The following is a 129,000-nucleotide window of genomic DNA, read 5'->3' on the forward strand; positions in this document are numbered from 1 at the left end:
ACATTTATAAATGTAAGATAATAAATATGTGAAAAACACAAGAAATAGTATAAATAAAAACAACCTTCATGGATCATATAAAATCTAAAGCAACAAATAAACTCATAACTCCACCACAAAACATACCCACCAAATTAACACAAAATATTTAAACATTGCCACAATGGATGATTATATATATATATATATAACTCAATCAGTGAATATTTTTTTTTCAAATTTTATTATTAAAAGGATAACATGAAAATATTCAAAGAATAAGATAACATGAAAATATTCAAAGAAAAATACAACTTAACATATATCTTGCAAAACACAATTTAAATAGAACAATATTCATTAAGTATAGTATAAATTTATTCATGAATACACGAAAATGACAAAGATTAGAACGGACCTTTGCTCAATATTTTCCAAATGTAAAACTCCAAATCGAGTTGGACACAACAAGCTATTGACTGAACTTTGAACCGACAACCTCGACGGATTGAATTTCGTTACTCGACTGTAACTAAAACTCAAAGGAAAATGGGTTCATGCCACGAATTCTTATGGTTATTTTGGGGCTAATTTTGAGGTATTTAAAGAGCTAATTTTTGGTTTCTTTTTTATCTTAAACAAGATAATGAACTGATTTCTTTTTTGAAAGAAATAGGAAGAAAGAATGAAAATAGTAGAAATTCTATTTTTGCATAGAAGAAGAAGATATGTTTTCACTCAATTCTCTCTCCTCCTCTCTCCTTTCTTCTTCAAATATTTTTCTTCTATTTATAAGAGAATTTTCGAAAATTTTCAGATTTGTTTTTTAATTATTTTTTATTTTTTTATTTAAAAGAAATCACACTTACATTTTGCTTTTCTTTTTTTTATAAAAAGAATTCCCACTTTATTTACTTTTATTTTATAAATTCCAACTTTAATTACTTTTATCTTATTTAAAATACCACTTTCTTACTTTTCTTTTTTTTTATTTTTCCACTTGTTTTACTTTTCTTTAAAATAAATCCACTTTCTTTTACTTTTCTTTTAAAAAATTCTACTTTCTTTTACTTTTTTTTTTTAATTTTTTTTTCAGCCATCTTTACTTTTATTTTTTAATTCCCACTCTCTTTTACTTTTTATTTTTTAAATTTTCACAAAACTTTACTTTTATTTTTTTAATTTTTTATTTTTTTTACTTTTTAAAAGAGAATTCCATCTACTTTTACTTTTATTTTTTTTATTTCCCTACTTCCCTTTTTTCTTATTTATTTAATCTCTCCCAAAATAAAAAAATTATATTTTCGGATTTTTTTTAATTATTGTAAAATAATATTAATAGTAATAATTCACCTTTTAAAATTTATATTTTTACCCTATATTAAAAATTGTAACAAAGCTAAAAATTGTAGGTTAAAACCCCTAAAATATTTACATAGAAAAAGTGACAAAAATTAGATATTGTCAAAAATTAGGTGCTCACACAGTTGTAGTAGATGCTCATGACTAGTGACATCCCGATGTCGGGCTTGTATATTTATTCCGCACTGTTTATTTAGATTTACATCATGAGATTATTGATTAATAAATGGTATAAAAATAACTTTTATTGAATAATGGTTGATTCGGGAATAGTTGGCTGGCCTAGTTTCACGATAGGCGCCATCACGACCGGGTCGGTTTTTTGGTTGTGAGTGTTCACCTTCTGTGCCTTTAGACAATTACAGAGCAAGGGCGCTGTTCTCTTTTCCTTCTGCGTTTTTCCTCATCTTTTTTTTGTAGGTGAAACGAGAAGGATTTGTTTTTGTTTGAGAATATGATTCATGCCTATGAGGGGATGGTTTGAGAATATGATTCATGCCTATGAGGGGATGGTACTCATCCCCGCTCAAATATCAGAGAGATTACTCTCAATGTGGCTCGACTATCGGAGAGATTACTCTCAGTGTAGCTCAATTATCAGAGAGATTACTCTCAAAATGACCCGACTATCGGTGAGATTTGGTCAAGCAGTTACCGCCGGTTGGGCAGTTATGTATCATTATTTACCACCGGTCGGGCAATTATGCATTTACCACCTAGCTACGGCCGGTCGGGCAGTCATGCATTTACTACTGCACTACGGTCGGTTGAGCAGTTACACATTTACCATCGAGTTATGATCGATCGGGCAATTATGCATTTACCACCGTGCAAAGGTCGGTCGGGCATTTACCACTGATTAGTTGGGTAGTCATTAATCATACGATATGGATAATAGAAATAGTCTAAAAAAGGAGCAATTATATATAAGTACGATAAGTATGCATATACAGTGGCACTTCAGAGATTCAGGCTGATTTTTATATGTCTTTAATTAATGTTGACTTATTGTTATGTTTCAGTTCCGCCTTACATACTCGGTATATTGTTCGTACTGACGTCTTTTTGTTGGGAACACTGCATTCATGCCTACAGGTATAGACAATTAGTCTAACGAGCCCTCACAGTAGACGAGGTTAGCATTCAATGAAGGATCGGTAAGACTCCACCTCATTCGGAGTGCAGCCGAGTCTATAAATCATCCTATTTGAGGCTTTGTAGACATAGGTTTATTTTGTACAGTATATCAGAGGCCTTGACGACCCATATGTATTCATGTTTTAAGAACGATGGTTCATTGATACAGTGTTTGCCCACTTATAGTTATACATTACGATTTGTGGTCAATTTGGCCCATGATAGTTACAAAAAAAAGTTATAGAGTGGTTTGCTCAGGCCAGTGCGGTACCGGGTGCCAGCCACGCCTCCCCAGGTTTGGGGCGTGACAAAAACACTTGTAGAAACTCACTATATCATAAGAACCAAAAGAGCCAATCGCATCTGATACCATGTTGATCCAACCTATTACCAAACTGTCCTAAATCTCTGAGTTCCTTCTGAATTTCCTCCAATTTGATACTTCTCCTCGCCATAATACCACAATCCTCAACCAAGACTTGCCATGCGATACCCAAGCATAAAACCACACTGCCATAAGGCTCATAAGCGGTTGAATGCTCTCTTAAGCACCCCACAAGTACCTCAACCGAGATACTCACTCTCAAGAGACCTTCTATGAGTTTAAAGCTGTTCGTTTTACTTTTCTGATACTGAAATGTAGAATCCACAATGATATAAAAATACTGTGAGTCTCGACACCATCCAATGTAACCCTCTGATTCTAGCTATGTACAAAATCCGCAAAATTCTCAATTGCCACATTTAGATCTTACATCCATTTGAACCGTTCTTGAGAGTCTTCCACTCTACTCAGATCTCAATTAGACTGATCAAACGAATCAAACAACCTGTGCCCCATTAGCACAACAACACCCAAGGAAGTAATCCACTTTTCTAAGCAACCGAGTGAATCCCTACTCCATGCACGCTACATCCTTTACAAATAACAACTCAATCATCCAATGTTTCTCATATATCTATAAAGCATAACACAACCCTTATCCAAAATTTCCTTTACTCGAATCATCCTCGATCTCAACCTTTGTAAGCCATCACTAGTACACCTCAAACTGGAACCAATACAACACATAACCGCACAATCAACCCATCGATAGCACATTCCCCCACTTGGCTCAAAGTCAAGGAATAAAACATTTGATAACTTACCATAGCCACCCCATACTGGCATAATACCGCAATAGGATTCAACTAAATCCTTCATAAGCTTATGTAACACAAACCATATAATACCTCAAATCATCTGCAAATCTCGCATTCATCCTCGTAACAGTCAACCAACTTCCACAAGCGATCCAACTAAATTGCACTATATATAATTCACTAGTAAAAGAGAACTCTCAACAACACAACATAGGGATCATACAATCTCAGGACATCCTGCAGGAGATAACCCACTTGCTTAGCCTCAAACTGACATCTTTCTGTACCCTTCCATAGTCATAACCATTACGCAACCACTTAATCTTCCTAAGTCTGAACTCATATCACGACATGAAAATCTACTCCACTCCTCAACTAAACTACATGAAAAGGATCTTTCAACACACCTATAACTCGAGACTATATGTCAAATCAAGATGAAATCAAGCACCAAATAGTTCTTTCTACACCTCAAGCAAACCCTTCTCGTCACATTCAAATCATATGAACACATCTCGTAGTCACATCATACTCATCACGTAGCCATCCAACCACAAATTCCACTAATAGGGACTCTACCTATCACGATCCTAAAACGGACCCGGTCATGATGGCATCTATCGTGAAACTAGGCCAGCCGACACAAACCCCAAAACCAACCAAACAATTATAATAAGTCATTTAAAAGTCATTAATAAGCTAAAATCCCAAAATATAAGGTAGAATAGAACAGTGCAGAAATAAAACACAGCCCGACATCGGGGTATCACCAGTTATGAGCAACTATAACTCATCTAGGAATATGAAAAGACAACATAGTATGAATCAAAGCTAATACAAAATGAAATAAAAATATGATCGAGAAGCACTGGGCTACGAAAGCCAAGCAGCTACCTAGTCAACTGCGAAAGCATGCTGGAAGACAAATCAGCACTCGCTAGCGTGACCTGAGACTCCTACATTTTCACATAGGGTGTAGGGAGTATATGAGTACGCCAACTCAATAAGTAATAAAAGTAAAGGCAACTGAGCAGTAAGAAAACACATAAACCACAGCATAACACTACAAACAAAACATTATAAATCCAGAACAATGCAGTAAAGCAGTAAAACACGTGAAAACACCTCAGTTCAGAAAACCTTTTTAAAACATCTTACAATAGATTCAAACGAGTGATGAAAAATAGTGAGAAAAAGGATAGAAATATAAAACAGCCCATCGGGCAAAATATCAACAGAATCAGTCGTTGGGGCTACCTTACAATCACTCGTATCAGCCCCTCGAGCAATTACATGAAACAACATAAGCCCCTCGGGCAATATCACATCTCATACTGGGTACCCGTGCTCGCTGGGGGTGTGTAGACACCGGAGGGGCTCCTACAGCCCAAGCTCTATAACAAGCCATCTCGTGGCATAATCAAACTAACCCTCGGCCTCATAATCATGAATCAGTACAACACTGCTGCGGTATGCAGCCCGATCCCATAATATCCTCATAACATAGGCGCTAGGCCTCACTCAGTCAAAAATCTCCCAAGCCACTCGGGCAACAGTAAAACACGATGCTCATCCCAAGATATCATTTAAAATATCAAAATGGAGTAAATATGGCTGAGTTATGAAAATAGTAGAATACAACATGATTGAGTACAAATATGAAGTCAAGACAATGAGGAATAGTAGTAAAAATCTCCTAAGGGTCCAAAAAAATTGGCACGAGGCCCAAATATGGCATTCGGCCCAAAACATGATAATACTTTCTAAAACACAATGATATCAAATAGTTTTCAATCAAATACGCGACTTAACCATCATACGGGATGGACTAAGTCACAATCCCCAATGGTGAACAACCCTACGCTCGTCATCTAGTGTGTGCGTCAGCTCAAAGTAGCACAACGATCTGAAATCCGAGGTTTCATAGCCTTAGGATAACATTTACAATCATTACTTACCTCAATCCGGTGTAAACTCTAGCCCACGATGCCTTTGCCTCTCGACTCGGCCTCCGGATGCTCCAAATCTAACCAAAAACAGATTTATACCATCAAAATATGCTAAGGGAACAAAGCCCACTCAAAAATACCCAATTTACATAAAAAATCCCGAAATTGGTCAAACCCGACCCCCGGGCCCACATCTCAGATTCTAATAAAAATCACAAAAATAGAATCCTTACACTCTCATGAGTTCATACATATCAAATACATCAAAATCCAACCACAGACGACCCATCAAATCCTCAAATTAAAGTCTCAAATACCAAGCCCTAACTCCCCAATTTTAGGCTTTAGAATTCACAAATTTCATATTTAATTAGGCAGAAATCACAATAGGATCGAATATTAAGTCCATAAATCTTACCTCCAAGTGTTTCCCTTTGATTCCCTCTTCAATTCTTCTCAAAAAGCTCCAAAATCGCTCAAAATGGTGAAAGTTAGACCCAAAATCGCGAACAATGTCTATTTAAACATTCTACCCAGGTGACCCTTTCCTTCTTCGTGAACGCGGTCAAAGCCTCGTGTTCGTGAAGCACAAAAATCCGCTAACAAAAATTCCTTTTACGCGAATGCGACCTCCTTACACAAACGCAAAGCACGAAATGACTAGAACCCCACATGCTCCCATTTACTCTATGCGAACGCGAGAACATCATCGCGTTCACTAAGCACACTGAACCTCACCCTTCGCGAACGCAGGACCAACATCGCGAACGTGAAGGCCAAACTTCCAGCCTCACTACTCATCCATTCGAAAACACGAGAGCCCTCTCGCGAACGCGAAGGCCAAAAGTCTGCAACAGAAACAACATAAAATCTGCAACTTTCAAAACAAGGATTTGATCCGTTTAACCACCCGAACCTCACCCGAGGCCCTCGGGACCTCAACCCAACATGCCAACATGTTACATAACATCATTCAAACTTATTCCAACCCTCGTAATGCTCAAAACAATATCAAAACACCAAATCATCATAGGATTCAAGCCTAAGAATTCAAAAAAAATTCCAAATTCCGCTTTTGATCAAAAGGTCTATCAAACCTCGTCCGAATGACCTGAAATTTTGCACACACGTCAAAAATGATGCAACGGACCTACTCCAACTTCTGGAATTCCATTCCGACCCCTATATCAAAATCTCCTCTATCAACCAGAAAACGCCAAAATTCTAATTTTGCCAATTCAAGCCTAAATCTACTTCGGACCTCCAAAACACATTTTGATCATGCTCCTAAGTCCCAAATCACCTCCTGAAGCTATCCGAATCATAAAAACCAAATTTCAAGATTATTTACCCATAAGTCAACTTCCGCTTGACTTTTCCAAATAAAAGTCAAACTTCAAGAGACTAAGTGTCTCATTTCTCTACAAAACCCTCTCCAAACCCAAATTAACAGACATGATGCCACATAATACAGTTGAACAAGACATAAAGAAGCAGAAATGGGGAAAACGGAGCGGTAACTCATGAAACAACTGGCATGGTCATTATATCCTCCCCTTCTTAAACAAACTTTCATCCTCGAACGAGTCAAGAAACATACCCGAAGCCTCAAATAGGTGAGGATATCTACTCCGCATCTCCCGTTCAGTCTACTAGGTAGTCTCATCCATAGTCTGACCTCTTCATTGCACTTCTACTAAAGCTATATCCTTAGACCTCAACTTTTGAACCTGACGCTCCAAAATAGTTATTGGTTCCACATCATAAGTCAAATCATCATCTAACTAAACTGTACTAAAATCCAAAATATGAGATGGATCGCCACTTTCAGAGCTTAGAAACATGAAATACCGGATGCACACTCGATAAGCTGGGTGGCAAAGCAAGCTCATAACCCACCTCCTAATTCTCCGAAGCACCTCAAAAGGTCCAATGAACCGAGGACTCAATTTACCCTTCATTCTGAATCTCACAACACCCTTCATGGGTGAAACCTTCAATAGAACCTTCTCACAAACCATGTAGGACACATCACAAACCTTCATGTCAGCATAACTCTTTTGTCTCGACTGCGTTGTAAGAAGCCGCTCCTGGATCACCTTCACCTTGTTTAAAGCATCTTGCACCAAGTACGTACCCAAAAGTCTAGCCTCACCCAGCTCAAACCAACCGACCGGAGATCTACACCGTCTCCGATACAAAGCCTCATATGGAGCCATCTGAATACTTGACTGATAACTATTGTTATAAGCAAACTCTGTGAGCGGTAAAAACTGATACCATGACCCTCCAAAATCAATGACACAAGCGCGCAACATGTCCTCCAATATCTGAATAGTGCGCTCGGACTGCCCGTCCGTCTGAGGGTGATGTGCTCAACTCTACTTGAGTACCAACTCCCTCTACATGGCTCTCCAAAACTGCAAGGTAAACTGAGTACCTCTATCAAAAATGATGGAAACTGGGACACCATGCAAACGAACAATCTCCCGGATATATATCTCTGCCAACCGCTCTGAGGAATAGGTAGTACACACAAGAATGAAGTACGCAAACTTGGTCAGCCGATCCACAATCACCCAAATAGCATCGAACTTCTTCAGAGTCCGTGGGAGCCCAACTACGAAGTCTATGGTGATCCGCTCCCACTTCCACTCTGGAATATCCATCTGCTGAAGCAATCCACCTAGTCTCTGATGCTCATATTTTACCTGCTGACAATTGAAACACCGAGCTACAAATCCAACAATGTCCTTCTTCATTCTCCTCCACCAATAATGCTGTCTCAGATCCTGATACATCTTCGCGGCACCCGGATAGATGGAATATTGTGAGCTATGGGCCTCCTCCAAAATTAACTCCCAAAGCCCAACCACATTGGGCACGCATATCCAGCCCTGCATCCTCAAAACCCCATCATCACCAATAGTCACATATCTGGCATCGTCATGCTGAACTCTGTCCTTAAGGACAAACAAATATGGATCATCATACTGGCACTCTCTGATGCGACCAAATAAGGAAGACCGAGAAACCACACAAGCCAATACCCGACTGGACTCCGAAATATCCAACCTCATAAACCGATTGGCCAAGTCTTGAACATCAACTGTAAGAGGTCTCTCCCCAACAAGAATATACGCCAAACTCCCCATAGTCACCGCCTTCCTACTCAAATCATCAGCCACTACATTGGCCTTCCCCGGATGGTACAAGATAGTAATATCATAGTCCTTTAGCAGCTCCAACCATTTCCGCTGCCTCAAATTGAGATCCTTCTTCTTGAACAAGTGCTGGAGGCTAAGATGATCAGTAAACACCTCACAAGACACACCATACAAATAATGCTTCCAAATCTTTAACGTGTGAACAATGACAGCCAACTCCAAATCATGAACGGGGTAGTTCTTCTCATGGGGCTTCAACTAACGAGAATCATAAGTAATAACTCTACCATCCTGCATCAACACATATCCAATACCAACTCTTGAAGCATCAGAATACATTGTATATGAACCCGAAGCTGATGGAAAAACTAACACTGGAGCTGTGGTAAAGGCAATATTGAGCTTCTGAAAGCTCTCCTCACACTCATTCGACCACCTGAATAGAGCACCCTTTTGAGTTAACTTGGTCAAGAGTGATATGATAGATGAAAATCCCTAAACAAATTGACGGTAATAACCCGCCAAACCAAGAAAGCTACGAATCTCTGTGGCTGAGGATGGTCTGGGCCAACTCTGAACCGCCTCTATCTTTTTTGGATCAATCTGAATACCCTAACTAGATACCACGTGCCCCAAGAAAGCCACTGAACTGAGCCAAAACTCACATTTGGAGAACTTTGCATAAAGCTTCTCCTCCCTCAATCTCTGCAACACAACTCTCAAATTCTCTGCGTGCTCCTCTTGACTACGCTAATACACCAAAATATCATCAATGAAAACTATGACAAACGAGTCGGGATAAGGCCAAAATACACTGTTCATCAAATGCATGAATGTTGCTAGGGATTGGTCAGCCCAAAAGACATCACAAGGAACTCATAATGACCATATCGAGTCCTGAAAGTCGTCTTAAAAATATCTGAGTCCCTGATCTTCAACTGTTGATAACCTGAACGGAGATCAATCTTGGAGAACACTCTCGCTCCCTAAAGCTAGTCAAATAAATCATCGATACGAGGCAAAGGGTACTTGTTCTTGATTGTTACTTTATTCAACTGACTGTAATCAATGCACATCCTCATCATGCCATCCTTCTTCTTCACAAATAGAACAGGTGCACCCCAAGGCGACACACTCGGCCGAATAAACCCCTTATCAAGGTGTTCTTGAAGCTGATCCTTCAACTCCACTGGTGCCATACGATACGGTGGAATAGAAATGTGTTGAGTGACCGGAACCAGATCAATACCAAAATCAATATCCCTGTCCGGTGGCATGCCCGACAGGTCTACAGGAAACACATCGGAAAAATCCCTCACTACAAGAATAGAATCAATACTAGGAGTCTCTGCACTGACATCCCTCACAAAGGCTAAGTATGAAAGACAACCTTTCCCAACCATCCGTTGGGCCTTCAAGAACGAAATCACCCTACTAGGGACAAAATCAGTCGAACCTCGCCACTCAATCCGTGGCACACTCAGCATAGCCAACATCACTATCTTAGCATGACAATCCAAAATAGCACGACATAGAGATAGCCAATCCATGCCCAATATCATCCACCATACAAAGCAATAATAGGTCCACTCGGGTCTCCAGACCCCCAATAATCACCATACACGATTGGTACACACGGTCCACAACAATAGTATTGCCCACCGGCATAGATACACGAATAGATAAAACAAGAGACTCACGGGGCATATCCAAATAACGAACAAAATATGATGACACATATGAAAAAGTGGAACTGAGATCAAATAAAACATAGGCATCTCTGTGGCAGACTGAGACAATACCTATAATCACAGCATTTGAAGCAATATCATCGAGTCTAGCTAGGAGTGAATAGAAATGGGCCTGACCATCACCTGATCGACCTCCCCCTCTGGGGCGACCTCTAGCGGACTATCCTCCACCCCTAGATAGTTGGGTGGGTGGTGAAGTAACTGGTGCCAAAGTCAATGGCTGACTCCTATGCTGGGATGAACCTCCAAGATGACGAGGACACTGCCTCATGTGTAACCCAACTCTCCACACTCATAAAAACTCCCTGGTGCTGGAGACGGGGACTGAAGGGAACTCCTAGCACCGGGATAACTAACAGATGCACTTGGCATAGAAGAGCCCTGAACTGATGGAGCACGGGACGAACTCTGGGCTGGAAGGGTACTGAGTGATGAATGGCCTTGATGAGAACTATGAGAACCATGACCCAATGATGCCCCACGATAACCTAGGCGAGCTGACTAAGCATGTATGAATGGACGACCTCTGTCGTGCTGAAACTGACCCCTCGAAGGGGCACCACCAAAACTACCAGATCCCGAGGCCTCTTGGCCTCTCTCTCATCTTGCTCCTGGCGACGGATTGACTCAATCTTGCGAGCAATGTCAACAACCTCCTCAAAAGTAGCACCAGACACCCTCTCCCTTGTCATGAGAATCTGAAGCTGATATGTGAGGCCATCAACGAACCTCCTGATCCTCTCTCTATCCATAGGAACCAACCAAACAACATGACGAGCTAACTCCGAGAACCTCATCTCATACTGCGTCGCAGTCATATATCCCTAACGCAACTTCTCAAACTACTTGCGCAACTCCTCTCAACGAGACTGTGGCACATACTTCTCCAAAAAGAGAACGGAGAACTGCTGTCAGGTAAGGGGCGCTGCACCAACAGGCCTACACCTCTCATAAGCCTCCCACCAAGTGAAGACAGCCCTATAAAATTGAAAAGTAGTAAATGCTACCCTGTTGGTCTCCAGAATACTCGTTGTACAAAGAATCCTCTAACACTTGTCCAAGAAACCCTAGGCATTCTCGCCATCTGTACCATTGAAAGTTGGAGGCTGGAGTCTACCAAACCTCTCCAATTTGCGCTGCTTGTCCTCTGGCATAACAGGAGCTGCATAGTTCTGAGCAGTTGCAACCAGCTGGGCTGGAGGTGCCTCCGGTGTCTGAAGTCCTTGCACGACCTGCTCAGGTGTGCGAGCGGCGGGAGTCTGAGTGCCTCCCACTGCCTGAGAAGTAGTTGCGACCAAAGTAACTAAGACCGCTTGAGCTAGGCCAGTGCACACTGATAGAATCTGAGCCAGGGCCTCCTGAAGGCCTGGAATCACAATAGGCACAGTCGGTGCTTGAGCTGACGCTGATGGAGCGTCCACAACTGGGACCTAATCATGAACTGGAGCGGTTGGGGGATCTGCAGATGTTGTTCTAGCTGTTGTACGGGCTACGCCCCTGCCCCTACCATGTCCTCGACTGTGTCCTCAGCGTCTGATGGCCCCAGCTGGTGGTACTGGTGGTCGTCCATCCTGACTGGTAGCACGTGTCCTCACCGTCTGTGAGAGAATAGAATAACAGAAGTTTAGTACTCGGATCAACTGATTCGCACGACAAGAATTAAAGAATATGAAGTTTTCCTAAAGGTTATGCAGCCTCCCGAGGATAAATACACACGTCTTTGTACCGATCCACTAGACTCTACTAAACCTGCTCATGACTCGTGAGACCTATGTAACATAGGCTCTGATAACAACCTTTCAAGACCCTAAAACAGACCCGATCATGATGGCGCCTATCGTGAAACTAGGCCAGCCGACACAAACTCCAAAACCAACCAAACAATTATAATAAGTCATTTAAAAGTCATTAATAAGCTAAAATCCCAAAATGTAAGGTAGAATAGAATAGTGCAGAAACAAAACACAACCCGACATCAGGATGTCACCAGTCATGAGCAACTACAACTCGTCTAGGAATATGAAAAGACAACATAGTCTAAATCAAAGCTAATACAAAACAAAAAATAGATAGGATGGAGAAGCACTGGGCTACGACCCCACGCTCATCATCTAGCATGTGTGTTACCTCAAAGTAGGACAACGATGTGAAATTCGGGGTTTCATACCCTCAGGACAGCATTTACAATTATTACTTACCTCAATTCGGTCCAAACTCTAGCCCGTGATGCCTTTTCCTTTCTACTGGCCTTTGGATGCTCCAAATCTAACCAAAAATAGATTTATACCATCAAAATATGATAAGCATTAAAACAAAGCCCACTCAAAAATACCCAATTTACATCAAAAATCCTGACATTTGTCAAACCCGACCCCTGGCCTACGTCTCTGATTCCAATAAAAATCACAAAACTAGAATCCTTGCACTCTCACAAGTTCATACATATCAAATACATCAAAATCCGACCACAAACGACCCTTCAAATTCTCAAATCAAAGTTTCAAATTCCAAGCCCTAACTCCCCAATTTTAGGTTTTAGATTCCAAAAATTTCATGTTTAATTAAGTAGAAATCACAATAAGACCGAGTATTAAGTCCATAAATCTTACCTCCAAGTGTTTCCCTTTGATTCTCTCTTCAATTTTTCTCAAAAAGCTCCAAAATCGCTCAAAAATGGTAAATGTTAGACCCAAAATCGCGAACAATGGCTAATTAAACATTTTGCCCAGGTGAACCTTAACTTCTTCGCGAACACGGTCAAAGCCTCGTGTTCGCGAAGCACAAAAATACGCTGACCAAAATTCCTCTTACGCGAACGCGAAGCACAAAATGACCAAAACCCCAACTGCTCCCATTTACTCTACGCGAACACAGGAACCTCATCGCGCTCGCGAAACACACTGAACCTCACCTTTCGCAAACACGGGACCAACATCGTGAATGCGAACGCCAAACTTCCAGCCTCACTACTCATCCCTTCACGAATGTGAGAACCCTCTCGCGAACGCGACGGACAAAAGTCTACAACAGAAACCTCAGAAAATCTGCAACTTTCAAAACAAGAATTTGATCTGTTTAACAACTCGAAACTCACCCGAGGACCTCAGAACCTCAATCAAACATGCCAACATATTCCACAACATCATTCAAACTTGTTCCAACCCTCACAATGCTCAAAACAATATCAAAACACCAAATCATCATCGGATTCAAGCCTAAGAATTCCAAAAACTTCCAAATTTCGCTTTTGATCAAAAAGTCTATCAAACCTCGTTCGAATACCTGAAATTTTGCACACACGTCATAAATGACACAACATACCTACTCCAACTTTCGAAATTCCATTCTGACCCCTATATAAAATCTCCCCTATCAACCGAAAAATGCCAAAATTCCAATTTTGCCAATTCAAGCATAAATCTACTCTGGACCTGCAAAACACATTCCGATCACGCTTCTAAGTCCCAATTCACCTCCCGAAGCTATCTGAATCATAAAAATCAGATTCTGAGATCGTTTACCCACAAGTCAACTTTTGCTTGACTTTTCCAACTAAAAGGCCAACTTTAGAGACTACGCGTCTCATTTCTCTACAAAAACCTCTCCGAACCTAAACTAACCAATAAGATGCCACATAATACAGCTGAATAAGACATAAAGGAGCAGAAATGGGGACAACAGAGTGGTAACTCATGAAACGACCAACTGGGTCGTTACACTATTGGATATATAAATCCAAAAGCACGTGATCACATAATCAACACCTCAGTGCTCAAGCTACAATCAAAACCCGGCCTCAAGTCCTCCAGACTGTCCCATCATCACCACACAGAAATCAAATCTCGTACCTCATCACTAGAATCATAAGCCTTCAATACACAACTGATACCAAATGCTCACGTGCACATATGAATGCATGGAAGGAATTCAAAGGAATACTCTTCAAGCTGAATTAATGCCGCAAGATAAGGAAAGAAAAAAGGGAAGTATATCCCAAATGCCTTGTAGCCTCTCGAAGATAGGTATGGACGTCATCATATCGATCTGTAAGACTCTACTAGACACTTGCTCATGACTTGTAGAATCTATGAACCTAGAGCTCTGACACCAATTTGTCACGACCCAAAATCCATTAGTCGTGATGGCACCTAACCCAACCCGCTAGGTAAGCCAATTAATAACTATCCAATTTCAATAATATTAAAAAGATGATTAAACAATGAAATTATCTGAATCTTATACATTTCTCAAGGACTGGTAGTATAAATCATAAGCTTCTAAGAATAGAATTTACAAAGTTGATATGAAGGAAATACATCTTCTGTTTGAAAAGTACATAAACAGAGCTTTATAAAACCACGGCTACTATGAACAAGAGGCAGTTACAACTGGAACGCAGGTACATCTTCAAATCTAGCAACCATCAAACACAGAAATAATAACAGCCAACATCTGCACGCAATGTGCAGAAGTGTAGTATCAGTACAACCGACCCCATGTACTGGTAAGTAACGAACCTAACCTTAGATTGAAAGTAGTGACGAGTTGGAACATGGTCGGGTTCAACACCAATAGCCAATCAACAATTTATAACAATGTAGAGCATATGAATAAGGAAGCAATTCAGAAGTAAAATGCTCAACGTTTTCACAATTTTCTGAAAATAGTTTCGTTTTTCAAGAATAAAATGTGAAAACCCAAATCCTTTACCGAAATCGTCGAAAAATATGAGATAGTTTGAAAATTATAATTTTTCCAAAATCTTTTTCACAATAGGTAAGATGTTTCATTTTCTTTCCAGATAGCAAGTGTGAAATACCCTTCTACGCCCACATATAAATGTGTGTAAAAAGTCATGAATGATGTGATACCGTACAACATGAGGAAAAAATGCATCTCTATACTTGTATGTTATGTGTGCATGTGCTCAGAGTACTCAATCTCACTGCCTCACACTTTTCACTCATTATGCTCAACCACTCGGTACCGTATATGGCTCATACGGCCTAAAAAGTCCATCACGGAACATATATAATATTGACTATAAGTCACCCAGTACCGAGGAAAAAGGGCAATCCAACCATGTGGAGAAATCAATCTTCATGTATTAGGTACTTCGGACAAATCCATGTCCAGGTAAATGCATCTCTCAATAGTATCAAACCGCACTCACTAGGTGTGTGTGTGTAGACTCCAGAGGGGCTCATTCAGCCCAAACGCTATCATAAATCAATATAACTGTTATGGCGTGCAGCTCGATCCCATAACTGTCACTTATTATCAGGCTCTCAGCCTCACTCGGTCATCAATCTCTGCAGTCTCACTCACGGGCTCACAATGTCATGAAACTAGACCGACAACAATGATATGATGTATCAATACATAACAACTAACACTGAGATATGATATGATGCATGAATATGACTAAGTACGAAATGTCAGTAAAAATCAATGAGATGACAACAAGAAATGATCACTATGGGTCCCAACAGTATCGACATAAATCCTAAACATAATATCTAGCATGATTAATAGCTCAATTACTTTATCACATGGTAAAAACACAGATATCAACAAGATAGGGCCATTATACATTGTCATAGAAACAACGGAGTCACAATTCACAAGGTGCATGCCTACACGCCCGTCACCTAGTATGTGCGTCACCTTAACACTAATCACATAACACGTAACTCGGGTTTCATACCCTAAGCACTAAGTTTAGAAGATTACTTACCTCAAACAAGCCAATTCCAGTACCGAGCAAGCAAAGTGATGCTCCAAAAATGTTATCTCGCGCGTTCGATCTCCGAAAGGCTCAAAACTAACCAAAAATAACTCAAATACATCAAACAATGCTAAAGAAACCAATCCCAATCGAAAAAGGTCAAATCTTTAATCAAAAACCCAAAATCGGCCAAAAAGCCCAATCCGGGCCCGCACCTCGAAACTCGACAAAACTTACAAAATTTGACAACTCATTCAATTATGAGCACAACCATACTAGTTTCATTTAAATCCAACTTCAAATCGATGTTCAAAACTCAAAAATTCATATTATAAAACTTTAGGCAACCCCCCCCCCCTATATTTTCTCTTTAAATTCACAAACCAATTACCAAAAACGAAGATAGATTTACGAAATATAACTAAAACCAAGTAGAGAATACTTACCCTAATTTATATGGTGCAAATCGCCTCAAAATTTGCCCAATTCCGAGCTCCCCAACTCAAAATATGACCAAATGAACAAGCCCTTATTTTATATATTTTTCTGCTAGTTATTCTGCCTCGCTTCTCGAGCCAAGCGATCCTAAAACTCGCTTTTGATGCCTCCAATGAATATTTTGTGAAATTTTAGTCAAGTTAAACTCTTGAATCACTCAATTTGATCTTATATTGAAGGAGATATGTTGGTTTCAATATTTGAAAATAGTGCTGAGTTTTAAATACGAACTCAATGGCAATTTTGTAATTAATCTAAAAAAAATTGGGAACCCAATTCTTAGTAAAATGATCATAAAATCCTCATATGATGTCCAAATTCGATGCTTCTTTTTTGTTATGGCTCCATAATTATGATATGGATCTAATGCTTCTATAAAAACAGAAATCAGAGCTCATATTTTTAATGTAGTACCATTTATGCTTGAAGAAACAACGTCGAAACATAAAAAGCGAGCGCAACACAACCAAAACCTATCCGAAACTCATTCGAGTCCCTCGGGACCCTGTTCGAACATAGAAACAAGTACCATATCATAATACAGACCTACTCTAGGCCTTAAAACACATATAACAACATCAAAACGACGAATTACACCTCAATTCGAAATCAAAGAACTTGAAACTTCAAACTTCCACAACCGATGCCAAAACCTATCAAATCACTTTCGATTTACCTCAAATTTTGCACACAAGTTACATTTGATATTACAGGCTTGCTCGAACTTCCGAAATCGAAATCTGACCCCGATATCAAAAGTCCACTCCCGGTCAAACTTTTTAAAATTTCAACTTTCGCCATTTTAAGTCAAATTCTACTACGGGACCTCCAAATCACGATCCGAGCATATTGTTAAGTCCAAAATCACCCAACGGAGCTAACGAACCCATCCAAAATCCAATCCGAGGTCAAATACCGAAAAGTCAAACTTGGTCAAACCTTTCAAATTTAAAGCTTCTAGCTGAGAATCATTCCTCCAAATCAATTCAGAATAACCTTAAAACCAAAACTGACGATATACATAAGTCATAAATACATCATATGAAGCTACTCATGCCGTCAAAAACTGAGCAAAGTGTAAATGTACAAAACGACCAATCGGATCGTTACACTTTCTAATCTAAGAATGAAGGTAAGAAATATTAATTTATTCTTTCTTTCGTTGGATGATTTGTTGTATACCCAAATGTCTTTCAAGTTTAAGGTATTAATGGGCTTCTTTGTTGACAGATGATGAAGTTGGCTTGTCACAACATTAGGCACGTTGGCAGCCACTACGTGATATGGCAATTCCATGCCATAAAACATTTTTCTTCCATTTTTCGCATGTGTACTCAACCCTCGAACTGGAACTTTGGCTTTAACTTTCGAACTTCTATTCAGATTTCAAAATTCTTTTTTCAATTATTTTAGTTCCAAAATTCATCTTAGCTCGAACCAAGACGTACAATTAAAAATCACGTAATGAGTATAAATTATTCATATTTTAAATCAAATACAATTAAAGTGCAACAAATAATAGGTGCAAAGTAGCTAAGAATCTATGTTTCTAGCCTACCATTGAAAGTTTGAAATTATCAGTGCTTCTTTCACCGAGAACAGTTTGAAAGAAAGATAGTGGATGGTTTTTTTGGGGAGGGGTTGGGGAGGTGAGAGAATAGAGTGAGAATGTTGAATAAATAGGTACTCCCATTTGTTATTAGTTTAAAACTTCCGACTACAACAGTCGGTCATCTGATCATATATGAATTAAAAACGGATCTGGGATCTCGTGTTGATGTCGAATTTTAAAGTAATTCTTTTTCTAATTTCCGATTGCGATACTCGAAATACTGGTCAAAAATATATTTTCAATTTTCACTAATCTAACAAAATCAGTCAAAATATTGGAACACGGAATTTGGGCAAAACACTCGGAAAAGTAGTCGGACAAGTATAATAAATTAAGTAATTTTTTTACTATTTCAGACCGAACTATAAACGGTACGACGAAGCTGTTGACATAAAAACTTTACCTATAATAATTGTTCTGCTAGTTGTAAAATGTAATAAATTTATGCATTTTTTATTTTTTTTGACTAATCAGAATTGTAGTCGGAAGAAAGCTTTTAAATTGGTTAATCGATTATTTGTTATCAGTTTATTGATATCGGTTTATCGATTTCGATTTCGAAATTTTCCTTATTGAGTTATCGATTTCGATTTCGATTTTGTCCTTCCGCCGGAAAGAAATCCACTTTGGAATCTCCGAGAGAGCCTACTTCACCGGGTTTCGATTTACGGGAATGAAGTTCAAATTAATGGAAAACAGAATTAGCCGTGATGATGTATTTTGTTTTTTTATACTGTTGGAGTGTTGGTGGCATATATTTGATCCCTTACTTTAGTTTCGTTGCATGTGCTTGTTGACACAATTTTTATGTTATAAACGGTGTTCATCTTATTTTAGTTTCTTTTTGTCCATATTAGTTAGGCGTGTTTATAGTGAAATACTTTCCGTGTATTGGTGTAATCGATAACCGAATCGATAAGCCCCAAAAATCGATAAATCGAAATCGAAAAAATCGAAACCTTATTGAAACGATAACGATAAGCATATGTACAAATCGATAATCGATAAGTAATTATCGATAAGGGTCAAAATCGAATCGATAAATCGAATGCATATCCCTAGTCAGAACTACGACGAAGCAGTTGAATTTCCTTGAAAAGAAAAAAGAAACTTTACCTATAATAGTTGTTGGGCTCAACCAGTCGGAAGATACTATTATCATAATATTATATTGTCCGATATGGGCCAAGCCCTTACGATTTTCCTTAAAAGGCTTCGCACAAATGTTTGTTAAATAATAGTACTAGTTATCCTTAATGATATAAATGTTATAGAAACTAATTTATCATTCGATTAAACAACACAAATCTGTTTCTGGGAATTAGTTAGGACAAAAACATCTATAAAAAACTGTGAATTCTAAATATATTATCCTAGCAAGTAAATTTAAGTATAAAGATTGAATATAGAGGAACAATAACTTGTAAAGCAAACTTTAGGATAAATCATTAAGTAGTAATTATGCAACATCTTATAATTAAGATGAAAGCTTGTTTATCCTGCTTTACTAAAGTCTCTGTTTTAGGGCGCAACGCTAAAGAGATGCATTTATAAATTTTTGAGCAATTGTATCAAAGTCACTGTTGTTACAACAAAATGTTGAAAATCATCACTCTTTGGTTTTAATGGAGACTTGCGAATAGGCGGTTCGGTGAATGACTCTTCACAAGAGCTGGAATCATCAACGGCATCTGTTGCAAAACCCTCAGCAAAAAAAAACTCATTTGTATCTAAATATTCAATGGAAGATGTAATGTGATCCACTGCTCCATCATAATTGTCCTTACAAATTTCAAGGCATTGCTTGAGAACGGCTTCTTTTGTTTGCTGCAACAGAATTAAGACTTCATTATACATGTTCTTAGCCTTAACTAAAGACAATTAAAGCATAATACGTGTCAATCCTTTTTGATCAACAGAAGAGCTCTTAGGGTCCGCTCTAAGAGATTTGACATATAATTTGTAGTCAAAGGACTTTCGACAAACATCTTCAATCAAATCGCCCAAACAAGGATTTACAAAAGAGAGAGAGATAAAGAAGATCACTAATAATGTTTTCATAGAATTCATTTTTCATATATATTTTTTGAATCATGATTGACTCATTGAACTATTTTTATAATATACAATATTCACATTTATGGTTCTGCATTAATGGAGAAAATTATGCTGATATGAGTGTACAAAGATTGTAGGAATCTGATTCTATTTTTATGAAAAGAAGTAATTGCTTACTCATAAAGTTTGTATTGTTAACTTTTAATTTTGGTGAATAATCTATAATTCATTCTAAGTATGATTTTCAATAAAACTTTTTCCTTTAAATGACTAGTAAATCTGGATGAATTAATTGTGCAGAAGGAAGATCCGAGTATGTAATTCATGACCAAAGATTTTAGTGTTATTATTTAATACATGTTAAACTACCTCTTATATTCGTTGATACGCCACATTCAACTTTCCTTGTTTTTTTCTTCCTTCCTTTTAAACCTCAAGAACTTCAGAAATCTAATATTTAAGAAAATATAAAAAGAAATGATATTCAATTCCAGATTTCGTATTTAAGATTTGATAATCTATTTGGGTCGTTGAACCATTTTTCAGGTTTCAAAATGTTACTTTTCAAAGTAAAAATATTGTGAAAACGGGACAAATAAAAGAAAGAACTTTGTCTTGGCGGAATCGCCTAACATACACCTTTACTTGTTCCGTTTTGACATCCGGCCCCTGTACCCCTCAAAGTTTCATTAAGGTACCTCAACTTGTTCAAAACAACTCTTGTAAACTAAAAGAAATTAAGAGTCCACCAAACTGATAAAAATAAGAATTCTTGCCTTAAAAGTTAATTTTAGTTGATTTCGATATACGTTTTGAGTAAATGGATCCGACCCATATTTTGACAGTCACAGTGGGTCCGTATTGAAATGTAGGACCTGGACGTATGACCAGAATCGAATTCGGAGGTCCTTAGCTCGAGTTACGAATTTTTGTTGAAAATTAAAAGTCTGAAAGTTTAATGGTTTTAAGAATTTATTGATGTTTGGCCTTGTTGATACCGGGTCCGTATTTTGGTTCTAGAGCCGGTACAGGTCCAATATAATATTTATGGCTTGTCTGTGCAATTTGGTGAGAAACGAAGTTGGTTTGACGTGATTTGGACGTCTGGTTGAGAAATTAGAAGTTTCAAAGCTTTCTTGAAAATCTCATTTGATTTGGTGTTCAATTCGTAGTTTTGGGTGTTATTTTGCTGTTTTGATCGAGCGAGCAAGTTTGTATGATATTTTTAGACTTGTGTACATAGTTGTTTGGAGCCCCGAGGGCTCGGGTGAGTTTCGGATACGCTACGGAGTGAATAATACTTAGAAATCATAGTTGGTGTGCATCGGACCTGCAAATATCGCAATTGCGAGATCTGGCTCGCAAATGCGAGCCGCGCATTTGCGAAGAAACCATCACATTTGCGAGCTGTGGCCTGGGGGTGGACCTTTGCATTTGCGAAGTTTTGGTTGTATTTGTGATCCTCTCCTGTTCGCATTTGCGATGACTGTAGGTCTAGGACTCCTTTCGCATTTGTGAAGAAAATGTCGTATTTGCGGGTTCGCGTTAATGTGATACCTGCAGCTGAACAAAAGATGACTTATACAGGATTTTTCTCCTATTCTTCATATTTTCAAACCTAGAAACATAAGAGGCGATTTTTCAAAGACTCTTTCTTCCCCAAATCATTGTTGAGTGATTCTAACCTATCTTCTTTCAATTTTTCACGACATTTCGCAAGATTTCAACCTAAAATCTAAGATTTTCATGGTAGAATTGAGGATTTTTGGATAGAAACTAGGAATTTCGAAAATTGGGGATTTAGACCTCAAATTGAGGTCAGATTCCAAAATCAATTATATATCCGGGCTCGGGGGTGAATGAGTAATCGAGTTTTGGTATGAATTTCAGGTTTGGACCAAGCGGGCCCGGGTGTTGACTTTTGTTGACTTTTTCAATAATGGCCTAAATTGAATTCTTTACGATCGTGGATAGCTCCTAAGGCTTAATTTGAATCGTTTGGTTGGTAATATGCTAGATTCTATCGGTTCGGAGGCTCGTTTGAGAGGAAAAGTCGTGGTTGAGCTTTGAGTTTGGCCACTAGAGCGAGGTAAGTGTCATAGTTAACCTTGGCTTGAGGGATTATGTCTTATTTGCCTATTTGCTACGTGTTTGAATGTTGGGTACAACGTATAGGTGATGTGACGAGTACCTATGCGTTGTTGTCGAGTCATAACATGCGAATGAATCTTATTCTTGTATTTGTTGCTTTCCTTGATCATATTATTCATACTTAGATTAGTTTATCATTGTGTTGATCATTCTTATCATGTTTACGAATTTTGGTAATGGTTGAGTATTGACTCATGGTTGAGGTTGGTAATGTGAAACCAAATGTTGAAGTAAGATTTGTTCTTGTTAGTTCTATCTCCCTGTTATTATTGTTCATTGTTTTGGTGAGGGAGAGTGTTAATTCACGAAGGGTGATGTCGTGCCATATTTTGTGAGTGTTAGTGCACGAAGGGTGATGCTGTGTCATATTGTGAGTGTTAATGCATGAAGGGCAATGCCGTACCATGTTATGAGAGAGTAAATGCACGAAGGGTGATGTTGTGCCGTTTCTATTGATTCATATGGTGAGGTTGAGATTAAAGGCACGAAGGGTGATGTCGTACACTTTCTTTTACCGTGGTTACTTGTTCCTAATTGCTCAAAATATATCGGTTGATCAAAGTGCTAATTACTGTAGTGACCCTTTATCTTTTGATCTCCTCAGCATGCCCCCTCCCAATATTGCTTGTCTTGTTTCTTTTATTGTTGTTATTGGTACATATATTGTTATACTGCATAGGTTTATTTGTAGGTGTCTTGTGTTAGTTTCATCACTATTTCGCCGAGGTTAGACTCAACACTTACCAGTATATGGGGTCGGTTGTACTAATACTGTACTCTGCACTTTTTGTGCTGATTTTGGTACTGGCCCAAGCTGATCATGAGGTTAGCTGCTAGATCCATCCTATAGGAGACCCAAGGTAGATCTGCCAGCTTCTGCAGACCCTGGAGTCCCCTTCTAGACATTTCATTTTACTGTTTCATTCATTTCGAAATTAGTTGTATTTCTTTCAGACATTTACTTGTAGTGAAATCTTAGAAGTTCGTAAATTGTGATTCCAGGTCCATGTAGTAGAATATATATATAAGTTCATGAATTTTTGCTTTCATTTTAACTCGTTATAGCTTAATTACTGTTAATTATTGAAATGTATGAGAATTGGATTAATGAATCTCTAATGTTGACTTGCCTAGCAAGTGAAATGTTAGGCGCTATCACAATCTTGAAGGTAAGAATTCTGGGTAGTGACAGTCTGAAACTTGCAGTCAACTGATAACAATTGGTTCTCGTCAATTGTAATTGTTTTAATAATTTGAAGCAGAATATGTTCATACTCTTCTCCATCCTTCCACCCGTGGATTCCTGCTTTTACGAGTTTGCGATTTTCGTTTATTAATTTCTAAACTGGAAAATCTTTATTGGCATTACGAAATCTTCCTCTTTGATTTTCAAGATGGGGTAGAATTCTCCTGCTCCGTCACCAAAATAAATCATTCTTTTCTTCCCTTTCATAGCCAGAGAAGCTTGTATTCTTTCTATAATGAGGCCCTATTATGTTTGTTAACAAAGGAACTCATCCATTAGAATATATTAATTGTTTATAAATCTAAATATTATACATATAAAAGATTAAAAGAAAAATATAAAGAGGAATTTTGTTGGCCATAGTCTTGATATGAAAGTACTGTACTACATTATCAAAAGAGAGATTCTGTATTTCAGCATATTCGAATAACATTAGGAAAACTACTACTCTAGTACCATCTAACAAGCAAGTCGGAACCTAGCTTGGAGCCATAAAAAGAAAGTTATGAGATTAGTATCGGATGTTTACGCCAAAATCATATTAACTTAACACTAGCATAATTACGTAATAACAGGATATGTAAAAGCATGTGTTTTGACATCGTTGAATTTGTGGAGACATCGAGTAAGATTAAGTTTTTTGTTGTTGTAACGATCCGGCCGGTCGTTTCATGAATTACCGTTTCGTTTTTTCTATTTCTGTTTCTTATTGTTTTGTTCAATTGTATTATATGTTTTTGGGTTGATTGGTTCGGGTTCTGAGGTCTTGGTAAGGTTTGAGACACTTAGTCTCTTTTGAGTAAGCTTAAGTTGGAAAAGTCAACAAAATATTGACTTATGTGTTAAAGGGCTCAAATATGAGTTTCGATGGTTCGGATAGCTTCGAGAGGCAATTTGGGACTTAGGAGCATGATCGGAATGTGTTTTGGAGGTCCGGAGTAGATTTAGGCTTGAATTGGCGAAATTGGAATTTTGGCGTTTTCCGGTTGATAAGTGAGATTTTGATATAGCGGTCGGAATGGAATTCTGGGAGTTGCAAAAGGTCTGTTGTGTCATTTGGGATGTGTATGCAAAATTCCAGGTCATTCGGACATGGTTTGATAGACGTTTTGATCGAAAGTGGAATTTGAAAGTTTTTGGAATTCTTAGGCTTGAATCCGATGTGATTTTGGTGTTTTGATGTTGTTTTGGGCGTTCTGAAGGTTGGAACAAGTTTGAATGAGGTTATGGGATATGTTGGCAGGTTTGGTTGAGGTCCCGAGGGCGTCGGGTAAGTTTCGGGTGGTTAAACAGACCATTTCAAGTTAAAAGGAAATTGCAGAAATCTGTTGTAGTGTTGCAGACAAATTGTGCTTCGCGTTCGTGAAGGGTTAGGATGGGAGCCTGGGGATTTGGCCTTCGCGTTCGCGAGGTAGGACCCGCGTTCGCGAAGGGTCGGAATAGGAAGTATCGTGTTCGTGATGGTTTGAGATGCTGAGGCATCGCGTTCGCGATGGGGTGGTCGCATAAGAGAATTTTGGTCAATGATATTTTTGTGCTTCGCGAATGCGAGGCTTTGACCGCGTTCGCGAAGAAGGACTTCTGATCGCTGAGCAGAATGTTTAAAAGGCCATTTTCGCGAGTTTTGGCCTAAGTTCACCATTTTTGACTCGGTTTTGGAGCTTTTTGAGAGAGATTGAAGAGAGAATCAAAGAGAAATTATTGGAGCTAAGAATTTTGGACTTAAAACTCGATCCTATTGTGCTTTTTACCTAATTAAACATGAAATTTGGGGAATTTGAAGCCTAAATTGAGGAGTTAGGACTTGGAAACTTGAGACTTTAATCTAGGGATTTGAGGGGCCATTTGTGGTCGGATTTTAGTGTTCTTGGTATGTATGAACTCATGAGAGGATAAGGATTCTGTTGATGTAATTTTTATCAAAATTCGAGACTTGGGCCCGAGGGTCGGGTTCGGCCAATTTCGAGATTTTTGGTATAATTTGATTATTTTCGCTTTGGCTTCGTTCCCTTAGCATATTCTAATGTTATGATTCTGATTTTGGGTAGATTCGGCTCGAGTTGAGGCCGAGGCGAGAGGCAAAAGCGTTACAGAGTAGTATTTCATCTGGTTTGAGGTAAGTAACCATTGTAAATTTGGAACTGAGGGTACAAAACCCCGGTATTGCGAATTGTTTTGATAAATGAGGTGACACATATGCTAGGTGACGAGTGTGCACTGGTAGGGATTGTGACTTGGTCCGTCTCATAGTAACTATTAAGCTGCGTACTTGATTTGAAATATTATGATATCTCATATTTTAGACATTTATATTGTATTATGGGTTGTATGCCATGTTTAGGGCCTTGTGCCGACCTGTTAAGACCCTTAGGGACATTTTTACAATTTCTTTCCTCACTCTATTTGTTTGAAAGCATATCCTCAGTTATATTTTACCCGTTTAATGTTTAAAACTGGTTTTATCACCCTACTCCTTAAATGTGAGAACCATTTGGACTGAGTTCCCTGAATTCTCTGTTATGCCTGAGTGGCTGTGAGGTTAATGACTGAGAGAGGTTGACAACCTAATGGTGAGGATTATAAATATTACGGATTAGGCTGCATACCACAGCAATATTATATGTATATATTATGGATCGGGCTGCACGCCGCAATGATGCTAATATGGATCGGGTTGCACACTGCAACGATATATATTGGATCGGGTTGTGCGCCGCAGCGATATAATGCTTGGGCTGTAGGAGACCCTCCGGAGTCTGTACACCCCTAGTGAGTGTAGTCGACTATAAACTATGGATCGGGTTGCACGCCGCAGCAGTTATTATGATTATTACTATTATGAGGTGTTATTGAGCCTGAGTGCCGAGTGTGAGTACTAAGTGACGAGAGCTGAGTCACGAGTGACTGAGAGGCTTGCCCGAGACGCTATATTTATGAGTGATACCTTGCCCGAGGGGCCCATTTATGATATTTTTGCTGATTTCACCCTTTTTTTTATAATGAGCCTCTGTTGAAAACTGCTAAGTAAATGATTTCAAAGTAATTCAAGTGAAACTGAAGCTTTATGAAGAAACTGGTTTTGAAACGGTAGAGTTGACTTGATATTATGTTGTTTACTCTTTTATATAATTTTTAACTGCTCGTCACTGCTTTCAGACCTTATTTACTTTAGTTACTTACTGAGTTGGCGTACTCAGGTTACTCCCTGCACCTTGTGTGCAGATCCAGGTGCCCGAGCGGTAGAGTGAGGGTCCCCAGCATTGCCGGAGTTTACCGGAGATTGCAAGGTAGCTGCATGGCGTTCGCAGCCCTACTTTCCTCCTTTCTATCTTGTTTTCTTTCTGCATTTTAGACTGGTTATGTATTAGACAATCGGATTTGTGTATTTAGAGGCTCTAGACTCGTGACACCAGATAGTTGGGCTGTGTTGGTCTATTTTCTGTAATGTTTCCGCACATTTCAGTTGTTTTATACATTTCATATGAAAGATTTGAGATTTAATCAGTGCTAGAAAATAGTTTTATAAAAGAAATTTATTGTGGTTAATGGTTTGGGTTGGCTTGCCTAGTAATGTGATATGTGCCATCACGACCGAGCATTTGGGGTCGGGATAAGTTGGTATCAGAGCCTAGGTTACATAGGTCTCACAAGCTATGAGCAGGTTTAGTAGAGTCGCGGATCGGTATGGAGACGTCTATATTTATCCTCGGGAGGCTGCAGAACCTTTAGGAAAAACTTCATATTCTTGAAATTCTTGTCGTGCGAATCTGTTGATCTGAGTACTAAAATTCTATTACTCCATTCTCTCACAGACGGTGAGGACACGTGCTACTAGTCAGGATGGACGACCACCAGTACCACCAGTTGGAACCACTAGAGGCCGAGGACGCGGTCGAGGCCGTGGCAGGGGCAGGGGTGTATCCCGCACATCAACTAAGGCAGAACCTGCAGATCCACTAGCCGCCCCAATTCAGGATCAGGTCCTTGTTGCGGACGCTCCAGCAGCACCAGTTCAGGCACCAGCTGTGCCTATTGTGATTCCAGGCCTTCAGAAGGCTTTAGCTCAGATTCTATCAGTGTGTACCGGTTTGGCTCAGGCGGTGTCAGTTACTACGGCCGTAGCTACTTCTCAGGTCGGGGGAGGCGGTACTCAGACTCCCGTTTCTCGCATGCCTGAGCAGGTTGTGTAAGGACTTCAAACATCGGGGGCACCTCCAGCTGAGCCGGTTGCATCAGCTTAGGAACATGTGGTACCAGTTATGCCTGATGACGAGCAACATCGATTGGAGAGGTTTGGTATACTTCAGCCTATGACTTTCAGCGGTACTGAGGCGAGGATGCCCAGGGTTCTTGGACAAGTGTTAGAGGATTCTACGTACAACGGGTATTCTAGAGACCAGTGGTGTAGCATTTACTACTTTTCAGTTTTCTGGAGCTGCCTTTACTTGGTGGGAGGATTATGAGAGGCGCAGGCCTGTTGGCGCAGTGCCCTTACCTGATAGCAGTTCTCTATTCTCTTTCTGGAGAAGTATGTGCCACAGTCTTGCCGAGAGGAGCTGCGCAGGCAGTTCGAGCAGTTGCATCAGGGAGATATGACTGTGACACAGTATGAGATGCGGTTCTCCGAGTTTGCTCGTCATGCGGTCTGGTTGGTTCCTATAGATCGAGAGAGGATCAGGAGGTTCGTTGATGGCCTCACATATCAGCTTCGTATTCTCATGACTTGGGAGAGGGTGTCAGGTGCTACTTTTCAGGAGGTTGTTGACATCACCCGTGGGATTGAGTCGGTTCATCGCCAAGAGCGAGAGGAGATGAGGCCAATAAGCCTCGGGGATCTGGTAGCTTTAGTAGTACTCCTGCGAGAGGTCAGTTTCAGCACGGTAGAGGTCGTCCATTCAGGCAGGCTCAGTCATCTCGCCTAGGTTATCGTGGGGCATCATCTGGTCATGATTCTCACAGTTCTCATCAGGGACATTCATCACTCAATGCCCTTTCAGCCTAGAGTTCGTCCCGTGCTCCGTCAGTTCAGAGTTCTTCCATGCCAGGTCCTTGTACTGGTCATTCTGGTTCCAGGGGTTCCCTTCAGTCCCCGTCTCCAGCACTGGGGAGTTGTTATTAGTGTGGATAGTTTGGGCATATGAGGAGGCAGTATCCTCGTCTTCTTGAGGGTCCGTCTCAGCAGAGGGGTCAGCCCTCGACTTCAGCTCCAGTCACTTCACCACCCGCTCAAGCAGCTAGGGGTGGAGGTGATCGAGGCCAACCCTGTACTACTATAAAGTAGCAAGAGAGGTCGAAATAGTTTTTACCCGAGAAGGTCGGGATCGATTTTCATAGGGAGCTAGATATTGGAGTTGAGTTTCTATCTAAATGGGAGTTGTGTAATTGTTCCTAATTGCACTTCTAAGCATTGTTTATTTTAGTTTTACTTCTAATTTTATATTACTAAGACGCTAAATTAGGCTAAGTAAAGCTAAGATTAAACTATTGAGAGTTGATCAAATAGATAAAATGCACTAGGGTAGTGACTTTCTCCTAGGTGGGTAATTGACAGATTCTTGAGTCCAAGGCTAGATTGCCACATTTGGGGAGTATGATATAACCATTGCACGATTATACTCACTCTATACCTTTCGGTAGTTCGAGTGATTTTGCCCGAATTGACTTTCTCAAGACCAATTGGGTATGCAAACTTGTGCAAGCAAATGAGGTTCAAGTCGGGTATTACTATCTCTAGGTTTAACCCTTTAATTGGGGCCATCAATCTCTTGAATATGCCCTAATTCCTTGTTGGACCATTTTCATGGACTTAGGCTCTCTTTCTCAAGAAGAGCCAAAATCTACTAGGCATAAACTAGTGTTTACAACCACTAATTCAACATTAAAACCCTAAATTATTCCAAAAATCAAACACCCATAGACAATCAAGAATCAAAACACAAGACTCATCAATTACCCACACTAGGGTTGAGCCACAACCCTAGCTAATGGGTCTAGCTACTCATAATTATAGAAGAAAACAAAGAAATAGATGAAGAAAAGCCCATAATAATTAATTACTAGATAAAACTTCAAGATTCAATGTTGAAACTAATCTAAAATTACTCAAAATGGTAAAAGGGAGGAGTTCACGAGTGCAGCTCTATCCCAAAATCTATCTGATGACCTAAAAATGAAAAAAAAACTATTTATACTTAGCTGAAAATTTTGGATAAAAATACCCCATGCGGGGCTAGTGCGGACCGCACAAAATCGAATGTGGCCGCACTAAGACTCTTGGCTTAACTAATCTGCAATTTGAAGTTGGCCACCGCGGATCGCACAAAATGCACTGCGGCCGCGGTTGCTTCTACTATGGTCCGCATAGAATGGACCGCGGACCGCATTAGCCAGGTTCCTCCAAAGTGTCACCTCTCTAAACTTGAGCTTTGCGGACCGCATAAAATCAAGTGCGGCCGCAATGAAGTCAATGCGGTCCGCGCAAAATCACCGCAATGCATGGCTGCCATAAAAGCATACTCTTTGATCTTTATCTTTGCAGACTGCACAAAATGGTGTGCGGCCACACTGGCCCTGTTTGACTGAGCTTGGCCTAAGTCTTGGTACTTGTGCATGTTTCACTCCTTTTTTAGCTGGTTTTTGACACTTTGTCACCTTGCTGATCAAACCCTGCAATCAAGTACAACTTGTGAGCCTTTGGGACTATTTTGTACACATTTCTAATCAAAACTTAAGCAAGAAGGAGTGCAAAATGCATCATAATCCCTATTTATCAACTCCCCCAAACTTAAGCTTTTGCTTGTCCTCAAGCAAACAAAATACGACCCACCCTTTAAGAGTCAATCCAAGAAAATTCAGCTGACCTAAAGTGATCTCATCTAGCATCAATTGGGACTAACAATTGCCCTCAATTCAAATGAATCATTAACAACATTCACTCTTTTAAACACCATGGATTTAGTGCGACACAAGAGCATCAAGAGTTGACTCGTCACATCAAAAAGACTCTTTCTATTACTTTAGTCGTTGTGGAACCCAAACTCACACATCCTCAACTCTCTCTAAGCAAACCTCACATTTAGGATAGTGGCACTCAGAACGAGGTTAATGAAAATATACTCATCTCTCTCAAGGAAAAGTCACAAGTCCGGCTCTAAGTACCATATGCTTGCCCCTTATGTAAGTCACTACTAATGAAAGTTTCATTAAACTCAAGATCATGTAGGGCTTTTGTGGAGACATAGTGAAGGCTTTTGGTTCAGGGTAGGAAATGTTTGGTCTAAGTAGGTTCCATCTTCCCTTTAGCACTTCTTTTGCTTCATTTTGGCATGCATTCACTTGACTTTTTAAGTCATTTCACTTCATTCTAAGAGGTTAAAGAGACACACTGTCACTCTTTTATATGTTCATTTCAAATCTTTTCTCCTTTCTCAACTTTCCACACCTTTTATTCTTTGCTTTTATTGAATCCCTTTTATTCATTTCTACATTGAACATTTTTTTTTGTCTTTTTGCTTTTCTTTCTTTTTCATTCCCTTTCCTTTTCTTCATTTTGTACATTTTTACCACTTTGTTGCAATCCTCATTTCTACCCCCAAACTTATACTTTTGCCCTGTGCTAAGGAAAGATCGGGTGCCAAGAGAGGGTATCTTTAGATCGGGTAAAGGTTTGTATCATGGTTCTTGAAGGAAAAAGGTCTAAGGCTCAAAAGGGTTGACTAGAGATTTTATCATTGGTAGGCTATGGAAGTGTTCAAGATATCATTTGGATCAAGGAGAGCCTATAATCATGTCTCAAGTCAAATTACACTTAGGATTTCACCTCGACAAACATTCGGGGCAAGTTCTAGATCAATGGCTCGGGACTTGGACTTGCAATGCAATTTCTCACCACACAAGCTATGGGGCGCTAAAGATACAGAGTCGGGGGACCACAATAACCTTAGATAAGTTTTGAGCACACAATGGTCCCGAAAAATCACTTGATGATTATCGGCCAACACAAGAGTCTCAAGGTCACAACTTTCATCATCCTATACACAACGATTTGTTTTTGACTATAAGATCAAAGGCAAATGTGTTAGGCCCAAGTGAAGCTTTTGTTTGATACACCCTTACCAACTAACTACTAAAAGCAAAAAAAAAAACAGACTCAAACCCTTAAGAAGGTTGTCATGTCATCCATCATCGGGAAGAGCCACCTGGTTCACACAAATTCCACATTTGAAAAGAACCGTGCCATTAAGAAAACCAAAGGCTTATTGCAAAAACTCAAAACAAGAAGCTACGAATATAAAATAAGAAGCTAAGAGAAGAAAAAAATGCGGAAAGTAGAATGAATATGTACAAGAGGGGATTTAATCGAATATACAATAGGGGAGATGAATATATACAATGAAACGTAACTTTTATATGCAGACCCAAGGTAAAACGTATGAAAAATGTAATGAAATGCTGAAATTATATACATACCAAAGATAAAGAGGAAAGAAAGAAATCATAAAATCTGTCATATATATAAAGTCATCCAAATAGGGCCTACCCCCTCAAATGAAAGCTGACATTGTCCTCAATGCCAAATAACCAAAATAAGCACAAAAGTAGAGGAAAGAGGAAAAAGAAACTCCCTATGGGCCGTCCGTCTGCATGGAATCCTTCCAAATGGAGTTTCAAACGGACAAAAATTGCTCGTAGTTGCTCATTTTATCTTTGCCCAAAAACCCTTCGTGTTTTCGAGCAATTCGTGTTTTCGAGCAAAGAGGGATAGTTGTGAGAACGTAATTTTTGCCCTATATGAAATACTCCTATAAAATCAAAGATAATAGATTTTCTCCGATTATTTGCCATTTTATAGGAATTTTGTAGGATTTTATTAATTGTTTACATTTTTGTGCACCTTTAATTTTTGTTAAAAATCATAAAAATGTCAAAAATACCATGCATTGCATTTAGATTTTTGTTTTTTTATTTAGGATTGATTAGTTAATTAATTTCTTTAATAAAAATAAAAATCACAAAAATGGTTCATTTTTACATTTTTACGTTTAATTTTTAGATTAATGATTTTTCCGTTTTAATTTAGGATCAAGTAATTGTTATAAATTTTATAAGTAGATAATTAGCTTAATTTTACAATTTAGATTAATTTAAGGAACTTAATTTAGGATTTTTAATTAAAGAAAAAGAAAAGAGAAAAACAAAGAAAAAGGAAATAAAAGGGGAATTGAACAAGAGGGGTTTTTTTATTTTAAAATTGGGCCAATTCAGTACAAAACCAATCCAAAAAAATCCGGTCCAAATAATTAGCCTACCCGAACCGGCCCAAGCCCCACTCTTTCGCTAAAACCCCTAAAATCTAGACCTAGAGGAGGAGATCGAATAGAGACCTAAGAGAAAAAACTCCTTCCTTAAAAAACGAAGCAGCTACGCATCTCTGGTTTTGGACATCAGAGAACGAGATCAGATCTCTACACCTTGATAGAAGCGGTTTTCAATTCTCCCATCTTCATCATCTTCCTTCATCTAATTAAAGAAGATACACACACATTCACAATAAAAAGAAAAACTTCAGCTGCACCCACCCTCCTCCACACCTAAGTAAGCCACACACAAACACGAAGAGGACGAAAGAGAGAACAAATGACTTCCTTCGATCTCACTATCCAGCTGAAAAATCACCTAAAAACAGTCTCTTCTCGCAAAAAAGAGTAGCTCCAAGGTTGAATTCGAGTCCGCCGGCTAACTTAAGTTCGAGTGAGCTTTGGATTTATACGTGTTTTCTGAATTTTTCTTCACGATTGGTTCAAGATGACTTCGCTGCTGCTTTCTTGCATTTTGCTGAGCTCCAAACTTTCACTTCTTGGCTTTTATCTGGTCATTGTGCGCTGTTTTTCCTCCTATTATAGGATGTTCTTGTAAAGATGATTTGGCTGCTGCACATAAGCATTGTGCTGAGGCTCGATTCAAAATTAAAGGAAATAAATCTTGTTGAGCTAACTGAATTTCCGCTACTATTGCTTCATTACACATTCAGAGCTTATTTTCTATTTTATTGTTCTTGCTGTCCAGGTATGACTCTTTGACTAAAACATTAAAAACTATTGTTGTTTGCTTGTTGGGTGCGTGGTCTCGACTCTTTATAATTCCTTTATTTGAGCTTGAACTTGTACTGAAATTCAGATCTATAGCGAAGGGATGACTTAATCATGGTGAGGCATTTATAACCATTATTAGTCTTTTTAGATATTTCTAGAAAAGGAGTAAATAAATTTTGATGTGTTGTATATGGTCTTGCAATATGTCAATTATAACATCAGTATTTCCACTAACATATTGAGCAATTCGAGGACTTATTAACACAGACACAATACTTCAAGAATGATTAATGGTTTTCATTTATACATATATAGAATACTCAAATTTACATGTAAATTCTGTCGGGCTATTGTTGAGAGTTACATTTCTCTATATTTTGCACTTTATTTTGTACTAGCTTTGGAGATTGTACTTGAATAAATTGTGGCCATATTAGTTATCTTACATACGCCGGTGCATTTCCTTTGATTTGAAATTTTGGCATCTTTGGACTTTGAAGGTTCTGAATACTGTGCTTAATTTTGTTTTTGGAATACCTTAAATATTTATGATTTGAAATGTAAAGATAATAGTGCTAGCATGAAAGGGTACATGTTTGAAAATTATTTTGTAATAGAGAAGTTTCCTTTAAAATTGCACCTTGTTAATAATGGGACATGAATATATTGTATATACATACGTATATATGGACAGTGGGGTGTATGACCTAGGCCATATTGAAGTTGAATAAAGAAACATCAAATTTTGCAGCAAATGAATTGGTAAAGACGCAAGCAATCCTTTGAAAGCAATAAGCTCTTTTATTTCAATAAACACATGTGTATAAACTCTTGGCCTCGCAATAATTTCAAACTTAGAAAGAATAAACTATGAACATCGTAGCATGCTTTAGACGCATTAATTAAATAAATCATTATGGCTATGGGTACGGTTCACGTGGCATGGCCGTGATATCTAATCCCCAATTCGGATGTGCATTTCATGTGATTCGATCATAATAACGTCGAATATTAATAAAAATAAACATGTCGCGAATCGGGGGTGCATTTCATGTAGCGAGGTTTGCGGTGTGTTCCAAAACAAACAAGTATACGGCAATCGTAACTTGTTCAAGAAATAAGTCCATAAATCCTAAAAGTGGTTAAATTAAATAAAAGCGGTTATAAAGTTAAAAATGCGCACTAGGTTTAAAACATGTAATTAATCAGATAATTAGGCCAATTTTAATAGTTTAAGCGACCATGCTCGAACCACGGAACCCGAAAATGCCTAACACCTTCTCCCGGGTTAACAGAATTCCTTACTTAGAATTTCTGGTTTCGCAGACTTTTAAATAAAGTCAATTCTGATCGATTTGGGATTTTTAAATAAACCGGCGACTTGGGACACCAAATAAATTATTCCAAGTGGCGACTCTGAAAAATAAATAAAATAATCCCATTTCGATTTATGTCACTTAAATTGGAAAAACTCCCATATATTGTCCTCAGGTGGTAAAAAGGTGGTGTGACATAGCTGGCGACTCTGCTGGGGATCATAACCCAGCACTTTTGGTTCAGGGTTCAAGAATTCGAGCTTAGAATAACTGTTATACTTGGCTTTACTTATTATCCGACTTTTACATGTTTGAGCCTAATGTGCTAAGTGCCGCTTTTTACCGCTTTGATATTGCTTAAATTGTATATGAATTGTTACGAAACCCTCTTCTCTCTGAGTCTTCTAAATCATCTAGGAAGTGTGCACTCGTATATCTTCTTTTCTGTTGGAGCCATATCCAAATTTTAGAACGAGGTTCGGACAAGTTGCAAAGCCGGCGAAGCTTTTGTATTCCCGATACGCTGCCCTCCCTCGGTTCAAGCTGTCCGCTCGGGTAAGCCATGTATAGAACAATACACCCAGGGTTTTAAACCTAGTATAACAAAACCTCATACCAGATCCCTAATAGGAACGCTTGTTTGCATCACGTGCATTTGACTTTGGGGACTCAACACAGGGGTTGGGTTCGTCTAGGACAGGTGTACCGAAATCAACAAATTATCCTGATGCCTTTTACTTGCCACTTATACATTTATTTGCTTCAGAATGCATGTTGACCGGCTTCTAGAATAGGGAAAGAAAATAAAAAAAAAGTGAGATGTAAGTATTTAGAAAATTCTGAAACTCTGCCGAAATTCTGAAAAAAAAAAGTCATTTCAAAATGAGCCAAAATTTCAAGTGCTATGTTTCCCATGTTCCGTCAAAACTGACCGGACTACGCAGGTCTGATTCTCACCGGATGTGAGATACATAGGCAAACCTCATCGGTTCCGATCTAATTTTCAAAAATCCAAAAATATTTTCCTTTAGAAATCTTTCCTTAGAAAATTCAAAACAAAAAAGGGAAGTTTTTAAAACTCAAAAAAAAAAAGTAGTTTCCTTCTTTCTGGAGTATTTCATACGGGTTTTCTTTGTTTTGAAGTATTTTTCCAAAAAATCAAAAAATAGGATCCAAAAAAGGAAAATATTCTTTTCCTTCTTTAAAAGTATTTCTTTCGTAAACGTAAAAAAAAATTGAAAATTGAAGTCCAAAAATATTTTGCTTTTTTTAGAAGTACTTTTGTAAATAAATAAAAAACTCAGAAATCCAAAATATTTTCTTAAAAGTCCTTCTTTCGAATATTAAGAGGCAATATGCAAGATCCAAAAATATTTGTTTTCTTCCTTAGAAAAAGATAAAACAAATGAAAATTCAAACAAAAATATTTTCTTCTTACTTTGAAATTTACAAAGTTCAAATAAAAAGAAAAGGAATTTTTAGAAGTCTTTCTTTAAAAAATAATCAAATTCAAAATCAAAAATTCAAAAAAAAAATATTCCCTTTCTTCTTTTAAAGTATTTTATTAGAGAATTCCAACAGAAAAAAAATCAAAAAATCAAATATGTTTTTCTTTTGCTTAAAGCTTTCATGGTCTGAGTTTTATAAAAGTAAATAAAAAAAAAGTTAGCTTATTTACTCCATTTTTGATCTTCCCAACTACACAAGATTTGATTCATACGGCGTCATGATACGTAGGCAATCCCCATCGGATTCAATTATAGCCATAAAATTAGTTGAGTGATAAAATAAACTGAAAAAAAAGAGAAAAAATAATTTGAGTGAAAAAGAAAAAAAAGGAAAAAAAAAGAGTGACAAAAAATAAAAGAGTGACAAAAACAAAAAAGAAAAGAGAGTGCCAAAAATAAAAAAGCGGCAAATATGAAAAAAAATAAATCAGGAGTGATTAAAAAGAAGCAAAAATAAAAGAAAAGAGATATTGAGTGAAAAAGAGAGTTGGTTAAGGCCGGGATGAAACATGCAACCGTTCAAACACATGGTAGAAACGTTTAACTGTTTAGGTGCATTGCATCCAAACGTGCGATTTCCTATTTGTTAAACGTCTCAAAACTAACAAGGTTGTTGGGTGTACAAATTAGCCAGGTTGTGGTGGTTGGTTTTGTTGGTAGTCTAGCCTCCCTCTTTCACAAGATCTAAAGGCACAGATGGCCTCTACAAGCAATCTACCAATCGTCAATCTTGAGGATAGCCCGGCATCGGCTATTCTGTAGCTAGAATCAGCAGCTGCTGAAGAGAACAGGGTGTTACGTCTCCGCATATTGGAAATGTGGGACGCCTGGTCTAACGGTAGGGAACCGCCAAGTGCATTCCCGGGGTTCCCTGAGTTGATCCCCAGGTCAGGTGAGGTTACCAACGCCCCTGTGCCCAACACGTTTTTCCCATGCGGCCACCATCCAATGTTGCCCAGCACGCCTTCTGTGGTTCGCCCCCAAGCGCCAGTTTCCAGGGGTCCACTGCTTCAATTAGAAATAACATATGTGACCCTATACGTTTTCACTCAACCTCCGTAATATGATCTCTCGGGGGAGCAAGAAAAGGTTGTTAAAAATCTCGAGCAAGAGGAAATGGCTCGAAAGATGAAGAGCCTGGAACAAAGCCTGAAAAACATGCAAGGTCTGAATGGCCAAAAGAGTGTCTCATACTCTGACCTCTGTATGTTTTCCCATGTCCGCTTGTCAGCTTGCTTCAAGATGCCAAAATTTGAAAAGTACGACGGGCATGGAGACCCGGTCACTCACCTAAAATGATACGGTAACCAGTTGAGAGGCACTGGTGGAAAAGAGGAGCTGCTAATGGCCTATTTTGGGCAAAGCCTCACCGTAATCGCTTCTGGATGGTATACGGATTAAGAAATTACTCATTGGCATGTGTGGGACGATATAGCCCGAGAGTCCGCCAACTCCAGTATAATGTGGACATCGCTCCCGACAGAAATTCTTTGTCCAATTTGAAAAGGAAAAGCACGGAAAGCTTCCGCGAATATGCTGTCAAATGGCGTGAGCAAGATGCTAGGGTAAAACCTCCAATAGATGAAATTGAAATGGTCACGGTCTTTTTACAGGCCCAAGTGGCGGACTACTTCCAGAACATGATGTCTGCTATGGGAAAGCCATTTGTTAAGGCTACAAAATTGGGGAAATGGTTGAAAACGGTTTAGAAACAGGGTGAATCTTGAGTCATGTTGCCTTTAAGGCCACATCACAGGCTGCTCAGAATGGTTCGGAGGGTTTGATGAACAGAAATGGGTTTGAAGAGGGAGCCATAATGGTGTCAAGACACTATTGTCCCCTTCAAGATGCTGCTTATGTCGTGGCACCACCACCTTATGCGGCGATGAACGCGCAACCTTACCCCCGGCTACAACATTATCTACAACTGAGCTCCACCTCCCAAAAATGCATATCCTTACCAAGCTCCATATAATCTTCAACCAAATGATCCCTAGTACAATCCTCGCCCAAGAGAGCCTTTCAGAAAGAATCAGTTCACCCATATTGGTGAATCGTATTCAAGCTTGTTCCAAAAACTAATCAGGCTAGATCTATTGCGGCCAGTGGCCCCGAACCAGCCAAACCCCGAGTCCTCCTAGCATCGAGCTGATGCTAGACGTGAATACCACTCTGGAGCAGTGGGACACAGTACGGAGGACTGTTGGACCCTCAAAAGGGCGGTCGAAGATTTGAATGAAGCTGAAAGAATTGTTTTTCAAGATAAAGAAGCTCTTGATGTGATGAACAATCAGTTACCTGCCCGCAACAACGGGCCAATAGTCAGAATGATTTGTGAAGCTGAGAAATTTGATCTGGTACTGAAGGTTATTGCAACCATTGCCGAAATAGAAGAAAAGCTGAAAGACGGTCGCCAAGCCTGAAAGTTCCTCATCAGATGGGAGTCTCGATAGCCAATCTTTCTATCCTTTCTGCATCCGGATTATCTTAGAGTGTGATCCGGATGTTTTGCTTTATTGTCTTACTTTCCGATGTTAACCCTTATATCTTTTGAATCAAAAAAAAAATCAAAAATCAAATGAAATAAATATTTCGTTGTCCAGGAATGTCTATCTTCTTAATCTTGTCATTTTTTTCTTATTCTCTTTTTAGTTATGTTAAATGCAGATTTCAATAACATGACATGCTTGCGGACTTCATGCCCAGATCATGAAAGCTTTCATACCCCGAAATAACGAATCAAGAATTAGATCGCAATGCAGATAAGTTTAAGGAAATAAAACAAAGAATGGGAACATCTGAAGGAAAATTAGTTCCAGATTGGAAAGGTCCATAAATTGCAACAAGAGTACTGCCAAAAGAGTGCGTTGTACTTGGGGGACATCGAAGGAAATACCCCTAAAACAACTGTCAATACAAATGTAGTCAAAAGGTACTATGTTGGATCCTCTAAATAGCATTAATGTTCTCCAATTGAGATGAAGAAGGCTTTCTTTTTCACTATCCAAATATTTAACCCTTTGCAAACCCTTTGAGCCGGTCACTCTTCGTTGATTACCCTCTTTGGAACCTGAAGTGTTATTGAAAATTGAAATGAAAAATGAAAAAAAAAAAAGAGCAAAAAATACAAAAAAAAGGGGGAAGAAAAGACAAAGAAAATGAAATGAAAAAAATGAAAAAAAGGAGAGGAAAACGGAAAGGAAAAAGAAAGAGAAAAAAAACAAAAAAAGAGAAAAAGAAAAAAAAAAAAGTTCCCTGAACTACGTTCGACTTGATTCCGAAAGGATACGTAGGCAGCCTCTCTCTGGGGTTCAGTCACACCAAAATAAAAATCCAAACTCCCCAAAAGTGAAACTGGGGCAGATGTTATAATGTTTCGGCGATGATCCCGCGTGAATGGTTCCAAAGTTGTAATTTAGTCCAAATCATTTTTACCCAAATCCTTTTAAGTCCTTCCGATCAATCGGTGAGAATATCCAAGGATCGGAGAATACAACTACTTGGATCTGATGCAATCAAAATGAGAGAGTCTTATTGGTGAAAATCCACACGGGCATCGTAAGGCGATGGTAAGCAGAGAAATGGAAAATGAGAGAGTCTTGTTAGTAAAAACTCACAAAGAGAACAAGGCGATGGTAAGAAGAGAAATGAGAGAGGTCAGCTCGTGAAAACCCGCAAAGGGCATCCCTAATCGAAAAGAGGATCCTCACAGCCATCGACGTTGACAGAGTCCTGGCAAGGTTTCTTGATTTTGAGGCAAAAGTTGTGATGAATTTCTGAGAGTCAGACGGTTTACACAGATAAGGCATCCAGTCCAAAAGGCATGTCATGTTCATTGAAGTCTGCATGTACTCCAGACAAGTCCTTCCTTCCTTTTCCCGAAAAGGACACTTCTTGTTTCAAACTCATTCTCCATTCCATTGTTTATTTTGTTTGAATCCCTTTCGGTCCGACTCTGTTCCAAAAACTAAGACAAAGAAATGATGGTAAGACTGATTTATAGGGTTCTCATTTGATACAAGCTAATATGCAAAAAGGCATCCAGCCTCGTCGGGGTGTCAAGTCAACCTCGACCAGTCATGGCGGCTGATGTTTTGAAATTGAAAAACTTCTGAAAAGAAAGGAAATCAAAGTCAAATATCCACAAAGGCAAAATGAAGTTGAAAAAGGTTAACTCCCACGTGACTAACCGTTTCAGCAAAGATTTGAAAAAGCCAAGGTACCCCAAATGTTCCGAAATTGAAGTTGGAAGAAAGAAGCCAGAAATGAAAAGTCAGTAAAGGCGAAATAAAGTTGGAAAAGGTTAAGTCCCACGCGACTAGCCGTTGCGACGAAGTTTGAGGAGCCAAAAGTTCTCCAATGCTCCGAAGTTTTTTTTAAAAAGAAAAAAAAAAGAAGAAAAAAAAAGAGAAAAAAAGAGGAAGTCAAAAGGGAAAGGCCTATGAAGGAAAAATAAAGTCGAAAAGGTTGAGTTCCACTGACCAACCATCGTTGCAAAATCTGGAAAAACCAGAAGTTCTCAGGGCCTGAAATGAAATTAGTCCCTAGGAAACGAGCAGTTGCAATTGAGATCTTCATCAAAGAAGCCGGGCCGAGATCAAGTGACTGAAACAATCAAGGCCACAAAACCAACTACCATTTCAAACTAACAATTGTTCTTTGTTTGAAAACATGAAACATGTGCAATCCAAAGCAACCTTGCAAGAAGCAGGTGCAACCAAAGACAAACTGCGCAAGAGTTAGAAACAGCTTTGCAACAATAATCAATCCAAAAGGGAAGTCTCCTCCAAATTCTTTCCTGCATTTTTACTCATTTTCTTAAAACAAAACAAAAAACAAAAAATAAGAAGAAGAAAAATTCAAAATCATGTTAGCCTAGGGTTTCCACTCCCTAGTTGATTTTATTTTAGGCATAGGGTCTCCACTCCCTAGTTTGCTTTTTTAATATAGGGTCTCCACTCCTTAGTTGATTTTATTTTAGGCATAGGGTCTTCACTCCCTAGTTGATTTTATTTTAGACATAGGGTCTCCACTCCCTAGTCGCTTTTCCAACATAGGGTCTCCACTCCCTAGTTGAAGTTATTTTAGACATAGGGTCTCCACTCCCTAGTCGCTTATCCAATATAGGGTCTCCACTCCCTAGTTGATTTTACTTTTGACATAGGGTCTCCACTCCCTAGTCGCTTTTCCAACATAGGGTCTCCACTCCCTAGTTGAAGTTATTTTAGACATAAGGTCTCCACTCCCTAGTCGCTTTTCCAACATAGGGTCTCCACCCCCTAGTTGATTTTATTTTAGATATAGGGTCTCTATTCCCTAGTCGCTTTTCCAACATAGGGTCTCCACTCCCTAGTTGATTTTATTTTAGACATAGGGTCTCCACTCCCTAGTTGATTTTATTTTAGACATAAGGTCTCCACTCCCTAGTAGATTTTATTTAGACATAGGATCTCCACTCCTTAGTTAATTTTATTTTAGACATAGGGTCTCCACTCCCTAGTCATTTTTCCAACATAGGGTCTCCACTCCCTAATTGAAGTTATTTTAGATATAGGGTCTCCACTCCTTAGTCGCTTTTCCAACATAGGGTCTCCACTCCCTAGTTGATTTTATTTTAGATATAGGTTCTCCACTCCCTAGTCACTTTTCCAACATAGGGTCTCCACTCCCTAGTTGATTTTATTTTAGACATAGGGTCTCCACTCCCTAGTCACTTTTCCAACATAGGGTCTCCACTCCCTAGTTGATTTTAGTTTAGATATAGGATCTCCACTCCCTAGTCTCTTTTCCAACATAAGGTCTCCACTCCATAGTTGATTTCATTAGATATAGGGTCTCCACTCCCTGATCTTTTTCTCAGGGATACACAATCCCGATTTTAATTGCTTTTAATAAAGAAATAGTTTAGATTTTGTTACAATAACTTACAAAATTTTCCTAGTGAAAACTAGGGCAGAAAATTTCGTTCGTTTGTTTGCTTTGGTGCATGAACATGTTTTTTCCTATGAAGCACAAGATTGAGATGACTAAAAGAAGGAGTCTTAACCCAAATAAAAGAAAATGAGAAACAAGAAAAGAAGTTGAACTCCAAGTGTAGAAGAGGAGCAAAGATGCGGACTACTCAAGATATAATTGAAGTCACAAGTTTTGCATGTCCCGCCTTGATCCGAAAAGCTGAAGAATGAAGCAGCGGTTGCAATTAATGAGCATCAAGGTTCAGATCAGAGTCTGCAAGAAGAACCAGCCAAGACTCAAGATCAAGTTTTAGAAGGTTTATATATAGGAATCTTGTAACTCGTAGTTGATAGGCTTAGCTAGTTTAGCTTTTTATTTTTCAATTTGGTGTAATAAGGAGCTTAGCAAGCGGCAACAGCAGTGAAATCACAGTTTTTCGGTAGTCCCAGCTACCAAAACTTCTAGAACTACACCGACCTGATTCTTTTATAGCCAAGGATATGTAGGCAACCTCCGAAGCAAAGTTCGGTCAAACATTTTCAAAAAATGCTTCCAAATGGAGTTTCAAACGGGCAAAAATTGCTCGTAGTTGCTCATTTTATCTTTGCCCGAAAACCCTTCATGTTTTCGAGCAAAGAGGGGCAACTGTGAGCATGTGATTTTTGCACTATATGAAATACTCCTATAAAATCAAAGAAAATAGATTTTCTCCGATTATTTGCCATTTTATAGGATTTTTGTAGGATTTTATTAATTGTTTGCATTTTTGTGCACGTTTAATTTTTGTTAAAAATGTCAAAAATACCATGCATTGCATTTAGATTTTCATTTTTATATTTTAGGATTAATTAATTAATTAATTGCTTTAATAAAAATAAACATTACAAAAAATGGTTCATTTTTACATTTTTACCGTTTAATTTTTAGATTAATGAATTTTCCCTTTTAATTTAGGATCAAGTAATTGTTATAAATTTAATAATTAGATAATTAGCTTAATTTTACAATTTAGATTAATTTAAGGAACTTAATTTAGGATTTTTAATTAAAGAAAAAGAAAAGATAAAAACAAAGAAAAAGGAAATAAAAGGGGAATTGAACAAGGAGGTTTTTTTATTTTGAAATTGGGCCACTTTAATATAAAACCAATCCAAAATGTTCCGGCCCAAATAATTAGCCTACCCGTACCGGCCCAAGCCCCCTCTCTCGTTAAAACCCCTAAAATTTAGACCTAGAGGAGGAGATCGGATAGAGACCTAAGAGAAAAAACCCCTTCCTTCAAAAACAGAGCAGCGACGCATCTCTGGTTTTGGACATCATAGAACGAGATCAGATCCCTACACCTTGATTGCAGCGGTTTTCCCTTCTCCCATCTTTATCATCTTCCTTCATCAAATTAAAGAAGACATGCACACATTCACAACAAAAGGAAAAGCTTCAGCTGCACCCACCCTCCTCCACACCTAAGTAAGCCACACACAAACACGAAGAGGACGGAAGAGAGAACGAATGACTTCATTCGATCTCACTACGCAGCTGGAAAATCACCTAAAAACAGTCCATTCTCGCGAAAAAGAGCAGCTCCAAGGTTGAATTCCAGTCCGTCGGCTAACTTAAGTTCGAGTGAGCTTCGAATTTATACGTGTTTTCTGGATTTTCCTTCACGATTGGTTCAAGATGAATTCGTTGTTGCTTCTTTGCATTTTGCTGAGCTCCAAACTTCCACTTCTTGGCTTTTATCTGGCCATTGTGCGATGTTTTTCCTCCTGTTATAGGATGTTCTTGTAAAGATGATTTGGTTGCTGCACATAAACATTGTGCTGAGTGTCACACCTCTTTATCCTACCCACCCGTAAGGAATATAAGGGAGTTTTTCCAATTAAAGAACAATCAAAATGAGATTGTTTATTAAGAGATTCAAAGTCGCCACTTGGGATAATTTATGGCGTCCCAAGTCACCGGTTTAAATCCCGAATCGAGGAAAGATTGACTTTGTTTAACACTCTGTGAACCAGAAATCCGGGTAAGGAATTCTGTTAACCCGGGAGAAGGTGTTAGGCATTCCCGAGTTCCGTGGTTCTAGCACGGTCGCTCAACTGTTATATTCGGCTTAATTATCTGGTTTTAAAATATTTTTGAACCTATGTGCAAATTTTAACTTTTAAAATCTTTTATTCATTTTAAAGAAGATTTAACGTCGTTTAAAACATGTCTTTGGATCGCGCCACATGAAATGTACCCGCAATCTGAAATACATTTTATTTAACGTTGCGAGATTTAGAGTTGGGTCACATGAAATGCACACCCGAGTTTGGAAGGTAATATTATTGAATATACGCGCCTAGAGCAACTACGCATTTTTAACTTTGCAAGGGCCATGAAAATTTGCTAAATGGCACGCCTCGAATTCTAAGTATTTTAAAAGAAATAATTAAGCGAGGGCCACGCATTTGAGATTTATGTTTGGCATGGAGCACCTCAATTTATTCTAATTAGAGAGTTGCTAAACTAATACATGAGGGCCATAAGCTGTTATTGGTTTTGAATGGCACACTTTATTTTACAAGGAGTTAACTAAATTAAACCACATGGAACAATGCTTAGAACTCGTATGTTTACAATTTGTGACAGCAGATTGAATTCATAAAACCAAACCCAAGTGGGTTATGTACTCATAACCTACCTAAATGTCAATAAGCAAGAAAATCAAAATAGGCTTAAACGTAAAGCCCCGAAACTGCAATGTACCTAGTAGAGGAAGTTCGACAAAACTGGGCCAATGCTGTAGCCCAGTCCGAAACTGTGAGCATTAGTTGCTACAAGAGATCTATGTTGAAAACTGCAAACTTAACAACCCAACTATTACCAATTTACAGCCCATTTCATCATTTTAAACCAAAATAAGTTTTCGATATGTTTCCTCCAACTGCTGGATTCTGATTTCATGCTAACAGACCAAAATTCAGATTCACATTCCATTCACGATTTTATTAAACTTCCAAGATTGCTTATGCGTTAAAAAATAGCAGGCTTACGTGAGAAAACCAAAACATTGGACTATACTTCAAATCATTTGCAAGCAAATCTAAAGGAATGATTAAGAGGGAGATAACATTAAACCAAATTGCTGAGCCTATAACACAAGCAAACCAAACTAGTAGCGTCCCATTATACATGTTAAGCTAGAATGAAATTTTGAATAAGTCATAGTCAAAGAAGACCTCAGCTCCAGCCTTAGAACAACAGATGATACCCAACGACTACACCTAAGAAGCTAAACTATAATGGACACTAAACTAAAGCATTGTAACGTCACATAGCTAAGAAATAACAAGAAATTAGCACTTTGACAATTTCTTCAACTTGAATTAAATAACTCGAACCACAACTTAGCTAAAACTTCATTTCCATTCATGGTGTGAAAAAAGTACCTGGATACAGCAATCAAAACAGAAGGAAAGGAAATGGTTAAGGCTCAGAACTGTAGTCTACAGAAACAATGCAACAATGAAACCTAATTATAAACCAAGGTGATGCACAATATCCTAAAACCAGCTTCAATTGAACAGAGACCCAGCAAAGCTCAAAACCAAACTTTTACAAACCCAGAATCAATCCATTTTTAAACCCCCAAGTGAATCAGAAGTTGCATCAGAAATTGAAAATCTTAAGAATCACCAAAAAAAATCAATGGAACAATGATTTCATCTAGTTTTAGCCGTCTGTTTTTTCAGAATTCTCTATCTCTAATCTCTCAAAAATCAAACAATTTCAGCCCCCAAATAAATCAATATGCATTTCAGAAGTTGAAAATATAAGAAATCACAAAGAAGCACTCAATGAAATAGTGAAATTTTTGTGGAATTCTTAACTGTTTCAGAAATTTCTATTCTCCCCTCCCCTCTCCATAATTTTCAGCCTTTAAATAGGCATTCAATTAGTGACATTCCCATTATCAAATCACATTTTCCATTCTTAATTATCCACTTAACTTAACGCTTTTTATTTTAATCAGTAGTGCATTTTCAAACCCTACCATTTATTAGAAGCTTCCTAAATTAGGTGAGATTCACTTCGAACTACCCCTACATTACCCCTTAAACTTCTGTCAATTACTTTCAAGAAACCAGACGGATATGGGTCAATCTTGACCCAAAACCTATCAGGCCTTTGATGTGGGATCAAGAATTCCCTGAAGGCCCAAACAATCAAACTGATCTAGGCCAAATTCAGTGCTTTTACAAAAAAGTAGAAGAAAACAATCATTTGAAGGGTTCGAAAATTAAAACTATCTATAAGACTGATTAACAACATACAAATATGAACTAAAATCAAACGGACAATTAACAATTTCAAATAAAACCTAATTCACATCTTAGCTAAGTTGTTCAAAGACAAAGAAGAGAAAAAGAAGAGGCAGAGGTGGAATAGGCATTAAAATAAAAAGAAATGATACCGGAAAACTCACCGACTAAGCTGAAAATCAACTTGGTACCCTGACTTTCCGATTTCATCGCCAAATAATGTTAGTCACCTGTTCTTTGTCAAAACAAGTGAGTAACATTATTTTGTGACAAAACCAGCTCTAAAACTGGAACCATCATCATCAACCTCGAGTTTTAGGTTTGGCTCTTGGAACCCGGATTTGGGATTTAAGATTCATGGGGTTTAGAACTGATTTGAGGGAAAATACTTGGAGATTAGGGAGGAGGGAGGCATGGGGATTCCCTGGTGTTAATTTGGGATTGATTGGAAGTGGCGCCGCCACCGGAGAATATTAGGGCGTCGCTAGGGTTCATCCCTTCGAATCGATATTCGAAGAGCTCCAGGGATGTTTGAAAGAAATGAAGTAGGGGTTTGGAAAGGGGAGGGTAAGAGGAGTCTATGGTGTATTTTTGGGGGTGATTGGCCACCGTCCATCGCCGTGGACGATTTCCAGTGGGCTGAAAGCGGCGGAGTGAGGTGGTGATTTGTTGGTCTCTGAAGAGAGACGAGAGAGAGGATGGGGGGTCTGAGGATAGGGTCTAATGGGTTAGGGTATGCTAAATGGGTAACTAAATTAGGGCCATTGGATGATGAGAATCCAATGGCCATGATTGATCTTTTAACGAAACGGGGTCGTTTGGTGTAGCAACTAGGGCGGACCGGGCATTGGGTGGACGGGTCGGGTTGGGTATTGGCGGACCGGGCATTGGGTGGACGGACCGGGTTGGGAAAAAGTCTTGGCCGGTTTTTGGGGTGGGTTATAGGTGTATTTGTTCTATTTTGTTTTGGGCTGGGGATTTTTGGCCCAATTCTATTTTACCCTCTTCTATTTAATTCTTTTCCTCTTCTATTTATTTCCCAAACTATTTTTTCAAAATAAAAAATAAAATCCTAAATTAAATTATAAACCCAAATTAGCTTTAAACATATTAATTAACGCTAAATAATAATTATCATAAATAATTAAATACTAAATTAAAATAAAAATAAAAAAATACAATAAAAATATGTTATTTTTTGTGAAATTTTTCATTTTTGTAAAACACCTAATTATTAATTAATTCCAAAATGTCAAACTAAATCCTAAATGCAATTACAATATATATTTTTTGTATTTTTCATTACTAAATAAAACAAACAGGCATAGACAATATTCACACAATAACAGAAAATGCCACTAAAATCTACAAAAATCACAAATAATGAAAAAATTATTTTGTTTTGAATTTTCTGGGAGTAATTCGTATATGGCAAAAATCACGTGCTCACAACTGCCCCTCTTTGCTCGGAAACATGAAGAGTTTTTGTGCAAAGATAAAGTGAGCGGATACGAGCGATTTTTGCCTGTTTGAATACTCCGTGGGAAGCATTTTTGAAAGATTTGACCGACCCTCTGCTTCAAAGGTTTCCTACATATCCTTGGCTATAAAGGAATCAGGTCAATGTAGTTCGGGAAGTTTTGGTAGCTGGGACTACCATGAAGCTGTGGTTTCACTATTTTTGTTGCTGCTGTTACTGCCTATTGATCTCCTTATTACACCATGACAAAATAAAGAAGCTAGACTAAGCTTATAATCTATGCTTTACAAAGATTTATTTTCAAACTTGGTCTTTGTGACTATTGTTGCCTTTGTTGACTTGTATTTCCCTGTAGAAGTTCCTTTGTTGCTGACTTGAAGTGTATTTGTGAGATGCTTTCCCTTTCCTCCAGGCGGGCACCTTGTTGCTGATCCTTTAAACGTCTTCCTTTGACCATTGTTGCCTATCAACTGTTCTCCAGGCGGGCTCTTGATTACTTGAACTTGAATTGCTTCTTCCCTTCGTTCTCCAGGCGGGTTCTTGATTACTTGAAATTTGAATTGTATTCCTTTGCTCTCCAGGCGGGCGCCTGATTGTCGAAACTTGAGGTGTATTCCCTTGCTCTCCAGGTGGGCGCCTGATTGCTGAAGCTTGAATTGCATTCCCTTGTTCTTCAGGTGGGCTCCTAACTACCGGGTCTTTAACTGTTTTTCCTTGTTCTCCAGATGGACGCCTAATTGCTGATACTTTAACTGTTTTTCCTTGTTCTCCAGGTGGACGCCTGATTGCTGATATTTCAACCGTTATTCCTTGTTCTTCAGGTGGACGCCTGATTGCTGATATTTCAACTGTCTTTCCTTGTTTTCCAGGTGGATGCCTGATTGCTGAATCTTTAATTGTTTTTCCTTGTTCTCCGGTGGGTGCCTGATATCTGAAATTTGAATCATCTTCTTCTTGCAACTGCCTTTCTTTGACTTGTTCTCCCTCGTTCATCCAGGTGGGCGCCTGATTACAAATACTTGTGCCAATCTTCCTTGAAACTTGATTGGTTTTTCCTTGTTCTCCTGGGCCCCTGATTACTTGGTCTTGCTCTGCTTTTTATTTTTAATATCCGTGTTGTTCTTCCCTGTTCTTCAGACGGGCATCTGACTTCAGAAACATAGACAACAGAAGAACATTTCTGCCCCAGTTTGGTAATCGGGCGGATCTGTGAGTGTTAATTGAATCCTTTTACCAAATATCTCTAACAATCTGCAAGCTATATCCCATTATCTAGGAGGGTCCTGAAAATCTCTAGTAAGTTTCCAAAGCTACATTATATTTTTTAGAGGTATGACTTCCGTCGAATCTTGTTATCTAAGACAGTCTTAAAGCTACATCCCATTATCCAGGAGGGTCCTGAAATTTCGAATTAAAGCTTATCTTACGAATGACAATTTCAACGCAAAACTGTACTTTCTTATAATAACACTTACTTATCTGATGGAATGCTTAAAGTTACGTCCCATTATTCAGGTGGGTCCTGAAAACTCTTGTGCGAACTTTGAAGCCAACTTATATTCCTTTTGGTTCACATTTGTCCTTTATTTACTAATTATGATTGTTTTGGAGTTTAACCTAGGTCCTATTTTTCAGGAGGGTCCTGAAATTTCGAATTTAGTCTTGTCTTAAGAATAAAAACTTCATACCAATTTATATTTTCACAAAGTAGAGCTTATGCTAGATCTTGTACTTATGAATGTTTGAATTAAAGCTGCGTCCCATTATCCAGGAGGGTCCTGAGAATTTCCAATTAAATCGGGGGAAAAGGTGGAAAAAGATGATGTTTCTTCTTAGGGAAAAAGGTTGAGGAAGCAGAAAATCATAACCACCAGTCTGGGAAAGAAGAGAAGTCAAAATCTTTGTTCTCATAGGGTAAAAAGGTGGAAAAAGATGGTGTTTCTTTTTTCTTGAGGAAGTAAAGCGGAAATGGGTTCTTTTTGGTCCCTTTGTTGGCCAACCCGAGAGATAGAGGCCATGAGAGTTTCCCCAAATTACTTTGAAATCCGAGGCCTCTGGGGTAATGTCCAAAGTGTATCTCAAACATGCAAATTTCGAAGCTCCACTTATAATCCTTTGGGGTGCATTTATGCCAAATTCTGCTCCTCATGATTATTTTAGATCTTAAACTAAGTCCCATTTTTCAGGAGGGTCCTTAGAATTCTGCGATCAAAACTGCATGGTACTTGATTTCCTTACAGGGTGCTTCCTGAAACAAATGTCATCTTTTCCTCTGTTTCAAATCAAAGAAAATCTTGTCAGTTTAAAACGTGGCCGTTAGTTGTGGCATTCTTGCTGGTTTTCTCTTTGCCATGCTTTGCTTCGTCCGACTACCTCGAACTGGTCGAAAGATTGTTTTGACCTTCTGACTGATCCTTAACTACAGGATCCCCCAACTTTTGATCTCCCCTTCTGACCTTTCTACCTGAACCTGTACATCTCCCACGACATTACTGAACCATTCCACCGATATAACCTTTGCTTACACCCTATGTCCCAATTTTCATCATATTATATCCGGCATGTTCTAGCCGCATTTTGCTTTGTACAATTTCGAAACTAGTAGTAAACTCTGAAATTCTTTCTTACAAGGCTAACTTTGGAAGAGCTTTAGAGGAGTAAAATTAACATCAATGAAATGCGACGATTTTGGGAATTAAGAATAAAGAAGAAAATTACAAATTTGGATGATTGTTGGGGATAGGAAAAAGAAACTTATCTGAGTGGAGTCACTGGCACCGATGACCATGGTATGCATTTTGGATTAATCAGCCCAGTCTATTTAACCAATCTCCTTTCCAATTGTTTTACTTTGTGCTCCAAGACCCCAATTTACTTTTCGCCAACTTACGGACCTTGTTCGACTTGCTGTGCCCTGAAGGGTTTTCACCGACAAACCTCTCTCATTTGTTTATTCCTCAATTCCTTGTCGCCTCATAGTGCCTGCGAAGGTTTTCACCGATAAGACTCTCTCATTTTTACTTTCTCTCAACTTTCGTCGCCTCATGGTGCCCATGAGGGTTTTCACCAATAAGACTCTCTCATTTTTTTATTTCTCTTGCTTAAACCGGAGTGTTTCCCCTGATATGAATTCTCTTTACTTGCTTGATTTGGCATCTCTCGAAGATTGATCGGGAGGTCTTTCTTTGGACAGCAATGTGGGTTCTTAGATATGTTTGGAAAGAAAAGGGTATAAAACGGGCTCAAAACAATTCAAATGGGTTAGAATTACAACTTTTGGAATCACATTTCTTATTACAATCACAACTTCTGCCCCAGTTTCTAGCTTGGGGAACTTTTGATATTTTATTTTACTATGACCGAGTCGTGAAGCTGCCTACGTATCCTTAACAGGAATTAGGTCAAACGTAGTTCACACCTGAATTTCCTTGTTATATACTTTCTCTTTTCACTTCTTTTCTTTTCTTTCTTTTCTCTCTTTTTCGTTATTGATTCCAAAAAAGGGGTATGAAAGAAATAAATAAGGCTCAAAAGGGGAACAAAGGGTAAAATGTTTAGATAGCAGAACAAATTGCCTTCGTCGTTTCAATCTTCGAAATAATGCCAAATACAAACAATCAACAATTATACCAAAGAAATCATACATAATATCTCTTGACTGCATTAGAATTTATAGTCATGTCTATGCATTTTCCTTTGATATCTGTTAAACATAAAGCACCATTGGACAATACTTTGGTTACAAAGAATGGCCCTTGCCAATTCGGGGCGAACTTGCCTTTTGCTTCAGCCTGATGTGGAAGGATACGTTTCAGCACTTGCTGGCCCACTTCAAACTTTCAGGGACGCACTTTTTTGTTATATGCTCTTGCCATTCTCTTTTGATATAACTGGTCATGACACACTGCTGTCAATCTTTTTTCATCAATCAATTTCAACTGCTTCAAACGGGTTTTGACCCACTCATCATCATCAATTTCAGCCTCAACGACAATCCGAATGGATGGGATTTCAACTTCTACAGGTATTACTGCTTCAGTGCCATATACCAACAAATAAGGAGTTGCACCTACTAAAGTACGAATAGTGGTGCGATAACCCAACAACGCAAATGGTAATTTTTTGTGCCATTGTCTCGAACCTCCTACCATTTTCCGAAGTATCTTCTTTATGCTTTTGTTGGCTGCCTCGACTGCTCCATTCGCCTTGGGACGATATGGGGTAGAATTGCGATGTATAATCTTAAACTGTTGACATACCTCTTTCATCAAATTACTGTTAAGATTAGCACCATTATTCGTGATGATCACCTTTGGGATTCCGAATCGACAGATGATATTTGAGAGAACAAAATCGACCTCTGCTTTCTTGGTCACCGATTTGAAAATTTTGGCCTCAACCCACTTGGTGAAATAATCAATGGCTACCAGAATGAATCTGTGCCCATTCGATGCTGGTGGCTCAATTGGTCCAATGACATCCATATCCCAAGCAACGAAGGGCCATGATGCAGACATTATGTACAACTCGGATGGCGGAGAATGAATTAAATCTCCATTTACTTGGCACTGATGACATTTGCGCACAAAACTGATACTATCTCACTCAATGGTGAGCCAATAATAACCTGCTCGGAGAATTTTCTTTGCCAGCACATATCCGCTCATATGTGGTCCGCAGACTCCCGAATGTACTTCGGACATGACAGTTGTAGCTTGTCTAGCATCTATGCATCTTAACAATCCAAGGTCTGGAGTTCTTTTATACAAAACTCCTCCACTTAAGAAAAACTCACTTGCCAACCATCGAATTGTTCTCTTTTGATCCCCCGTGGCTTGCACTGGATATATCCCCATTCTGATGTACTCCTTGATATCGTGGAACCATGGTTCACCATCAAGTTCTTCTTCTATCATGTTACATTAAGCATGTTGGTCTCAGACTTGAATATGCAAAGGATCGACATAAGCTTTGTCCGGATGGTGTAACATTGATGCCAGGGTAACCAAAGCATCGGCAACCTCATTATGGACCCTTGGAATATGCCTGAACTCCACTGATCTAAACCGTTGACAAAGATCATGCAAACATTGTCGGTGCGGTATGAGCTTCAAATCTCGTGTTTCCCATTCTCCTTGAATTTGATGTACCAGAAGATCCGAGTCTCCCAAGACCAAGACTTCCTGTACATCCATGTCTGCAGCTAGCCTTAAACCCAAAATGCATGCCTCGTACTCAGCCATATTGTTGGTGCAATAAAACCGAAGCTGAGCCATAACAGGATAGTGATGCCCTATTTCAGAAATAAGCACAGCCCCTATTCCAACTCCTTTCATGTTGGCAGCCCCATCAAAGAAAAGTTTCCAACCCGGTTTTTCAATCTGCTCCAGTTCATCGATATATACCACCTTTTCATCGGGAAAATAAGTTCTCAATGGCTCGTAATCTTCATCGATCGGGTTCTAGGCCAAATGATAGGCCAACGCTTGGGCTTTCATTGCGGTCCGAGTCACATAGACGATGTCAAATGTTGTGAGCAAAATCTGCCACTTCGCAACTCTTCCTGTCAGCATAGGCTTTTGAAAGATATACTTTAATGGATCCAAGCGCGAAATGAGGTAAGCAGTGTAGGATGACAAATAATGTTTCAATTTCTGAGCCACCCAAGTTAGGGTGCAACATGTCCTTTCCATATGAGTGTACTTAACCTCATAAGCCGTGAACTTTTTGCTAAGATAGTAGATGGCATGTTCCTTTCTGCCGGTGATGTCATGCTTCCCCAGTACACAGCCAAATGAATTTTCCAAGACTGTTAAGTAAAGAATCAAATGTCTCCCTGGTTCTGGCGGAACCAACACAGGTGGGTTTGACAAGTATCCTTTTATCTTATCAAATGCTTCTTAACACTCATCAGCCCACTTGATCGCAACATCCTTCTTCAGCAACTTGAAAATAGGCTCACAAGTTGTCGTGAGCTGAGCAATAAACCTGCTGATATAGTTTAATCTCCCTAACAGACTCATCACCTCAGTCTTGTTCCTCAGAGGCAACAATTCTTGGATAGCTTTGATCTTTGACGGGTCCAACTCAATGTCTTGACGGCTGATTGTGAATCCCAACAATTTTCTAGATATAACACCAAATGCGCACTTGGCAAGGTTAAGTTTGAGGTTGTACCTGCGAAGCCTCTAGAAGAATTTCCTCAAATCCCCAACGTGTTCAGCTTGATGCTTTGATTTTATGATCACATCATCTACGTGTACCTCAATCTCCTTGTGTATCATATCATGAAACACAGTAGTCATTGCCCTCATATAAGTTGCCCCAGCATTCTTCAAACCAAATGGCATTACCCGGTAGAAATAAGTTCCCCATGGCGTGATGAATGTCATCTTTTCTGCATCTTCTTCATCCATTAGAATCTGATGATAGCCGGCATAGCAATCCACAAAAGATCCAATCTCACGCTTGGCACAATTATCGATCAAAATGTGGATATTGGGTAGTGGGAAGTTATCCTTCAGACTTGCTTTGTTAAGATTGTGGTAATCGACACATACTCTGATCTTGCCGTCCTTCTTTGGCACAAGCACGACATTAGCCAACCAAATAGGATATCGAGTGACCCGAATAACCTTTGCATCCAATTGCTTGGTAATTTCTTCTTTAATCTTCACACTCATATCAGTTTTGAATTTCCTCAACTTTTGCTTGACGGGAGGAAACGCTGGATCAGTAGGCAATTTGTGGACTACTAAATCAGTGCTTAAACCCGGCATGTCGTCATATGACTACACAAAAACATCTTTGTATTCAATGAGTGATTTTATTAACTTTTATCGGATCTTTGGCTCGAGTTGGACACTTATTTTAGTCTCTCGAATATTATCTGCGTTCCCTAAATTGACTGTTTCTATTTCATTCAGGTTGGGTTTGGGTTTTTCTTCGAAGTGAATTAACTCCTTACTAATCTTTTCGAAGGCTTCATCCTCATTATATTCTGATTCGTAGTCACAATCTACTTCTTGAACTATTATTTCGGAATCAGATTGATTTTTAAGACTGGGCTGAGGATTCCTTATGCATGCCATGTCATTAGAACCAACGTAAAAAGAACTGTACATAAAAGAAAAGAAAAACAAAAGAAAAACTATCAGGAATGATAAAGAAAGGGAAACTGCATTTCATTGAATGATGAAAGATAACAAGGTTTGCACACTTCAAACAGACTGAAATATAAAAATCTAGATTACAACCCTGGAATAACCCAGACAAACTGAAAGAAAATCAAAATAAACTACCAAGACTCCTTTCGAATGGGGAGAGAAGTGGCTTTTCAATTATTAAGCTTTGTTTCTGGCCCAACGAATTGAATTTCTGCGTTGCTAGGACCTTCACCACTTTCCACCATGTTCACACCATCAAACAACTTCTCAAATATTTCAATTAACTCCTTATCCAGCTCAATCATAGGACTGGGAATTGTTGTTACTGGGTGACTTCTGGTACCGGACTTGACAAATGATTTGGAAAGACGTGGGACTGGATTTGGAAGGGACCCATGCCTTCTGTTTAGCTTTCTGGCCCTTTTTATGTCTGCGGCAGTGGGCTTGAATCCCATACCAAATGTTCCCAAGTTTTCAGGAAGGGACATCGGCTGTATGATGCCTTGCAAAGATGAGCCCAAACCTTTACCGAGTACAAAACCATTCTTCAACATCTCATAGGCCACCATGACCGATGCGGCGGTTATCTTCGAATTTGGAATGTATTTCCCCTCCGAAACTTTCTCTACCAACATCGTGTCAGAAACCTGGTAGACCCATGGTCCCTGGTCATCTTCCACTTCAATGACCGGTAGAATGGCATTGCTGCGAGCGCATAAACTGTCTTCCCTATACACAACTATTTCTTGTCTATACCATTCAAATTTGACTACCTGGTGTAGTGTTGATGGGACTGCTTTAGCAACATGGATCCATGGTCGACCTAACAACAAATTATAGGAAACAGCTATATCCAACACCTGAAACTCCATTGTGAACTCAACTGGCCCTATCGTCAGCTCCAGCACTATGTCCCCAACTAAATCTTTACCTTCGGCGTCAAATCCCCACATGCAAATACTGTTCTTATGGATCCTCTCATCTTCTATTTTCAACTTGCTTAGAGTGGAGAGAGGACAGATGTTTGCGCTTGACCCATTGTCAATCAATACCCGGGTTACCACAGAGTTCTCACACTTCAATGTAAGGTAAAGGGCTCTATTATGCTCAGTACCCTCTATAGGCAATTCATCATCGGAAAAAGAAACTCTGTTTACTTCGAAGATTTTGTTGGCTATTTTTTCCAAGCGATTCACGGAGATCTTATCGGGAACGTGCGCCTCATTCAAGATTTTCATTAAAGCTTGATGGTGCTCATCCGAATGGATCAATAATGACAATAGGGAAATTTGAGTAGGTGTCTTTCTTAATTGTTCCACGATAGAGTAGTCTTATAGCTTCATCTTCCTCAAGAATTCTTCTGCTTCTTCTTCAGTTACAACTTTCTTTACCAGCGCTGGATTATCTTTAGCTCTTCTTAACTCCTCGGGAGTAAAACATCTTCTCGAGCGAGTCAAACCTTGTGCTTTACAGACTTCTTCTTTGACTTCCTTCCCTTTGTACATCACTGTTACATATTCGTAATTCCATGGAATAGCCTTGCTGCTAATTATTGGTAACTGGGTTACTGGCTTGATAATAACCCGATCTGCACGGGCACATTCCACGATTATGACGGGTTTGCTGGTCGCTCCTGGTACGATTACCTTCATCCGTTCCTGTTTCATTGCAACCTTGCTTGAAGATCCCTTCTCAACTGCCACAGATAGCTCAACACTCTTTTTGCTCGACTTGAGCACCGACTTCTCACCCGCTGATTGTTCAACTATTTTGATTCCACTGGACCGAATCATCATGACGGTCTGTGATGGCTTCTTGGGCTCTCCCTCCTCATGCACTATTTCAATCATATTTGCCTCCTGGTGGGATGGCATAGGATTCCTGTTGATATTGGGTGCCTCGGGAGCTTGAACTTCAATTCTATTGGTATCAATGAGCTCATGTATCGCACTTTTCAAGTGCCAGACTTCTCTGTATCATGACCCGGAGTACCAGAACAATACTCACAGTGCATAGTATAGTCAAGATTCTTTGGAGGAGGATTTGGCAGTTTGGACTGTATCGGCCTTAGCATATCCAGTTGTCTTAGCCTGTGGAACAGACTAGTGTATGACTCTCCCAACAGAGTAAAGGATTTCTTTTTTTTGCAACCTTTCACCTTTAAAAGCTTTACTAGGCCGGAAATTTGGTCCTTGTGGACGTGGATAAGTATTTTGTGGAGCTGGAGCACGCCATTACGTGTGGGCAGGAGGTTAGTTGTATGCTTGTGCATGGTGGATGGAAAAATGAGGTTCTGGTGGGGGATAATAGTGTTGGGATGGATTGTGATGGTAAGTTTGTTGGTGGGGTCGAGGTTGATTGTAGTAGTAAGGTGATCCTTTGGATCCGGACCAAGTTCCTGACTCAACCATTGCCGCTTCCTCTCTCTTCTTTTTCCCAATCCCTCCTATGTCGCCCTGAATAGCCTGAGTAGTTGCTTTGATAGCCGAATAGCTCATAATTTTATTCGACTTGAGGTCTTCTTTTATCATGCCCCCATCTTCACCACTTCGTTGAATGACTTTCCCACAGCTAAGACCAGATCGCCATAGTAGGTAGGTTCCAAAGCCTGTAGGAAGTAATCTACCATCTCACTTTCCTTCATTGGGGGATCTACTCTTGTTGCTTGCTCCCTCCATCGGAAACCATATTCTCTGAAATGTTCATTGTGCTTCTTCTCCAGTTTAGTCAAGGATAGCCGATCTGGAATGATCTCAAGATTGTATTGGAAGTGACAAGCAAATGCTTGCACCAAATCATTCCATATGTACCATCTTCCATGGTCTTGGCAGGTATACCATTCCAATGTTGATCCACTCAAACTCTGACTGAAGTAAGCCCTTAACAATTCATCTTTTCCTCTCGCTCCCCTTATCTTGCTACAAAAACCCCTCAAGTGGTCTACTGGATCACCGTGCTCGTTGTATAGATCAAACTTGGGCATCTTGAAGCCTGCCGGCAATTGCACATTTGGAAACAGACATAGGTCATTGTAGGCCACACTTACTTGTCCTCCCAATCCCCGCATGTCCCTGAATGATTTTTCTAAGCTTTTGACTTTCCTGAACATCTCTTCCTGTTCAGGATTTTTGGATGGTTTATCAGCTTCTATCGGGAAGTCAAAGCGAGGAGTATAGGAATGGGCTTCTGGAGCTTTGAAAGTGGGATCCGAGGGGTAGTATTGATTGTCTGGGGCTTGGAACATTGGCTCGCTAGGAGATTTGTGGAGTGTAGCTGGTGGAGGTGCTACGAAGACAAGAGTTACTGGTGGAGGAGGGTATGGACTTGGTTTAAGGGGTGGAGACTGTGGCATATGAGAAGTGGTGCCCCAGTAGTGTTGGTAAATGGGAAAGCTCGGGGACAGATCAGTGACAGGATGATCCGGAGACTGAGCCGGGGGTGGGGTGAAGGTAGGGTTAGCCGGGTAAGCTGATGGTGGTTGTCCTTGAGCCCAGGCCTGATACATTTCTGACAGCGCGATTTGTTTCAATTTGTACATCTCTTCTTTCATGGCATTGACATCCAACTCTTCTTCTTCTCTTGAAGGATCGATGACACTGGTGTCTATATCTGGGATAGACATGATTATTTCACCTTTGGATCTGGTTTGGTATGGGTGGGTTGCCAGTATGCTTAGGTGAACTAACTGCTTGAATTCTGAGAACAACAAAAAAACTTGTTAGTGATTAGAGTTTTAACAAATAGACAACCGTACATAGGAATGCAATGCACCTAGGCAATTAGTCATTTCTATCATGTATTTGCTCGGTTGCTTGTGTCATCCCGGCTTTTCTTTTTTATGACCTTTCCCTTTTATTGTTACTCACGCCTATCTTTTATTCTCCTTTTTTTTCTTTTTCCATTTTATTATTTTCTTTTGGTTGTGGTCGAATCCTATGGAGATTGCCTACGTATCGTGACCCCGCATGAATCAGATCGAGCGTAGTTCTGGCGCAATAAAGTGTAAAAATGAATAGCAAAATATTTTGGGATTTTCAATTCTTCTCATAAAAAGGAAATTCTTTGAACGATTCAAAAGTAAAAGACTCAAAAGGAAAACAACAGACTCCAACAACATAATGACAATACAGGCTCACTAACTGACTTACGGACTCCGACTAAAAGGTACAGACTCAAGTAAAATCAAGAATACATTAATGCTCCTGGTGCCCGCGGGACATCATTCGGTCTCGTCGCAGGCCTAAATGCGAGATCCCCTTGCAGTCGCTACAAATCACTCATAACTTGGCAGACGAAAGTCATCACTGCAGCGAAAAAGGTGGTACGAGTCATGTCCTCGCACGCTTGGCACTTCATGATAATGTAGTCAGCGATGTTTCTGATCCTTTCTCTAATTCAGCCGTTTTCTTGAAGCAACCGCCCTATGTGATGATTCCAGGCTCCTAACATTTGAGAGTCATGAAGGTGTTAATTTTGCAATTGTTGCATTCCTTCCTCTATTTGAGCCATCAGATCATAACAGTGCTCCCTATCAGCTTTGAAATCTTTAGCCTGCTTGACTGCCTCATTCTCGAGAGTGGCTATCTTTCTTCTTAGGATAGTGATGGTCCCTTCATAGTTCCTCTTCATTTGTTGCACAAACTGTGCCCACTCTTCTGCCTTATTTGTCCATTTTACCCGGATTTTCGCTAGACTAGCTTCAGATTTTTCCAGGTCTTCTTGACACTCGAGGGTTTTCTTTTTCACACCGCTTATGAGTCTTTTATCAGCCCGGCTTCTTTCCGGATTTATGGCAGCTATTTTCATCTTCTGGATCTAAGCTTTGAGGGCCTCATTTTTCTGAGCTAGTTTTTTCTTTTCTCCCTTATCTGCAGTGGCTTGAACACCATTTTCAAACTGAAGCTCCATGAATCGCCTTTCCAACTGGCCTATTTTGGCCCTATACTCGTTTTCTTTGGTCAAGCAATCCCATTACACTTGTGCCCCATCGGTGATTTGTTGGACATGGGGTCTCTTTGCGGGCCTCTCGGGGATCTGGAATCTTTTGCCAAACTAGACAATGTACTTAGGGTCCACTTCACCTCTAGCTAAATCTCGCACTATGGTCTTAGGTTCAAGAACCCTACATTCATTCCATATCTGGCGAATTTTCCCTTCTGGAAATGCGGCTTTTGGGCCCAGTTCAATGGCATATTTACTCAAATCTTCATCAATGGGGATAGTTTGAAATCTTCCTAATTGGCGCAAAACCCTGAAGGGAGCATAAGGCTGGATGCTCCGGATGCCCATCAAGAGGATATAACATACTTCAGCTGACGTGTACACTGCTTCGGTGACAGGGAGTCATCTGAATGCCCCCTCAATTTTATCAGCAGTCAAGGATCTCAAATGTGTAAGGCAAGCTTTAGTACCTTCGGGGAATTCAATACCTGCCACTCGGCTTCCGAATTCTTCAGTGCAGCTTAAACTGGTCAAACCGTAATTCATATACCCAACTCGGTGGCAGAGATGTTCTTGCATCCATAATTATAGCAACAGTTTGCAGCCTTGGAAGAACTTTCCCCTTCCCGACAGATAGTCAAGGCTCAGTAGATTTCAGATAAGATCAGAGGAACCACAGTGTTGTTGCCTTTCTTGATTGCAACATCGATCATTCCCACAATACCTATCTCTATATTGCCATCTTTTCACGGACAAATCACAACATCCAAGACGGCTACCATAAAAGCTAATCCCTGCCTTGCCTCCCATTAGTCTTTATTTCCGGCATGGGTTAGACCAATGTTCGGCTCTTCAAAACCTCGGGGGTTACCATATCGATGATACAAAAACTGGAGCATGCAATACCCTTCAGATAACTTTCCGTCCTGAATATCCTGACTAATACTCAGCAAATCTAGAAATCTATGGGGGGATACCGGTCTTGGTTCCAATGGATATCGACTTCTAAGGTTTTCGTTAGGGCCCGCATTACCCTCAACTTCCTCCAATGTAGGTGTGAGCTCAAAGTCAGAGAAACGGAACACATTGCGAGTTGGGTCCCAAAAAGGTATTAAAGCTTCAATTATGTCCAACCTTGGCTTGATATTCAATAGCCCGACGAGGCCTCCCAAAACCTTTACCATTGTTTCTCTACTGCCTTTTCCTAGATCATTCCACCACATGTGGAGCTTTAAGAGGATCTCATTAAGGACTGCGAATGATTCAATTTTGTTTGTGCTCATCCTGCACATTTATTAAGGTGATTTAATAACTCATTTTGAAAAAAACAATAACACCATTTTTTCAAAATTTTCATTTCAAAAACAAAGCCTGGTTTTGCAGATACGGCCTTTCAGCACTTCGGGGAAGAAGATTTTAAGGTTGTGCCTGCTAACCATTAAAAATGATCCCAGGTGGCTGTTCTTGCAAAAACAGACTTCCGGCTCCCTTTTGGAGACATTCGGCTTATTTTAAACAAGAATGTCCGCACCCGACTTATTTGTGACACAAATCAAAATTTTGTTGTTTTTGGGCTATTCTTGCAAAATAGGAAAGTTGGACCCGATGAGGGTTGCCTACGTATCCCACATCCGGTGAGAATCAAACTGGCATAGTTCGGGCAATAAAACAAAAACAACTATTTTTGAAAACAAAAACCCTCTCTTTTTTCTTTCATTTCATTTTTCTCAAAAATTTCGGCGGAGTTTCAGTACTATTTGGACATTGGTTTTTTCAAAACAGGTGATTAACTCACTCAACCCTTATACCGATATTTTCTTTTCCAACTTTTCTCTCATCATTCAAAAGCCGGTCAGCATGCGAACCCAAAACAAATAAATGCACAAGTAGCACGCAAAATATGCATCAGTATAGTCTTTTTAATTTGGGTACACCTGTCCTAGACGGACCCAACCCATGTGTTGAGTCCCCAAAGTCAAATGCGTGTGATGCAAACAAGCGTTCCTACAAGGGATCCGGCATGAAGCTTTGTTATACTAGGTTTAAAACCCTGGGTGTATTGTTCTAGACCTGGCTTACCTGAGCGAACAACTCGAGCCGGGGGGGGGCAGTGTACCGGGAATACAGAAGCTTCACCGGCTTTGTAACTTGTCCGAACCTCATTCTAAAATGGGTTAAGACTCTAGACAAAAGAAAGAGGGAGGGTTTCGTAGCAGTTTATATATATAGTTCAACCATATCAAAGCGGTAAAAGCAACATTTAGCATATTAAGTCCACAAAATACAGTAATACCAACAATAAAGCCAAATAAAAATTGCATTAACAAGCTCGAATTCTTGAACCCTGAATCGGAAGTTCTTGGTTCTCATCCCCAGCAGAGTCGCCAGAGCTGTCACACCTCCTTTTCCTACCCACCCGTAAGGGATATAAGGGAGTTTTACCAATTAAAGGACAATCGAAACGGGATTGTTTATTAAGAGATTCAGAGTCGTCACTTGGGATAATTTATAGCATCCCAAGTCACCGGTTTAAATCCCGAATCGAGGAAAGATTGACTTTGTTTAACAGTCCACGAACCAGAAATCCGGGTAAGGAATTCTGTTAATCCGGGATAAGGTGTTAGGCATTTCCGAGTTTCGTGGTGCTAGCACGGTCGCTCAACTGTTATATTCGGCTTAATTATCTAATTTAAAATATTTTTAAACCTATGCGCAAATTTTAACTTTTAACCGCTTTTATTCATTTTGAAGAAGATTTAACGTCGTTTAAAACATGTCGTTGGATCGCGCAACATGAAATGTACCCGCAATCCGAAACACATTTTATTCAACGTTACGATATTTAGAGTTGGGTCACATGAAATGCACACCCGAGTTTAGGAAGGTAATATTATTGAATATACGCGCCTAGAGCAACTACGCGATTTTAACTTTGCAAGGGCCATGGAAATTTGCTAAATGGCACGCCTCGAATTCTAAGTATTTTAAAAGAAACAATTAAGCGAGGGCCACACATTTGAGATTTATGTTTGGCATGGAGCACCTCAATTTATTCTAATTAGAGCGTTGCTAAACTAATACATGAGGGCCATAAGCTGTTATTGGTTTTGAATGGCACACTTTATTTTACAAGGAGTTAACTAAATTAAATCACATGGAACAATTATAATTACGAGTGCGAAAATTTCAAACTCAATACCTAGAACTCGTATGTTGACAATTTGTGATAGCAAATTGAATTCATAAAACCAAACCCAAGTGGGTTATAGACTCATAACCTACCTAAATGTCAATAAGCAAGAAAACCAAAATAGGCTTAAACGTAAAGCCCCGAAACTGCAATGTACCCAGTAGAGGAAGTTCGACAAAACTGGGCCAATGCTGTAGCCCAGTCCGAAACTGTGAGCATTAATTGCTACAAGAGATCCATGTTGAAAATGCAAACTTAACAACCCAACTATTACCAATTTACAACCCATTTCATCATTTTAAACCAAAATAAGTTTCCGATATGTTCCCTCCAACTGCTGGATTCTGATTTTATGCTAACATACCAAAATTCAGTTTCACATTCCATTCACGATTTTATTAAACTTCCAAGATTGCTTATGCGTAAAAAAAAGCAGGCTTATGTGGGAAAACCAAAACATTGGACTATACTTCAAATCATTTGCAAGCAAATCTAAAGGAATGATTAAGAGGGAGATAACATTAAACCAAATTGTTGAGCCTATAACACAAGCAAACCAAACTAGTAGCGTCCCATTATATATGTTAGGCTATAATGAAATTTTGAATAAGTCATAGTCAAAGGAGACCTCAACTCCAGCCTTAGAACAACAGATGATACCCAACGACTACACCTAAGAAGCTAAACTATAATGGATACCAAACTAAAGCACTGTAAGGTCACATAGATAACAAATAACAAAGAATTAGCACTTTGACAATTTCTTCAACTTGAATTAAATAACTCGAACCACAGCTTAGCTAAAACTTTATTTCCATTCATGGTGTGAAAAAAGTACCTGGATACAGCAATCAAAACAGAAGGAAAGGAAATGGTTAAAGCTCAGAACTGCAGTCTACAGCAACAATGCAACAATGAAACCCAATTGCAAACCAAGGTGATGCACAATATCCTAAAATCAGCTTCAATTGAACAAAGACCCAGTAAAGCTCAAAACCAAACTTTTACAAACCCAGAATCAATCTATTTTTAAACCCCCAAGTGAATCAGAAGTTGCATCAGAAATTGAAAATCTTAAGAATCACCAGAAAAAATCAATGGAACAATGACTTCATCTAGTTTTAGCTGTCTGTTATTTTTTCAGAATTCTCTATCTCTAATCTCTCAAAAATCAAACAATTTCAACCCTAAAAAAAATCAATATGCATTTCAGAAGTTGAAAATCTAAGAAATCACAAAGAAGCACTCAATGAAACAGTGAATTTTTTGTGGAATTCTTAGCTATTTCAGAAATTTCTATTCCCCCCCCCCCTTTCCATAATTTTCAGCCTTTAAATAGGCATTCAATTAGTGTCATTCCCATTATCAAATCACCTTTTCCATTCTTAATTATCCACTTGACTTAATGCTTTTTACTTTAATCAGTAGTGCATTTTCAAACCCTACTACTTATTAGAAGCTTCCTAAATTAGGTGAGATTCACTTAAAACTACCCCTACATTACCCCTTAAACTTCTGTCAATTACTTTCAAGAAACCAGACAGATATGGGTCAATCTTGACCTAAAACCAATCAGGCCTTTGATGTGGGATCAAGAATGGCCTGAAGTCCCAAACAATCAAACTGATCCAGGCCAAATTCAGTGCTTTTACCAAAAGCAGAAGAAAACAATAATTTGAAGGGTTCTAAAACTAAAACTAGCTATAAGACTGATTAACAACATACAAACATGAACTAAAATCAAACGGACAATTAACAATTTCAAATAAAACCTAATTCACATCTTAACTAAGTTGTTCAAAGACAAAGAAGAGAAGAAGAAGAGGCAGAGGTGGAATAGGCATTAAAATAAAAAAAAATGATATCGGGAAACTCACCGACTAAGCTGGAAATCAACTTGGTTCCCTGACTTTTCGATTTCATCGCCAAATAATGTTAGTCACTTGTTCTTTGTCAAAACAAGTGAGTAACATTATTTTGTGATAAAACCAGCTCTAAAACTGGAACCATCATCATTAACCTCGAGTTTAGGTTTGGCTCTTGGAACCCGGATTTGGGATTTAAGATTCGAGGGGTTTAGAACGGATTTGAGGGAAAATACTTGGAGATTAGGGAGGAGGGAGGCATGGGGATTCCCTGGTGTTAATTTGGGATTGATTGGAAGTGGCGCCACCACCGGAGAATATTAAGGCGGCGCTAGGGTTCATCCCTTCGAATCGATATTCGAAGAGCTCCAGGGATGTTCGAACGAAATGAAGTAGGGGTTTGGAAAGGGGAGGGTGAGAGGAGTCTATGGTGTATTTTTTAGGGTGATTGGCCACCGTCCGCCGCCATGAACGATTTCTGGCGGGCAGAAAGCAGCAGAGTGAGGCGGTGATTTGTTGGTCTCTGAAGAGAGACGAGAGAGGGGGGGGTTCTGAGGGTAGGGTCTAATGGGTTAGGGTATACTAAAGGGGTAATTAAATTAGGGTCGTTGGATGATGAGAATCCAACGGCCATGATTGATCTTTTACCGAAATGGGGTCGTTTGGTGTAGCAACTGGGGCGGACCGGGCATTGGGTGGACGAGTCGGGTTGGGTATTAGGTGAAGGCTTTTGGACCGTTCGATCAAATTAATTCAAAGGCCCAGATTGAGACACCTGAAACGGCATCATTTGGTTTGAAGCTAGAGACAGACCGGGTTGGGGAAAAGTCTGGGCCGTTTTTTGGGGTGAGTTTTAGGTGTATTTGTTCTATTTTGTTTTGGACTGGGGATTTTTGGCCCAATTCTATTTTACCCTCTTCTATTTAATTCTTTTCCTCTTCTATTATTTCCCAAACTATTTTTTCAAAATAAAAAGTAAAATCCTAAATTAAATTATAAACCCAAATTAGCTTTAAACATATTAATTAACTCTAAATAATAATTATCATAAATAATTAAATACTAAATTAAAAGAAAAATCAAAAAATACAAAAAAAATATTATTTTTTGTGAATTTTTTTATTTTTATAAAACACCTAATTATTAATTAATTCTAAAATGTCAAACTAAATCCTAAATGCAATTACAATAATTTTTATTTTTATTTTTCATTACTAAATAAAATAAACAGGCACAGACAATATTCACACAATAACAAAAAATGCCACTAAAATTCACAAAAATCACAAATAATGAAAAAATTTATTTGTTTTGAATTTTTTGGGAGTAATTTGTATAGGGAAAAAATCACGTGCTCACACTGAGGCTCAGTTCAAAATTAAAGGAAATATATCTTGTTGAGCTAATTGAATTTCCGCTACTATTGCTTCATTCCACATTCAGATTATTTTCTATTTTATTGTTCTTGCTGTCCAGATATGACTCTTTGACTAAAACATTAAAAACTATTGTTGTTTGCTTGTTAGGTGTGTGGTCTCGACTCTTTATAATTCCTTTATTTGACCTTGAACTTGTACCAAAATTCAGATCTATAGCGAAGGGATGACTTAATCATGGTGAGGCATTTATAACCATTATTAGTCTTTTTAGATATTTCTAGAAAAGGAGTAAATAAATTTTGATGTGTTGTATATGGTCTTGCAATATGTCAATTATAACATCAGTATTTCCACTAACATATTGAGCAATTCGAGGACTTATTAACACAGACACAATACTTCAAGAATGATTAATGGTTTTCATTTATACATATATAGAATAATCAAATTTACATGTAAATTCTGCCGGGCTATTGTTGAGAGTTACATTTCTCTATATTTTGCACTTTATTTTGTACTAGCTTTGGAGATTGTGCTTGAATAAATTGTGGCCATATTAGTTATCTTACATACGCTGGTGCATTTCCTTTGATTTGAAATTTTGGCATCTTTGGACTTTGAAGGTTCTGAATACTGCTTAATTTTGTTTTTGGAATACTTTAAATATTTATGATTTGAAATGTAAAGATAATAGTGCTGGCATGAAAGGGTACATGTTTGAAAATTATTTTGTAATAGAGAAGTTTCCTTTAAAATTGCACCTTGTTAATAATGGGACATGAATATATTGTATATACATACGTATATATGGACAGTAGGGTGTATGACCTAGGCCATATTGAAGTTGAATAAAGAAACATCAAATTTTGCAGCAAATGATTTGGTAAAGACGCAAGCAATCTTTTGAAAGCAATAAGCTCTTTTATTTCAATAAATACGTGTGTATAAACTTGGCCTCACAATAATCTCAAACTTAGAAAGAATAAATTATGAACATCGTAGCTTGCTTTAGGCGCATTCTAAGACGATAAATCGTGAATATTGCAGAATAAATAAAAGCAGTTATAAATTTAAAAATGCACACTAGGTGTTATACCCCATTTTAACACAGGTCAAACTAGAGTATAACATATTGGTAATTAAAGAGAATCGCCACCTAATTATTTTAACGGTGAATTAGGACACCAATTTTAATTAAGTAGTGCTTAAAGTTAACTCTGTTTTTACAGTCTGCTTAACCTTAGAAATTCTAGGTAAGGGTTCTAATTAATCCTATAGGAAAGATTATGAAGGCATCCTTTATGATCCGTTAACTACAGTTAACCAGCCAAACTTAGGTTAATTAGTTTAAAACTTATTAAAAGTAGCATTTGAGGTGTTTTAACAAAATATAATTTAGTGAATAAGGTTTATAGCTAATATATATATATATAGGCATAGCTTTGAAAGAAAATGACATTTTTATGAAAACTCGTAACTAATTTGCACCTTGGGGAAACAAATATTCTTTTGTTTGTCTTCAAAATTACCAAAATCAAGATCATTGAAACTGTCTGTTTAAAGAAAAAGCATGACTCTTAAAAGAAAAGTATTAATCCAAGTTTTAAACTTATTAAACGTGATGAGGAGAAAACAGTTCTCTTAGGTCTCAAACGAAAAATACTATCCCAAAATGCTAAGTGTATTGTATCCTTTTAAGTCTTTATTCAACAAAATACTTTGGGAAGATTATAGTAGTAATTCTATATAATAAAATTAATCATCAATTATAGGTCCAAATAAAACAAATCACTTAGTTTAACAAACAGGCCGAGAAAGTAAAAACAAAAGCCGACATAGGTGACCCCAAGCGATTCGCTTGTTTTCTTGCTATCCGGTGCCTTCTAAGAATAAGGGATTTGCTGACTCCATGCTCGGTATGGTGGTGAGTCTTGCATTAAAACTCCAAATTTGCTCAAGTGCATATGCAAAGAGAGAGAGAAATAAAGAATTAGATGTGAAGATTTAACTCTAAAATATAAAATGAAACACATAAGATAAGAAATCTCATTGCTTCTCGGTTCTGCAACGTCCAGATACTAGCAATAGTTTGTTACCTATAACAACTTTAATATAAAGCAATATTTAACCATATAAACCAGTCAAGCAAACTAGACAAGTTTTCTAATTCTTTAAGGTTATCTCAGATTAGTAAATGTAAAATACTTTTACCTACTAGCAACCTCACTTAAACAGAATATGTGACACATACTAGAATTTCATATAAGAGCTCATGTTGGCTTCAGTAAAGTATTTTAAGTCCGACATGCATGATGATGGGGGCAAGAAACTTAACAGTATGTGGCTTCAAATGAGTTCTACAGTCACGATTTATAGATCTAAAACTTATATTTTCTACTACCCCATATCGTAACCAAATTTCAGTAAAGTAATTCCTTTATACAGCACAAAGTGAGCAAGAACAGTAGCTAATGAGAATCTAAAGTTATAATCATATACTCAAAGGTTGCAGCCCTTAAAATAGAAGAATGCTTCCTTTTTTTCACTTACATGGGTTAATGACAATCTAAATTTATAATCATATACTCTGAACCGATTTTGGCTTCAACAGAATGTCTATCTCAGATATTTCAAGCAGATATTGAATATGATATAGAATTCATTCCTTTAAATATCTAATTAAAGATAGCGATTCATATAGGCATGCTAGCTAACAAGAACTCTCAAGTCATGATTCTGTTAAGAGAACAATTCCTTTTCTTTAAAATATAGACTAAGTAACAGAACCTTTCAAGTAAAATATGTAGATACAACAACAACAACAACAACAACAACAACCCAGTATAATCCCACTAGTGGGGTCTGGGGAGGGTAATAGGTACGCAGACCTTACCTCTACCCCGAGGGGCAGAGAGGCTGTTTCCAGGAGACCCTCGGCTCAAGAAAGCGACAAGAGACGATATATTAGTACTATCCATAGATTCATAATAAAATAACATAAAATAAAATAAAATAACATACCATAACATAAAATAAAAATAACAACAGTATAAGAAATATAGGAAGTACGAAAAAGATGCAAGATATAATAATATCCAGCAGATAAAGCCCTACATCAGTAATTGACCAGTAGCATCCTAAGACTAACTCCTAACTGGCTAGTCTCACTTTAGTGCGCTGTAGAAATACTCACACCTTCCCCCTAGCCTACAACCTCAATGCTCGACCTCCACAATTCCCTGTCAAGGGCCTTGTCCTCAGTAATCCTAAGTCGCGTCATATCCTGCCTGATCACCTCTCCCCAATATTTCTTAGGCTCCCCTCTACCTCTCCTCGTGCCAAATACAACCAGTCGTTCACACCTCCTCACCGGTGCCTCAGTGCTCCTCCTCTGAATGTGCCCGAACCATCTAAGTCTTGCTTCCCGCATCTTGTCCTCCATGGGGGCCACGCCCACCTTCTCTCGAATATCTTCATTCCTAATCTTATCCATCCTTGTATGCCCGCACATCCACCTTAACATCCTCATCTCTGCTACTTTCATCTTCTGGATGTGTGAGTTCTTAACCGGCCAACACTCGGTCCCATACAATATGGCAGGCCTAACTACTGCTTTATAAAACTTACCTTTTAGTAACGTTGACACTTTCTTGTCGCACAGGACTCCCGATGCTAACCTCCACTTCATCCACCCCACCCTTATACGGTGTGTGACATCCTCGTCGATCTCCCCGATCCCCTGAATAACTGACCCAAGGTACTTGAAACTACTCCTCTTAGGGATGACTCGAGGGTCAAGCCTCACTTCCACTCCCGCTTCCGTCGGTTCAGCCCCAAATTTGCACTCGATGTATTCCGTCTTCGTCCTGCTCAACCTGAAGCCTTTAGACTCAAGGGCCTGTCTCCAAACCTCTAGCCTCTCGTTGACGCCGCCTCGTGTCTCATCAATTAGAACTATGTCATCAGCAAATAGCATGCACCATGTCACATCTCCTTGAATATGATGAGTGAGTGCATCCATCACCAGGGCAAATAGGAAAGGGCTGAACGCAGACCCTTGGTGTAACCCCGTAACAACCGGAAAATGCTCGGAGTAGTTAACCTCAAATCTATTCATGTGAATACTTAACAGCTTATGGGTTATTTTGTTTTAAAATCTATTCTATTTGGCCAAAGACATAATTCCACAAACAAACGAGCTATAGCTTATAATTCCATACAACATAAGCTCATAACAGGCTGTTTATACTTGAGCCATAATTAACAAGCCAACTGTAGCACATAATTCAAATAGAGATAAAATTTACTTCTAATCAGAAAAGAGACATAAAGGGAGAGTTTTAACATTTACTGACCTTTTTGCGGGCAGCAAACTAGGGTATCAGATTCAACCTCGAACTTGTTGTACTCGGGTAGTCGTCAAATACCGGAACAAACAAAAAACAAAAGCCTATGTTATGGCTAAATGCTAACAGAGGCAAAGAGATTAAAAGGAAGAGAGCTTGAGCTTTTAAGAGTGTTTCTTTTAGGGATAAAATCGAGTAACAACAGTCGGCTTTAAGGAATTAGCTACGACGGCTAAAAATCTGAGCTTGAGGGTATAGGGAGCGGCTCAACCTTTAACTTAGAGGGGATAGAGGGGCGGCTCAGAGCCTCAGTTTTTTGGGGGTAAAAGGCGTGGTTGAAGCTTTTTGGTTAAAGGAGGGGGCTGAAGCTTAAGAATTCTTAGGGGGGGTAAAGGTGCGGCTCCAAAACATGTCCAAAATAAACACCAATAGGATGTATTTATAGAGACGATTTTAGGGCTGGGGAACTATTGAGCGGGAATCGGACTAACTGTTTGAATTTTGAAAAAAAAAAACCATTTGAACGTTGGATCGAATCTTTGATGCAGAGACCAAATCTCATTCTCTAAAAAGTAATCTTGGCTTTTTGTTATGAGCCTAGTTTGACCAAGTTTGGTGTATGAAGATTCATTAAAATGGAATGATATTTTCTAGTCTAGGGATGAAGATGTCTAGAGTTTTATCAAAAATAGAAAAAGGAACAGAGTGTCTGCCATGAGAGAGGGACAAGAGAGGAGTCTGCAGAGGGGAAACATCACAAATAAACCTAATTGTCTTAGGGTTGAAATTAAACAGGCCATTTCGGGTTGGGCTCTTTAGTTGGGCTAAATGAGTTGGCAATTTGGACTTCTCTGGTGAATGGGCTGACAGAAATGGGCTAGTCCCTTAAGGTTTTGTGCATTTTCCCTTCTTCCTTTTAATTACTTGGACTTCTAACTTAGACCCAAATAATAATAATAATAATAATAATAATAATAATAATAATAATAATAATAATAATGATGATGATGATGATGATGATGATGATGATGATGATGATGATGATGATGATGATGATGATGATGATGATGATGATGATGATGATGATGATGATGATGATGATGATGATGATGATGATGATGATGATGATGATGATGATGATGATGATGATAAATAGACAATTAAATTGTTTGTCATGCCTAGCAATGAATTTTTATATTAGATAGTTTTATAGTGCTCAAATAGAATTATTATGATTTAAAATGGCGAAATCTATTTTAATATGTAACCAATATAAAATGCGCATGCAAATAATATATGAATAACTTAAATAAATATTTTATGAATGAGAATATGATTATTTCAATAAGATAGAGACATTTGTAAAGAAAATATCATTGATTGATTAATTTTGAATAAAACAACTTGAGCAATAAAATATCATATTAAACATTCTTACATCACTAACGCTATTAGAAGCTCAAGTAAACAATTTGGAAGAAAGGAAGGTCAAACTTGGATGTCAATACTAGGTTGAAAACATGTAATTAATCAGATAATTAGGCCAATTTTAATAGTTTAAGCGACCGTGCTCGAACCATGGAACCCGGGAATGCCTAACACCTTCTCCCGGGTTAACAGAATTTCTGGTTTCGCAGACTTTTAAATAAACTCGATTCTCTTCGATTTGGGATTTTTAAATAAACCGGTGACTTGAGACACCAAATAAATTACTCCAAGTGGTGACTCTAAAAAATAAATAAAACAATATCATTTCGATTTATGTCACTTAAATTGAAAAAACTCCCTTATATTGCCCTCGGGGTGGTAAAAAGGAGGTGTGACATAGCCTGCTGCACACAAATGTCTCCCACCCCTTTGCCTCAAAGTTCAACGTCCTCCTCAATATCTTCACCCCCGTAGTCAACCACTCGGGGTGGTACCTGGGATTGCCAAGTACTCCGCCAACTACGGACGAGCTTCTTCACCCAACTTCATCTTGTCTAAGTACATGGACTCGTCCTCCTCCGTGAAGCCTAAATAGTCATTGATGGTCTTGCCATCAAACTTCACTTTCAAAATTCGCACTTTGGTGATTGTGGTACCCTTTTTGATGTGGGCCACGTTGGTGTAAAATTCTTTCATCAAGTGCTCATTGGCATCATCCACCTGCCCTATGAAGTAGTCTCATCCAGCTTTATCTCTGAATTGCCTCAACACATTGGGGTTGTGAGGCAAAAGATCCCGGGTGATAATTTTCTCTCAAGTATTAACCTCTTTTCTGGCCACCACTCTCTGAATTTGTGGTAGGCAATCTCACTGACGAACCAGTCCTCCCAAGCCTCCGGGTTCCTAGTCCGTTCTACCCCACCAACTTGGGGCTCACCCCCTTCTGCTTCTTCTCCTTCTTCTGCTGATGCACCCTCTTTGGATAATGAAGTTGTAGGAGAGGTGGAGTACTCATCCTCACTGCCTTCAGTTGAACCCTAAGACGACCCAGAAGATAGATGAACTGACTCTTGGGCAGTTGGGGGGTGTTGGAGGTGTATCTCTCAATCGGTTTCTCTCTGGCCAGTTAGGAAAAAACTCTGGCACGGAGTCTGAAGATGCCTCCCAGGAGGGCTCATACCCACTCCCCGACTGGTCAATAGCCATGTCTGCAGCTTTTATGATCCTCCTTGTATTCTTTATGTTTTGTCGGGCTTGTGGGGTTAATTTTATCATTCCTTGCTTCCCACTCAGGGAGGACTCTCCTCTTCCTGTTTACCACTTTTGCCTCTTGATCTTACCATTATCTGCAAACAACATTCATTCATACTTTTTTAGTTTCCATAAAAATAATGAAATTCAAGTTGCAGACAGTTTTAATGTTGCAGAGTGCGGACCGCATAAAATGCAGTGCGGCCGCAAAGAGGCCATTGTGGACGGCACAAAATCCATTGCGGTCCGCACAGAGGTGGGGTTCAGATTACTCACTCTCCGAATATATGCAATGTGGACCACACAAAATGCTAACGTGGTCCGCATTAAGACACCGTAGACCGCACAAAATCAAATGCGGTCGCGGCCCTCAAATGTTCAGCTTTCAAGACTTTGTCATTGCGGTCCGTACAAAATACCATTGCGGACTGCACAAGGGCATCGCAGACCACACAAAATGCACTGCGGTCCGCACTGAGTGCCCAGTAGCAATACCAACCTAGGGTTCATGTTTTGATCAATTTTAGTCCAATTGTTTTCACCTATTGATGAGTCTCTAAGTGTTGGTTCAGTGTTTTAACTACCTAATCCTGCTTTAAACAAAAATTAATTAATCTAAGCTACAAAATTGAAAGAAACACGAATAGGGAAAGAAGAAGAACTAAGGAAAATAAAAAATTCAAAGAAAATAAATAGATTAAACAACTAAGAAGAAGTTAATGTTACCAGATATTAGATGAAATGTTGAGTAATGAACTTGAGCAGTTAATTTCATGCAGATGAGAAAGATGAACAGTAATTTTTACTTCTGAGATGAGAAGGATCGAAAAGTTCAAAAGGAGGGCCTCAAGTCCTATTTATAGAAAAAGGTCTTGGGGCCCAGCTTACCTACCCACCGCGGACCGCACAGAATGGCACTGCGGTCCGTATTGCTCGAAATCATAGGGCACTGACAAATTGACCAATGCGGAGCGCACAAAATGTAATGCGACCGTGGTGATAAACTTCAGAAAACCCCCACTTTTGTCAAATCATCAGTGTGGTCCACATTGATTTCTTGCCCCCGCACAAAGGTCTTTGTGGCCGCATAAAATGAGTGTTGTCTGTATTGACAACTTTAGAGAGTGGTCATTTTCCAACTTTTATTTTCCTGCACTGCATCAACACAATCCTACAACATCTCACAACCAGTCAGTCCAAAAATAAATCCTACACTACAATAAAATTCAAAGAAAAACAAGAAGAAAAACACATGGGTTGTCTCCCAAGAAACGCCTGATTTAACGTCGCGACACGACGCAGGTTACCATCAAATCATTTGAGATGAAGAAGTGCCACCACGTGGCTGTCATCAATTTTTCCCAAGTAATGCTTGACCCTGTGCCCATTCACTCTGAAAACTTCCCAATTTTTGTTCTTCAAGTCAAGTGCACCAAACGGAGTCACAAATACCACTTCAAAAGGTCCACTCCATTTTGACTTAGGCTTTCCAAGAAATAGATGTAACTGAGAGTTGAACAAGAGAACCAAATCATCCACTTTGAACTCCTTACTACGAGCACATTTATCATGAAGGTACTTCATCTTGTCCTTGTACAAGGACGAACTGGAATAGGCATGGAATCGGAATTCATCAAGTTTATTAAGCTGCTCCACATGAAGATTTGTTGCCACATCCCATTCAAGATTTAACTTCCTCAAAGCCCACATGGCCTTGTGCTCTAACTCAACCGGTAGATGGAAAGCTTTCCCAAACACTAACCGATACGGAGACATACCAATCGGAGTCTTGTAAGCAGTCCTATAAGTCCATAGAGCATCATCCAGCTTCTTTGACCAATCGGTCCTATTTGCATTGACCGTCTTTGACAATATACTCTTGATTTCCCTGTTTGAGACTTCAACTTGGCCACTCGCTTGAGGATGATAAGGAGTAGAAACTTTGTGATTGACACCATACTTTGCAAGCAAAGTGTCAAAAGCTCTATTACAAAAATGAGACCCCCCATCACTTATGATTGCACGAGGAGTGCCAAACCTTGTAAAAATGCTCTTCTTGAGAAATGCAACAACACTTCAGGCCCATTGTTGGGCAGAGCTACAGCCTCAACCCACTTTGAAACATAGTCAACCGCCACAAAAACGTATGTGTTCCTACACGAGCTAACAAACGGGCCCATAAAATCAATGCCCCATACATCAAAAATATCGACCTCAAGAATGGTATTGAGAGGCATCTCATCTTTCTTCAAAATTCCACCCGCTCTTTGACATTGATCACACCTCTTCACAAGTTCACTTTCATCTTTGTACAAAGTTGGCCAATAAAACCCATAACTAAAAACTTTGGAAGCCGTCCTCGCCTTGCCATGATGACCACCATAGGGAGAGGAATGACAAGCCTCCAAGATACTCAATTGCTCTTCCTTCCGGACACACCTTCGGATCACATCATCCGTGTAAATCTTGAACAATTACGGCTCATCCCAATAGAAATCCAAACTATCCCGTTTGAGCTTCTTCCTTTGGTTATAAGAGAGCTCACATGGGATTATACCAGTCACAAGTAAATTAGCAACGTCCACAAACCATGGCATACCATTCACCGACACGGAAATGAGTTGTTCGTCGGGAAATGAATCATTGATCTCTAGGCCATCATAGACCCTCCCCTCCTCCTCCAAGCGGGGCAAGTGATCGGCCATTTGGTTTTCACTACCCTTCCGGTACACAATCTCCAAATCAAACTCTTGAAGTAACAAGACCCATCGCATTAGTCTAGCTTTGGAATCCTTCTTCGTCGTCAAGTACCGGAGTGCGGCATGATCGGTATGGACTATGACCTTGGCACCCATAAGTTACGGCTGAAATTTCTCCATTGCGAACACAATAGCTAAAAGTTCTTTCTCGGTAACCGTGTAGTTCACTTGAGCATCATTCATTGTCTTGATCGCATAGTACATCGGATGAAACATTTTGTTCACTCTTTGGCCCAAAACCGCCCCAACCGCAACATCGCTTGCTTCACACATGAGCTCAAAGGGCAAGCTCCAATTAGGTGCGGTAATGATAAGAGTGGTGGTTAACTTATGCTTGAGAAGTTCAAAGGCTTGCATACATCTCTCATCAAACACAAACTTGGCATCCTTTTCCAATAGCTTGCATAAGGGGTTCACTACCTTTGAAAAGTCTTTGATAAATCTCCGGTAGAACCCCGCATGCCCAAGAAAACTTCTAACTTCCTTGACAGAGGTAGGGGAGGGAGCCTTGAAATCACATCAATTTTTGTTTTGTCTACCTCAATACCATGCATTAAAATTTTATGCCCAAGAACTATGCCCTCTTCCACCATGAAGTGGCATTTCTCCCAATTAAGAACAAGATTGGTTTCTTCACAACGGGCCAAAACACTATCAAAATTTTTCAAACACTCATCAAATGAATCACCACAACACTAAAGTTGTCCATGAACACCATATCGGTGAAAATGGCCATCATACACCGCTGAAATATAGTCAGTGCATTACACAACCCAAAAGGCATCCGAGAAAAGGCAAAGGTGCTATATGGATAAGTGAATGTGGTCTTCTCCTGGTCTTCCGGTGCAATCAAGATTTGGTTGTACCCAGAATACCTATCCAAGAAACAGTAGAAGGCACGCCCAGCAAGTCGGTCTAACATCTAATAAAAGGCAATGGAAAGTGATCCTTGCGAGTTACTTTATTCAACTTGCGGTAGTCCATGCATACCCTCCAACTGGTGACGGTCTGGTAGAAATTAACTCATTTTGTGAATTTGCAACCACGGTTATGCCACCCTTCTTCGGTACACATTGCACCAGCGAAGTCCAAGAGCTATCAGAGATGGGGTACATAACCCCGGCATCCAACCACTTGATCACCGCCTTTTTCACAACTTCTTGTATTGCCTCGTTCAACCTCCTTTGATGTTCCAAGAAGGGCTTTGCATCATCTTCCAGAATAATCTTGTGCATACAAAATGCTGGGCTTATCCCTTGAATATCAGCTAAAGTCCATCCTATTGCCTTTTTCCGCTTTTGAAGCACCGCCAATGTGGCATCAACCTGCATGTTAGTAAGACAAGAGGAAAGAATAACTAGAAAAGTAGAACTAGGGCCTAAAAACTCATACCTGAGGTGTGGAGGCAACGGCTTCAACTCCAACACCGGAGGATCCTCAATTGAAGGTTTTGTTGGTGGAGTCTTCCTATTCTCAAGGTCCAAAGATAGTTTTTTGGATAAGAGTAAAAGCCCATCCCATGTAAAGCATTCACACACTCCACTCGGCCTTCATCATCATTGACATCAAGATTCAATAATATGGCTTCTAGTGGGTCCTCCACATTGATCATTGCATTGGTGTCATCAACTATCACTACCGTGACAAGGTCCACAAAAGATCACACCTCGGAACTGTTGGGCTTCTTCATTGACTTGCACACATGAAAGACCACTTTTTCATCACCCACCCAGAAGGTGAGTTCCCTTGCTTCCACATCAACTAAGGCCTTCCCAGTAGCAAGGAAAGGTCTCCCCAATATGATTGGAACTTCATAATCCACCTCACAATCCAAGATCACAAAATCAACTCGCCAGATAAATTTGTCCACCCGGAAAAGCACATCATCAATAATACCCAATGGTCTCTTCATCGTTCTATCTGCCATTCGCAATCTCATGAAAGTCGGCCTCGGTTGCCCAATACCCAAAGTCTTAAAAACTGAGTAGGACATCAAGTTGATACTTTCCCCCAAGTCACATAGACCCTTAGCAAAGTCCGCACTCCCAATGGTGCAAGGAATGGTGAAAGCACTGGGATCTTCAAGCTTTGGGGCCATTGAGTGCACTATTGCACCAACTTGGTAGGTTATCTTTATAGTTTCACAATCCATAGATCGTTTCTTTGTCACCAAGTCTTTCATAAATTTAGCACAACCCGGCATTTGTTCAAGAGCCTCCACCAAAGGCACATTAATGGATAAGCTCTTCATCATATCAATGAACTTTTTAAACTGATTCTCATTTTACTGCTTCGCATGCCTTTGAGGATAAGGCAGAGGTGGACTTGGCAAAGGAGCCTTGGCTTTAGGCACAACCGGCTCTGGCATGTCTATTACGTGTTCCCCAGACGGGTTCACGTTATTTTGAGTTCCACCTCGGCATCTTGAATATCAATCATACTTATTCATTCACATTCTCGTCAATCACATTTTCAATCACCAAAGGAACTTCATCTTCTTGAAACTCAACATCATCACCCAAAATTTGCTTTTGTTTGGAGGCATGCACATCACCGCCTCATCCACTGCTTGTAGTTACCGTTATAACATGATTGTTCCCACCCTTTGGATTTACTACCATATCACTTGGTAAATCCCCTTAGGGTGAGTATTCAAGGACTGTGAGATTTGGCCTAACTGAACCTCCAAATTCCTAATTGAAGTATTGTGGGAAGACAACTGAGCATCAGAATACGCATTCTTCTTCATCATCTATTCGAACATCATTTCAATTCTCCCCATATCAGGTTTATAAGAACTAGGACCTAGGGATGGAAATGGGGGCGGATTGTTTGGTTGTTGGTACATTGGGGGCCTTTGAAATCCTTGCCCCCGGTTTCCTTAATTGCTATTATTCCACCCACTTTGATTGTTGTTACCACCCCAGTTGTTGTTGTTACCATTCCTATTACCCTGATTGTTCTGATTATTGTTCTAATTGCCCCAATTGGAATTTTGGTTGTTGTTTCCCCAATTACCATTGCCTTGTTGTTGTCGAGTGCCCCAATTGCCTTAGGGTCTCCATTGTTGTTGGTTGGAATAATTGCCCCTTTGGCCTTGATAATTGTTTACGTATTGCACCTCTTTATTCTGCCCATCATAACTATTATCTTGGAATCCACCACAATCATTGTCAAATTGCTCCAAATTCCCTTGGTTCTGTTGACCCCTTTGTCTTCTTTTGTTGACTAGCATGTTGACACCCTCCATAGCATTCACTTGGAAAGGATTTTAAACTTGTTGCAATTGTGTCTTTGCTAGTTGGTTCATTGTAGTTGTCAACTCAGCTATAGCATGCCCATGATCATGAAACTCCTTGTGCAAATGAGTGACCGTGGGTCACCTTGGGGCACATTGGCTCTACTTTGCCAAGCAGAAGAAGTGTCAGCCATCTCGTCAAGAATGTCACAAGGCTCATCATAAGACAGCTTCATGAAGTTTCCCCCAGCAAGTTGGTTCACTATGCACTGGTTTGTTGTATTAATGCCCCAGTAGAAAGTCTGTTGGATCATAGCCTCACTCATATCATTGTTGGGGTATTTCTTTACCATTTTTCTATAGCGCTCTCAAATCTCATGCAAAGGTTCAGTGGGCTCCTGCTTGAAAGCCAAGATCTCATCTCTCAATGCTGCCATATGCCCAGGTGAGAAAACTTTTGCAATGAACTTGTCTGCCAACGTATCCCAAGTAGTGATGCAATGGTTGGGAAGTCACTCAAGCCAATCCAATGCCTTCCCTCTTAGTGAAAATGGGAAGAGTCTCAACCGAAGTGCATCCTCGGACACATTAGTTTGCTTGCTCCCCCAACAGGTATCCACGAACCCCTTGAGATATTTGTAAGCATTTTGATTGGCAGTGCCCATAAAATACCCACGCTGCTCCAGCAATGTCAGCATCATATTGGTAATTTGGAAATTGCCCGTCCGGATCCAGGGTGGGACAATTGCACTTGCATAGATTTAGTTTGGAAGCACTCGAGGAGCCACTCTTGGAGGTGGCGGGGGAGAGTCTGGAATATTTTCATTGGCCTGTCGGCCTCTCTTTTGAGCTTGAGGTACCACAGGGACCTCATCATCAATATTGTCATCTACCTCCTCCCCCAGCGGAATATCTCCAAGAGGTGCGTTGTTTGCTGCCATTTAGTACCTAAAGCTGTGACACACACAAATTAGTAACACAGAAGGAAAGAAGAACAATACACAAAACTAATTAGATAGATAGCCAAAACCGTTAGCTCCCCGGCAATGGTACCAAAAATTGATCGAGGCCAACCCTGTACTACTATGAAGTAGCAAGATAGGTCAAAACAGCTTTTACCTGAGAAGGTCGGGATCGATTTCCATAGGGAGCTAGACATTGTTTATTTTGGTTTTACTTCTAATTTTATATTACTAAGACGATAAATTAGGCTAAGTAAAGCTAATATTAAACTATTGAGAGTTGATCAAATAGATAAAAGGCACTATAGTAGTGACTTTCTCCTAGGTGGGTGATTGACGGATTCTTGAGTCCAAGGCTAGATTGTCACATTTGGGGAGTATGATATAACCATTGCACGATTCTACTCACTCTATACCTCTCGGTAGTTTGAGTGATTTTTTCCGAGTTGACTTTCTCAAGACCAATTGGGTATGCAAATTTGTGCAAGCAAGTGACGTTCCATTCGAGTATTATTATCTCTAGGTGTAATCCTTTAATTAGGGCCATCTATCTCTTGAATACGCCCAAATTACTTGTTGGACCAATTTCATGGACTTAGGCTCTCTTTCTCAAGAAGAGCCAAAATCTACTAGACATAAACTAGTGTTTACAACCACTAATTCAACATTAAAACCCTAAATTAGCCAAAAATCAAACACGCATAGACAATCAAGTATCAAAATACAAGACCCATCAATTACCCACACTAGGGTTGAGCCACAACCCCAGCTAATGGGTCTAGCTACTCATAATTATAGAAGAAAATAAAGAAATAGATGAAGAAAACCCCATAATAATTAATTACTAGATAAAACTTAAAGATTCAATGTTGAAACTAAGCTAAAATTACTCAAAATGGTAAAAGGGAGGAGTTCACGAGCGCAGCTCTGTCCCAAAATCTATCTGATGACCTAAAAATGGGAAAAGAAACTATTTATACTTGACTGAAAATTCTAGACAAAAATACCCCGTTGGGGCTAGTGTGGACCGCACAAAATCGAGTGCGGCCGCACTAAGTCCCTTGGCTTGACTAATCTGCTATCTGAAGTTGGCCACCGCAGACCGCACAAAATGCATCGCGGCCGCGGTGGCTTCTACTGTGATCCGCACAGAATGGACCGCGGACCCATTGTCCAGGTTCCTCCAAAGTGTCACCTCTCTGAACTTGAGCTTTACGAACCGCACAAAATCAAGTGCGTCCGCAATGAAGTCAATGCGGTCCACACAAAATCCTTTGCGACCGTATTGCCTGGCTGCCGGAAAAGCATACTCTCTGATCTTTATCTTTGCGGACCGCACAAAATGGTATGCGGCCGCACTGGCCCTGTTTGACTGAGCTTGGCCTTAGTCTTGGTACTTGTGCATGTTTCACTCCTTTTTGAGCTGGTTTTAGACACTTCGTCACCTTGTTGATCAAACCCTGCAATCAAGTACAACTTGTGAGCCTTTGGGACTATCTTGTACACATTTCTAAAAAAAACTTTAGCAAGAAGGAGTGCAAAACGCATCATAATCCCTAGTTATCTGGGGGTCAGTCAGTTAGGGGTCGCCCTAGAGGGGGAGGTCGATCAGGTGGCGGTCAGGCCCATTTCTATGCACTTCCAGCTAGACCCGATGCTATTGCTTATGATGCTGTCATTACAGGTATTGTCTCGGTCGGCCACAGAGATGCCTCTGTGTTATTTGATCCATGTTCCACTTTTTCTTATGTGTCATCGTACTTTACTCGTTATTTGGACATGCCTCGTGAGTCTCTTATTTTACATGTTCGTGTATCTACTCCGGTGGGCGATATTGTTATTGTAGACCATATGTACCAGTCCTGTGTGGTGACTATTGGGGGTCTGGAGACCCGAGTGGATTTATTATTGTTGTGTAAGGTAGACTTCGATGTTATATTAGGCATGGATTGGCTATCTTCGTGTCGTGCTATTTTGGACTGTCATGCTAAGATAGTGACATTGGCTATACTGGGTGTGCTACAGATTGAGTGGCGAGGTTCTACTGATTTTGTCCCCAGCAGGGTGATTTCATTTTTGAAGGACCAGCAGATGGTTGGAAAGGGTTATCTTTCATACTTAGCCTTTATGAGGGATGTCGGTGTAGAGACTCCCAATATTGATTCTGTTTTAGTTGTGAGGTTTTTTCCCGATGTATTTCCTGCAAACTTGTCAGGCATGCCACTGGACAGGGATATCGAATTCCGTATTGATCTGGTGTCGGGCACTCAGCCCATTTCTATTCTGCCATATCGTGTGGCACCAGCGGAGTTGAAGAAGTTAAAGGAGCAACTTCAGGAACTCCTTAATAAAAGGTTCATTTTGCCTAGTGTGTTACCTTGGGTTGCGCCTGTTTTGTTTGTGAAGAAGAAGGATGGCACTATAAGGATGTGCATTGATTATAGGCAGTTGAACAAAGTAACAATTAAGAACAAGTATCCTCTGCCTCGCATTGATGATTTATTTGACCAACTTTATTGAGCGAGAGTGTTCTCCATGATTGATCTCCGTTCAGGTTATCACCAGGTGAATATCAGGGACTCGGATATTCTTAAGACGACTTTTAGGACCTGATATGGTCATTATAAGTTCTTGGTGATGTCTTTTGGGCTGACCATGCCCCAGTAGTGTTCATGCATTTGATGAACAGCATGTTTCGGCCCTATCTTGACTCATTTGTCATAGTTTTCATTGATGATATTCTGGTGTATTCGCGTAGTCAGGAGGAGCACGCGAAGCATTTGAGAGTTGTGTTGCAGAGATTGAAGGAGGAGAAGCTTTATGCAAAGTTCCCTAAGTGTGAGTTTTGGCTCAGTTCAGTGGCTTTCTTAGGGCATGTGGTGTCTAGCGAGGGTATTTAGGTTGATCTGAAGAAGATAGAGGCGGTTTAGAGTTGGACCAAACCGTCCTCAGCCACAAAGATTCGCAACTTTCTTGGTTTGGCGGGCTATTATCACCGGTTTGTTCAGGGTTTTTCATCTATCGCATCGCCCTTGACCAAGTTAACTTATAAGGGTGCTTTATTCAGGCGGTCGGATGAGTGCGAGGAGAGCTTTCAGAAGCTCAAGACTGCTTTGACCATAGCTCCAGTGTTAGTGTTGCCATCAGCTTCAGGCTCATATACCGTGTATTGCGATGCTTCGAGAGTTGGTATTGGGTGTGTATTGATGCACGAGGGTAGAGTTATTGCTTATGATTCTCGTCAGTTGAAGCCCCATGAGAAGAACTACCCTGTTCATGATTTAGAGTTGGCTTCCATAACTCACGGGTTGAAGATTTGGAGGCATTATCTGTATAGTATGTCGTGTGAGGTGTTTACTGATCATCGTAGCCTCCAGCACTTGTTCAAACAGAAGGATCTCAATTTGAGGCGGCGGAGATGGTTGGAGTTGCTAAAGGATTATGATATTACTATTTTGTACCGTCCGGGGAAGGCCAGTGTGGTGGTCGATGCTTTGAGCCAAAAGGAAGTGAGTATGGGGAGTTTGGCATATATTCCAGTTAGGGAGAGACCTCTTACAGTGTATGTCTAGGCCTTGGCCAATCGGTTCGTGAGGTTAGATATTTCGGAGCCCAGTCGGGTATTGGCTTGTGTGATCTCTCGGTCTTCCTTATATGGATCGCATTAGAGAGCGCCAATATGATGATCCTCATTTGCTTGTCCTTAAGGACAGAGTTCAACACTACGATGCCAGAGATATGACAATTAGTGGTGATGGAGTATTAAGGATGCATGGCCGGATATGTGTGCCCAATGTAGATGGGCTTCGGAAGTTGATTCTGGAGGAGGCCCATAGCTCGCGGTATTCCATTCATCCGAGTGCCACGAAGATGTATCAGGATCTGAGACAGCATTATTGGTGGAAGAGAATGAAGAAAGACATAGTGAGATTTGTGGCTCGGTGTCTCAATTGTCAGCAGGTAAAATATGAGCATCAGAGACCGGGTGGCTTGCTTTAGCAGATGGATATTCTAGAGTGGAAGTGGGAGCGGATCACCATGGACTTTGTAGTTAGGCACCCACGGACTTTGAAGAAGTTCGATGCAGTTCGGGTGATTGTGGATCGGCTGACCAAGTCTGTGAACTTTATTCTTGTGTGTACTACCTATTCTTCAGATCGGTTGGTATAGATCCATATCCGGGAATTGTTCGTTTGCATGGTGTCCAAGTTTCCATCATTTCAGATAGGGGCACTCAGTTTACTTTACAGTTTTGGAGGTCTGTGCAGCGAGAGTTGGGTACTCAAGTTGAGTTGAGCACAACTTTTCACCCTCAGACGAACGGGTAGTCCGAGCGTACTATTTAGATATTGGAGGACATGTTGCGTGCTTGTGTCATTGATTTCGGAAGGTTCAGGATGTATTCTACATGGTTGGTAAGAAGGTTCTGTTGAAGGTTTCACCCATGAAGGGTGTTATGAGATTTGGGAAGAAGGGTAAATTGAGTCCTCGGTTCATTGAGCTGTTTGAGGTACTTCAGAGGATTGGGGAGGTGGCTTATGAGCTTTCTTTACCGCCTAGTTTATCGAGTGTACATCCGGTATTTCATGTTTCTATGCTCCGAAAGTGTATTGGCGATCTGTCTCATGTTTTGGATTTCATCATGGTTTAGTTGGATGATGATTTGACCTATGATGTGAAGCCAGTAGCCATTTTGGAGTGTCAGGTTCGAAAGTTGAGGTCAAAGGATATAGCTTCAGTGAAAATGCAGTGGAGAGGTCGGCTCGTGGAGGAGGCTACCTGGGAGACCGAGTGGGAGATGCGGAGCAGATATCCTCACATATTTGAGGCTTCAGGTACATTTGTTGACTCGTTTGAGAACAAACGTTTATTTAAGAGGGGGAGGATGTAACGACCCGGTCGGTCGTTTCATGAATTACCACTCCGTTTACCCATTTTTGCTTCTTATTATTTTGTTCAGTTGTATTATATGTTATTGGGTTGATTGGTTCGGGTTCGGAGAGGTCTTGGTAAGGTTTGAGACACTTAGTCTCTTTTGAGTAAGCTTAAGTTGGAAAAGTCAACTGGATGTTGACTTATGTGTTGAAGGACTCGGATATGAGTTTCGTCGGTTCGGATAGTTTCGGGAGGTGATTTGGGACTTAGTAGCGTGATCGAAATGTATTTTGGAGGTCCAGAGTAGATTTAGGCTTAAATTAGCGAAATTGGAATTTTGGCGTTTTCTGGTTGATAGGTTAGATTTTGATATAGGGGTCGGAATGGAATTCTGAGAGTTACAATAGGTCTGTTGTGTCATTTGGGATGTGTTTTCAAAATTCCAGGTCATTCGGACGTGGTTTGATAGACTTTTTGATCGAAAGTGGAATTTAGAAGTTTTTGGAATTCTTAGGCTTGAATCCGATGTGATTTTGGTGTTTTGATGTTGTTTTGGGCATTCTGAAGGTTGGAACAAGTTTGAATGAGGTTATGGGATATGTTGGCAGGTTTGGTTGAGGTCCCGAGGGCCTCGAGTGAGTTTTGGGTGGTTAAACGGACCATTTCAAGTTAAAGGAAATTGCAGAAATTTGTTGTAGTGTTGTAAACAAATTGTTCTTCACGTTCGCGAAGGGTTAGGATGGGAGGCTCGAGATTTGGCCTTCGTGTTCGCGAGGGAAGTCCTGCATTCGCGAAAGGTTGGAATAAGAAGCATCGCGTTTGCGAGATGTCTGACGCATTCGCGATGGTTTGAGATGCTGAGGCATCGCGTTCGCGATGGGGTGGTCGCGTTCGCGTAAGAGAATTTTGTTTAATGGTATTTTTGTGCTTTGCAAACGCGAGGCTTTGACCGCGTTCGCGAAGAAAGACTTCTGATCGCTGGGCAGAATGTTTAAAAGGTCATTTTCGCGAGTTTTGGCCTAAGTTCACCATTTTTTATTCGGTTTTGGAGCTTTTTGAGAGAGATTGAAGAGGGAATCAAAGAGAACTTGTTGGAGATAAGCATTTTGGACTTAATACTCGATCCTATTGTGATTTCTACCTAATTAAACATGAAATTTGGGGAATTTGAAGCCAAAATTGGGGAGTTAGGGCTTGGAAACTTGAGACTTTAATCTAGGGATTTGAGGGGCCATTTCTGGTCAGATTTTGGTGTTTTGGTATGTATGAACTCGTGGGAGGATAAGGATTCCATTGATGTAATATTTATCGAAATTCGAGATGTGGGCCCGGGGGTCGGGTTGGACCAATTTCGTACTTTTGATATAATTTGATTATTTTCGTTTGGACTTCATTCCCATAGCATATTCTAATGTTATGATTCTGATTTTGGGTAGATTCGGCGCGATTTGAGGCCGAGGCGAGAGGCAAAGGCATTGCGGAGTAGTATTTCATCCGGTTTGAGGTAAGTAACCATTGTAAATCTGGAACTGAGGGTACAAAACCTCGGTATTGCGAATTGTTTTGATAAATGAGGTGACGCACATGCTACGTGACGAGCGTGTGGCATGCACCGGTAGGGATTGTTACTTGGTCCATCCCGTAGCGACTATTAAGCCGCATATTTGATTTGAAATCTTATGATATCTCATATTTTAGACATTTATACTGTATTATGGGTTGTACGCCATGTTTGGGGCCTTGTGCCGACCTGTTAAGACCCTTAGGGGCATTTTTACTTTTTTTTTCCTCACTCTATTTGTTTGAAAGCATATCCCCAGTCATGTTTTACCCGTTTAATCTTTAAAACTGGTTTTATCACACTACTCCTTAAATGTGAGAACTGTTTGGATTGAGTTCCCTGAATTCTCTGTTATGCCTGAGTGGCTGTGAGGTTAATGACTAAGAGAGGTTGAGGACCTAATGGTGAGGATTGTAAATATTACGGATCAGGCTGCACGCCGCAGCAATATTACATGTATCTATTATGGATCGGGCTGCACGCCGCAGCGATGCTTATATGGATCGGGCTGCGCGCCGCAGCGATATGACGTTTGGGCTGTAGGATCCCTTCCGGAGTCTGTACACCTCAATGAGCGTAGTTAATTATAAACTATGGATCACGCTACATGCCGCAGCGGTTATTATGATTATTACTATTATGAGGTGTTATTGAGCCTGAGTGTTAAGTGTAAGTACTGAGTGACAAGAGTTGAGCCACGAGTGACTGAGAGGCTTGCCTAATAGGCTATATTTATGAGTGATACCTCGCCCATTTATGATATTTTTGCTATTTCACCCTTTTTTTATAATGAACCTCTGTTGAAAACTGCTAAGTAAATGATTTCAAAGTAATTCAATTGAAACTGAAGCTTTATGAAGAAACTGTTTTGAAACTATAGAGTTGACTTGATATTCTGTTGTTTACTCTTTTATATGATTTTTAATTGCTCGTTACTGATTTCAGACCTTATTTACTTTAGTTACTTACTGAGTTGGTGTACTCACATTACTCCCTGCACCTTGTGTGCAGATCCAGGTGCCCGAGCGGCAGAGTGAGGGTCCTCAGCATTGTCGGAGTTTGCCAGAGATTGCAAGGTAGTTGCATGGCGTTCGCAGCCCTGCTTTCCTCCTTTATATCTTATTTTCTTTCTGTATTTTAGACTAGTTATGTATTAGACAGTCGGATTTGTGTATTTAGAGGCTCTAGACTCGTGACACCAGATAGTTAGGCTGTGTTAGTCTATTTTCTGTAATGCTTCTGCACATTTCAGTTGTTTTATACATTTCATATGAAAATTTTGAGATTTAATCAGTGCTAAAAAATGGTTTTATAAAAGAAATTTATTGTGGTTAATGGTTTGGGTTGACTTGCTTAATAATGTGATAGGTGCCATCACGATCGGGCATTTGGGGTCGTGATAGTTGTGTCTTACCTTACACATGTTGGGAGGGCAAAGACTGCAGCCATAAGGGCAAGTGTGAAAATCATGGTAAGGTTGAATTCTAAGTTTTCCTTCCGCATCAACATATCCTGGGTTAGAATAAATCTCCGAGAAGCAATCCATTATTCCCAAATGCTTCAATATTGTCTCAATGTAGAAGATATTTCCGTTACTCATTTCCCCTCAAATCACACCGAAAAATAACAATCATTGAATTTAATGTCCAGAAAATTAGGAGAAATTACCTCATGCTTATATCAAACTGATAAATGCACTATATCTGGTCAATTGATTGCCCTTAGCAAAAGGTGGCTCTGCCCCACCGCGGCCATACAAATTATTCTTGATAGACATATAATTAGAATGACATGAGTATGTGATAACAACTAGGTCGGGAATCCAAATTAGAGTAAGAATTTGAGAAGTAAATGCGGAAGCAATAACAACAAGGAATTGAACAACTAGAATTAAAGAGATGAAAATAAAGGATATGGGAAGAATTCAAGGAAAGAATTCCAAGAACTTCCAAGAACGCAAGTTCTATAGCCTTGACAAGATCAAAGTAACAACGTCTTGATTTATGGAAGAAATCAAACGCCTTTACTTAAAAAGCAAATCAAAACAATAGATTCGGATCTTGACCACTTTACGAGTAACTTGAGACAACAATTAATAACTAGTATTAATCGCCTTCTAAGAATACCACAAAGGAATCAAAGATATCATAAAAGAGAAGTAATCTTACTACCTTGAACTAAGAACTAGTAAAGGTTGAAAGATAAATCTCAAAGCACAAGTAACAAAGGTTCAAAAGAACTCTCAAAGTATGATATACTTAATCAATAAATGTTGTGTCTTATGAATGAGAAGAACTCCTTATTTATAGGAGTTAAAAGCACTTAAAATAATGTAGGGGGTTGCTAAAAAGTCATCTAAATTAGGTAGGGGGCTGCTAGGGGTCACAATAGCCATCAAACTTAGGTAGGTGGCTCCTAAGGGGTAACAAAAGCCATCAAAATTAAGTGAAACAAAGATAAGTCAGCAACATTAAATGTGGCACTTACTTGGAACTCACCAGGAAGGTCCAACTTGTAAGCATTGTCTCCAATCCTTTCAAGGACTTGAAATGGGCCATCTCCTCTAGGATGCAACTTTGACTTCCTTTTGGAAGGAAATCTCTCCTTTCTAAAGTGAACCCAAACTAAATCTCCAGGTTTAAAAATAACTTGCTTTCTTCCCTTATTCTTTCTCAAGGCAGTTTGCTCATTTTTCTTCTCAATTGCAAGCCTTGTTTGTTCATGAATTTTTTTCATCATCTCAGCCTTTGTCCTACCATCAAGATTAGCAATATCATTAGTTTGTAATGGTAATAAATCAAGGGGAGTGAAGGGATTAAAACCATAAACAACCTCAAAAGGAGACATACCTGTAGAAGAATGGATTGTTCTATTGTAAGCAAATTCAATCATAGGTAAGTGATCTTCCCATGAAGTTAATTTACCTTTCAAAACAGCCCTCAACATGTTTCCTAAGGTTCTATTAACTACTTCAGTTTGTCCATCAGTTTGTGGGTGACAAGAAGTAGAAAACAACAATTTAGTACCTAACTTCCCCCAAAACACACGCCAAAAGTGGCTCAAAAACTTAGCATCCCTATCACTAACAATAGTTCTAGGTATACCATGAAATTTGACAACCTCTTTTACAAAAAGATCAGCAACATGTGAGGCATCATTAGTCTTTAAACAAGGAATAAAATGAGCCATTTTGGAGAACCTATCTACCACAACAAATATACTATCCTTACCATATCTTGTTCTAGGCAAACCTAACACAAAATCCATGGAAATATCAATCCAAGGCGAAGTAGGAACAGGTAATGGCGTGTAAAGACCATGTGGTAACACTTTAGATTTAGCTTGTTTACATTCCAAACACTGTGCGCACATTCTTTCAACATCTTTTCTCATTCCAGGCCAAAAGAAATTTTCGGCCAGTATGTCTAGTGTCTTTGGGACTCCAAAGTGTCCCATAAGCCCTCCACAATGTGCTTCCCTTACAAATACTTCACGTAAAGAGCAATTAGGAATACACAACTTATTTTCCTTAAAGAGAAAGCCATCTTGGAGGTTAAACCTCTCAAAAGGACTCAACTTACAATCTGCAAAAATTTTGCCAAAATCAACATCATTAGCATAAAGTCCCTTGATTTGATCAAAACCCATTAATTTAGAAGTCAGGGTAGAAACTAAGACATACCTCCTTGAAAGTGCATCAGCAACAACATTTTCTTTCCCTTGTTTGTAAGAAATTACATAAGGAAACGTTTCAATGAATTCAACCCACTTAGCATGCCTTCTACTAAGCTTACCTTGACTCTTCAAGTATTTCAAGGATTCATGATCAGTTTTAATGACAAACTCTCTTGGCCACAAGTAATGTTGTCATGTGGCTAAAGCCCTTACCAAAGCATATAGCTCTTTGTCATAAGTGGAATAGTTCAATGTGGCTCCACTCAACTTTTCACTAAAGTAGGAAATAGGTTTAGAATCTTGCATCAAAACAACACATATTCCTTTGCCTGAAGCATCACATTCAATTTCAAAAGATTTAGAAAAATCAGGCAATTGTAAAAATGGAGCAGAACACAACTTTTCTTTCAACAAGTTAAAAGCATCATCTTGTTCTTTTCCCCATTTAAAAATCTTATCCTTTTTAATAACTTCAGTTAAAGGAGAAGCAATGGTACTAAAGTCTCTCACAAACCTCCTATAAAAACTAGCAAGTCCATGAAAACTCCTAACTTCAGTTACACTCTTAGGTTTAGGCCATTCTTTTATTGCTTTGATTTTCTCTTCATCAACCTCAACTCCTTTAGAACTAACTACAAAACCCAAGAAAATCACACGATCCACATAAAAAGTACACTTTTTAAGATTAGCAAATAAAAATTGCTTTCTAAGAACTTCAAAAACTTGTTTTAGGTGTTCTACATGCTCTTCTAAAGTGTTAGAAAAGACCAAGATATCATCGAAGTACACCACAACAAATTTTCCATGAAAATCCTTAAAAACATGATTCATTAATCTCATGAAAGTGCTAGGTGCATTAGTCAAGCCGAAAGGCATAACTAACCACTCATAAAGCCCATATTTGGTCTTAAAAGCAGTTTTCCATTCATCTCCAGGATTCATTCGAATCTGATGGTAACCACTTTTTAGATCAATTTTAGAAAAGATTTTGGATCCATGTAATTGATCCAACATGTCATCAAGACGAGGAATAGGGTGGCGATACTTTACCGTAATCTTGTTGATTGCTCTACAATCCACGCACATCCTCCAAGTTCCATCCTTTTTTGGTACCAATAGGACGGGAACCGAGCAAGGGCTCATGCTCTCTCTCACAAAACCTTTCTCAAGCAACTCCTCAACTTGCCTTTGAAGTTCTTTTGTCTCTTCTGGATTACTCCTATAGGCTGGCCTATTTGGGATTTGTGATCCAGGTACAAAATCAATTTGATGCTCAATGCCACGTAAAGGTGGCAATCCATTAGGAATATCTTCTGGAAAGACATCTTCAAAATCCTGCAAAAGAGAAGAAATACTACTTGGCAAAGAAGAAGTTAGCAACTCAGAATTAATCAAAGTCTCTTTGTAAGTAAGTAGTATTATGGGCAGCCCCTCTTTTCTTGCATTTAAACACTCTTTGGTTTTTATATAAAAACTCTCTTTTTTTCTTTCCTTAACCTCTTTCCTCTCACCAAGACTGTCTATTTTTTCATTCAAACCCTTTTTTATCTCTTCTCTCAAATTGCTGCCCTCTCTCTCTTTCTCTCGGCCATCTCTCTTTTTTTCTAATTCTTGGCCTTCTTTCTTTTCTTTTTCCTCAAGCTCACTTTTTATCTCTCCCCTTGGTTTTCCCATTGTTTCTCTTAATCTCTTTTGATCTTCAAACACTTGAGAAGGAGATAAAGGTGCAAGAGTAAATTTCCTGCCATTTAGTTCAAGAGAATATCTATTCTTTCTTCCATCATGAAAAACATTCCTGTCATACTGCCAAGGACGACCCAGTAAGATATGACAAGCTTGCATAGGTATTATGTCACAAAGAATATCATCCTCATATCTACCAACATTAAATGAAATCATGCACTGTTTGTTTACCTTTAGTTCACCACTATCATTTAACCATTGGAGTCTATATGGAGTAGGGTGTTTCATGCATGCAAGTCCCAATTTTTCCACAAAGTATGAACTCACCACATTAGCACAACTACCACTATCAATGATCATAGAGCAAGTTTTTCCCTTTATCCCACACCTAGTATGGAATATATTCTCCCTTTGTTCTTCACTATTGCTTGCCAAATTGATAGTCATAATCCTTCTAACTACCCCAATCATGCCCTCATTAGGTAGTTCTACATCATCTTCATCACTCACATCTCCCTCTTCTTCTCCCTCACCTTTTTCACTCTCATATCCTCCATCTTCTCTAAGAATGATGTTTCTTCTACTTGGACATTCATGCATCATATGTCCCCTTCCTTTACATTTATGACATTGAATAGAACTAGAAGGTGTAAAAGGTTTAGGGTTAAAGGTTTTACCTCCCTCTTTGTTCTCAAATTTACCTTTACCCTTGTCTTCTTGAGGTCTAGAAGAACTCTTCATCTCATGATATGGCCATGGCTTCTTGGAGATGGTGCTTGTCCGACCTTTCCACGAGCTAGTCTGCTTTCTTTTATTTTGATTTTCTATCTTTACACACAAATCAACTAACTCATCTATTGTTACATATTGTTGTAATTCTACTACATCAGCTATTTCCTTATTTAAACCATTTAAAAACCTAGCCATTGTAGCCTCTTCTTCCTCTGTACAATTAGCTTGGATCATAGCCATATCCATAGCCTTAAAGTACTCATCCACAGACATGGACCCTTGCTTCAATGTTTGAAGACGTTGTTGTAGCTCTCTTTGAAAGTGTGATGGCACGAAATCTCTTCCTCATCACCCTCTTCATCTCAGCCCAAGTAGCAACTGGTGCTTGTCCTTCTTGCAATCTGTCCCTAGCAAGCTTTTTCCACCAAATAGCAGCATAGTCAGAAAACTCAACAACAGCAAGTTTAACTTTCTTACCCTCAGAGTAGTTGTGACAATCAAAGATGGCTTCAACCTTTCTCTCCCAATCAAGGTACAATTCTAGGTCCCTTGTTCCCTTGAATGATGGCATCTTCATCTTTATACTACTTATATTGTCATCTTCTACTCTACCTCTTTGTCCCCTCCTATCTCTTCCCACCCTATCAAAATCAATATCATTAAAATCATCTATAGGGTTTTCTTGATTTACAATGGGAGCATGGGGTACATTTCTCCTAGCTTGGGGTCTAACATTATTTTCCCTCCTAAGTTCAGCTATTGTATCATTTTGATCAGCAATGGTATCCCTCATCTCTTGGAGTTGCAAATTCAACCTTTCAAATTGTTGATGCATAGCTTGCAAGGTAAAATCATTTCTTGCTTTGATTTCAGCTTCTTGGAGAACCCTTCGTTCATCATCACTACCTGTACGCGACATCTTTAAAAAAAAGTGTAAACTGTATCACAAAAATTAGCTCTTTTTTTTTCTCGAAATAACCTTTGAACAAAATACTTTGTAGATTTATAATTAAATCCAACTCGTATGAAATTCTTAGTAGTAAAATTCAGATTTTTGGGGAACTAATGAAAGAAAAACCAAATCCTAGAACTATTAGGCTCGGTTGAAACATGACGCGAACAAAAAGGAAAGGATTATATGTTTAGATTAGAAAGAGTAAGAAAATCTAGGATCCCCTCTTCTTGTTTCCTTTGTTAATTTTTGGTAACAAATTAGATACAAAAGAAATATCCCGGAGAGCACGCAATTCTATTTTTTGTTCTAAAAACTGATTTTCGTTTTTTTTTAATTTTTTTTCTTTTCTTTTCTTTGCTCTTAGTATTCAAGAAATCCCAAGACTTACCAAGAACGAAGTCTTGATAAAACCGCTCTGATACCACTTGATAACAACTAGGTCGGGAATCCAAATTAGAGTAAGAATTTGAGAATTAAATGCGGAAGCAATAACAACAAGGTATTGAACAACTAGAATTAAAGAGATGAAAATAAAGGATATGGGAAGAATTCAAGGAAAGAATTTCAAGAACTTCCAAGAACGCAAGTTCTATAGCCTTGACAAGATCAAAGTAACAACGTCTTGATTTATGGAAGAAATCAAACGCCTTTACTTAAAAAGTAAATCAAAATAATAGATTCGGATCTTGACCACTTTACGAGTAACTTGAGACAACAATTAATAACTAGTATTAATCGCCTTCTAAGAATACCATAAAGGAATCAAAGATATCATAAAAGAGAAGTAATCTTACTACCTTGAACTAAGAACTAGTAAAGGTTGAAAGATAAATCTCAAAGCACAAATAACAAAGGTTCAAAAGAACTCTCAAAGTATGATATACTTAATCAATAAATGTAGTATCTTATGAATGAGAAGAACTCCTTATTTATAGGAGTTAAAAGCACTTAAAATAATGTAGGGGGTTGCTAAAAAGTCATCTAAATTAGGTAGGGGCTGCTAGGGGTCACAATAACCATCAAACTTAGGTAGGTGGCTCCTAAGGGGTAACAAAAGCCATCAAAATTAAGTGGGGGCGGCCAAATCCTTTTGGGGCAGATTTGGGCCTTAAAACTATTAGTTTGGGCCATTGGTTTGGACTCCAATTGGGCTCCTTTTGAAACACCCCCTTTTGGACCTCTTTTAAGGTCATTTTGAGCCCTATTGGTGGACTTCAAGGGCTGATTTGGTAACCCAATCTTCCTCCTCTTGGACTTCAATTTGGACTACCAAATAATTGTAAAACTTGGACAATTCATCTCCTTTGGGCTTGAGCTCTTCCTCTACAATTAAAAGCTTCTTTATTTGCCATTGAAGTCTAGCAACCTTAGCTTGCAACTCTTTAGCTTGAGATCTTGTAAATGGCCTTGGAGCTTCCAAAACTCTATCATCTCTATCATTGTCCTTAACTATATCTTTGTTCTTGATGCTATCAGTATGCAAAACTTCGATCATTTATAAAAGGAAGCAATATGTCCATAACCAAAGAGTCACTCTTTAGTATTCATGTATAATAACTTAGGACTAGTCTAGAGCAAGCAGGGAATCTCGCGCAAGAGCACAGATTCTACTTCTAATTATTCGAGCATAATCCTAATTTTATTTAACATTTCCTATTAGTGTAGTTAGTGATTGAAAAGAGAAGAAAAGACAAACTTGAATTTTAATCTAAAGATGCGTGATCTGCTATTTAAATGTCTTTTACGATTGGTTAAATATCTCTGTTTCTCTCTAAAAAACATTGAAAACACCAAATCTGATTTTGCAACGTTACTTCTCTTCTCCCTCTCAATATATCCACAATATCGTTGCTCTAGGGAAAGTTCAAATTTTGTTGGACTTAAATTTCCTTTGGCTTATAAAATTATGGTGAAATTTTACTAACATTCTTTTTTGCTAATAAGGAGACTTATATAAGAAATTAAGTAATATAAAAGTTGTAGTTATTACAAGCCAAGAATGTTCGAATGTTCAAGCTTTCATAACAGTCCTTATTGAAAGCTGATAAAGTAAAGGGAGGGGGAGATAAGTAGTATAAGGGATTCCATGGCTGTCGTCCATCCGAGGGAGTGAGGTTCATGCCATACTTAGCCAAGACATCTGCTACAACATTAGCTTCTCGGTAGACATGTCTAAGCTCCACGCGTCTAGTTCCAACATCTGTAACTACCTGATCGGTCGTTTTAAGCATTTGCACTTTGCTCGGTAGTTTGGGGGAACGAGCAGCTCCATATGATGTATTAGGACTTATATGCAAAATTTGAATTCATTCCGAATTGATTTGATATGTTTCGGCGCGAGTTTTTGGAAAAATGAAAGTTCGAAAGTTCATTAAGTTTGATTTGAGTTGCGTTTCGTCGTTTCGATGTTGTTATGCGTGATTTGAGGCCTTGAGTATGCCTGTGTTATGTTATGGAACTTGTTGGTATGTTCGTATGGGGTTTCAAGGGGCCTGGGTGAGTTTCGGATAGATTTGGGCTATGTTGCGCTCGTTTTTCTTATGTTTCGATGTCGTTTCTTTAAGTATAAATGGTACAACATTAAACAAATAAGCTCCGATTTCTGTTTTGATTGAAGTATTAGATCTGTATCATAATTACGGAGTCATAACAAAAGGAATCGTCGAATTTGAACAACATATGAGGATTTTACGGCCATTTTACTAAGAATTGGGTTGCCAGATTTTTCAGATTAATTACGAAATTGTCACTGACTTCGTATTTAAAAATCTGCACTATTTTTAAATATTGAAACCAACATATCTCCTTCAATATAAGGTCAAATGGAGTGATTCAAAAGCCTAACTTGACTGAAATTTTACAAGGAATCCATTGGAGGCATCAAAAGTGAGTTTCGGGATCGTTTAGCACACAAAACGAGGCAGAATAGCTGGGCAAAAATACTTAATATCGAAGATTTGTACATTTGTTCATATTTTGAGTTGGGAAGCTCGAATTTGGATAGTTTTTAGAGGTGATTTTCACCATATGGATTGGGTTTCGAGCCGTTCGGAGATCGGTACGCGCAGGATGGCATTTTTGGATCATCGTTTGGCTTGCTGGGTATTGGATTTGGCTTGTTCGAGGTAAGTAACACTTCTAAACTTGGTGCTGAGGGTATGAAATCCCGAACTACGTGTTATGCGTTTGGTGTTGAGGTGACGCACATGCTAGGTGACGGGCGTGTGAGCGTGCACCGTGTGAATTCTGATACTGTGTAGCTACCTAATCTTATCTGTAACCATGAAAATCTCTATGTACTAGAGCTATGAGCTGTGATTCATGTTAGAAACTATGTCTAGGCTACATGTTTATTTTGTTGGGACCCACTAAGGTCATATTGCTATTGAATTATTTGTTTAAATTATAATTTCATACTCAGTCATGTTCATTCATTTCATATCATATCTCAGTCTCTGTTGTTATTTATTGACACATTATATCATTATTTTGGGCTAGTTTTATGGCATTGTGAGCCCAAGAAACTGGAGAGATTGATGACTGAGTAAAGCCGAGGGCCTGAGTGTGAGTGATATTATGGGATTGAGCTGCACGCCGCAGCATGTTATATTGATTTATGCCTGGATCTGGATTATTATAGCGCTTGGGCTGAAGGAGCCCCTTCGGAGTCTGTACACACCCCAGTGAGCGCGGTTAATTATATTGAGGAATGGATCTTCCCTGGACATGGATATTGTCCAAAGCATTTATATACCTGGGGATGGATCTTCCCCACGGGCTGGATTTGGCCCTTCTCAGTACTGAGTGACTGATGGTCAGTTGATATATATATTCTGGGATGGATCTTCTCTGGGCCGGATTGGCAATATACAGTACTGAGTGATTGAGAATGATGTGTGGAAAGTATAAGACAATGAGATTGAGTACTCTCCGAGTGTGAGTACATGAGGTCATCTTTGAGGTACATGGCATTGGCATGCACATATGGCATACAGGCATAGAGATGTATTTTTCCTCATGTTGTACGATATCACGTCATTTATGACTTCTCACATATATTGGCTTATAGGCATAGAGATGTATTTTCCTCATGCCATTTGAAAATGAAACATTTACCGTGGAAAGTTTTTGGAAAAAATTACAGTTTTCAAACTTACTCATGTTTTCGGCAATTTTGGTAAGAGACTTGGATTTTCACTGATATACTTGAAAAGCGAAACTATTTTCGGGAACCATGATTAAGCTGAACATTTTATCTCTGAGTTACTTCTTTTATTACTTGTTTTACGTTGTTATGAACTATTGTTGGCTATTTGTGTTGGACTCGACCTTTGTTCCAGCTCGACACTACTTTCAACCTAAGGTTAGGTTTGTTACTTATTAAGTACATGGGGTTGGTTGTACTCATACTACACTTCTACACCTTGCGTGCAGATGTTGAATGCTAATGTTGCTGTATTCGATAGGAGCTGGATTTGAAAATGTACTTGCGTTCCGGTTGTAGCTGCCTCTTGTTCATGGTAGCTTTAGATTAACAAAAATCTGTTTATGTACATTTCGAATAGATGATGTCTTTATTTCATACCAGCTTTGTAAACTCTAATCTTAGAAACTCATGATTTGTACTACCAGTCCTTGGGAAAATGTATAAGATTTAGATATTTTCTTTTACTTAGTTGTCTTATTGAATTTCATTGGAATTGGACAGAGGTTAATTGGCTTACCTAGCGGGTTGGTTAGCTATCATCACGACTAGTTGGATTTTGGGTCGTGACAACATCAGTAACTTGCAGTCAAATAACAGGTAAGTAAAGTTCATGCCATGTTCGACCATGGTGCATAGTACATGCGAATCAGGTTCTATTTAAAGTGGCCAGAGGCTAAAGTCCTTAGCTAACTGTAAGCCTAGCCGACATGCTACTAGTTCAACTTCAGTAGCAGAGAAGTAGATTAAGCTGGTTGTAACTCCACAGATCCAGTAATTGTTGGAGTTGAGAAAAATCCCTACAGCTCCCGTCTATGAGTCGCTTGATTGAAGGCTCTTTCGATGTTAAGCTTAACAAAGTTATTAGGCGGAGGGTACCATTTAACGCAAAGAGTGCACGGGTTAGCTTTAGGATAACGGGCTGGTGAAAGAAAATAAAATTCTATAAGATGATACATGATAGTAGTGACAAACAACTCCTTGTGGGAATTATGAAAAAGATTATGATTTACGTATAATCCAAAAATGCCAAAGGATGAAGGGAACCATTAACATGGCAGGGACCTCAATACTTTGGTAGAGAAAGGATCCTTGATTGCGCAGACCTCAATATTTGAAACAAATATATAGCCCCACGCAGCTCCTGCCAATTGTTTGTACGCATGCGACAGCTACACTTAGAAGGTATCATAATTCCTATCCTATCTTTCCAAGGGAACTTTCGTCCAAACTACTCTCAAAAGTGCAAATAATCAAGAATTTTTCAATTGCAATATGAACCAGCTGCATCAGTGTTACTGTGGCTGCTGTTGTGGCTTTCTATTGTGGCTGCTGTTATGTCATTTACATACTCTACCATTGGTCTCGGTTTAGGAGTTTCCCAAGTTGCAGGTCTGTTGAAATTTTACCTTTTTGACCTTCAAAATCTTGCAATTTTAGCTACTGTTTTGCTCACTTTTTTTGTCCTTGCCCTGCCATTTGAATTGCAGAAACAGGAAAAATCCAAGGAAGTCTCACTGGGATTAGTATTGGAACTGAAGTAACTGAAATGAAGAAGATTTGGAGAAGCTTTCAAGTCTCGTACACTTAGCTCCCGCTATACGGGTCGGGGGAAGCGGCGGACCACTAAGGTCCATTGTACATAGTCTTATCATGCATTACTGCAAGAGACTGTTTCCACGACTAAAACTCGTGACCTAGTCACGTGACAGCAACTTTACCAGTTACGCCAAGGCTTCACTTTCTTCTCGAACAAAAACATAATGTAATCATTACTGACTTTGATGTCATAATTTGTTGAATAATTTATAGGATACATTCAAAGCACCACCATCAGAAGCCAAGACAATGAAAAAGGCAACACTACTTAGTGTGGCTGTAACAACAGTTTTCTACAAATTATTACAGAGAAGATATATACCTACCAGATACGGTTTGAGTCCAATAAAGTTTGAAATCAGTGAAATGAAAAAGAAGATTGAAACATTGCAAAGAAATATTAGTAGTATTTTGAAGGACGTTATCCCCGGAATAAGGACCGGATAATAACTCACATTCAACAACCATATTCGTTGGATTGCATTCCTGTTTAAGCTGAATATCATAAAACAATATTGTGGTTTATCAGCCTCTGTAACAGATGTCTAATTTTGAAGAACCAGCAACTTCTTATCTTTAATTTTGGTAAATATAAATATTAAACACATAGAGTTGATGTGGAATACTGCGTGTTTTTCATCTCTATTGAGTCATGTCTTATTTACTTTAATTAAATGATAAGTAACCTAAATCCACAGGGAATAGGTAATTTGAAATTAAATATGATAAACTACAGCGGAGGTCACTGCAATTAATCATATTATTTTGTTTATTTTTTCTATCCTAATTTACTTAGAACATCTTCCATACGTATTTTAAAAGATGGTGTAAAACTTTTAAATAAAATTAATACTACTTAGCAGAAAACGAAAAAGAATTTTACAATCAAATTCTTTCAAAAAATGGAATTTTTTTAAAATAAGTTACGTAGGACAGGATTATGCGGGTGGGGAGAGCAGTTTGAAATCATGAAATAATCAAGGCGGGTTGAAGTCTTTGCAGGTTTACGCGGGTTTGCCCCGCAACCACTTGTCACGACCCGATTTAAGATCATGATTGGGGCGCTTAGGAGCAAGTGCTTCCAAGTAAGCTTCATCGGTATTTTATGGACAGAATCTCCCACGTTTTAGAACTATTCAAAAGTTTTTCTATCTCATAAGCAATATACAACCAACCAATATTCACCTAAATCAACCACAACCTTCATGAACTAACAGAAAACGAGTTTTCACCAAAACTACCATAATAATACTAAAGCCCATCTCAAAAATATGGAATGAAAATGCAATACTAGTAACTAGTCCAATATAACGAATGGATACTCAAGACATTAATAAAAATGACTATGGAGCGACTTTAAGAGTTCAAAAGAAAAGACATTAACAATAAATAAACTCTTTACCCTGCGAACAAGTGCGAGGCTCACCAGGAACTATCAACTCGTGTACTCTAATTAACGAAATTCTCGCCCGCTTCAAATGTTGTCTTTGTATAAAAAACAACGGGAGTGAGCCGCTAGCTCAGTGAGTAATAACACTCAACCACAACCATTTTTTATTGGGACAAGTCAGAAATACATGCATGTATAATAAAATTCAGAAATTATCATAAAAATAAAATGCCATTTAAAACGGTAAGAATAATCAATCTCATCATGTGCTTTTTGAGACAAAAATCAATTTAACAATTCGGTAATAAACTCAGTAAGCACTATGTCCTATCAATTCCTTGTGTTTGGGAGGTTTCCAAGAAAGGATCATGTAAGTTGTATCACTGTGTGGACTCATTCGTAAAAAGAGTCAAATATTAGTTCTAACTTTCCACTAGCAAGGGCTATAACTGTAATCGGTAATCTGTAAATACAAGGTGCACCAGTTTTAACGAACCCGCCGTTACCTACGGGATCCTTCAAAGTCTCCTCCGATTTATACTTTTCTTTGTAAAGAATAAATATTCACATGAAAGCATTTTTAAAATAGTACATGGCATTTTAATTCTTATCAAACCATGTAATCCGATTTCGATAACGGTAATCATATCTCAAGTAATAGTAAAACTTGTCTAGTAACAGCGAGAACATTCTAAATAATTGTAAATCTATCAAGTAAACTATTCAGTACCATATCAAGTAAAGGACTTGTCCCACATGCAAATTTCAAACATTTGGTAATACATTTTATTTTCAAGATAATGTATAAACCATGGAGGTTATGAAAACATAAATTGCGGTAAGATCATTATTCACAGTACTCATGCCGAAATATCAAACTCATCACCTTGGACAACCTTGTACGACTTCCTTCAATCAATCTATAATCACTTCAACATCGATCTCATGTTAATTTTCTTGTTGAAGCTAATTTAGAATACTAAGCCCTTGAGTTTCATATTTGAAACTTATTTCGTCAAATTATATTTACCCCATGCTATGAGTAATTCAATTAGTCCATAATTTAGCTTACCCATATTATATAAAAGTCAAATTCATGATCATGGATTAGAGAATTACCTTCCAAAGCCTGGCAGTGAGTCCCATATATTTTATACAAATATTATACAATGTGTCTTTTGTATATTTTGTAGCTGATTTATATATAGTAAAAATAAATTTCATACAACTAATTATATATTATACAACTTATCTATAACCTTCATACATTATTTACACCCAGTTATATACAACTACAATATCATATAACTTAAACACAATTTTTATATAAATTTTACACAATGTCTTTTGTATATTTTGTATCTGATTTATACATAGTAAAAATATTTGAGAATACAACAAATTATGTATTATACAACTTATCTACAACTTTCATATATTATTTCTACCCAATTATATAGAACTACAATATCCTACAACTTAAATACAATTTTATACAACTATTTTTCAACTTTCGTACAACATTCAAATATATATATATATATATATAACTACAACAGAATATAATTTGCCTATAATTTTACTACAACTTTACTACAATTTTGTAACTATATTGTATGTCATGTCATGTCTTCTTCTTCTTCTTCTACTACAATTTGCCTATAAAACAATTATGTATTATACAACTTATCTACAACTTTCATACATTATTTCTACCCAGTTATATGCAACTACAATATAATATCACTTTAATACAATTTTATACAAATTTTATACAATATGTGTTTTGTATATTTTGTATCTAATTTATACATAGTAAAAATAAATTTCATACAACTAATTATATATTATACAATTTATGTATAACTTATCTACAATTTTCATACATTATTTCTACTCAATTATATACAACTATAATATCATACATAAATATAATTTTTATACAATGTTGTTCAACTTTCATACAATAGTATAATGAATAAATGAAAAATAAAAAAAAACCACATAATATATTTTTCTATAATTTTACTACAATTTCTGCAATATAATGCATGTCATGTCTTCTTCTTCTTCTTCGAGTTTCAATATGAAATCCAGTCAAAACCAAGTCTAATCTTCACCAAAACCCCTCAAAATTGAGATATAAACTCCAAACCATATTCTCAATTATTTGCAACAACACCCAATCCAAACAAATAATGATTTTTTGAAAACCCAAATTCGAATTCAAAGCTTCAAAGCTTTTTAATGGCTGTCAATGGTGGAATTGCTGTTCTCTTTTCCTTTGCTTTACATTACTAAAATTTGGGATTGAGAGATAGAGAGAGACGTAGAGAGAATTCTCAATTCTTTGCAATAACATCCAATCCAAACAAACAATCTCTTTTGAAAACTCAAATTTGAATTCAAATCTTCAAAGTTTTTTTAATGGTTGTCAATGGTGGAGGGGTTGCAGATTTTCGCTGGTTTTAGAAGAGGAAATAGTGGGTGATTGAAGAGGAAATCGTGGGGGTGTGGTTTGATACGTGGGTGAGGGAGTGGGATTTGGAGAGAGAAACTTGGGGGGAGTGAGAATATACGATAGAGTTAAATTAGGAGACTAATCAATACCATTAAAACCCCTAAAATGTACATAAATGATAATTAGGTATATAAAAGATAATTATATTAAAAGTTAAGCATGTAGGGTAATATAGTTTACAATATGGCATAGGAATATAAAAATCACTTTCCTTTTTCCTGATGCTAATTTACGTTTGTGATGGGCTAAGGCCCACTTGTATTATTATTTTTTTTGATTTGTTGCTTTTATTGATGATTATGTAAATACGCCATCCCAACCAACCATAATTCCATTGATCACCAACAAAGAGATCCCTTACACATCTATGTCATGTATCCCATCGCAAGCATGAACTAGGTAAAGTAAAGGGGGTTCATCGTCGTAAAATTATAAATGTAAATAGAGTAAAAAAGATTTTTTCACCACAAAAAAAATAGTGATTTTTCGACTGCCAAATTGTTGGAAAAGACTTCCGACTACAGTAGTCATATGATTTAATTTGCAATACGACCCGAAAATGGTTGAATATTTCTGACTAAGTATTTGAAAACTCTTTAAAGGTTCCTATCATGAATTTTTTCTCGAAATTGTAGTCGAAACTATGATGAAGTTGTTGAATCCTCTTGATATAGAAAACTTATGTGTTATTGGGCTCAACCAATCGGAAGATGCTCTTAACATATGTTATATTGTTCAATTTGAGCGAAACCCACACGATTTTTCTTAAAAGACCTCACACACCAATGTTTGTCAACTCAAATAATAGTATTTGTTATCCTTAATGTTATAAAAACTAATTTAACATTTGAGTAAACAACATAAATTTGTTTCTTGAATTAATTAGGAAAAAACATCTATAAAAACTACGAATTCTAAAAGTAATATTCATAGCAAGTTAATTTTAATATAAAGATTGAATATGAAGGTAAAGAGACAAAGAAGACAATAACTTATAAAGCAAACTTTAGGATAAATCATTAAATAGTAATTGTGACAATATCTTATAATAAGATGAAAGCTTGTTTATCCTGCTTTACTAAAGTCTTTGTTTCAGGGTGCAACTCTAAAAGAGATGCGTTTACAAATTTCTTAACAAGTTTATCAAAGTCACTGTTGTCTCAACAAAATGAAAAAAATCGTCGCTCTTTGGTTTTAATGGAGGCTTGGGAATATGATTCTTCACAAGAGCTAGAATCATCAGTGGCTTCTATTGCAGAATTACCGGCAAAAAAAAACTCATTTGCATCTAAATATTTAATAGAGGATGTAATGTCATCATAATTGTCCTTACAAATTTGAAGACATTGCTTGAGAACGGCTTCTTTTGTTTGCTGCAATAGAACTAAGACTTCATTATAAATGTTCTTAGCCTTAGCTAAAGACAATTGAAGCATAATACGTGTCAAGCCTTTTTGATCAGCAGAAGAGCTATTTGGGTCTGCTCTAAGAGATTCGACACATATTTTGTAGTCACTGGACTTTCGACAAACATCTTCAATCAAATCGCCCAAACAAGGATTTACAAAAGAGAAAGATAAAGAAGATCACTAGTAATATTTTCGTTGAATTCATTTTTCATATGTTTTGTGAGTCATAATTGAGTCATTGAACTGTTTTTATATCATATAATATTCACATTTATGGTTCTACATTAATGGAGAAGATTATGCTGATATTAGTGTTTAGACATTGTAGGAATCTAAATTTGCTTTTATGAAAAAATATTAATTATTGCTCATAAAGTGTGCTGTTATCTCTTAATTTAGGAGAGTAATCTATGATTCGTTCTTTGTATGATTTGCAATAAAAAAAATCCTTTAAATGACTAGTAAATCTTGATAAATTAATTGTGCAGAAGTAAGTGTAGAATATGTAATTCATGATCAATGATTTTAGTGTTATTTAATACGTGTTCAACTTTTTTTTTTCTTCCTTCCGTTTAGACCTCAAGAACTTCATAAATGTAATGTTGAGAAATATATAAAATGAAATTATATTCAGTTCATGTTTTCATAATTAAGTTTTGATAATCCTTGTGCTTTGGCAAAATATTAGCCGTTTGATTTTCTAGACCCGGGATTTGAACGGATCATCGTACGGCTAAAAGCGAGGTTTTTCTTTTGGTATATACATTGGTTTTGATTAGCGCGGCGATTAAGGGAAAATTAAGCGCGGGAATATGAGAGAATATTCGAGTATGAGGAACTAAATTCTCCAATTTAGGATGGAATATTCCGTTTTTGGGTTCCAACTGCGATTCTCTGCGGCTCATCTTTTTAAGGTTAAATTTGTAATTGACACGTGTCTTTTAGGTAGGAATTCTTTCCCAATTGAGACGGATTATGCTTATGCTTTATTTGCTAAATAAAATTACTTTAGACGACTTTATTTGTTACAGTGGTGATAAGGAAAGGAAAAAAAAAAGAGAAAGTGTTTTTCAGCATTAATTTTCAAATAATCGAGGGGTGAAAAAAAAAAACTTCTAAAGAAAAAAGGGAATTATTTCTAATTTTCTCATAACTTTGATTCCAGTTGATCATTTTTTGCAGTAAGGAAATTTGTCCATTTTGTTTCTTCCTTGGGAAAGGACAACATAAATAAAGGAAACTGTGGACCCAAAAAAGGAAAGAAAGTAAAGTAAACCAAAAAGGTTTTACACTTCTTTCCCGAAGAAGTGGTGAGCGTAAAAAAATTGGAAAAATTACCTTGTATAGTCATTTTAAAAATAATAGTCGAAAAAATATATAAATTTTGCATATTTTTTGTATATGCATACATTCTGTATGTTATACAGAAAAATTATTCAAATTTTATACATTTTTTCGACTACCAGCTGTAAATAGTTTCTGACGCGGGCTAAAATTGATAATATGTCAAAAATATTTTACATTGTATATATATATATTAAAGGAATAAAGTTACCATATATAATTTGTGTGGTTAAGTCAAGTGATAAGCTAATAAATGCAAATAGTATATATGGTAACTTTATTCTATATTTGACTGTGTTAGTCAAATAAATAAATATATCCTTTTCTTAAATTTGAATTAAAATAACAAAAAGAATTTTATCTTTTTTTTTGACAAGTTATCATACTTAATTCGATTAATGATCATATGCAATCATGCTAGGAACTTTTGTTATCTTTTCTGATTATTTAAATACTACTGCGCATGTGTCAAAAAAGAAAAAAAATATTCCATATAACTATAAAACTCTTTCACATTTAAAACCCTATAATTATAGTTCTTTAAAATAATATAGCTATATTTGAGTAAATCGAATTTCTTTTAAAATAATTGTAATATATAGAGTACACGTCTATAATTATTCAGATAACAAAAAAGAGTTTAAAAATCGAATAAAAGTTTACTTACATATATAATTAAGTAAACCTACATGCTGGAGAAAGAAACATCACAAAAATCAATCAATATTAAAAAAATTATTTTTTTGTTTTTGAAGAATTTTTGTTTGAAGAGTCAATTTGTATAAATGGACATCAAACAAATAACAAAACTTTGACTATACAATTGCTATCATTAATTTTAATTTAGCACCTACTAGGAATTGAAGGGTATAAGTTGAAACCTCTTTATTTAGCTGCAGTCAAGCCAGCATTGCAAGGGTTTAACATTTTTTGTTGAAGAATATCAGTTTTGAATCATTGGATTATGTGAAAAGTTATTTTTCTTGAATTCAACAAGAGGGACATTGGTTTCTAATTGATAGTCTCTATAACAATTTTCAAGTGTAATAAAAAATATATTTAAAAAAAATTGGTATGACGTGAAATATTGTTTTTAAAATGTAAACAAATTATTTCAATGGGATTATTTTTTAAAAATAATTTTTAAAAATAAAAAGATAAGATATTTTTGAATTTTGCTAGAGTTTTTAAATTATTATAATAAAAGTCATATCATGGATAAAATCAAGAAACCGAAATCTTATGAAATATTTATATAAATATTCGGCCAAATTTATTGTTTACTTTTTATAGCTAATATCCATAGATGATATCCTGGCAATACACGATTATACACATATTATATATAAATTATACATTCTTCAATTTTTTAAATTTAAGTGGTAAGGCGAGCACTTATTTAGGTTGATTAGATAAAGCAAAAAAAAAATATGAAAGAATTTCAGCTAAAGATTAAAAATATAAATAAAGTTCTTATGTAGACAATTTCTATTTAAACTCATCCTTTTATAGCGAAATAAATTAATTTTTTGTAAAAAAAAAAAAGGATAGAAAAAAATAAAAGAAAATAAATATAGAAAAATTTATGAAAAATCTAAAAACCAGAAATAAGAGATGACAACGAATTTCTTCTATTTCATCGATGTTAAGTATAAAATATTTGGAAGTTGATATCTTCGATTTTAATTTTTTTTTAACTCAAATACATAGATTATAAGATAAGGATATCTTAGAATATTTTTTTAATTTCCATTGTGTGTCGATTTTGAAAAATTATTATTATTAACAAACTGATATGATATCTGAATTTGAATATAAATGCAATTTGAGTAGTTTGAATTGAGGTTAAGCCAAGTATGGTGTCGAGAAAAACTATTTGCCAATTTTAAGATAATATATGCAATGTTATATAATAACAGTCAACTAATTTAACATTTAATGATTCAAAGAAAAACAAATTGTGTGTGTGTGTGTGTGTATATATATATATATATATATATATATATATATATATATATATATATATATATATATATATATATATATGTAGAGGCAGCTGTAGAGTGTTGACGACAGGTTCAATTGAACCCATAACTTTTCACGCTGAGCAAAAATTTGTGTGTAACAAATCATTAAATTTATAAAAATAGTAGGTATGAACGCATAACTCTAAAAATATAATGAGTTCAATGCTATACCTTAAAAATTGAATCCATAAAGTATAAATCCTGGATCCACCTTTGTATGTAGGGTATTCCAAATTTAAAATATGTGGCTAGAGATATCAATAGACTCAAAATGACGTCATATTGAAATAAAATTTCACCGGCTAAAGAATCATTCAAATTTTTAGATAGCCGATTAAAGTGAATTATATATATAAAATTTTAGAAATTGGAATGTCAAAATAGAAATATTTTTTGAAAGATAACAACATACCAAATACGAGTTTAAGTCGTAGTAAAAGAGTCATGTCGTAACCAAAGAATCGTTCGTATTGTGTTAACCTTTGTGCTTTGACATAAATACGAGTTATTATTCACTTTTTGTCTATATTTAGGTTCCAATGATACCAATGAGAATGGTGCAAAAATAAAATTATCACTACGAGATTTGAGAAAATGTTAGTCTTTTTCATGTAACGTTTCTTAATTGATATCTAACGATTATCTAGAAGGTTTAAATTTTAAGGTTATTTACATATAATTCAAATAACTTAGATATTTAACATGGTTAATATCAAATATCAAAATCGAGTCATACTGGAAAAAAAAAATACTGGCTATTTTTAAATTTTTAGATAGCCGACTAAAATGAGTTTTGAATTAAGGATAGTATTTTCACTTACATTATTATAAAAATAATTATTATTGACAAATAAAGTTTTAGAAACTGAAATTTTAAAATAGGAATATTTTTTGAAAGATATCAACACAAAAAATAAGAGTTCAAGTAGTAGTAAAAGAGTCAAGTCGTATCTAAAGAGTCATTCGTAATCTCAACCTTTGATTGTTTTATGATAAATATGAGTTATTATTTTGCTTCCCGACTAATTTTAGGATCCAATGACACTGGTGAGAATGGTATCAAAAAAGAAAAATAGAATTATATCAAGGAAATTTGAGAAATGGTTAATCTTTTTCATGTAGTGTTTCTTAATTAATATCCAATGATTATCTATATTTAATAGAGAAAGTTTAAGTTTTAAGATTATTTACATATAATCTAAATAACTCAAATATATTACATGGTTAGTATCCGCGCATTCGCGCGGGTGATAATACTAGTATATATATAAAAGCACGAATAATTTATGGTAAATGTTGAACGACTAAAATATCCTCGAAATATTGATAGACTTTTATAACCTTAAATATTTATATAACTTGAGGATACAATTGTAAAGCACCTAAGGCTGGAATTCTTTCCCAATTTAAACTACACTTGACAAGTCTACAAAGTTGATTGTGGGTCAAACTAACTTGGAATTTGCAACTAAATATATCACTTAATTAATTAATAAGTGTTTCAACGTGGATATGAAGCACAATTACGGAAGAAAAAGAAAAACCGAACATAATTGAGAATTCATTATTGTGACCACTTTGAGAATATTCTGCTCGCGAATATTCAAGACTGTTGTTGCTACCCTTTATTTTAAATTGTTATTAAATTTTGTATGTGACGACCCGACCGGTCGTTTTGAGCTGTAGCGCGTTGTTCAGCGGTTTGAGGCCATGAGCAATATAACTTCAGGTATTATGACTTGTACGCATAGTCAGAATTTCATTTCGGGTAGTTTGGAGTTGATTTGGAAGAAGAATTCTCATTTCGGAAGCTTTAAGTTGAAAGAATTAACTAAGATTGGATTTCAGAGTAAACGATCTCGGGATCGGGATCTGAAGGTTTCAGTAGGTTCGTATGATGATTTTCGACTGGGGCGTATGCCCCGATAGGGTTTTGGATGACCCGGGAGCGTTTTGGCGCCTATTGTGGAAGTTAGCATTTTGGAAGAAATTTCATAAGTTTGGGTTGAAGTGCATTTCAGTGTTATCGATGTCCGTTCGAGACTCCGAGTCTGGGAGTAGCTCTATATGGTGATTCTGGAGTTGGGAGCGCGATCGGAAGTGAATTCGGAGGTCCATGGGTCGTTTTGGAGTCATTTGGCTAAAGATAGAAATTTGAAGGTTTTTGAGAAGTTTGACCGGAAGTGAATTTTTTGATATCGGGGTCGGAATTCGATTCCGGAAGTTGGAGTAGGTCCATAATATCGAATATGACTTGTGTGCAAAATTTGAGGTCAATCGGACGTGATTTTCTAGGTTTAAACATCGAAAGTAGAAGTTTGAAGTTCTAAAGTTCATAAAGCTTGGATTGGAGGTCGATTCATGATTTTAGCGTCGTTTGATATGATTTGAGGCCTCGAGCAAGTCCGTAATGTGTTTTGGGACTAGTTAGTATGACTGGTTGGGGTCCCGGGGGCCTCGGATGGATTCCAGGTGGTTAACGGATCGAAAATGGAATTTTGGAAAGGGCTGAAGTTGCTAGTTGCTAGTATAACCGCACCTGCGAGGCAAGGGCCGCAGGTGCGGAGCCGCAGAAGCGGCCTTCGTGCCGCAGAAGCAGAAATGGACGGCTAGGTTGGGACCTCAAAATGCGGTCAGGTCACCGCAGAAGCGGGCCCGCACCTGCGGTGGAGAGGACGCAAAAGTGGAAAAGGGTAGCTTGGTGAGAAACCGTAGAAGCGGGTAGGCGGTTGCACTTGCGGAACCACAGAAGCGGTCAAGTGACCGCAGGTGTGAAAATGCTGGAGGCAGTGTATTCTTTTAAACTCGGGAGATGATCATTTTTCCCCCATTTTTCATTTGGTATGGATGATTTTGGAGAGCTTCAAGTGGGGTTTTTCGTCATCATCAACAAGGTAAGCTAACCCTACCTATCTTGAGTTAAATACATAGTTTTGTTTCAGATTTGAGTATGAAAATTGGTAGAAGCTTGGGGTTTGAGGAAAAACCTAGAAAATTGACATTCTTGGAATTTGGCCACGATTTTGGGTATGAAATTGAGAGTAGATTATATATTTGAGTTCGTGAGGTTATGGGTAAACTTTATCTTCGAAAAAGTTAGGAATCCGGGCACGTGGGCCCGAGGGCAATTTCGTCAACTTTTCGATCGGGGTTAGAAATTGTTATAAATCATATTGTAATGAGTAATTGAGCATATATTAATGGATTTACACAATTATTGGCTAGTTTTGGAGCATTGTGCATCGATTCGACTCTACGGAAGAGCGTGGAATGCCGATTATGGATCTTCGGAGCGAAGTGAGTCTCCTTTCTAACCTTGTAAGAGGGAATTGTCCCCACAGGTGAAATAATTGATTATGTGCTCATATTTGTGGGGGTTACGTACGCACGAGGTGACGAGAGTCCATGCGTAGCTACTATTATGTTTAAGTCCGGGTAGTCTAGGACTCAAAAGCATGTTATACTTGTGATATTTGTAATCTTTTTGACAGTTTGAATTGCTTAAACCACATCGAATTAGTAAATGAATTTCTAAAAAGATTAAACTTCATTTTCTTAAATTGTTAAAAGAGAATTGGCTTTTCTTTGGATAATTGTTCCCTATTGATTTCTTGATTGACTGTCTGTGTGTGTTTAAATTTCGGAACGGGCCGAACGCCTCGGTAGATTAAACAAATGCATCTATGGTTCGCGTCATTCGACCCTCTGGCAGTGCATAGTTTAAATTTTGTTGGATAGGGTTGTACGTCCTCGGCATGATTTGTGCATGCTTGTATTGCTTGCCTTGAAACTTATTGAAATTGTTATTGCCTCTTCCCAGCTTGAGAATATTTGTATATATGATGAAAAGGAATTTGGAATTTCCTATAAAAGAAAGGATTGCTTATTTGCTTCATTCCATTGAATTATAATCATGTTTATAAAAATCCCGTTTTTACTATATTATTGAGATAACATTATTGGACCACTAGACAGTGTCGAAGTCGACCTCTCGTCTCTACTTCTTCGAGATTAGATGGGATACTCATTGGGTACATGTTGTTTTCGTAATCATACTACACTTCTGTGTATTTTTGTTGCACAGGGACATGCATCTCTAGTGGCCTAGTGGGTGTAGCAGCTGGTCGATTCAGAGACTTAGGTGAGCTTCACTTCTCGAGACGACCCGCAGCTAACAAAGTCTCTTTCGGATTATTGTATTTACTTTCTGTTCAGTTTGTATTCCAGACGGTTGTTGTATTATTTTACTTCCTAGAGATAGCTCATGCACTTGTGACACCGGATTCTGGGATGTCTATGGGATTATTCAATATTTTAAGATTGTTAACAATATCATTATTTATTCAGTGAAATAAATTATTTATTGTTTAATGCTTAAAACAAATGATTTCAAAAATATCAAAACAAGAAATTACTAGTTATTCGGTGTTGGCTTGCCTGACAGCGATGTCCGGCGCCATCACGACCCTTATTGGATTTTGGGTTGTGACAACATGGTATCAGAGCACTAGGTTCCCTTAGGTCTACGAGTCATGAGCAAGTCTAGTAGAGTCTCGCGGATCGGTACAGAGACATTTGTACTTATCTTTTGGAGGCTACAGTGCTGTTAGGAGTACTTCCCTTCTTGATTCCTTATGGTGGGATTTGATTCCTTGAGGCTTATGCCCTTGTTTCCTTCCTACTCAATCTTACGCAACGCGAACCGCTTGTTATAAATCGAGAATTTAAGGATTGTAATGGTACTACGAATGTGGTGCGAGGTGTTTCTCCCTACGGGGTTGTTGAGCTATTATCGTCGCCTTGTGGAAGGATATTCTATTGTTTCAGCTCAGTAGTGGTACTTCTGAGAGCTCTAAGGCTAGGCACAAGTTGCCATGATGCTTATGAACGATTGTTCCGCAGTATTGATATGATGGTAGGATGTTTGCCTAGATGTCAAGGTAGTGAATGGCTTGAAGGGAGATTTACTCAGTGCATGATCTAGAGATTCGGTATTTTATTCCCGGCAGAGGAAAGGCAATCGGGCTAAGACGGTTCAGATTTAGGTTGATGGGGTAACGAGACTTGGTATTTGCGAGCGTGGTGGAGTTTTCTTCTATGATGAGGTGTCGTTGTCCTTATTGAATGTACTAAGTTTGCGTTATGATCTTTAACAATTCACCTTTGGAGTAGGATATTGCGAGTCAGTATTGAAGAAGTGACGATTAGAGATCGCGGGGTGCGGTGGTTCAGGATTGAATCGGTGTTTCTAATATCGACGGCTCGATAAAGATGATCCCCGGAAAAGTTTAAAGTTAATAGCGATTTGTGGGTTCAAGTGCTACGAAGGTAGATTTTATTAAGGCAACAACTGAGTAGCAAAGGATGAAGAAAGACATGTGGGAAGTGTGAGGCGGTGGTTAAGATTTCTAGAAGGCCAGGTATAAGAAGCAAAGGTCGAGTAGTCGATTAAAGGAATGAGTTCTGCCAAAGTAGGAGAGTGGTAGAGTTGCATATGGGCATTGTGGTAGGATGATTATGCACCTTAAGGAGAGTTTGTAATGATTTGGGAATTTTAGTGATTGGTGATTGGGATCTACATATTTAATTTGAAGTAGATTTAATTTGAAGTATGGGCTATTATGCGGCAGTAGATTTCATATGACGAAAAGGAGCTGCTTGAAATGAAGAAGGTTACAACATAACTTCGAATTGGAAGGAGGTTGCCGCATGTTTAATTGATGTCCACGAGGGGTGAATGGACTTGTGCAGCTAGTGAGTGAGCTCGGACTCCGGATGGGTTATTGATGTCATGGTGATTGTACCCCGTGCAGCAGCGTTGGAAGATGTCGGTACGTAAATTCCACAGGTGTGTTATCTCTAGCGAGCAAATCGGCAGTCGCGTGGTTGTCGAAGCTTCTGCAAAGAATTCTATTGGTTATACAGCAAAGAGATCGGTCGTGCGAATGTGGTCGATGATTCAAAGTATAAAAAGGGGTTTTACAGTAAGATTTCGAGAATTTTGGCGGTTGATTGCGCAAGGTTATGTCAATAAGAGATAAAGAATCCTGGTGAATTCCAGAGTTGTGTAATAGTGGCTTCAAGCTAAGTGGGAGAGTCCTACCGCCTATGATTGAGTTGCATGGTTAACTACTTATGAGGTTTATGGTTATTAGCATAGTTGTGGGTTATTTCAGATACGGGAAAAGAACATAAATGGTAATTTGAGCAAACGAATTGTTAAAGGTGTGCTATAGTTGGCCTTATTGGCTCATGTTCAGACTTGGGGAAGGATTCATAATTTATGCCTTGTATAGATGCGGGTTTCAAGGGAAGTGATTCTGCCGGGTGCTTCTTCGAAAGGGTATTCATGTGCTAGAAAATTCATGGAGTTGAGTATATTCGGGGCCAAGTCAGAGCGGGTGGCTCTCAACAACGGTCCTAGTGGATTCAAAGGTTAAAGTGTGGTGCCTAATGATTTCGAGCCTATAGGTGCGGTTAAGAATCAAGCTTTGTAGCAGCTTATGAGAAGAGGCCCAGAATGTTCTATAATGTTTTGACTTGTAGTGTAGCAATTTAGAGGTATGAGATGGTTCGTGGGATTTGAGACAGTGTGGTCTCGTGATTCAAGGTCACTCGGGATGAGTGCGAATGGAGTGTGTTAAGTTTGAATGGATTTATTATTATTTCTATGGCAATCAAGGACAAATTGGAAGAAGATAGATTGGTTAGCCATAGTTGAATTGGCATATTGCTGGTAGTGATCAGTCCTTCAGCGTGATCAAGTTATGCAAGTGATTTGTGACGGTGCGTGTGAGGATTGTCGGTCGCCGTAATTGATGTTATTCAGAAAGTATTCTACTGTTGTAGCCTGTTATGTGTAGGCGGTCCCCGTAAGGTCTATGGTGGTTTAGACCACTACTTAGAGATTTGCATATTCTATGGTTATGAGAATTCACCCGTGTGTTGCTATGGTTCTCCTGAAGTGAGTTAAGTGAAAAGTTTTTATATGATGAAGTGTTAATCTATTAGTGGTTCCGGAGTTATGATGAAAATCATGTTCTCTCGTATATTGGCATATTGGGTGCAGTGAGTGGTATGGAATTTGAAGTGAGGATCAAGGTTGCAGTTCGGTATTGACAAGGATTTCACGAGCTCGGATGAGCAGGAAAGGGGTTTGGATGTTTAAAGTAAGTTAGTATTGTCTTTGGCGTCACCGGAGATCATTGTTTTGTGAAGAAGGCTTTGCATCCTGATTAAGGATTCTTGATCGCTTTTTAGCGTTGTGCGGCCGGTGATTTGGATGTACAGACATGCTATCTGTTATGGAAAGTTGTGGGAGCGTGCCCCACGGGAAGGTTGTATAAGTGTGTCATGTATCCACTTGATTGATTGAAGAGTTAAACCAAGTATGAAGATTATGCTGATGACGTTAAACTGAGAATCGATACTTGGAGGGCACTGGTCTATTGGGTTGTGGACTGTGGAGGATTACTCCGGTTATGATGGTTGTTCTTGTGTGTTATGAGACAAAAAGGGTCATTCTGGACCTTTGTCAGGCTTTAGCCTAGTTTAGTGTGATCAGAATCTGCTTGGGTCTGTGGATGGATTTAAATGTGAATATGGGCTTTATATCAGGCCAGATGTGTTCATCTCAGCAATGCGCTCCTTATAGAAAAGTAGTCGGGGTGTTATTTCGTCGTCAGCTATCTCATGTAATGATATATCGCCTTGTGTGAGTTGTGAGATGGCTTGGTGAATTTCTTATGTGTTGAGGTTCCGCGTAGAGATGATGTTATATGAGCACAATGGCTCTTGAGATTCAGATCGTATATCACACCACAATTGTGCTTGAGTTTTGGAGCTTATAGTGCTATATGTCTCCCCAGGGATGGTATTATGCACTTCGCGTGCTTGTGACCGATATTCGGTATTTTGTTGTTGAGCAATTTAGCTCAATGTATATCTCCTTATGTGAATTCTATGTGTGGATCGGGTGGCATGCAGCCATGGGTATGTTATTTAGATCGGGTTGCACGCCGCAATAGTGTGATGTTGAGTACAGTTTTCTATATGCTATTTTTGTGTGCCTTATTTCCTATTTTCTAAGGAAAGTCCATATTAGTGCGTGAGTTTAGTAGTCCCTTCCAGAGTTCGTTTTCCTTTTGCCACGTTCGAGTTCATAGCCTATTGGCACCTTATGGCATTATATGAGACTTTTGATCATGCCCGGGGTGGCTTATTGCCTGAGCTGTTCGTACTAGGTGAGACGAGGTTATTAGATCTAGGATCAGTGCAATCTGATTATATGAAGTATATTAAGGAGCTAAGACTATTATTTGGTTCAGAATAAGGTGATGGTTCCTGTTAGGAGTATAGACCTAATGATTTTTTGATTCGGTAGTTGAGTATGAATTTCTTCACATCTCTTCCATCTTGGCGGTATTGTAAGAGTTAGAGCAAGACATATATAGGTCATGAGGTGCAATGAGAGCATTAGATTCGTGGAATTTCGACTAGTTTGATCAAAGAATGTTATTGTAGTCTTGTGAGTAAAGTGGTGCAAGGTGTGAATTCAGCTAAGATATGCAGTCATGTTTTGGTGTTGTGTGTAGTTATTGATACGGTAAGCGTATGTTGGAACCGACCCGGCAGAGAATTCCGAATGATGGAATTGGGCTCTAAGGCTTATTTGCTTAAGTGAAAAAGCATATCTTCAGATTGACCGAGCTAGGGTGCCCAGCTGAGTTGTGGTAGCAAGAGTAGGTGCTCGAGGTGTTAAACAGTGATTTCGGACAACTCCAGCGCAGTTCTTAGTACGTTCGAGGACGAACGTATGTTTAAGTGGGAGAGAATGTGATGACCCGACCGGTCGTTTTGAGCTCTAGCGCATCGTTCAGCGGTTTGAGACCATGAGCAGCATCACTTCAGGTATTATGACTTGTGCGCATAGTCGGAATTTCATTTCGGGTAGTTTGGAGTTGATTTGGAAGGAGAATTCTCATTTCGGAAGCTTTCAGTTGAAAGAATTAACTAAGGTTGGATTTCAGAGTAAATGATCTCAGAATCGGAATCTGAAGGTTTCAGCAGGTTTGTATGATGATTTTGGATTGGGGCGTATGCCCGGATCGGGTTTTGGATGACCCGGAAGTGTTTTGGCACCTATTGTGGAAGTTAGCATTTTGGAAGAAAATTCATAAGTTTGGGTTGAAGTACATTTCAGTGTTATCAATGTCCGTTCGGGATTCCGAGTCTGGGAGTAGCTCCGTATGGTGATTCTGGAGTTGGGAGCGCGATTGGAAGTGAATTCGAAGGTCCGTGGGTCGTTTTGGAGTCATTTGGCTAAAGATAGAAATTTGAAAGTTTTTGAGAAGTTTGACCGGAAGTGAATTTTTTGATATCGGAGTCGGAATTCGATTCTGAAAGTTGGAGTAGGTCCGTAATGTCGAATATGACTTATGTGCAAAATTTGAAGTCAATCGAACGTGATTTGCTAGGTTTAAACATCGAAAGTAGAAGTTTGAAGTTCTTAAGTTCATAAAGTTTGGATTGGAGGTCGATTCGTGATTTTAGCGTCGTTTGATATGATTTGAGGCCTCGAGCAAGTCCGTAATGTGTGTCGGGACTGGTTGGTATGATTGGTTGGGGTCCCGGGGGCCTTGGATGGATTCCGGATGGTTACAGGATCGAAAATGGAATTTTGGAAACGGCTGAAGTTGCTAGTATAACCGCACCTGCGAGGCAAGGGCCGCAGGTGCGGAGCCGTAGAAGCGGCCTTCATGCCGCAAAAGCGGAAATGGACGGCTAGGCTAGGACAGCAGATGCGGTCAGGTCACTGCAGAAGTAGGACCGCACCTGCGGTGGAGAGGAGCAGAAGCTGAAAAGGGCAGCTTGGTGAGAAACCGCAGAACCGGGTAGGCGGTCGCACCTGTGGAACCGTAGAAGCGGTCAAGTGACCGCAGGTGCGGAAATGCTGGAGGCAGTGTATTCTTTTAAACTCGGGAGATGGTCATTTTTCCCCCATTTTTCATTTGGTTTGGACGATTTTGGAGAGCTTCAAGTGGGGTTTTTCGTCATCATCAACAAGGTAAGCTAACCCTACCTATCTTGAGTTAAATACATAGTTTTATTTCGGATTTGAGCATGAAAATTGGTAGAAGCTTGGGGTTTGAGATAAAACCTAGAAAATAGATATTCTTGGAATTTGGCCACGATTTTGGGTATGAAATTGAGAGTAAATTATATATTTGAGTTCGTGAGGTTATGAGTAAACTTTATCTTCGAAAAATTTAGGAATCCGGGCTCGTGGGCCCGAGGGCAATTTTGTCAACTTTTCGATCGGGATTAGGAATTGTTATAAATCAGATTGTAATGAGTAATTGAGCACATATTAATGGATTTGTATAATTATTGGCTTGTTTTGGAGCATTGTGCATCGATTCGAGTCTTCGAAAAAGCTTGGAATGCCGGTTATGGATCTTCGGAGCGAGGTGAGTCTCCTTTCTAACCTTGTAAGGGGGAATTATCCTCATAGGTGAAATAATTGGTTATGTGTGTCACACCTCCTTTTTGCGCGCCCGCCCCCGAAGGGTTAAATGCGCGAGGGAGTTTTTCCAATTTAAGTGACAATATTCGAAATGTGATTATTTATTTAATTCAGAGTCGCCACTTGGGAATGGTTTGGCTTTTGGTGTCCCAAGTCACCGGTTTATCTTGAATCCCAGATCGAGGAAATTTTCGACTTTTCCAAATGAAGTCTGCGAACCAGAAATTCTAAGTAAGGAATTCTATTGACTCGAGGGAAGGTGTTAGGCACCCTCGAATCCCGTGGTTCTAGCACGGTCGCTTAAATTGTTATAATGGCTAAATATCTGATTTAAATACATGTTATGACTTACGTGCTTTTATTAAGTTTAAACCGCTTTTATTATTATCATTTATTTTTATAGAATTGCAACGTCGTGAAAATGCATCTCGAACCACGTCACAATCAATGCACCCGTAGTTGTTAACACATTTCGACTCCGTTGAGATTTGAATTTGGGTCACATAAATGCGCACCCGAATTTAAGAATGTAATTTAATTAAGTCGCGCCTAAAAAGTCTAACGCGTTATTATCTTTGGGGAAGGCAGTGGAATTCACTAAACAGTCCATCCCAAATTCTAAGTATTTATTATGACCAATTATTGAGGGCCCCGCAATTTGCCTTTTTATTCGGCGAGGCTCGTCTCATTATTTTAGAAGGGTACCCTACAATGACTACGTCTTTACTACATTTATCTTTAAAGAAAAGGATGATGCCGAATTTTGCTGGTTTGGACAAATACGGACTGAATCCTTATTATGTTTGCCGAACCTAAACTTGTTTGATTACCTGATTGATTGTTCATGAGGTGAGGGTTACCGCATGCTTTGTCTTCAACAAGTGAATATGCTTATTAATTCGCTAAGTGAGATTGCAAACAAACTAACAACATATATTGAGTTATGTTTAACGACCTCCAAGTTCTATTCTTAACACTCTAAACTATTTGAAATTGATAAAGAAATCGGCTGTTTTATTATGAAAATTACTACTAATTGAACTCAAAAAGGATTATTAGTTTTTCTCAACAATCATCAAAAGAATCTATACCGAAACCCAGTATCGAACCTGCATTGGAACGAATAAACTGACAGGAGAACTGGCATTCATAGCCAGACTCTTAATGTGACTGTATGGGAGTTTGTTTGGGATACATTTATTCCGGACCCAGTACCACAAGTTTTGTCAATTCAGTGGTCTAGGCAAAATGCATACAAGTGCTACCATGACTCTATGCTATACAGTCATACTAAATCAAACAAGTGTTATACTGAACTGAATGTATACTAAATCAAAACATGCTGTCTATGTCATACTATCATTACTGTTGAGCCATGCTATCTAACAGTTCATCTTAAACAGAATGTATGCTAGTTTATACAGAATATTTGCAGTTCGCAGTAAAAATACAGGCCCAACTAACATTCGAACTATCTTTTTACACCAATGCTATAACATAAACTGGTATTCATTTCTTTATTTCTGCTTCAACTTCAAACTTTCAACAATACAAGGTTCAAAGATTGTGTACCTGGGAATATTTGCAATTGAAGAAAGGGGCAATTAGTAGAGTAACAATGAACAAATGCAGCAGCAGTAACAGCACCAACAGTAGCAGCAGGGCAGTATAGCAACAGCAACAAGAAACAGTAGAGTAGCAACTACAACTCTCAAACAATTGGAGTGGGATCAACCTCAACTAAACTAAACTTTCGAGTAGAACAAACAATAAACAAGTAGACTCAGTTTTTGTGAGAAACTCAGTATTGCACAGAATAGGTCCGGATTTAGTTGAAGTCAGAAACAAAAGGAAAGGAAGCAATTTCTGGTTTTGTTTGTCTGAGTTATCAGACAGATTCTTTTCCAGTTTTCTGGATTCAAAAATTTGAACTTCAAGATATTCCCTCTTAGTATCTCTCCCTATCTCTGCATGCTCTATCTGTGTCTCTAATTAGTGTGTATTCCAACTCTCTTTTTCAAAGAATTCCTCACAGTCTATCTGTTTTTCTCTTCCCTTTCTCTGATTCCCTCTTCTTTGTCTGGTCCTCCTTCTTTTATAGCCTCAACACCATCTCTTTTAACAGCCTATTTTTCAAAATGTCACCGTACCCCTCCCATGTGTCTTTTTCCTTTTCAGATCCCAATTAATTATTTAAGTATATAACTCCCATCAATATTCCCTGGCAGATTTACTTTTAAAGGGTTTAATACTTTTTAAACTTAAAGCAGGGTATGGGCAATAGAATATGTTGACAGCATATGCTGTCAAACCATTTTTTAAAATTAAACAAAGGACCTTTATGCAGGCCACAGGCTGTGCACAAAGCACATGAGATGCACCAATGCACATGCTGTGCACGAGTGCACATGCCTTCCAATTCAGAATCTAAGCACAAACAATCCAACAGCTATAAGTGAACTAAACTGGCTCTTAATTGATTCAGGCAAATGTTCAATAGAAGCAAATCGATTTAACTTTGTTCAGACAGTTGAAACTAATTGACGACACATGTCGACTCGACTATATTAGCATTAACATACACAAACGTAGCCAAATCAGACATTCAAAAGCATGGGACACATGACTCGACTTATACTGATTAAGCAGGATTATACTTTGAGGAATCAGTAAGTCAGTACAAATTTGGGATACAACCAATACACATGTCTTATCAGAATAGGAGGGGAGGGATTCAGACAAACACAGAGGTTTAAGCATAGTGGACAAACAAAATTTGATAAAATCAAAACAAATATGAACAGACTTTTAAAAACAAATCACACGGAATAAAACAAAAATAAAGAAAAGAAAACAAGACTCACCTCAAATCTTTTTAAGGAACAAAATCAGAAAAATCCACTGGTGTTTGAACAGACCTTCTTTAAGGTTGAATGGACTTTTAAACGAAGTGTTTCTCGGATGAGAAACACCTCGATTAAGGTCCATTAGACCTTAATCTCCTCGGTTTGAACAAAGCACGGAACATGCACAGGGAAAACTAGAGTTCAAAACTTAGATCTGGGATTCGTGTTTCCCTGGTTAGATTCGGACCAAACCAAGTATGGTTTGGTCACGAGGAGGGTCCGGGGAGTGTCTGGTATGAAACTGGGGTTGGTTGGGTTAGATCGAGTTTTGACTCGAATCTTCAAATGAAGATTCGAGGACCTGGGGGTGTTTCGAAGCATGGGGTTGATAGAATTGGGTTCAGGATGGCATGGGGGTTCTATGGTGTTCAGGGGAAGGTCACCGGCGTTCATGCCGCCGGGTTCCTGGTGAAGGGGAGATGGGGGCAGCTCTAGGGTTCCGGGGTTCTTTGTGAGGATGATGAAGGGCAGGGGTATTTGGACAGGGGGGTGGGGTATGAGGGGCAGCTTATATATGGAGTGAGTGGATGGACCTCAGCCGTTGGATGAGGCATGACGAAGGGCCAAGATCCTTCCACTTGAGGGAAACGGTGTCGTTTCGAGTGTTAGGGGCAGGGTTGGTTCGGGTAACGGGTCGGGCAAATGGGGTTACGGGTGAGAGATTCGGACCGTTGGATCGGCTTGGTTTGGATGGTTGGGATGGATTGGCCTTGAAATGACGTAGTTTTGGCGTTAAACTACGTCGTTTTGATGCCTGGGGAGTGGGCTGTGTGGACCGGTGGATTGGGCCATCCATTTGGGCTTCAGTTTTCAAATGTTTTGTAACCCAAATTCATTTTAAAACAAATTTTCCCCCTTTCTTGTTTATTTCTAATTTCCTAAATACACACCCTAATTAAATAAAACTAGACCATTAATTAACCACTTAACATATTTATTTCAAGCATATAAAATGTTAAAAGAAGGTAAAATTAAACAGGGTGGCGAATCAGGACAAAAGAAAAATGCGTATTTCTTTGTAATTTTCCATCTAACGAACGGGTCATGGTTTAAATTACGCATGACACATACATTTTTAATTCTTTTGGAGCGATTGTCGCGTAAAACAAAAATCACGTGCTCACAGCTGCCCCTCTTTGTTCGGAAACACGAAGAGTTTTCGTGCAAAGATAAAGTGAGCGTGTATGAGCGATTTTTGCCTATGGACTACTCCGTATGAAGCATGTTTTTTTTTGAAAGATCTGACCGAATCTTGCTTCAAAGATTTCCTACATATCCTGGGCTAAACAGGAATCAGGTCAATGTAGTTCGAGAAGTTTTGGTAGCTGGGACTACCATGGGATTGCAATGCTTGCTGCTACTGCTGTTGCTGTTGTCACTGCTACGTCACTGACCGCCTTATTACAACCAAACGAAAATTAGAAACTGCACTAACTACTTATATGTATGTCAATTGCTAGTTACAAGATTCCTATCTATGATTCTTTTACGACTTGATCTTGGGTCTTAGCTGATTCTGCTTGTAGACTCTGATCTGAATCTTGATGCTTGCGAGTTGCGGCGACTTGTGTAACCTCTGGGATACTGAGTGAGACGCGATTGGCAAGGTTCAGGCCTTTAATTAAACGTTGGAGTCAATCCACTCTCCATTCACTCTGATATCTCGGAATGTCTTTTTTTGTCTTTTTCTTCTTTGATTCTGAGTTGAGACTCATCTCATAGGTCATTTCGATCCGTGTGGCTCGAGGTTAGACCTGCGGGAAAAAACAAACAAACGAACGAAATTTCTGCCCCAGTTTCACTAGGAAAATTTCGTTAATTATTCACCAGGAAATTCATAAAATTGATGAAAGAGGATATGCATGCTCAGTTTAGGGTTGGAGCCCTAACACCGGCTAGCTGGGGAGAGGTTCGGTTTGGGGTTTAAAACCCTAATGCCGAACAAAGGAAGAATTCAGTTTAGGGTTCAAAACCCTAATGCTGGCTGGAAGAAAAAGTTCAGTTTAGGGTTTAAAACCCTAATGCTGACTAAAAGGAAAATTCAGTTTAGGGTTTAAAACCCTAACGCTGACTAAAAGGAAAATTCAGTTTAGGGTTTAAAACCCTAACGCTGACTAAAAGGAAAATTCACTTTAGGGTTTAAAACCCTAACGCTGACTAAAAGGAAAATTCAGTTTAGGGTTTAAAACCCTAATGCTGGCTGAAAGAAAAATTCAGTTTAGGGTTTAAAACCCTAATGCTGATTGCATGGAAAAGCTCAGTTTAGAGTTTTAAAACTCTAATGCTGGCTGAAAGGAAAATTCAGTTTAGGGTTTAAAACCCTAATGCTGATTGCATGGAAAAGCTCAGTTTAGAGTTTAAAACTCTAATGCTGGCTGAAAGGAAAATTCAGTTTAGGGTTTAAAACCCTAATGCTGATTGCATGGAAAAGCTCAGTTTAGAGTTTAAAACTCTAATGCTGGCTGAAAGGAAAATTCAGTTTAGGGTTTAAAACCCTAATGCTGATTGCATGGAAAAGCTCAGTTTAGAGTTTAAAACTCTAATGCTGGCTGAAAGGAAAATTCAGTTTAGGGTTTAAAACCCTAATGCTGATTGCATGGAAAAGCTCAGTTTAGAGTTTAAAACTCTAATGCTGGCTGAAAGGAAAATTCAGTTTAGGGTTTAAAACCCTAATGCTGATTGCATGGAAAAGCTCAGTTTAGAGTTTAAAACTCTAATGCTGGCTGAAAGGAAAATTCAGTTTAGGGTTTAAAACCCTAATGCTGATTGCATGGAAAAGCTCAGTTTAGAGTTTAAAACTCTAATGCTGGCTGAAAGGAAAATTCAGTTTAGGGTTTAAAACCCTAATGCTGGCTGAAAGGAAAATTCAGTTTAGGGTTTAAAACCCTAATGTTGATTGCATGAAAAAGCTCAGTTTAGGGTTTAAAACCCTAATGCTGATTGCATGGAAAAGCTCAGTTTAGAGTTTAAAACTCTAATGTTGGCTGAAAGGAAAATTCAGTTTAGGGTTTAAAACCCTAATGCTGATTGCATGGAAAAGCTCAGTTTAGAGTTTAAAACTCTAATGCTGGCTGAAAGGAAAATTCAGTTTAGGGTTTAAAACCCTAATGCTGATTGCATGGAAAAGCTCAGTTTAGAGTTTAAAACTCTAATGCTGGCTGAAAGGAAAATTCAGTTTAGGGTTTAAAACCCTAATGCTGATTGCATGGAAAAGCTCAGTTTAGAGTTTAAAACTCTAATGCTGGCTGAAAGGAAAATTCAGTTTAGGGTTTAAAACCCTAATGCTGATTGCATGGAAAAGCTCAGTTTAGAGTTTAAAACTCTAATGCTGGCTGAAAGGAAAATTCAGTTTAGGGTTTAAAACCCTAATGCTGATTGCATGGAAAAGCTCAGTTTAGAGTTTAAAACTCTAATGCTGGCTGAAAGGAAAATTCAGTTTAGGGTTTAAAACCCTAATGCTGATTGCATGGAAAAGCTCAGTTTAGAGTTTAAAACTCTAATGCTGGCTGAAAAGAAAATTCAGTTTAGGGTTTAAAACCCTAATGCTGATTGCATGGAAAAGCTCAGTTTAGAGTTTAAAACTCTAATGCTGGCTGAAAAGAAAATTCAGTTTAGGGTTTAAAACCCTAATGCTGATTGCATGAAAAAGCTCAGTTTAGAGTTTAAAACTCTAATGCTGGCTGAAAGGAAAATTCAGTTTAGGGTTTAAAACCCCAATGCTGATTGGCCGAAGAAGCTCGAGAATGCTACCGATCTATTTTTTTTTTCCTGTTTTAATAGAAGATAAAAGGGAGTTTCGTGGAAGCTTACCTTTCGAGTGAATTCATCATTGCCGAAGTACTTCCTGTACCCGTGCACCTTCTTCTTTGGGCGACACCTGCTTCTTGCACGGTTATCTTGGATCGGACCTGTTTCAAACTTTCAAACAAAGAATCATTTGTTAGTTTGGAAATGACGGTCGGTTTGGTGACCTTGATCGTTCCCAATTGCTTTCTTGCGTCTTTATTTCTGTTGCGAAATTCCGCCATTGATTTGATTCGAATGGCGAAATCTTTAGACTACTCAGGCTTGTATTTCCAGATTCTGTGATGACTTGCCTCGTAAGGCCTCTTTTTTTCTTTTTGTCCCGTTTTGATTGGAGGTTCTCAACGGGGATTTTATTGGGGGTGTTTTGTGGGAATTTGTACAAAAAGGAGGCTCTGTGGGGAATATTTACAAAGTGGATTCTTTGTGTGGATTTTGTACAATGGGGCATGCTGGGGATTTATTTCAAAGCGGGATTTCTAGGATTTGTTGGGGTAAGCTTGTTGGGGAATATTTACAAAAGAACTCGCTGGGGCGTGCTGGGGAGATTCCATTTTTTTTATTTTTTTATTGGGGAAGCTCTGTGGGAGTTTGTATAAAAGGAAAGACTCTGTGGGGATTTGTACAGGGGGAGATTCTGTGGGGATTTGTCCGAAGGCGGACTTGCTGGGGAAGATTTCAAGATTTCTCTCTTTCCTCTTTACTCTGAAACACCATCAAACGTCATGATTCATCATGCCTGGGCAATCATACCGTGCAAACAAACCATGCCACCTGAGACGGGATTCCGTGCAAACAAACCATGCCACCTGTCCTTTTCGGTGTGTCCTGAACTCAGGGTTAAAATGCAAAAGGGATTCGAAAAGAAACAAAGGAAGGGGATAACAAATCAGAAAAGGAATACCCTTTTCGGGACGAGAAAGACTTATCTGAGGAAGATAACGCTGGCTTTAAATGACATGACATGCTTTTTGGACTGGACGTCCGATCTTCTAAGAGCTTGCGTTTTCCTGAACCAGAACGGATCTGTGATTCCAAACTGGTGGCACTCTGCCAAAACTTTCTTGGGGTGGCGTCAATCTTTTTCGGCCAACAGCGCCCTTTGCGGGTTTTCGCTGGCTGACCTCTCTCATTTCTCTTCCTGTCATCGCTTGATAGCACTCTTTGCGAGTTTTTACTAAGCAAGCTCTCTCATTTTGGTTTCTTTACTCCCGTCGCCTCGTGGTGCTTGAAGGTTTTCACCGCCGAGACTCTCTCATTTTATCTCTCTCGATTCAGAGTGTGCTGGTCTCCATTTGTGACGCTTATTGGTTCCCCATCATATTTGGTAATTGATTTGAAGGCTTGTGCTTGGTAAAGAGAGGTAGATGATACTAACTCCTAAACTGCTCGACGTGCCCCAGTTTCAATTTCAGGGTGAATGGGATTTTATTGTTGGTGTGACTGAACCTCAAGGAGAGGCTGCCTACGTATCCTTTCGGAATCAAGTCAAACGTAGTTCAGGCCTCAATCAAATTTTTTTTTTTTTTTTCTTTTTTTTTTCTTTTTTTTTGTAGAGAGGATTGGGTAGTGTTTGGGAGTAGTGGGGGATAAAACCTTCGCCATTCTCAAATGTGTCAGGACTGCTTGGAGTATGATCTAGACGTAGTATCTCTTGACTGCATCTGCATTCACCGCTGTGTCAGGGTCATTTCCTTCGATATCACCTAAATACAATGCTCCTCTTGGCAATATTTTCCTTACGATGTATGGGCCTTTCCAATTTGGGGCAAACTTTCCTTTTGCTTCTTCATGATGCGGCAGAATACGCCTCAGTACCAATTGTCCTACTTCGAAATTCCGAGGTCGGACTTTCTTGTTGTAAGCACGGGCCATCCTTCGTTGGTATAACTGTCCGTGACAAACTGCAGCCATCCGCTTTTCATCAATCAACGTCAATTGCTCCAGTCGAGTCTTAACCCACTCGCTGTCCTCGATTTCTGCTTCGACAATGATTCGAAGTGAAGGAATCTCTACCTCTGCCGGTATTACGGCCTCGGTCCCATAAACCAAAAGATAAGGAGTCGCTCCCACCGATGTGCGTACCGTAGTGCGGTACCCCAATAATGCAAAAGGTAACTGCTCATGCCACTGTCGGGAACTTTGTATTGTTTTCCTCAAAATCTTCTTGATGTTTTTATTTGCAGCTTCCACAGCACCATTGGCTTTTGGCCGATAAGGAGTGGAATTCCTGTGTGTTATCTTGAATTGCTCGCACACATCTCCCATCAAGTGACTGTTCAAGTTTGCTGCATTATCTGTAATGATAGTCGCAGGAATACCGAAGCGACAGATAAGATTTGAGTGTACAAAATCCACCACAGCTTTCTTGGTGACCGACTTGAGAGTGACAGCCTCTACCCATTTCGTAAAGTAGTCTATGGCCACTAGTATAAACCTGTGTCCGTTTGAGGCCTTTGGTTCAATTGGTCCAATGACGTCCATGCCCCAGGCGACAAATGGCCATGGTGCGGACATGGGATGCAGTTCCGTGGGAGGTGCATGAATCAAATCACCGTGCACCTGACACTGATGACACTTCCGAACGAAACTAAAGCAATCCTTTTCCATGGTCATCCAGTAATAACCTGCTCTAAGGATCTTCTTCGCTAAGACATACCCGTTCATGTGAGGTCCGCACACACCTGCGTGTACTTCGTGCATGATCTTTCTCGCTTCCTCGATATCGACACATCTTAGGAGATTGAGGTCCGGAGTCCTCTTATATAACAATTCACCGCTCAAAAAGAAACCACTTGCATGTCGCCTAATGGTCCTCTTTTGATCTCCA

The 129,000-nt window shown here is 38.6% G+C and overlaps 1 pseudogene; it reads right to left on the bottom strand.

Moving 5' to 3' along the window:
- Positions 1-23,680: 23,680 nt before the first annotated feature.
- On the bottom strand, positions 23,681-88,996 carry LOC104217088 (inorganic pyrophosphatase 1-like; annotated as a pseudogene).
- Positions 88,997-129,000: the final 40,004 nt, after the last annotated feature.

Source organism: Nicotiana sylvestris, chromosome 3 (genome assembly GCF_000393655.2).
Source record: "Nicotiana sylvestris chromosome 3, ASM39365v2, whole genome shotgun sequence".
NCBI lineage: Eukaryota > Viridiplantae > Streptophyta > Magnoliopsida > Solanales > Solanaceae > Nicotiana > Nicotiana sylvestris.